At 41.2% G+C, this 144,179-nt stretch overlaps 1 protein-coding gene across 1 annotated transcript; it reads left to right on the top strand.

Annotated features, from left to right (window-relative positions):
- Nucleotides 1–34,431: 34,431 nt before the first annotated feature.
- LOC106608714 (VPS10 domain-containing receptor SorCS1-like) lies at nucleotides 34,432–138,389 on the top strand. The gene is made up of 26 exons (XM_014206816.3): nucleotides 34,432–35,233; nucleotides 65,651–65,718; nucleotides 69,475–69,574; nucleotides 71,686–71,844; nucleotides 73,062–73,135; nucleotides 80,610–80,674; nucleotides 82,096–82,214; nucleotides 82,433–82,522; nucleotides 83,190–83,369; nucleotides 87,636–87,782; nucleotides 87,876–87,978; nucleotides 88,467–88,543; nucleotides 88,935–89,026; nucleotides 89,252–89,359; nucleotides 89,671–89,788; nucleotides 90,535–90,668; nucleotides 118,315–118,428; nucleotides 118,622–118,793; nucleotides 121,769–121,955; nucleotides 122,120–122,253; nucleotides 122,465–122,588; nucleotides 122,804–122,916; nucleotides 123,595–123,729; nucleotides 136,339–136,438; nucleotides 137,023–137,131; nucleotides 138,244–138,389. The coding sequence occupies exons 1-26, from the start codon at nucleotides 34,469–34,471 to the stop codon at nucleotides 138,386–138,388; spliced, it is 3,732 nt and encodes a 1,243-aa protein (XP_014062291.2). The 5' UTR covers nucleotides 34,432–34,468; the 3' UTR covers nucleotide 138,389.
- Nucleotides 138,390–144,179: the final 5,790 nt, after the last annotated feature.

Here is a 144,179-nt window from a genome sequence, read left to right as displayed (position 1 = left end):
ACTATATAAAAGTGTAGTAGTCCAAGTGTAGTTATTTCTAATGAAAAGTGTGATCTAACTGCCCCACAATCCAAAGTAATAAGGTTGATTTAGTAGTATATAAAAAGTAATCAGACTAATTATTTTCCTACATTTAACTTAAAACTTTTTTAACTTCTTCCACTACCACAAAAATACCTTTAAAGAACTAAAGCAAGCCCCACAACTTTACTTCATGTATAGTTACCATCTAGTTATTATAATATTCATGTCTGTGGATGACACATATCAGAGCGATTTTGAATCCTATGCAAGATTTTAGACTACTATATTCTGATTGCGTTGACAGCTGTATTTTTTTTCCAGAGCCCAAAAAAGCTAACAGAGGAATCTGCCATAGAGCTCCTTTGTACACTTTTCACAGCAGCAATACTCTAAGGAGAAGCAGCGATGTGCAACTCTGTGGCAGTCAAAGCTTAGACATCTTAGTCTCTCACTCCCCCCTCTCTCTCTCTCTCTCTCTCTCTCTCTCTCTGTCCTTTTCACAAAATGAGCAAATATCTTCCAATTAGTAGCTTTCAGGAGGGCTATTGTGACAGAAAACAATTTACAGTAAAAAAAAAGAAAGTCTGAACTCACTGCTTGCCTAAATTATTAGTGATCCAAAATATTATAATTTATAATTTATAATTTATAATAATTTAACTTTGTGAAGTAACAAGAAGTGATGTGGTGATGTTGGCGGGTCAAAGATGGCCTTAACTAGTGAGAGTATCTGTCCACAGGACAATGGAAACTCAGCTGAAATGGTTGCCATTGTACCAGAGGTGTGTTGCAGTCATGAAACACACATGGCCATCACAGGCTGGGCGAAAATACCTCTCCAGCTTGGCAGAGAGCTTGACGGATGGAGAGGTGAAGGGAAAGTGGTACTCTCCAAAGCTGCAGCTGTCTTCAGGATTTTGGGGTTCAAACACGTGCACTCAGCTGAGAGAATGAATTAGCCTACCAAGTACATCAAAAAACCTTTCTGTAGAGTACGAATCCCCTTTAGTTTCAGACATTCAACATCAGTTTATTGATTACCGTAAATTAATAGTCACACTGTGAAGGAATAATTTACTTTTAGCTTATCCGCAAACCTCAGGAACCCAATTTGAAAAGTAATTAATTGTACCTCAGAGTATTATGCTGAGGCTAGAACCATATCTTGCCAGTGGCATTGGAAGAAAAAGAGACTCAGAAGTATTGATTTCTAATAGTGGCTTTAATCTGAAACGACTGCCCTCTGTGAGCGCCATTATGTTGAGGCTGCTCCAATGGACTCCATTGATTCATTACGGCTTTGGACATGGCTGCTCAAGCCATTCATCTAAGCTGAAACTCTCAGTCAATTTGATAGCCTCTGCCACTGCTCCATTTTTTTTCTTATTTTGTCAGCGTGATGCCATTGGAACAATGCCTGAATGTCCGTCAGATGAATATATAGTGACATGTTCTCAATACTATCACGTCATCTCTTTCTCAGTATGGGATTGAGCTGTCCCATCTTCTTTTCTCTGTTTTACTTCAGGTTCAAGGATGAGAAAAACCTTCTTACTTGATGCTGCTGTACTCTGATAAAGGCAACGTAGTATTCTGATAGATACAAGCACAAAGGCAACATATTATATATCATACAGTGCACATTCAGTATAACATTCATACTAACTGGGGGTGACCACAGTCAGTGTATAACAAACCTTCAAACCCTAAACCGTTTTAAACCTTCATAACTGAAGTGGGTGTGCGTGTGTGCTTGTGTGTGCTTGTTTGTGTGTGTGTGTGTGTGTGTGTGTGTGTGTGTGTGTGTGTGTGTGTGTGTGTGTGTGTGTGTGTGTGTGTGTGTGTGTGTGTGTGTGTGTGTGTGTGTGTGTGTGTGTGTGTGTGTGTGTGTGTGTGTGTGTGTGTGTGTGTGTGCCAGTGTGTGAGTGCCTGTGTGTGTGCCTGTGTGTATGTATGCGCAGGTCACCCTGAAGCTGCCAGACCAGATGTGCAGGTGTCTGGATTGAGTGGAGTGATGAGTGACTCCCTCACTGACTCTGCAGACTTGGAATAATGCACGCAGGTCTCTCTGACTAATGAGCTCCTATATAATGCACACATGGAGAGTAGACACTCTGACTATAGTTTCAATCAGGACCTCCATCATATCCTGGGGCCAAGGCTTTTTATCCTCCTAATGGCATCGGACCAAAGAAAATGACATAAAATGCTAAACAGAATAGAGTATCTTGGGCGCATTCAAAAGTGTTTGTGTGACAGGGTGGAAATGACAGGTTCCTTGGATGTACGTGGAACAGGCGTTGTGAAGCAGAAGCCAGACAAAAGGAGCCTGTTTGATCTATGCCTTCTTTTGAACAATAGGCTACTCATTTTCATATTATGATAAGGCATTTCAAGGACCAAGATAATGATGTAATTGTTTCCATTGGTTAATTGTTTTGGTAAACCCTGTTACCTCACCACCAGTTAAAATCCACTAAACACATAAACATAGGATACTGAAACAAAGGAGTTATAATAGCCCCTTTTAAAACACTCAGTGTTCGATGTCCGTGCCGGCGCAGATGTTGGTGAAGTCATCACGTTTTATTAAATAAAACCGTGTATGTTTACGCTAGAGACTTCCTGTTTTTTGCATGGCTGCGTTCAGTGGCGACTCGTCATTCAGGGCAGGTGGGGCACAGCCCCAATCTCTTTTGAGTACCACACTTTTAAGCAAAAAAAAATATATATATGGGGCTTGCCTGTTTTGCTTGTTATTTTGGCATTAATAAGTGTCACATATCAGTTTGCAAACAATGTGAAAAAAATATGTAATTGAGTTAATAAAGCCGAATACAAACATTGTTTCTTTTTTGCTTTCTTGAGTAAGGCAGCTCCACAATGCAGGTGTTTCAGCCTAGCTCAGTGCTTTCTGTGGTGGTGGTGGGACTAGCCAGCAGAAAATGCAGAGCATTGCGCCTGATTTGCTCAGTTTTCTATCACTCATGGGAGAGTACGTCATCCCCAATTCTAAGGTTAGAGCTAAAAAATGTTAGCCCCTTAGGTTCTGCCATAGAGTTATATTAGAAGTGCCCATTCAAGAAGGCTCAAGGTCATTGGCCACAGATAGAATGACATCAAATCATGTTATATCTACAGTAGCTTTTTTTAAATGTATTTTTTATTTAACTAGGCAAGTCAGTTAAGAACAAATTCTTAATTACAATGATGGCCTAGGAACAGTGGGTTAACTGCCTTGTTCAGGGGCAGAACAACAGACTTTTACCTTGTCAGCTCGGGGATTCGATATAGCAACCTTTCGGTTACTGGCCCAACGCTCTAACTACTAGGCTTCCTGCCGCCCCACTTTGATTGGACTGATCATGTCAACTTCTTACTTTCAAAGTCTTAGCTAGCAGTCATCATCAGTTGTCATCAAGTCGACAATCTACTGGCAAATCCTTTTAATCCTTGTCATATGAAGAGAAATAATGAAGAGAAATTATAGATAAAACGTATCTGTGCTTTCGGCCATTGTACATAAAGATTACACAACAAGTTGGAAATCACAAATTCAACAATGAGTCATTTGTAAGGAATCAGTGGCTAACTGCAAGAGTTGCAAAGAAACCACTAACGTTAGCCTGCTATTCAATGGAGTGGCAGTGTCCAGAGAATGCCAGACTTTGATGACAAAGTTTGATGACAAAATTTTCCCACAAAGGACCACAGCGTGCGTCACCTTCACAAGGTGAGTCCAAAAATGTATTGTATGCTGGGGCATAAATTATGTAATATGCAAGGGAGAAATGTATACTGTAGCTAAGAACATAATACTAAGTGTATGTTGTGTAGTAAGCTGTTAGTAGCCCATGTGCCTCGCCCTAATAATTTGGTCTATTTTCACCAACACAATATTATAAACACATAACGGTAGTAGTTGTGGTGCTTGGCTTTTGCGTGCAAATTCAGCACACACAACATTCTATAATAGAACTGTGTTATTTGACGTGTCAAATTAAAAGCTTATTTAACGCGTCAAATAGTGTTATATGACGTGTGTCTTTTTTTCACACGCAAAGACCCAAATGGCATTCAATATGCCTCACCCTAATAATTTGGTGTATTTTCACCTCTTAATTTTGCCTACTGTTCTAACTTGGTGGTGCACAAATAGCCTATAACCTTTTTTAGAGAAATGTAATCATCGAATATTGTTAGAGCTTTCATTGTCTGTTTATATGCCCCATTTATTTATCATACGGTTCTGACTGGTACAGGGAGTACACATGTTCTGAATTCTGTCACTGTACATTTAAAAGGTGCTGAACAAATAGTTATATTGACTACGTCCATCGCCGCTCACTCATTAATGTCTTAATCGAAATTACGGATTGCCTCTTATCCGATTGTCATCCCCTTATGCTATAATTTGTACATCTCAATTGTCAGTAGAAACCCCATTTGTTTAAGCAAGTCTGCCATATCACCTATGTTTTTTTAAAAGCAGTAAATGAGGCTGAATGAACTGTTTCGCTGCCAGACAAGGATCCGCTGAAAGCCAGGTTTAGCAGTGGTAAGGTGTTGGGACTGCTGTTGGGACTGCTGATGGGACTCTGCTGTCATGTAGGCCCTAACAGTTTGTGTGCACCGTTTGTCACCGTTATAGTGCAATTCATGTATTGTTTAGTGTTGTGTTGTGTAGTTGCTTTGCTGGCATGCATCCCAATAATTTTTTTTGCCCCACCAAGATTTACATGCTAAAATTGCCACTGGCTGTGTTGCAATCCACTGAATACCCCTGTATCGCTGTTCGCATATGCAGTGTTAGTCAGACAGGAGAGGATGCTGATAAGTTACTTTCCACAAAATTGTCTGCCCAGTCCGAACTGTTTGAGCTAGAAACTATCGAAAGCTGAGACTCACGAACATGCAGTTGATGGCTGTTTTGCTCTACGACCCTCAAAAGCTTCATGAGAGTCATCTGAACTCTGAAGGTAACACTGTACTGGGTGGTAAAACTTTTGAAATGTGAATGGAGGGTAAATGTGCCAAAAACAGGGCTTAAAGGCTTAAATATGGGTCACATGCTGACATTCAGAGTGGGGGCCTAATACTGTTGTCCTGTGGGTACAGCATACAGAAGAACAGTTTCCTCTGGAGACCAGCGTGTGTGTGTTGAGGGGGGGTTGCAAGCTCCATCAGCCAGGACTAGACATTGGGCAATCAAAACCTAACCATCCCGGAACATTTTGGTGTTCCTTCCGAATGGCAATAACGTTATGGGCATTAACTTTGCAAGTATACTCCTCAGCGGAGCTTGAGGGTGGAACAACTGTGTGAAGGTCTGTCGGATACTCACGTGTGCATGAGCTTGAGGTTGAATGCTTGTGTGTGTGTAAGTGTGTGTGTAGATGAGTGTATGAGTGGAAGGGGAGAGGTTTAGAGATGTGTTGGTGGGGGCATGTGCGTGTATGCATCCCACAGTCGTGGCTATAGGGTGATGGTAATGAGGACCATATGGGAGGAATCTCAAGCTATAACTTAAAATAATTTCTGCTTGCCAAAATGTTCCACTGCCTGATACCTTTGTCAATGGTAGCTATCCTTTAAGAGGAAGTGCCTACAGCATTATGCATACTATCCCTCTCATGTGAAAGGAATTAAGATATTCAGGAATAATAAACAAAAATACTAAACCGAGGCAAAAGGGTTAGAAATGCTTACTGCTGATAACCTGGTTTCGTGCTGTAAGTGGCACTATGTACTCTTTCTAAGGGACACATCTAAACTTCTTATGTGCTCTAGGATCCATAAAATAAATAAAGATGTTTTATTGTCACATACACCGGATAGATGCAGTGTTTTTTTTTGCATGGTCAGCCATAGTAGTACAGCGCCCCTGGAGCAAATTAGAGTTAAGTGCCTTGCTCAAGAGCACATCCACATATTTTTCACCTTGTCGGCTAAGGTAATCGAATAAGCAAACTTTCGGTTACTCGCCCAACTCTATAACCGCTAGGCTACCTGCCGCCTAAAAGAGCAGTAGGATTCAAACCCATGCCGACTCTTGCATATGTGTGCCGGGGTCATCCATGTGCACATGGGTGGTCTGCCAGTCACAGGGACAACATCCATACCTGTCATGAGGGTAGATTTTTGCGGGAGGGAAATTGGAGGACAATTGGAGGTCTACTTAGAGCCAGTTGGAGATACAGTATGTTTAGCAGTGCATCTACAGCATCATGGTACAGCTATGTCGATAATGGACAGGCATTAATTCTGGTGTTACTGGTAAATATGGATAAGCATTTCAAAATAGTGGTAAGGATAGTGGTAAGTATCTCGAAATATAACCCATCATGGTAATTGGTGAATGGAATATATCTAGCTATAATTCCAATGGTTTAGCTGATAATAGGAAAAGAAGAGCACTTTTTTCCTGGCTAAAGAATAAGCATTACCATATTTATTGTTTATGGGAAACTCATTCAATAACTTCTGACAAAATGGCCTGGGAAAAAGAATGGGCTGGCCAAATCTATTTCTGTCGTGAGCGAAGAAATTCAAAAGTTGTTATGATCCTGCTGTAAAACAATATAGATCTTGTATTGCAATCTGTTAAAATAGATCATCAAGGAAGATGGATTGCATTGGATATATTACTTTATTATAAACAGATGTGGCTCATAAATATATCTGGATGGAATAATAATGACTATCAATTATATGGTAGGGGACAACAACACAGTTTTACAATGTGCTCTAAAAGTATTCAGACCCCTTGACATTTTTCAGATTTTGTTACGTTACAGCCTAATTCTAAAATTGATAAAATATTTTTTTCCCTCATCAATCTACACACAATACCCCATAATGGCAAAGCAAAACAGTTTTAGCAAATAAAAACAGAATACCTAATTTACATTAGTATTCAGACCCTTTGCTATGAGACTCAAAATTGATCTCAGGTGCATCCTGTTTCCATTGATCATCCTTGAGATGTTTCTACAACTTGATTGGAGTCTACCTGTGGTAAATTCAATAATTTGTCTACAGTATATACAGTGAGGGAAAAAAGTATTTGATACCCAGCTGATTTTGTATGTTTGCCCACTGACAAAGAAATGATTAGTCTATAATTTTAATGGTAGGTTTATTTGAACAGTGAGAGACAGATTAACAACAAAAAAATCCAGAAGAACACATGACAAAAGTGTTATAAAATGATTTGCATTTTAATGAGGGAAATAAGTATTTGACCCCGTCTCAATCAGAAAGATTTCTGGCTCCCAGGTGTCTTTTATACAGGTAACGAGCTGAGATTAGGAGCACACTCTTAAAGGGAGTGCTCCTAATCTCAGCTTGTTACCTGTATAAAAGACATCTGTCCACAGAAGCAATGAATCAATCAGATTCCAAACTCTCCACCATGGCCAAGACCAAAGAGCTCTCCAAGGATGTCAGGGACAAGATTGTAGACCTACCCAAGGCTGGAATGGGCTACAAGACCATCGCCAAGCAGCTTGGTGAGAAGGTGACAACAGTTGGTGCGATTATTCGCAAATGGAAGACACACAAAAGAACTGTCAATCTCCCTCGGCCTGGGCCTCCATGCAAGATCTCACCTCGTGGAGTTGCAATGATCATGAGCACGGTGAGGAATCTGCCCAGAACTACACGGGAGGATCTTGTCAATGATCTCAAGGCAGCTGGGACCATAGTCACCAAGAAAACAATTGGTAACACACTACGCCGTGAAGGACTGAAATCCTGCAGCGCCTGCAAGGTCCCCCTGCTCAAGAAGCACATATACATGCCCGTCTGAAGTTTGCCAATGAACATCTGAATGATTCAGAGGACAACTGGGTGAAAGTGTTGTGGTCAGATGAGACCAAAATGGAGCTCTTTGGCATCAACTCAACTCACTGTGTTTGGAGGAGGAGGAATGCTGCCTATGACCCCAAGAATACCATCCCCACCATCAAACATGGAGGTGGAAGCATTATGCTTTGGGGGTGTTTTTCTGCTAAGGTGACAGGACAACTGCGCCGCATCAAAGGGACGATGGATGGGGCCATGTACCGTCAAATCTTGGGTGACATGACAATGACCCAAAACACACGGCCAAGGCAACAAAGGAGTGGCTCAAGAAGAAGCACATTAAGGTCCTGGAATGGCCTAGCCAGTCTCCAGACCTTAATCGCATAGAAAATCTGTGGAGGGAGCTGAAGGTTCAAGTTGCCAAACGTCAGCCTCGAAACCTTAATGACTTGGAGAAGATCTGCAAAGAGGAGTGGGACAAAATCCCTCCTGAGATGTGTGCAAACCTGGTGGCCAACTACAAGAAACGTCTGACCTCTGTGATTGCCAGCAAGGGTTTTGCCACCAAGTACTAAGTCATGTTTTGCAGAGGGGTCAAATACTTATTTCCCTCATTAAAATGCAAATCATCTCATAACATTTTTGACATGCGTTTTTCTGGATTTTGTTGTTGTTATTCTGTCTCTCACTGTTCAAATAAACCTACCATTAAAATTATAGACTGATCATTTCTTTGTCAGTGGGCAAACGTACAAAATCAGCAGGGGATCAAATACTTTTTTTCCCCTCACTGTAAGGTCTCACAATTGCCAGTGCATGTCAGAGGAAAAACCAAGCGATGACGTCGAAGGAATTGTCCGTAGAGCTCAGAGACAGGATTGTGTCTAGGCACAGATCCAGGGAAGGGTACCTTCTGCAGCATTGAAGGCCCCAAGAAAACATTGGCCTCGAGTATTCTTAAATGGAAGAAGTTTGGAACCCCCAAGACGCTTCCTAGAGCTGGCCGCCCGGCCAAACTGAGCAATTGGGGGAGAAGGGCCTTGGTCAGGCAGATAACCAAGAACCCGAGGGTCACTCTGACAGAGTTCCAGAGTTCCTCTGTGGAGATGGGAGAACCTTCCAGAAGGACAACCATCTCTGCAGCACTTCACCAATAAGGCCTTTATGGAAGAGCGGCCAGACGGAAGCCACTCCTCAGTAAAAGGCACATGACAGCCCGCTTGGAATTTGACAAAAGGCACCTAATGAACTCAGACCATGAGAAACAAGGACTCAGGTCTGATGAAACACTTTGGGCTGAATGCCAAGCATCACATCTGGAGAAAACCTGGCACCATCCCAATGGTGAAGCATGGTGGTGGCAGCATCATGCTGTGGAGATGTTTTTCAGTGGCAGGGACTGAGAGACTAGTCAGGATCGTGGGAAAGATGAATGGAGAAAAGTACAGAGAGATCTTTTATGAAAACCTGCTCCAGAGTGCTCTGGACCTCAGACCGGGGTGAAGGTTCACCTTCCAACAGGACAACAACCCTAAGCACACTGGCAAGACAACGCAGGAGTGGCTTCGGTACACAGAAAAAAAATGTATGAAATGTATAAAATTGTATGAAATGTATGCATTCACTACTGTAAGTCGCTCTGGATAAGAGCGTCTGCTAAATGACTAAAATGTAAATGTAAAATGTAAAATGTAAGTCTCTGAATGTCCTTAAGGGGCCCAGCCAGAGCCCAGACTTGAACCCGATCGAACATCTCTAGAGAGACCTGAAAATACCTGTGCAGCGTCGCTCCCCATCCAACCTGACAGAGCTTGACAGGATCTGCAGAGAAGAATGGGAGAAACTCCCCAAATCCAGGTGTGCCAAGCTTGTAGCGTCATACCCAAGAAGACCCGAGGCTGTAATTGCTGCCAAAGGTGCTTCAACAAAGTACTGAGTAAAGGGTCTGAATACTTTTTTTGTACAAATTTGCAAAAATTTCCACAAACCTGTTTTTGCTTTGTCATTATGGGGTATTGTGTGTAGATTGATGATGAGAAAAAAATGATCTAATCAATTTTAAAAATGTGGAAATAGTCAAGGGGTCTGAATACTTTCTGAATGCACCGAATACATAAATAGACAGTAATGCCAATCATACGACCAACTGGCCAAAAGTGTTTTTTTTTTATTGAGGATCGAATGCGATCAGTCCATCAGCTTGTATCCCTCCAGACTTTGCCAGACTTTCGAGGAGGACAGGGATATTGGACTAAGGTTTATTGACAGACAGTACTTTCTTAACAAAAACTAAGGATTTCACAACAGATTTTTTTCTGCACAATACAGGTTCAGTCATATTGGAAGCCTTTAAATGTGCCATTAGAGGCCACTCAATTCAGTTTTCATCCTAAAAACAAAAATGGTTTCGGTCAGCGGAAAAAACAAAAAATGCCAACAGAAATAGAAATCCTATGATGTTGATAAATGTGATCGATTGGCTCGATTCGGTCTTATGTAGCAACATTTGAAATTGTGTTTTTTACATTGGATAAAAGTAGAGACTTGTGTATCTTACACTACAGTTGAGGAACAATGGGAAAGTAATTATGCTTTGAAAGTTGATAAAGTTGAAAATGGTCTTTGAATGCTTTAGTACCTACTAGTGAGCTCTCCTTTGTTCACACCCATTCTGCATCGTTTACACCCTCTTAAGCTTTAGCCCCAGCCATCTCTTAAGGATTCAATGTGAGGCTATGTACTAAACAACTAAAGATTTCAAGACGAACTGCTGGTTTATACTACCGGTGTGCTCGTAAATTCAATCTGGAGTGCCAGAGTGTGTTCTGGGCGTTCGTAAACTCAGAGCGTTGTCAGATTGTCCATTCGTAAATTCAGAGCGTTTCGGTCTCAGAGCGTTCAGAGCTCACACTGGACACTCTGGCCGAGGAGTATGGTTGATCCAAGTGTTCTAACCTAGCAACAGCAATCAAGCACCCAAGCTAACTGGCTAACGTTGGCTAGCTTGCTAGCTACTTCCAGACACAAAGGAGAGAACAGCTCATTCTGACCATTTTATTCACCCAAGCAGAGCTGGTTAGCTGTTTTTATGTTATCCAGAGCGTTGTTGATTGACCATGCTTTTTTGCCAATGTTTACTGACGCTGGCCAGATTCAATGGGTGTTGAGCATTTGTAAATCCAGAGACAAGTGCTTTATCCAACAGCTTTCTGTGTGTGCTCTTTTCGACTCTGTCTGCACATTTGCAATAAAACGGCAGCATTTTCTCCATCTCCTTAGCTATCATACTCTAATTCCACTGATTTCAAAACTCGGTCCTCCAGAAAGTGGATAGCAACCCTTATGCTGTTCTACTACGTGATATCTTTCAAAAAAGCTCAGTTAAAAAGTATTACCTACACATACTGACCAGCTCATGTTATGGACAGAAACATGTTACATGGCAGACCAATCCAAACTCATCTCTCTACATGTCCAGCCCACTCATTATCTCAACCAAAAATGGCTAGAGGGAAGGTTGCGGACTTTTTCCATGGCTAAATCAACTAGGCTCTTAATGTAACAATTTTATTCATATTTACAGATGGCATACAAGTTTGTTCACATGTTCCAGAAGGCATTTTGATAAAAAAAAAGGGTTAAATTCAAATAGTTTCCTGTGAAGTAGTGACGGGTGACACAGGCCTAGTTTCCTGAAAAGCGTCACCAATGTACTACTGAAGCACTGAATACTCTAGATGCAAAAAAAAGAGTTTGAGGAACTTATTCAGGAAAGATTTATTTTTAAAAACTGAGCAAATTGAATGGAGAACATCCCCCCCCCAAAAAATGTATAACTACATAAAATAGTTACAAACGATGGAGAGAAATCTCAATATATATATATATATATATATATATTGAATGTTATCTGGTCAAGTTCTTCCAACATCACTTGACGATGAGTTTTGTGATATCTTTCTCACCCACAAATGATGTTAAACTATCTGCGACACAAAAAAGAGGGAGTGATCTCTCTTCTACTTAAGCAGGAGCCAGGGGGCAGTACAAAGACCCAGTGTCTTAAAAGAATTTGAAGCCCCTCACCCTTCAATGTTACAACACAAAAATATTGGCAAAATGTATTGCTCATAGAATTAAAAAGGTCCTATCGGATATTATTCATCACAGTCAGACAGGATTCTTAAAAGGAAGATATATTGGAGACAACATTAGACAACTACTAGAAATAATTGAAAACTATGAGAACACAAGGAAATCAGGTATAATGTTTATAGCAGATTTTGAGAAAGCCCCACTCCCCCAATCATTTATTTAAAATAAAGCCCTCTGTAAATTACATTTAACCTCCCTGGGTAAGGTGGGACGCTCGCTTTACACCATTTGAAAGATAAGACTCTCCTTTATCTAACCACATTGTCCGATTTCAAAAAGGCTTTACAGCGAAAGCAAAACATTAGATTATGTCAGGAGAGTACCCTGCCAAAAATAATCACACAGCCATTTTCAAGCAAGCATATATGTCACAAAAACCAAAACCACAGCTAAATGCAGCACTAACCTTTGATGATCTTCATCAGATGACACTCCTAGGACATTATGTTATACAATACATGCATGTTTTGTTCAGTCAAGTTCATATTTATATCAAAATACAGCTTTTTACATTAGCATGTGATGTTCAGAACTAGCATACCCACCACAAACTTCCGGTGAATTTACTTAATTACTCACGATTAACGTTCACAAAATACATAACAATTATTTTAAGAATTATAGATACAGAACTCCTTTATGCAATCGCGATGTCAGATTTTAAAATAGCTTTTCAGCGAAAGCACATTTTGCAATATTCTGAGTAGATAGCCCGGCCATCACGGCTAGCTAATTTGACACCCACCAAGTTTGGCCCTCACCAAACTCAGATTTACTATTAGAAAAATTGGATTACCTTTGCTGTTCTTCGTTAGAATGCACTCCCAAGACTTCTACTTCAACAACAAATGTTGTTTTGGTTCGAAATAATGCATAGTTATATCCAACTAGCTCCGTTTTGTTCGTGCGTTCAGGTCAGTATCCAAAGGGTGACGCGCGAGCGCATTTGGTGACAAAAAAATTCGAAATATTCCATTACCGTACTTAGAAGCATGTCAAACGCTGTTTAAAATCAATTTTTATGTGATTTTTCTCGTAAAATAGCGATAATATTCCAACCAGGCGACGTTGTATTCATTCAAAGAGAGAAAGAAAAACATGGAGAATTCACATGAACGCGCATCTCCAGTGTCACTGTCCTCAGCCTGACCACTCACAAAATCTCCTGCTGTTTTTCGCCCAGAGACTGGAGAGATGTCATTCCACTTTCTGGCGCCTTCTGACAGCCAATGGAAGCCTTAGAAAATGTCACGTTACAGCAGAGATGCTGTATATTCGATAGAGATGCCGCAGAAGGAGAACAAATTGTCAGACAGGGCACTTCCTGTATGGAATCTTCTCAAGTTTTGGCCTGCCATATGAGTTCTGTTATACTCACAGACACCATTCAAACAGCTTTAGAAACTTTCGAGTGTGTTCTATCCAAATCTACTAATAATATGCATATTCTCGTTTCTGGGCAAAAGTAGTAACCAGTTTAAATCAGGTACGTTTTTTTATCCGGCCGTGCAAATACTGCCCCCTAGCCCCAACAGGTTTTAACGGTCGACTATGGGCATAAAAAACAGTCCAACTCCTCCTCTTTCTCAATTTTCAAACAGAAATGGGGTGTGATTCCACCTCCCACTTATACTATGTTTTCAAAATATCCCTCCATATACCCCTTAAAATACCCCCCAAGAGAGGCATAATCAGTCATGTCAAACTGTGTAGAATTGCAGGGAATGTGTTTGTTTTTGATCCGGTGGAGGACCCCTTAGACCTCTGTCTACTGTTCATCTCCCTTAATATCTACACCACAATTTCGCCCTTGGTTTAGAGACAAAATGATCAATGTACGCCGATGATTCAAGACACCTCAATCTTCAACGCTGAAGGGCCTTATTGAGGACCTGGATAATTTCTCCAGTTTCTCTGGACTAAAACCCAACTATGGTAAGTTTATTATGTTAAAGGATTAGGTCTCTAAAATATACAAACTTTAAATTGCTATCTGGTCTCCCAATTAAATCGGCGGATGGTGAAGTCGATGTGCTTGGTGTACATATCCCGGAAAAGTCTAACGATGTCACGGCCGTCGTATTTAGTAGACCAAAATGCAGCGGGTATGTGAATGCTCATAATAACTTTTATTGAACACTTAACGAAAAAACAAGAAAATGAACGACAGCTAAACAGTTTTGCAGGCTAAAATACAGCAGTGGAAAAACAACTTCCTACAAACCACTAGTGAAAAAAGGGCTACCTAAGTATGACTCCCAATCAGCAACAACGATGTACAGCTGTTCCTGATTGAGAGCCATACCAGGCCAACACAGAAATACACAACCTAGAAAATCATAGAAATACAAAACCAGAACAATACCCCAAAAACCCCTACAACACAAAACAAACACACCGCTCTTACATAATAACATACCCAATAAACCCCGAGAACACTCTAAACAAACGCCCCCTGCCACGTCCTGACCAAACTATAATAACAAATAACCCCTTTACTGGTCAGGACGTGACAAACGATGTATTAACTTTGATAGAAAGCGAAGTAAATAGATAAGATCTTGAAACCATGGTAAGGGAAACACCTGCACATCTACGGGAAAATTACAATGATTCATTCTCTAATGATATTCAGTTTAAGTATCTATTCATGGCTCTACCAACTCCAGGAGAATCTTTTTTCAAGTTGTGTGACAATTATTTTAAACATTTTATCTGGAATGGCAAACCAGACAAAGTTAAACGGGCAAGTTTATATAATGAACATTGGTTTGTAGGGTTAAACCAATAAAACATTAAGGCATTACACCTCTCAATTAAAGCCTCCATTATACCAAATCTATTATATTTAAATCCAAATGGTTTTACTAGCAGGCTGCTAAGAGGCACATCCAATGTTCAAATGGTGGCTTTTTGCTGTTGTGCACATTAAAACTAACAATTTCTGGTGGATTGACAACAGTATTCATACAGAGTTGGTTACAATTCCATATATTATAGCAAATAATATAGTTAAACCCCAATGTACTGACAGAGGAAAGACCAATTTTCTTGGAAAAAATGTATTAGGAACGTATCTGGTTTATGAGTGACTGTAAATAAGGATGGTACAATTTTGTCACACAAGCAATTAACTTCATAAGGATCTCTATAGATTGGTGTCCCACCCACAGGATGGTTGAGCTAATGTGCGCTAATGCGATTAGCATGAGGTTGTAAGTAACAAGAACATTTCCCAGGACATAGACATATCTGACATTGGCAGAAACCTTAAATTCTTGTTAATTTAACTGCACTCTATATTAACAGTAGCTAATACAGTGAAAGAATACCATGCTATTGTTTGTGGAGAGTGCACAGTTATGAACTTGAAAAGTTATTAATTTTCCAATTAGGCACATTTGGGCAGTCTTGGTACAAAATTTTCAACAGAAACGAAATGCTTCATTGTATCAGTTTACAACTTTGCACATACACTGCTGCCATCTAGTGGCCAAAATCTAAATTGTGCCTGGGCTGGAATAATACATTATGGCCTTTCTCTTGCATTTCAAATATTATAAAAAACTGTTGTTTTTTTCTTTGTATTATCTTTTACCAGATCTAATGTGTTATATTCTCCTTCATGAATTGCACATTTCCACAAACCTCAAAGTGTTTCCTTTCTACCCTGCCTTTCTAAAGTCTTCGAAAGCCAAGTTAACAAACAGATCACCGACCATTTAGAATCCCACCATACATTCTCCGCTATGCAATCTGGTTTCCAAGCTGGTCATGGGCGCACCTCAGCCACGCTCATAACCACCATCGATAAAAGACAATACTGTTCAGCCGTCTTCATCGACCTGGCCAAGGCTTTCGACTCTGTCAATCACCACATTCTCATCGGCAGACTCAACAGCCTTGGTTTCTCAAATGACTGCCTCGCCTGGTTCACCAACTACTTCTCAGATAGAGTTCAGTGTGTCAAATCGGAGGGCCTGTTGTCCGGACCTCTGGGAGTCTCTTTTCTCTGTATGCATCAATGATGTTGCTCTTGCTGCTGGTGATTCTCTGATCCATCTCTACGCAGACGACAGCATTCTGTATACTTCTGGCCCATCTTTGGACACTGTTAAACGCAAGCAAAACTAAATGCATGCTCTTCAACCGATCGCTACCCCCACCGGCTCGCCCGTCTAGCATCACTACTCTGGACGGTTCTGACTTAGAATATGTGGACAACTACAAATACCGAGGTGTCTGGTTAGACTGTAAACTCTCCTTCCAGACTCACATTAAGCATCTCCAACCCAAAATTAAATCTAGAATTGGCTTCCTATTTCACAACAAAGCATCCTTCACTCATGCTGACAAACATACCCTCATAAAACTGACTATCCTACCGATCCTTGACTTCGGCGATGTCATTTACAAAATAGCCTCCAACACTCTACTCAGCAAATTGGTTTCAGTCTATCACAGTGCCATCCGTTTTTTCACCAAAGCCCCATATACTACATTTACATTTACGTCATTGGCTGGCCCTCGCTTCGTATTTGTCGCCAAACCCACTGCCTCCAGGTCATCTATAAGTTTTTTCTGGGTAAAGCCCCGCCTTATCTCAGCTCACAGGTCACCATAGCAACACCCACCCGTAGCATACGTTCCAGCAAGTATATTTCACTGGTCACCCCCAAAGCCAACTCCTGCTTTGGCTGCCTTTCCTTCCAGATCTCTGCTGCCAATGACTGGAACGAATTGCAAGAATCACTGAAGCTGGAGACTTATATCTCCCTCACTAACTTTAAGCATCAGCTGTTAGAGCAGCTTACCGATCATTGCACCTGTACATAGCCCATCTGTAAATAGCCCACCCAACTACCTCATCCCCCATGTTGTTATTTATTTTTTTGCTCCTTTGCACCTCAGTATCTCTACTTGCACATTCATCTTCTGCACATCTATCACTCCAGTGTTTAATTGCTGAATTGTAATTACTTCGCCACTATGGCCTATTTATTGCCTTACCTCCCTAATCTTACTACATTTGCACACACTGTATATAGACTTTTCTATTGTGTTATTGACTGTACGTTTGTTTATCCCATGTGTAACTTTGTGTTGTTTGTGTCACACTGCTTTGCTCTATCTTGGCCAGGTCACAGTTGTAAATGAGAACTTGTTCTCAACTGGCTTACCTGGTTAAATAACATTTAAAAAAAAAAATAGTACCAAGAATATGAATATCCTTAAGAGGTTTTAATAAAGGTGTATGGAAATGTATGCTCAATACAAAAGTATAATCAACTCATCGAGGCTCTGCCACAAAAATGGTAGATGTAATTACTCAAAAGAGAAATGAATCAATTTGTCTACCGCCAATCAAAAACCATGCACGGCTTAAAATGAGTAGTATTAATCGTAAAATGTTTCAGTTCCACTTAAGGTTGAGAGGTTTGACCAATACTGACAACATAATATTCAAGTTAGTTGCGAACAGATTTTTGATTTCCCAATACCGTCGGGTTTATGAACTGATATATATAAAAAAAACATTTCATGCATCAATCCATTATTTTCTATTTAAATTATTATATAAAGTGTTCTGCACAAAAAGAATGGTCAATATATGGGGCATTGAACAATCAGCCCTGTGCAGACTCAAAGAAACAGAATCAATAGATCATCTCTTTGGTACTGTCATTTCACTTTTGGAGTCAGGTCCAGGAGTGGTTGTTGAGTCATAATGTTTGTGTTCAGATGGACCTACAATCAGTACTGTTAGATCTGAAAAACCATGATCAAGCAATTGGAAATATGATTATACTCTTCAGTAAAGTATTTATTTTTAGGGCAATCTCAGTAGCAATGGTACAAATAGAGAGGTTAAAGACCCTTGTGAGACATCACAGTAAAATAGAAATATGTTTTTTGAAAGGAAATAGTAAAATGGTAATATACTGGGGGGGGGGTATTGTGTTCGAAAAAAAAGAAGGGGATTGGAAATTATTTTATTTTATAGAATAATCTGTCTGGTAATTTCATATCTGATCTATAATATATATACAGTGGGGCAAAAAATAATTTGAAAAGAAAATCCAGAAAATCACATTGTAGGATTTTTTAGGAATTTATTTGAAAATTATGGTGGAAAATAAGTATTTGGTCACCTACAAACAAGCAAGATTTCTGGCTCTCACAGACCTGTAACTTCTTTAAGAGGCTCCTCTGTCCTCCACTCGTTACCTGTATTAATGGCACCTGTTTGAACTTGTTATCAGTATAAAAGACACCTGTCCACAACCTCAAACAGTCACACTCCAAACTCCACTATGGCCAAGACCAAAGAGCTGTCAAAGGACACCAGAAACAGAATTGTAGACCTGCACCAGGCTGGGAAGACTGAATCTGCAATAGGTAAGCAGCTTGGTTTGAAGAAATCAACTGTGGGAGCGATTATTAGGAAATGGAAGACATACAAGACCACTGATAATCTCCCACGATCTGGGACTCCATGCAAGATCTCACCCCGTGGGGTCAAAATGATCACAAGAACGGTGAGCAAAAATCCCAGAAGCACACGGGGGGACCTAGTGAATGACCTGCAGAGAGCTGGGACCAAAGTAACAAAGCCTACCATCAGTAACACACTACGCCGCCAGGGACTCAAATCCTGCAGTGCCAGACGTGTCCCCCTGCTTAAGCCAGTACATGTCCAGGCCCGTCTGAAGTTTGCTAGAGAGCATTTGGATGATCCAGAAGAGGATTGGGAGAATGTCATATGGTCAGATGAAACCAAAATGGAACTTTTTGGTAAAAACTCAACTCGTCGTGTTTGGAGGACAAAGAATGCTGAGTTGCTTCCAAAGAACACCATACCTACTGTGAAGCATGGGGGTGGAAACATCATGCTTTGGGGCTGTTTTTCTGCAAAGGGAGGAATGGGCCAAAATACCAGCAACAGTGTGTGAAAACCTTGTGAAGACTTACAGAAAACGTCTGATCTGTGTCATTGCCAACAAAGTGTAAATAACAAAGTATTGAGATAAACTTTTGTTATTGACCAAATACTTATTTTGCACCATAATTTGCAAATCAATTCATAGAAAATCCTACAATGTGATTTTCTGGATTTTCTTTTCAAATTATGTCTGTCATAGTTGAAGTGTACCTATGATGAAAATTACAGGCCTCTCTCATCTTTTTAAGTGGGAGAACTTGCACAATTGGTGGCTGACTAAATACTTTTTTGCCCCACTGTATATATATATATATATATAATCACAAAAAAGTATTGGTCTATTTTTTTTATTGTTAGTAATCTACATTGTTCATTTCACTCCAACATTTGACTCTAAACAAAAACCATGCTTACAGGGACCACCAAAATCAGAGACTGCATCACTACCTGTGGACCGCAGCCAACACAGGGAGTTACATTGGACGTTAAAAACATGATTTTCTTATATTTTTGTATAATATTTCCACACTATGAGGTCGAAAAAACACAAAATTATGATAATGCCCTTTTTGTGTAAGAGCTGTCCCTGGAATTTCAGCCTGTTCAGGTGGGATGGATTTTTGTGGCCCAGATCATGATATTGCAGTCTGATCTGATTATTCTGACCAATGACCAGTCATCTTTTATTTGTGTATCCTCCAATTTTGAAGGGGTAAACATGGTAGGCTCTAGAGTACGATCCTATCCACCAGTCAGGGCTGTTTATGTAAATATATTTACATTTACATTTACGTCATTATCCAGAGCGACTTACAAATTGGTGCATTCACCTTATGATATCCAGTTGAACAACCACTTTACAATAGTACATCTATATCTTTTTTTGGGGGGGGGGGGTTAGAAAGATTACTATATCCTATCCCAGGTATTCCTTAAAGAGGTGGGGTTTCAGGTGTCTACGGAAGGTGGTGATTGACTCCGCTGTCCTGGCGTCGTGAGGGAGCTTGTTCCACCATTGGGGTGCCAGAGCAGCGAACAGTTTTGACTGGGCTGAGCGGGAACTGTGCTTCCACAGAGGTAGGGGGGCCAGCATGCCACAGGTGGATGAACACAGTGCCCTTGTTTGGGTGTAGGGCCTGATCAAAGCCTGAAGGTACGGAGGTGCCGTTCCCCTCACAGCTCCGTAGGCAAGCACCATGGTCTTGTAGCAGATGCGAGCTTCAACTGGAAGCCAGTGGAGTGTGCGGAGGAGCGGGGTGACGTGAGAGAACTTGGGAAGGTTGAACACCAGACGGGCTGCGGCGTTCTGGATGAGTTGTAGGGGTTTAATGGCACAGGAAGGGAGCCCCGCCAACAGGGAGTTGCAGTAATCCAGACGGGAGATGACAAGTGCCTGGATTAGGACCTGCGCCGCTTCCTGTGTAAGGCAGGGTCGTACTATGCGAATGTTGTATAGCATGAACCTACAGGATCGGGTCACCGCCTTAATGTTAGCGGAGAACAACAGGGTGTTGTCCAGGGTCACGCCGAGGCTCTTAGCACTCTGGGAGGAGGACACAATGGAGTTGTCCACCATGATGGCGAGATCATGGAAAGGGCAGTCCTTCCCCGCGAGGAAGCGCAGCTCCGTCTTGCCGAGGTTCAGCTTGAGGTGGTGATCCGTCATCCACACTGATATGTCTGCCAGACATGCAGAGATGCGATTCACCACCTGGTTATCAGAAGGGGGAAAGGAGAAGATTAATTGTGTGTCATCTGCGTAGCAATGATAGGAGAGACCATGTGAGGATATGACACAGCCAAGTGACTTGGTGTATAGCGAGAATAGGAGAGGGCCTAGAACTGAGCCCTGGGGGACACCAGTGGTGAGAGCACGTGGTGCGGAGACGGATTCTCGCCACGCCACCTGGTAGGAGTGACCTGTCAGGTAGGACGCAATCCAAGAGTGAGCCGCGCCGGAGATACCCAACTGGGAGAGGGTGGAGAGGAGGATCTGATGGTTCACAGTATCAAAGGCAGCAGATAGGTCTAGAAGGATGAGAGCAGAGGAGAGAGAGTTAACTTTAGCAGTGCGGAGAGCCTCCGTGACACAGAGAAGAGCAGTCTCAGTTGAATGACCAGCCTTGAAACCTGACTGATTTGGATCAAGAAGGTAATTCTGAGAGAGATAGCAGGAGAGCTGGCCAAGGACGGCACGTTCAAGAGTTTTGGAGAGAAAAGAAAGAAGGGATACTGGTCTGTAGTTGTTGACATCGGAGGGATCGAGTGTAGGTTTTTTGAGAAGGGGTGCAACTCTCGCCCTCTTGAAGATGGAAGGGACGTAGCCAGCAGTCAAGGATGAGTTGATGAGCGAGGTGAGGTAAGGGAGAAGGTCTCCGGAAATGGTCTGGAGAAGAGAGGAGGGGATAGGGTCAAGCGGGCAGGTTGTTGGGCGGCCGGCCATCACAAGACGCAAGATTTCATCTGGAGAGAGAGGGGAGAAAGAGGTCAAAGCATAGGGCAGGGCAATGTGAGCAGGACCAGCGGTGTCGTTTGACATTTGTATCAACACCCACACGCGCGGACTGAGCATTTCAATGGCAAAAAGAGGCTCATGGAAATAAATTATCAATATATTTGTTATACACTGCTCAAAAAAATAAAGGGAACACTTAAACAACACAATGTAACTCCAAGTCAATCACACTTCTGTGAAATCAAACTGTCCACTTAGGAAGCAACACTGATTGACAATACTTTCACAGGCTGTTGTGCAAATGGAATAGACAACAGGTGGAAATTATAGGCAATTAGCAAGACACCCCCAATAAAGGAGTGGTTCTGCAGGTGGTGACCACAGACCACTTCTCAGTTCCTATGCTTCCTGGCTGATGTTTTGGTCAGAAACAGACTCCATGAGGGTGGTATGAGGGCCCGACGTCCACAGGTCGGGGTTGTGCTTACAGCCCAACACCGTGCAGGACGTTTGGCATTTGCCAGAGAACACCAAGATTGGCAAATTCGCCACTGGCTCCCTGTGCTCTTCACAGATGAAAGCAGGTTCACACTGAGCACGTGACAGATGTGACAGAGTCTGGAGACGCCATGGAGAACGTTCTGCTGCCTGCAACATCCTCCAGCATGACCGGTTTGGCGGTGGGTCAGTCATGGTGTGGGGTGGCATTTCTTTGGGGGGCCGCACAGCCCTCCATGTGTTCGCCAGAGGTAGCCTGACTGCCATTAGGTACCGAGATGAGATCCTCAGACCCCTTGTGAGACTATATGCTGGTGCGGTTGGCCCTGGGTTCCTCCTAATGCAAGACAATTCTAGACCTCATGTGGCTGGAGTGTGTCAGTAGTTCCTGCAAGAGGAAGGCATTGATGCTATGGACTGGTCCGCCCGTTCCCCAGACCTGAATCCAATTGAGCACATCTGGGACATCATGTCTCGCTCCATCCACCAACGCCACGTTGCACCACAGACTGTCCAGGAGTTGGCGGATGCTTTAGTCCAGGTCTGGGAGGAGATCCCTCAGGAGACCATCCGCCACCTCATCAGGAGCATGCCCAGGCATTGTAGGGAGGTCATACAGGCACGTGGAGGCCACACACACTACTGAACCTCATTTTGACTTGTTTTAAGGACATTACATCAAAGTTGGATCAGCCTGTAGTGTGGTTTTCCACTTTAATTTTGAGTGTGACTCAAAATCCAGACCTCCATGGGTTGATAAATTGGATTTCCATTGATTATTTTTGTGTGATTTTGTTGTCAGCACATTCAACTATGTAAAGGAAAAAGTATTTAATAAGATTATTTCTTTCATTCAGATCTAGGATGTGTTGTTTAAGTGTTCCCTTTAGTTTTTTGAGCAGTATATAAACACACACACTTATTTATTAGACTTACATTGATGATTTTAAAATAGGTATTAAAAAGAATGCATGGGAGCTTTAAGCATGAATTAACTAATAATGTGAGTTTCTGGTTTTGTGAAATTAAAACACAGTTAATCCACGGACAATTACAGTGTCATCATGCCTTCTGAAAAAAGCTCTGACATCAATTATCATTATGGTATTTTTTTTCATTGAATTCATGATATGTCTATTGTACTTCATCAAAACTGTCAAAAGCAACACAGTCATGTGACTTTTTAAAACACAGGGGGAACAAAGTTCTCACAACCAGTATTGACCATTTGAATGCATGTTTTGTCATGTCTTGTCTTATTTCTAAAAATGGCTGTAATGAGTCAAGTGATGGTTAACTTTTAATTGAGGGTAAATATTTTTTACGTGCCTTGTTTTCAACCCTGTGGAGCAGCATAGGCATAATGCTGGCTGTTAAACCTAAAGGTTGATAATGACGTAATTTATGCTCAAGAGGCAGTTTGGAATGCTAAACCGCTTATGCTTTCAATCATAGCCTGCTCGCAATATCATAAAATATTTACTTTCTCAGGAACCCTATTCTGTGTGCTGGTGCAAAATCCTCAGCCTCTTGGAGAGGTACAAAGATAGACTCATATACCCTACAGTTCTCCGCCATATTGGGAACCTGTCAGGGAAATTACAAATGCTCTGTGATTTTGTCAGATTTCAAACGTCTAACCTTTCCATCTTAGATTTGTGTTGCACTTCACAGTACTAAATATAAGAGTTGCCCCCCGGTATCTTACAAGCATGCTGTTTTGATCTCTAAGTTTGTGATATATGCTTTGGTTAATAATTGATGTCTAGGATGATGTTTCTCTCAATCCTCCTTCATAAGGCTCAAAAAGGACATTCCTGAAAATGAGAGGAATCTCCTGAAAGATGAAATATTTTACTTGGTGAATGACTGATGCACTGTGTGCGAGTTGTCTCTACCGGTAATTCTGAAAACCTCAGTGGTTTATTGGGCTGTCATGGCCTTTAGATTGCTCAGGATAGACTGGGATGACCTCATTAAAGATCTAACATATGGAGCTAGCAACCTGTGCACTGGACTTTCTGCAGAGTATTTGCAGGAGAAAAAACTAAAGTGACACTCTCCTTGTTTATATTATGTCTCGTCATGACTAATTAGACAGGCGAAAAAGTCTGGAAACCTCAATTTAGCCACAAGGAACCTTCTTACACTGGAGATGCACAAAACTCTGAGACTACAATAAACCTACTCAGGGCCAGGCTGGAATTACTTCTGCTCCACAAGAAGCCCCCACCATAGTGGAGAGGAGAGGGAAAAAACAAAGTAACATAAGACCTGGGGCTGTTGACTTAAAGAATGGAACACGGAGAGAGCAGCAGGGCTGGTGTATATCATACTCAGGGTTGGGGAGTAACAGTTTACATGTAATCCGTTACATGTAAGGGATTACAAAAAAAATGGCAACTGTAATCCGTTACGTTACCAGCAAAAAATATTGCAATCAGATTACAGATACTTTGAAAAACTAGATGATTACTTCGAGGATTGCTTTTAAATTCAGAGAGGATGTTTGCATAAAAAAATCTTTGACACTTCTCTGTTTTCTCAATGACATTCAAATCAGCATTGATTTAAGTTAGTTCCACCTGAGCGAGTCTGACCACAAGTCAGAGACCACTATGATGACACACCACATGTGTTTGATGGATTTCTGGAAAAGAGCAGGAATAGGCTTTTTTAGGCTACAGTCCAAGCTATGTCTGCCAATGGTGTGACTGCTGTCAGCATCCAAAGACGATCCAACTTGAATAAATGCTTGGAGGTAAGGATGACAGCAGTGGTGTGGACTGCGGCGATACGGATATAACTTATTATTGATATCTACTTGGCACATTGATGTCAATCACACTGCTGCTCTCTCATTTAGTTATTTACGCCTTACAGATTGTTGTTATTGTGGATGTCATGTGCGTCGTAGAAAGTGGACCAAAACGCAGCGGGTGCTGTGCTCATCTACTTCTTTTATTTTAGATAAACGTGAGCACTTAACAAAAATAACAAACAATGACGAAACAGTTCTATAAGACTTACCAGCTATACAGAAAATACCTACCCACAAACACAGTGACAAAAACCCCCTACTTAAATATGGCCTCCAATTAGAAGCAACGAAGAACAGCTGCTTCCAATTGAATGTCAAACCAAACCTGAACATAGAAATAGACTAAATAGACATTCAAACATAGAAATAGACAACATAGAACATTACCCAAAAACCCAAGACACATAAATCAAACACACCCTCTGCCATGTCCTGACCAACTAATATAACAAAACAACCCTTTTACTGGTCAGGACGAGACAGTACCCCCCCAAAGGTGCAGACACCGAATGCACCTTAACAATAAAGTAAACAAAAACAATCCCAACCTAAAGGGAGGGGAGGGAGGGTGGCCACCGTCACCGACGGTTCTAGTGCAACACCCCCCCTTCCCAACACTCCCCCCTATGGAGGTGGCTCTAGTTCCGGGCTTAGTCCCCAATCTAACCCGCTCACCCCCGCTGAAGGCTCTAGGTCACATACCCCCACTGTAGACTCTGGGTCGAGGGACGACCTAGGCTGCGCCGGACTGGCGGGCGACTCTGGCTGCGCCGGACTGAAGGTCAGTTCCGGACTGTGGGCCGTCTCTGGCGGTCAGTTCTGGACTGTGGGCCGTCTCTGGCGGTCGGTTCCGGACTGTCGGTCGGTTCCGGACTGTGGGCCGTCTGTCAGTCGGTTCCGGACTGTGGGCCGTCTCTGTCGGTCGGTTCCGGACTGTGGGCCGTCTCTGTCGGTCAGTTCCGGACTGTGGGCACTGCCGCCAGAAGCTCTAGACGGGGCACTGTCGCCGGAAGCTCTAGACGGGGCACTGTCGCCGGAAGCTCTAGACGGGGACTGCGCACTAAAGGCCTGGTGCGTGGGGCTGGCTTTAGAGGCGCCAGACTAGGGACGTGCACCACAGGGCTAGTGCGAGGAGCAGGAACAGGACGTACTGGACTGGGCAGGCGCACTCATATGTGGTTCCATAGTCTGTTGACCTAAAATTCAATTATGGGATTAACAAAAATGTGTTATTCTACTGTTAGTGGTGAGAATGAGAGCATGGAGCAATATCAATGATAATACCTATGGCAGGATCGGTGATTAGGATCGGCACATCCGAACATCACACCTGCGGGACAGGTACAGGATGGCAACAACAACTGCCCAAGTTACACCAGGAACGCACAATCCCTCCATCAGTGCTCAGACTGTCCGCAATAGGCTGAAAGAGGCTGGACTGAGGGCTTGTAGGCCTGTTGTAAGGCAGGTCCTCACCAGACATCACCGGCAATAATGATGTCTATGGGCACAAACCCACCGTCGCTGGACCAGACAGGACTGGCATAAAGTGCTCTTCACTGACGAGTCGCGGTTTTGTCTCACCAGGGTTGATGGTCGGATTCACGTTTATCGTTGAAGGAATGAGCGTTACACCGAGGCCTGTACTCTGGAGCAGGATCGATTTGGAGGTGGAGGGTCTGTCATGGTCTGTGGCGGTGTGTCACAGCATCATCGGACTGAGCTTGTTGTCATTGCAGGCAATCTCAACGCTGTGCGTTACAGGGAAGACATCCTCCTCTCTTATGTGGTACCCTTCCTGCAGGCTTATCCTGACATGACCCTCCAGCATGACAACGCCACCAACCATACTGCTCATTCTGTGCGTGATTTCCTGCAAGACAGGAATTTCAGTGTTCTGCCATGGCCAGCGAAGAGCCCAGATCGCACGCCTGGGACCTGTTGGATCGGAGGGTGAGGGCTAGGGCCATTCCCCTCAGAAATGTCCGGGAACTTGCAGGTGCCTTGGTGGAAGATTGGGGTAACATTTCACAGCAAGAACTGGCAAATCTGGTGCAGTCCATGAGGAGGAGATGCACTGCAGTACTTAATACAGCTTGTGGCCACACCAGATACTGGCTATTACTTTTGATTTTGATCCCCCTCTTTGTTCAGGGACACATTATTCAATTTCTGTTAGTCAAATGTCTGTGGAACTTGTTCAGTTTATGTCTCAGTTGTTGAATCTTGTTATGTTCATACAAACATTTACGCATGTTAAGTTTGCTGAAAATAAACGCAGTTGACAGTGAGAGGACATTTCTTTTTTTGCTGAGTTTAGAACAACAGTTTAGAATAACACATAGCTGTCATCAAGGCAAAGGGTGGCTACTTTGAAGAATCTCAAATGTAAAATATATTTTGATTTGTTTAACACTTTTTTGGTTACTACATTATTCAATATCTGTTATTTCATAGTTTTGATGTGTTAACTATTATTCTACAATGTAGAAAATAGTAAAAACAAAGAAAAACCCTAGATTCAATGTGTGAAACTTTTGGATGGTATGGATGTAGCAGCTACAGATTGCCCCTTTACGTCTATCAAAAGTGTAGGTGTTTGAGCATGTGTCCATTAGGCCTATAGATGATTATTTTTTAACCACATTAATTAGATTGAGCAATAAAAGACCCACTTTTATTCCACAGGCTGGGATCTGCACTATGCAGCAGTTGCAAGAGCACATTTTTCACTGGCTGTCCACTGATTCCAAAAACAATGATTGATAGGCAGCTTAAACTTCTTGAATTCAACCATTATTGGGTTAAAATACACATTTAGATTTGTGAATAGCCATCCACTGTCACGTCCTGACCAGTAAAGGGGTTGTTTTGTTATATTAGTTGGTCAGGACGTGGCAGAGAGTGTGTTTGATTTATGTGTCTTGGGTTTTGGGTAATGTTCTATGTTGTCTATTTCTATGTTTGAATGTCTATTTAGTCTATTTCTATGTTCAGGTTTGGTTTGGCCTTCAATTGGAAGCAGCTGTTCTTCGTTGCTTCTAATTAGAGGCCATATTTAAGTAGGGTGTTTTTGTCACTGTGTTTGTGGGTAGGTATTTTCTGTATAGCTGGTAAGCCTTATAGAACTGTTTCGTCGTTGTTTGTTATTTTTGTTAAGTGTTCACGTTTATCTAAAATAAAAGAAGATGAGCACAGCACCCGCTGCATTTTGGTCCACTTTCTACGACGCATATGACAGAACTACCTACCATAAGAGGACCAAGCAGCGGAGGAAGGAGCAGCAGAGGAGCTATGAAGAGTCATGGACCTGGGGGAGATCCTGGATGGGGCAGGACCATGGCACCAGGTGGGGGAGTACCGGCGCCCTAAGGAGGAGCTGGAGGCAGCTAAGGCGGAGTGGCGCCATTACGAGGCGTTATACGCAAGGATTGGCAAGTGCGAGTGGCAGCCCCCCCCCCCAAATGGGAGGGGGGGGGGACACACAGGTAGTATGGCTAAGTTAGGTTGTAGACCTGAGCCAACTCCCCGTGCTTATTACGGGGAGTGACAGATCGAGAAAGCACCGAGCTATGCGGAAATGCGCACTGTATTGCCCAGACGCATGGTTTTTTCTTTGCAACTCTGCCTAGAAGGCCAGCATAATTTTGATATCATGGATGGTCAACCCTTGCATCCATAGCTCTGGCTATTAATCTGACAGTGGTTACATTTCTCCAGGCCCGTCCTTCAGCTTTTTACCAAAACAGAGGCGGGGCAACCGTTTTGTTATTGTTTCATCTGTGGGTTTGCTCTTTAAACAGCTGCATATTATCAAGATATCAAAGTGTTACCAACAATATTGTAAACAATAGGCCTATATCAAATGCAGCATCTGCATTCATTTTTTTCACATGTAAATAGTACTTTTCAGTAGTGCTCAAAGCATACCATTCCATGAGCGCAGCATTTATTTTTCAACTTGAATCAATGAGCCCAATCTGTCCTCCATGACAACAAAATCATAATCACAGAGTAGGGCTGGCTAATAAGTCCTTCGTTTTGGGGTTATGCTCAGATAAAACAATTTGGCTAATCTATGCTTCCATATTTCCAAGTCCTATTCTTGAAGATCAAGGGGTATAACATTTATCGGAATGACTGGAATTCTAACATTAAAGACTTTGGTTTTTAATGTAAAGATATAATTTAATCGTGTTGTTATATGTAGTGCAAAGCGATGGGTTAGAAGGAGCCTACATAACCAACCCATAAAGTAAAATGTAACATCCATATATGGCCAGCTAGGTAAACTTTAACATTGATTTATCCTGCGATAGATGTCGTTCAATTCGTAGCATACATTTTTGTCTTCTTCTAATGCCTCTTAAGGGAAAATAATCTAAACGTAACTGAATGTAATCAAGTTACTGAGTTTGGGTAATCCAAAAGTTAAGTTACTGATTACAATTTTGGACAGGTAACTACTTACTGTAACGGATTAGATTCAGAAAGTAACCTACCCAACTCTGATCACACTACATCAAAGTGAACTCCCACAGCTGTTTCTACTGGGACACTTAAGAGGGAGGGGAGAGACTGACTGTGTTCAACCCAGTGAGAAGTGGATAGAGGGAGGACAAAGAGATGAGAGGACACTGTCTAACCTGGGTGAAGGCAACAGATCAAACATGATGGTACTGTACTCGTATACACCACTTGTGCCAAAGGCCTCAGAGAATGTTGGTGTGATGCAAGAAGAAATATCTATCTCTAAAAAAAATGTATTTTTTTATTTCACCTTTATTTAACCAGGTAGGCAAGTTGAGAACAAGTTCTCATTTACAATTGCGACCTGGCCAAGATAAAGCAAAGCAGTTCGACACATACAACAACACAGAGTTACACATGGAGTAAAACAACATACAATCAATGATGCAGTAGAAAAAAAATAAAAAAAATAAAAAAATTAAAAAATTAATAAAAAAAAAAGAAAAATAAAAAATAAATAAAAGAAACGGAATAAAAATGAATAAGTAATTATAAAAAAAAAAGAATAAAATAATTATAAAAAATAAATAAAAATTTAGCTTCTCAGAAGTTCATCTTTTAAATGATATGTGTTGGGAAATTCATCCACCTCTCTATAGTCGTCTATTGATCCTAAACAAGTTCGAGTTTGATATATCTGTACAAATCTCTTTAGTACATGTGTTATTCATATAACTTTGAAAATAGAATATAATTTATCTGGTTTGTAATACCCAAACCTTAGCTGCCACAGAACCTGAAAGGCTCACATTACTTATCCTTTTTCTTCAGTGAAATAGACGAGAGGAGTTTTGACATCAATACATATGGCCTACAGTATTCCACAAGAGTCAAAACACTTAACCTGCTACCTGTATTGCCTTTCACCTTTTCTCTCAGTAATGTATTTGAAATCATTATTTGAAAAGGTGATCATCTCTTCAGCTGCCCCAGATGTGTTGCGGGTACTAATTGAAGTGGAAGTCTCAAGCGTCATTCACTAAAATGAGCTAGCTCAAAAACCTATTCAACACAACATTGATACTAGGACAGTGCATGGCTGGTTGAATTTCTTTCATATTTAGTCCTCTGACAGAAAAGACAGGATTAAATATGTAATCATCTGTGATTAAATCACAGGATTATCTCCCTATGGGAGCCATATCTGTGAGTTTGGAGGTGATGCTGAGTCTGATCCATAGCCACAGATCCTGCTGCAGTAAAGGTAGATGTTTGTTGGGGAGGAGGGGTGGACACTGCATGACTAACACCCTGGCATTTCTTCCTTCATTGCCTTTTGTTTTGTCCCCTTCTGTTTAGACAAAACAAAATTTTCAACAATATTTTTTTAGATCTTGTTTCATCACTGCTACTCCCCAACGGGCTCGAGAGGCGAAGGTCGAACCATTCCTCCGAAACATGATCCGTCAAACCGCGCTTCTTAACACCCACCCAGCCGCACCAATGTGCCGGAGGAAAGAAGTCGCTAGAGCCCGATGAGCCAAGTAAAGCACCCCCGGCAAAACCATCCCCTAACCCGAGCAGTGCCTTAGACCACTACGCCACTTGGGATGCCAATACAGTACTTCTTTATGCAACAGGGATCTTATGTTTGTTTTCGGTAACGCTTGACACCCAGCGTCATAACACATTATGACACCTACATAAGAGTGTCCAAACCCACATTTATTCAAATGTGTTTGTGCCCTAGCACTACACATCTGTTTCAAATTATCAACTAATCACCAAGCTTTGCTAATTTGAATTAGTTGTGTACTGTTAGGGCAAAAACCAAAATGTGAGGACCGAGTTTGGGAAACGCTGGTCTGCACACATAGGCCTATAATCATGATTGAAATTCCCAATCACCCATCCATCTGCATTAGGCGGGCTTCCTCCCATCTGATGCAGCATAACTGAAACAGATTGAGACAGCTAGTGCACACTGCATTGCTAATGGCTGCGAACGAAAGATGTCTCTGTGCTGCTGACCCCTCCATGTAACAGGAACATGTCCCGGCACAAGCAAAGAGATGGGGAGGACAGCTCAATATGGAGACGCTCTAAGGCATCAGTCAAGTCCAACCTCATCCTATTGATTAACTGTTACTCAGGAATAGAATGAAAGAATTGGCTTTATGAGGATGGCTTCCACATCTAATAGAGCCCCAATGTTGGATTCAATCCAAGTAGTCATTGCACAGTATGAAGGATTTTATATAGTATATTCACTGGCCAATGTATTGCCATAATTTAGCATATTTTCAGCAACTTCATGCACAACTATTTTGCTAATAAAGTTAATGATTGTTGTATTACTTTTACAGAATAGTATCTTAGAGTTTGACCTTCTCATTATCTTAGCTGTGCTGGACACTCAGTCAGATTGGCAAATGGCCATTTCCAAAGATGACAACAGGTCATGGGCCAATTTTGAAAATTAACACAATAAACATGCTTTTGTGTTCGCTCCTCACACTTTTAGGAAATAGGGTTCCAAAGGGGTTATTGGGCTGTGCCCTTAGGAAAACCGTTTTTGGTTCCAGGTAGAACCCTTTTGGGTTCCATGTGAAAAGGGTTCTACATTGAACACAATATTGTTTTACCTGGAACCAAATACGGTTCTTTAAATTTACCTTTAGGTTCTAGATAGCACCTTTTTTTAACAAGAGTGCACTGTATTTCAACACTTGTAATTCCATGGCATTAACTAAGGTGAAAGTCCAGAGCAAATGACACGGTGATGGGCAGGATAATATACACTGCTCCAAAAAAGAAAGGGAACACTTAAATAACACAATGTAACTCCAAGTCAATCACACTTCTGTGAAATCAAACTGTCCACTTATGAAGCAATACTGATTGACAATAAATTTCACATGCTGTTATGCAAATGGAATAGACAACAGGTGGAAATTATAGGCAATTAGCGAGACACCCCCAATAAAGGAGTGGTTCTGCAGGTGGGGACCACAGATCACTTCTCAGTTCCTATGCTTCCTGGCTGATGTTTTGGTCACTTTTGAATGCTGGCGGTGCTTTCACTCTAGTGGTAGCATGAGACGGAGTCTACAACCCACACAAGTGGCTCAGGTAGTGCAGCTCATCCAGGATGGCACATCAATGCGAGCTGTGGCAAGAAGGTTTGCTGTGTCTGTCAGCGTAGTGTCCAGAGCATGGAGGCGCTACCAGGAGACAGGCCAGTACATCAGGAGACGTGGAGGAGGCCAACGACCCAGCAGCAGGACCGCTACCTCCGCCTTTGTGCAAGGAGGAGCAGGAGAAGCACTGCCAGAGCCCCTCAAAATGACCTCCAGCAGGCCACAAATGTGCATGTGTCTGCTCAAACGGTCAGGAACAGACTCCATGTGGGTGGTATGACGGCCTGACGTCCACAGGTGGGGGTTGTGCTTACAGCCCAACACCGTGCAGGACGTTTGGCATTTGCCAGAGAACACCAAGATTGGCAAATTCGCCACTGGCGCCCTGTGCTCTTCACAGATGAAAGCAGGTTCACACTGAGCACATGACAGACGTGACAGAGTCTGGAGATGCCATGGAGAACGTTCTGCTGCCTGCAACATCCTCCAGCATGACCGGTTTGGCGGTGGGTCAGTCATGGTGTGGGTTGGCATTTCTTTGGGGGGCCGCACAGCCCTCCATGTGCTTGCCAGAGGTAGCCTGACTGCCATTAGGTACTGAGATGAGATCCTCAGACCTCTTGTGAGACCATATGCTGGTGCGGTTGGCCCTGGGTTCCTCCTAATGCAAGACAATGCTAGACCTCATGTGGCTGGAGTGTGTCAGCAGTTCCTGCAAGAGGAAGGCATTGATGCGATGGACTGGCCCGCCCGTTCCCCAGACCTGAATCCAATTGAGCACATCTGGGACATCATGTCTCGCTCCATCCACAAACGCCACGTTGCACCACAGACTGTCCAGGAGTTGGCGGATGCTTTAGTCCAGGAGATCCCTCAGGAGACCATCCGCCACCTCATCAGGAGCATGCCCAGGCGTTGTAGGGAGGTCATACAGGCACGTGGAGGCCACACACACTACTGAGCCTTATTTTGACTTGTTTTAAGGACATTACATCAAAGTTTGATCAGCCTGTAGTGTGGTTTTCCACTTTAATTTTGAGTGTGACTCCAAATCCAGACCTCCATGGGTTGATAAATTGGATTTCCATTGATTATTTTTGTGTGATTTTGTTGTCAGCAAATTCAATTATGTAAAGAAAAAAGTATTTAATAAGATTATTTCTTTCATTCAGATCTAGGATGTGTTGTTTAAGTGTTCCCTTTATTTTTTTGAGCAGTATACTTGAGTCACTATCTACATATCGCTGTCTGAAGGAATGTTACTGCTGAATATCTGATGCTCTTTGCTCAGTTAACCGTCCATTCTGATACAAAATGAAAAGATATCAAGGGAGGGTTACAGTTTACTAATGATTTGTAAATGCGTTTGTAAGAATGACATTGAGAAGATAAATTATTTTGAACAGGGGTATTAAAATGTTATATGAATATAATTATGATTTATAGATTATTTACTATTCATTAATAAATGCCTTATAAGTGATCTATCGTTACTCTTACCCATGTTACTTGCGTTCAAAAATGTAATATACTAATAACGAATTGCAAATTATGAACACATGTCTTATAATTGGTCTATTAATGGCGTATTAATGACAATACAAAGTGTGGACATAGTTAAGGTCTCCAAAGACTGCTCTGATCAAAAATAAATACATAGGCTAAGTTGATTTGAAAATGTAGCCAACATTTCTTGACAAAAATTAAGCAGCCTATATGCATCAATTGGTCCAATGGAGTACATCATTAACAATGCATCAGTATGTTTTAAGGGCTGTTCCTTATTAAAATATGACTAAAATAAGTTCTCATTTTCTATGTTATCCAAAGACTAAATTCCCCTAAACAGTAAGTCACTTCAAATGGAAATGGAATCATGTTAGATATGTTCCAATCATTAATTTTCTATCGTGGTTGAGATCATGTGGAAGAAAGCACATGGGAAATATAGCCCCTCTCTTTTCTCTCCTATCATGACTGAATCTAACCCCCAGCTCCTCCTCAGTGCATCGTTTGCATCACTACTTGTTTGAGCACTTCTTCGCGCACCGTATCAACCTACGTTCCCGAAACGATTCAACAGATAATAATCAAACCCTAAAAATTATTCTATTATCTACAAGACACAATTCAAAGCGGACTAACTTAAACCAAGGATGGAGGCAACCGTAACCGGCTGCTGCCCTTATTGTTACATTGCTATGTGGATGTGGCTCTTTACCCTAACTTCCACCCTGGACTTGATCAAAACGGAGATAAGGTGCATTCCATCATGCCAACTCCCTGTTATCAAGCCGGCTCCCCAGGAACTCTCTGAAGTGGTATTTGATCCATTTGGAAAAGTACCAGAGGGTGAAGTTGTGGGGTTTGCAGAGAAGTCACCACGTTGTCACCCCTTTAATGGCAGATGTAAAGAAGTGAAAGTTGCGGAATATTTAGAGCGCGTCTCCGGTGATGGGAAGGTCATTTCAGTGCGTAAATCCGAGCAGCCCATTGCAAATAAATCATACAGCCGTGGATTTGAAAAACGTCAGCGAAGGGAGAAACTTTCCAGTTCTGAGGAGCTTTATCAGCATCAAAGTGGCTCGGGCATAGATATTCCATCTGCCACCCTCAAAGTATCCGTCAATAACACTAGACATAATAAAATGAATTGTTTTGGAAGAGAAAATAGACTTAAACGACATGAATTATCAAAAAACAAGGTTGGAGCAAGTTTTAGGAGCCGTGGAAGGAGACGAAAGCGTAGCTTCCAGACGGCGGAGAGCAGAGCAACTTGGTCCGGATTCCGATGGAACATTGAAGATGCCTCAACCTCGGGGCAACATGATGAGTTTAAACTCATTAGTTCTACATTCGCACTCACCGGGGATTCAGCTCATAACCAAGCCATGGTGCATTGGTCCGGCCAAAATAGCAGTGTAAGTCAAACTTGGCAATGATGATTGCACCCTTGCACATTGCATAATCGTCTTGATGGTATAACATTTAGCCTGTATTTTCTGTATTTTATAATAGCAATTTAGGTGGTGGACTTGGTCTTCTGAAGGGTCTATAATATGTAGTTAAGATGTATTGTGTACGCATCTAGTTCAAATCCTGAAGCTTGGTTTAAATTGTGTGGCATTGGAAGACCATGGGCACTGATAATGCCCTGGCCCTGCAGACCAGTGCAGCAGGCCATTTAATGAGAGAATGCTGAAGAGCTGGATTGTGGAAATTGGAATCACACTCACAAAAACACAGGACTGCCCTGTTCAATTAAAACCACATGCTTTCAATGGGTTTCAAGTCCACAGACTCAAATTGCCTAAAAACATGTTGATTTTGTGGCCAATTTTTCTTTGTACCCTTACAAAAAGAGATTGCAGTTTTGAAACTGCAGTGACTGCAGTTGATTGTGGTATTTTGGACACAGTAATTGCAGAATAACTGCAATGTACAGTACTGAAGTTAAAATGCATTTATACTGCACTCTAACTTATTTTACATTTATTTAAAAAAATGTCACCTTTATTTAACCAGGTAAGCTAGTTGAGAACAAGTTCTCATTTACAACTGCGACCTGGCCAAGATAAAGCAAAACACTGCGACACAAACAACAACACAGAGTTACACTGGAATAAACAAGCGTACAGTCAATAACACAATAGAAAAAAAAGAAAGTCTATATACAGTGTGTGCAAATGGCGTGAGGAGGTAAGGCAATAAATAGGCCATAGTAATGAAGTAATTACAATTTAGCAGATTAACACTGGAGTGATAGATGAGCAGATGATGATGTGCAAGTAGTGATACTGGTGTGCAAAAGAGCAGAAAAGTAAATAAAAACAATATGGGGATGAGGTAGGTAGATTGGGTGGGCTATTTACAGATGGACGATGTACAACTGCAGCGATCGGTTACCTGCTCAGATAGCTGATATTTAAAGTTAGCGAGGGAAATGTAAGTCTCCAGCTTCAGCGATTTATTTTTTTATTTTTTTATTGAATTTTTTTATTCTTTTTATTTTTTTATTTTTTTTTGCAATTCGTTCCAGTCACTGGCAGCAGAGAACTGGAAGGAAAGGCGGCCAAAGGAGGTGCTGGCTTTGGGGACGACCAGTGAGATATACCTACTGGAGCGCATGCTACGGGTGGGTGTTGTTATTGTGACCAGTGAGCTGAGGTAAGGCAGAGCTTTACCTAGCATTGACTTATAGATGACCTGGAGCCAGTGGGTCTGGCGATGAATATGTAGCGAGGGCCAGCTAACTAGAGCATACAGGTCGCAGTGGTGGGTGGTATAAGGGGCTTTGGTAACAAAACGAATGGCACTGTGATAGACTGCATCCAGCCTTGGCCAGGTCGATGAAGACGGCTGCACAGTACTGTCTTTTATCGATGGCAGTTGTGATATCGTTTAGTACCTTGAGCGTGGCTGAGGTGCACCCATGACCAGCTCAGAAACCGGATTGCACAGCGGAGAAGGTACGGTGGGATTCGAAATGGTCAGTGATCTGTCTATTAACTTGGATTTCAAAGACTTTAGAAAGGCAGGGCAGGATGGATATAGGTCTATAACAGTTTGGGTCTAGTGTCACCCCCTTTGAAGAGGGGGATGACCGCGGCAGCTTTCCAATCTTTAGGGATCTCGGACGATATGAAAGAGAGGTTGAACAGACTGGTAATAGGGATTGCAACAATGGCGGCGGATAGTTTTAGAAAGAGAGGGTCCAGATTGTCTAGCCCAGCTGATTTGTACGGGTCCAGGTTTTGCAGCTCTTTCAGAACATCTGCTATCTGGATTTGGGTGAAGGAGAAGCTGGAGAGAATCGTGCAAGTAGCTGCGGGAGGTGCCGAGCTGTTGGCCAGGGTTGGGGTAGCCAGGAGGAAGGCATGGCCAGCCGTAAAGAAATGCTTGTTGAAATTTTCGGTTTATCATGGATTTATCGGTGGTGACCGTGTTACCTAGCTCAGTGCAGTGGGCAGCTGGGAGGAGGTGCTCTTGTTCTCCATGGACTTTACAGTGTCCCAGAACTTTTTGGAGTTTGAGCTACAGGATGCAAATTTCTGTTTGAAAAAGCTAGCCTTTGCTTCCCTGACTGACTGCGTGTATTGGTTCCTGACTTCCCTGAACAGTTGCATATCACAGGGACTATTCGATGATATTGCAGTCCACCACAGGATGTGTTTGTGCTGGTCAAGGGCAGTCAGGTCTGGAGTGAACCAAGGGCTATATCTGTTCTTAGTTCTACATTTTTTTGAAAGGGGCATGCTTATTTACCAATTTGTAAGTCGCTCTGGATAAGAGTGTCTGCTAAATGACTTAAATGTAATGTAATGTATTTAAGATGGTGAGGAAATTACTTTTAAAGAACGACCAGGCATCCTCGACTGACGGGATGAGGTCAATATCCTTCCAGGATACCCGGGCCAGGTCGATTAGAAAGGCCTGCTCGCAGAAGTGTTTTAGGGAGCGTTTGACTGTGATGAGGGGTGGTCGTTTGACCGCGGACCCATAGCGGATGCAGGCAATGAGCCAGTGATCGCTGAGATCCTGATTGAAAACAGCTAAGGTGTATTTAGAGGGCAAGTTGGTCAGGATAATATCTATGAGGGTGCCTATGTTTACAGATTTAGGGTTGTACCTGGTGGTTTCCTTGATGATTTGTGTGAGATTGAGGGGATCTAGCTTATATTGTTGGGGTGTTAAGCATATCCCAGTTTAGGTCACCTAACAGAACGAACTCTGAAGATAGATGGGGGGAAATCAATTTACATATGGTGTCCAGGGCACAGCTGGGAGCTGAGGGGGGTCTATAACAGGCGACAACAGTGAGAGACTTATTTCTGGAGAGATTCATTTTTTAAAATAGAAGCTCAAACTATTTGGGCATAGACCTGGAAAGTATGACAGATCTTTGCAAGCTATCTCTGCAGTAGAGTGCAACTTCTCCCCTTTTGGCAGTTCTATCTTGACGGAAAATGTTGTAGTTTTTGGTGGCCTTCCTAAGCCAGGATTCAAACACGGCTAGGACATCAGGGTTGGCGGAGTGTGCTAAAACAGTGAGTATAACAAACTTAGGGAGGATGCTTCTGATGTTAACATGCATGAAATCAAGGCTTTTTTGATTACAGAAGTCAACAAATGAGAGTGCCTGGGGACACGCAGGGCCTGGGTTAACCTCCACATCACCCGAGGAACAAAGGAGGAGTAGGATGAGTTTACGGCTAAAGGCTAACAAAACTGGTCGTCTAGTGCATTGGGGACAAAGAATAAAAGGAGCAGATTTCTGGGCGTGGTAGAATAGATTCAGGGCATAATGTGCAGACAAGTATGGTGGGGTGCGGGTACAGTGGAGGTAAGCCCAGGCACTGAGTGATGATAAGAGAGGTTGCATCTCTGGACACGCTGGTTATAGTGGGTGAGGTCACCGCATATATTTACATTTACATTTAAGTCATTTAGCAGACGCTCTTATCCAGAGCGACTTACAAATTGGTGCATTCACCTTATGATATCCAGTGGAACAACCACTTTACAATAGTGCATCTAAATCGTTTAAGGGGGGGGGGGGGGTTAGAAGAATTACTTTATCCTATCCTAGGTATTCCTTAAAGAGGTGGGGTTTCAGGTGTCTCCGGAAGGTGGTGATTGACTCCGCTGTCCTGGCGTCGTGAGGGAGCTTGTTCCACCATTGGGGTGCCAGAGCAGCGAACAGTTTTGACTGGGCTGAGCGGGAACTGTGCTTCCTCAGAGGTAGGGGGGCCAGCAGGCTAGAGGTGGATGAACGCAGGGCCCTTGTTTGGGTGTAGGGCCTGATCAGAGCCTGAAGGTATGGAGGTGCCGTTCCCTTCACAGCTCCGTAGGCAATCACCATGGTCTTGTAGCGGATGCGAGCTTCAACTGGAAGCCAGTGGAGAGAGCGGAGGAGCGGGGTGACGTGAGAGAACTTTGGAAGGTTGAACACCAGACGGGCTGCGGCGTTCTGGATGAGTTGTAGGGGTTTAATGGCACAGGCAGGGAGCCCAGCCAACAGCGAGTTGCAGTAATCCAGACGGGAGATGACAAGTGCCTGGATTAGGACCTGCGCCGCTTCCTGTGTGAGGCAGGGTCGTACTCTGCGAATGTTGTAGAGCATGAACCTACAGGATCGGGTCACCGCCTTGATGTTAGTGGAGAACGACAGGGTGTTGTCCAGGATCACGCCAAGGTTCTTAGCACTCTGGGAGGAGGACACAAGGGAGTTGTCAACCGTGATGGCGAGATCATGGAACGGGCAGTCCTTCCCCGGGAGGAAGAGCAGCTCCGTCTTGCCGAGGTTCAGCTTGAGGTGGTGATCCGTCATCCACACTGATATGTCTGACAGACATGCAGAGATGCGATTCGCCGCCTGGTTATCAGAAGGGGGAAAGGACAAGATTAATTGTGTGTCGTCTGCATAGCAATGATAGGAGAGACCATGTGAGGATATGACAGAGCCAAGTGACTTGGTGTATAGCGAGAATAGGAGAGGGCCTAGAACAGAGCCCTGGGGGACACCAGTGGTGAGAGCGCATGGTGCGGAGACAGATTCTCGCCACGCCATCTGGTAGGAGCGACCTGTCAGGTAGGACGCAATCCAAGCGTGGGCCGCGCCGGAGATGCCCAACTCGGAGAGGGTGGAGAGGAGGATCTGATGGTTCACAGTATCAAAGGCAGCAGATAGGTCTAGAAGGATGAGAGCAGAGGAGAGAGAGTTAGCTTTAGCAGTGGGGAGAGCCTCCGTGACACAGAGAAGAGCAGTCTCAGTTGAATGCCCAGTCTTGAAACCTGACTGATTAGGATCAAGAAGGTCATTCTGAGAGAGATAGCAGGAGAGCTGGCCAAGGACGGCACGTTCAAGAGTTTTGGAGAGAAAAGAAAGAAGGGATACTGGTCTGTAGTTGTTGACATCGGAGGGATCGAGTGTAGGTTTTTTCAGAAGGGGTGCAACTCTCGCTCTCTTGAAGACGGAAGGGACGTAGCCAGCGGTCAAGGATGAGTTGATGAGCGAGGTGAGGAAGGGGAGAAGGTCTCCGGAAATGGTCTGGAGAAGAGAGGAGGGGATAGGGTCAAGTGGGCAGGTTGTTGGGCGGCCGGCCGTCACAAGACGCGAGATTTCATCTGGAGAGAGAGGGGAGAAAGAGGTCAAAGCACAGGGTAGGGCAGTGTGAGCAGGACCAGCGGTGTCGTTTGACTTAGCAAACGAGGATCGGATATCGTCAACCTTCTTTTCAAAATGGTTGACGAAGTCATCCGCAGAGAGGGAGAAGGGGGGAGGGGGAGGAGGATTCAGGAGGGAGGAGAAGGTAGCAAAGAGCTTCCTAGGGTTAGAGGCAGATGCTTGGAATTTAGAGTGGTAGAAAGTGGCTTTAGCAGCAGAGACAGAAGAGGAGAATGTAGAGAGGAGGGAGTGAAAGGATGCCAGGTCCGCAGGTAGCCGAGTTTTCCTCCATTTCCGCTCGGCTGCCCGGAGCCCTGTTCTGTGAGCTCGTAGTGAGTCGTCGAGCCACGGAGCAGGAGGGGAGGACCGAGCCGGCCAGGAGGATAGGGGACAGAGAAAATCAAAGGATGCAGAAAGGGAGGAGAGGAGGGTTGAGGAGGCAGAATCAGGAGATAGGTTGGAGAAGGTTTGAGCAGAGGGAAGAGATGATAGGATGGAAGAGGAGAGAGTAGCGGGAGAGAGAGAGCGAAGGTTGGGACGGCGCAATACCATCCGAGTAGGGGCAGAGTGAGAAGTGTTGGATGAGAGCAAGAGGGAAAAGGATACAAGGTAGTGGTCGGAGATTTGGAGGGGAGTTGCAATGAGATTAGTGGAAGAACAGCATCTAGTAAAGATGAGGTCAAGCGTATTGCCTGCCTTGTGAGTAGGGGGGGAAGGTGAGAGGGTGAGGTCAAAAGAGGAGAGGAGTGGAAAGAAGGAGGCAGAGAGGAATGAGTCAAAGGTAGACGTGGGGAGGTTAAAGTCACCCAGAACTGTGAGGTGAGCCATCCTCAGGAAAGGAACTTATCAAGGCGTCAAGCTCATTGATGAACTCTCCAAGGGAACCTGGAGGGCGATAAATTATAAGGATGTTAAGCTTGAAAGGGCTGGTAACTGTGACAGCATGGAATTCAAATGAGGAGATAGACAGATGGGTCAGGGGAGAAGGAGAGAATGTCCACTTGGGAGAGATGAGGATTCCAGTGCCACCACCCCGCTGGCTCGATGCTCTAGGGGTATGCGAGAACACGTGGGCAGACGAAGAGAGAGCAGTAGGAGTAGCAGTGTTATCTGTGGTAATCCATGTTTCCGTCAGCGCCAGGAAGTCTAGGGACTGGAGGGTAGCATAGGCTGAGATGAACTCAGCCTTGTTGGCTGCAGACCGGCAGTTCCAGAGGCTGCCGGAGACCTGGAACTCCACGTGGGTCGTGCGCGCTGGGACCACCAGGTTAGAGTGGCAGCGGCCACGCGGTGTGAAGCGTTTGTATGGCCTGTGCAGAGGGGAGAGAACAGGGATAGACAGACACATAGTTGACAAGCTACAGAAGTGTTGTTTCTTGTATTATTGTCTCCTGTGTCTTTAGAGAACTGTTTCACTTTGATATCCTTTTTCTTCTGTCCTGATTTTCTCTTTCTTTTCTTCTGTTAACTAGATATTCTTTGTTGTTCTTCGTTAGCTAGCTAGCTTCTTCCAAAAGAGTCCCTAGCAACTGCTTAGCAACTGGTAAACAATTCAGCTAGCTAAGATAACTACAATTTTATGAAAAATAGTTATTTTTCAAAAGCCTATCTTCTTTGTTTGTTGCTTGTTTTTTCTCCTATTCAGTCTTGCAGTTTTCTTTTGCTTTTTTCCGATGTACTTCACTCTAAAAACCATGTAAATTTCAATATTTGTAGGAGCTCATTTTTCAGCTGCTGCTGCTCAAATTGGAGTTCCGGAACAAAGCATATGTGGGAGGTGGGACAAAGGAGGTATCTGAGGCATGTAGAATGGGACTAGGGGCTCCGCAGTATACTAAAACAATGATAACTATCTTAAACAACAGTATACAAGGCATATTGACATTTGAGAGAGGCATAAAGCAATCACAGGTGTTGATTGGGAGAGCTAGCTAAGACAACAACGGGTAAGACAACAACAGCTAATCAGCTAAGACAACAACAACAGGTAAAATGGCGATGAATGGGCAGAGAGGGTCGGTTAACTAAACACAGGGCCTGAGTTTGGGGCTAGGGCCGACAGATAAACAAAAGTAAACAAAGTGGAGAACCGGGATTAATGAACAGTCCAGCAGGCATCAGCTATGTAGTCAAGTGATTTATAGGGTCCAGTGAACAGCAATAGCTGGAACAGGGAAGCTGCGGAGTAGTCGTTGCTACACTAGCATGCGGGAGACACAGCGTTTAAAGTTAGCAGGCCAGGGCTAGTAGAAGCATCCACTCCGATGTCGGATGGAATTACGTCTGCGGACCAGTTGTGGTGGTACAGCGGGCCGCCGTGTCAACAAAGGGACCGGGCCAGAAGATGGCGAAAGAGGTATTGTAGTTGTAGTAATTTCGTTTGCTAGCCGGGACATGTGCCTGGCTCAGGGCTAGCTTCGGGGCTGGGTCACCCGGTGGCAGCTAGCTAGCTGTGATGATCAGGAGTAATGGTCCAGGGTTTACGGCAGGAATCCGGCGTTGTAGTGGAGAAAAACAGTCCGAGGCTGGCAGGTATTATCCAGGCTAAAAAACGTCTGGTGCCTGTGCAGAGGGTAAAGGCTGCTAGCAGTGGCTAACAAGGACTAAATTGCTAGTAGCTAATTAGCTGGTTAGCTTCTGATGGCTAGCTCCTGATAGAGGTTTTGGCTATAAGGTCAACAACAACAAAAATTGCGGATCCGTGTCACATTGAGTAAGGTGGGTTACCGGAAGGTATATTTAATCTAAAAATGGAAAAGAGATTGAAGTATAAATTGAAATATATACAAAAAAAGATGAAAAATACAAAAAGTAAACGAGAGGACGACAAACTACATCTGCACTGCTACGCCATCTTGGAAAAAAAACCTGGGAAAAAAACTACAGTTACACTGCAAAATTACTGCAGTAATATAACGGTGTTCTTTTGGATGCAGTATTTGCAGCATACTCCAGTTATAATGTAATATTTTTTCATAAGGGTGGATTTTGAGGTGAGCTTGGGGTTATTGTCTTGCTGGAAGATCCACTTGTGACTAAGTTTTAGCCTCCTGGCAGAGACAACCAGGTTTTTGGTTAAAATATCCTGGTACTTGGTAAAGTTCATGATGCCTTTAACCTTAACAAGTGCACCAGGACCAGTGGAAGGAAAATAGCCCCGTAGCGTCAAAGATCCACCACCATATTTTACAGTAAGTATGGGGTTATTTTCCTTTGCCCTCACAGCAACCTCAATTTGTGAGGGGCATGGACTCTACAAGGTGTCAAAGCGTTCTACAGGGAGGCTGGCCCATGTTGACTCCAATTATTCCCACAGTTGTGTCAAGTTGATTGGATGTCCTTTGGGTGGTGGACCATTCTTGATACACACAGGAAATTGTTGAGCGTGAAAAACCCAGCAGCGTTGCAGTTCTTGACACAAACCGGTGCGCTTAGCACCTACTATCATACCCTGTTCAAAGGCACGGAAATATTTTGTCTTGCACGTTCCCCCTCTGAATGGTACACAATCCACATTCAATGTCTCAATTGTCTCAAGGCTTAAAAATCCTTCCTTAACCTGTCTCTTCCCCTTCATCTACACTGATTAAAGTGGATTTTAGAAGTGACATCAATAAGGGATCATTGCTTTCACCTGGATTCACCTGGTCAGTCTATGTCATGGAAAAAGCAGATGTTCTTAATGTTTTGTATATTCAGTGAATAGCGTAATTCACTACATGTCTCATTTATATAATTACATACTTTATTGTTCTGTGTGTATCCTTTTCAGTTTCATTCAGCATTGGATTTAGTATTTATTATTCATTAGGAGCCCCAATTAGATCCTGCCGAGGCAGCGGCTACTCTTCCTGGGGTCCAAACAGAAAACAACATAACAAATAAAATACATAATATGCATGAATATACATACATAGCACTAGATTTACATTACAATTTAGTCATTCAGCAGACACTCCCATCCAGAGCGACCGACAGCTAGTGCATTCATCTTAAGATCACCAGGTGAGACAACCACATATGACAGTCGTATCCCAACCACGTATCACATACAGTGCATTCGGAAAGTATTCAGACTCCTTGGCTTTTTCCACATTTTGTTAGGTTACAGCCTTATTCTAAAATGGATTAAATCGTTTTTTACAAAATTCATTAACAAAATTCTTTGCTCTTCTGCTCGCCTGAAGGAAGAACGTGTCACAGAATTTACAAACTTTTCAAGCACACAAAGACTATGAGATTTGGCTTCGACTTAGGTGTTTGTTAGTGGGGAGAGAGTACTTGTCCCCCTAGATGTTGCAAGTTTTGGGACTTGGTATCTGTTTTTGTGTTTGCTAAAAGCTAACTACTTTCTGCTCTGCTTGTGAAGCTAATGTTGCCTTGCTTGAGTAAGATAGCCAGTTGTAAGAGTAAGTTCAAAAAGGCTAACCAACTGAGTTTGAACATCTGAATGTGCCCTAGGGCATGTGATTTCACAATGAAAATTAAAGCTACTGTCGTGTTTGCCTGGGGTAGAAACACACTCAGAAGGTTTTGGCTCGGACCAGTTTCTGTGACCATTGTCTCCGGCTGGGCTCAACTTCCATTGGGTGGACTTTGTGAGAAAGATTGGAGCTGCTGGCGAGGGGTTTTCCGGTGAAGTGACCTCAGGAAGGGTTGTCTGAGGCCGAAAGAGAGCAACAGTGGAGGTCGGAGTTGATAGGGGTGTAATCCCAGCCGAGTGAGGCTCATTCTAGTTTCTCTGGCAGTGTTCAGAGTCTGAATTCAGGGGATGCTATACTATCCCTGGTTGGCTTTGGAGGGTTCCTCCAGGTTTGGTGGAAGGAATTGGCCACCTGTCCCTTCAGTGGTGAAGCGTCACTTAACCCTGTTTAAAGACTTTGCAGATGAGCTAAAGGCATCCTGGGATTCCCCTCATTCAGCCAGACTGGTTCTACCATGTTATGGTGAGTTCATAAATGTAGAGGGTATGGAGGAGATGGGGCTCATTTGCATAAAACTGGCGAGTTACTTAGCTCCAGAGGCTAACAAGGGGGCTAATCCTAGCATGGTGCTTCCGAATAAACAGTGCTGGTTCTCAGCGGATCAGCTTGACAAAGTGTACCAGGCTAAGGGACTGGTTCCTAAGAGGGACAGGTGGATTTTTTTAGATGAGCCAGTTTTGCCACCAAGGTTGCTTGGCTATGGAGTCCTTACAGAACTGTTTAAAAAAAAAAAAAAAACAGGATGCAGCTCTACGGGATCTTTACCTATGAAAGCTCTACGTGTTCTTTACCTTAGTGAGGGCGGCTCAGCAGTTCTAGAGGTGTGAAGGAAATGGTCCATACCAGAGATGGGTTGCCCTGGGTCATGGGGCGGCATCAAGGTCAGTTTTTGACCATCTTGGTGCTTCTGGGCAGTGGCGGACATCTTGGCACAGACGCCATGCTGGGTCGTAGCAGAGAGGGGTGGAAGCTGATTCTTCTGCGGCAAGGGGGAAGGAGCAGACCTTGCGACCCTAGCAGCAGGCCCTGCTCCCTATTAATCTACTGTGGTGGCAGTGCTCCTAAGTGGCTTGGTCAATGGGGGTAAGTTACTGTTGCTGAAGTCCCCAAACCTGGTGTGGGCCGGGTATCAGAATGGCGGTACCATGGTTCCTCTGTGTTCATGGGTATTGAAAGTGTGGTATTGTCCAGGTGTGGGCATAATAAACATAATTCCTTCCTCACATTCAGACACACAGTTGTCAAGAGTGGTGGATAAGAAAACAAGCATGCCCAAAACATTTTTTGTTTAATCACAGTCCTCAGGGTGGTGCACTGTCCCTTCAGGAGATAATGTATGGTCATTCACAATGGGTGATGAGGATGGTGACAAGGGGGTACGGTCTGCAGTTCGCTGTGCATCCTCCTCCTTGTCAAATCAAATATCAGTAATATCTAACAAGTAATCTAACAATTCCCCAACAACTACCTAATACACACAAATCTAAAGGGGTGAATGAGAATATGCACATGTAAGATTTTTAATGAGCGATGGCCGAGCGGCATAGGCAAGGTGCAATAGATGGTATAAAATACAGTATATACATGTGATATGAGTAATGTAAGATATGTAAACATTATTAAAGTGGCATTATTTGGAGTGAATTGTATGAAGTGATTAGTGATCCATTTATTAAAGTGATCAGGTCTAAATGTAGGCAGCAGCCTCTCTGAGTTAGTGATTGCTGTTTAGTAGTGAGAAACATGAGATAGAAGCTGCTATTCAGTCTCTAGAAGCTGTTTTTCGAGAAGCTGTCTCTCGGTCCCAGCTTTGATGCACCTGTACTGACCTCGCCTTCTGGATGGTAACGGTGTGAACAGGCAGTGGCTCGGGTGGTTGATGTCCTTGATGATCTTTTTGGCCTTCCTGTGACATCGGGTGCTGTAGGTGTCATGGAGGGCAGGTAGTTTGCCCCCGGTGATGCATTGTGCAGACTGCACCACCCTCTGGAGAGCCTTGTGGTTGAGGGCAGTGCAGTTGCTGTACCAGGCGGTGATACAGCCCGACAGGATGCTCTCGATTGTACATCTGTAAAAGTTTGTCAGGGTTTTGGGTGACAAGCCAAATTTCTTCAGCCTCCTGAGGTTGAAGAGGCACTGTTGCTCCTTCTTAACCACACTGTCTGTGTGAGTGAAGCATTTCAGTTTGTCTACGATGTGTACATTAAACTTTCCACCTTCTCCACTGCTGTGGTGTTTTCCGGACACCACATTCCGAGTGCCCTCACCTCCTCCCTGTAGGCTGTCTCGTCGCTGTTGCCCACTACTGTTGTGTCGTCTGCAAACTTGATAATTGAGTTGGAGGCGTGTATGGCCACACGGTCGTGGGTGAATAGGGAGTACGGGAGGGGGCTGAGCACGCACCCTTGTGGGGCCCCAGTGTTGAGGGTCAGCGAAGTGGAGATGTTTTTTACCTTCAACACCTGGGGGCAGCCCGTCAGAAAGTCCAGGACCCAATTGCACAGGGCGGGGTTGAGACCCAGGGCCTCCAGCTTGATGATGAGCTTGGAGGGTACTATGGTGTTGAATGCTGAGCTGTAGTCAATGAACAGCATTCCTACATAGGTATTCCTTTTGTCCAGATGGGATAGGGCAGTATGCAGTGTGATGGCTATTGCGTCGTCTGTGGACCTTTTGGGGCGGTATGCAAACTGAGGTGGGTCTAGGATGGCCAGTAAGGTGGAGGTGATATGATCCTTGAATAGTCTGTAAAAGCACTTCATGATGACAGAAGTGAGTGCTACGGGGCGGTAGTCATTTAGTTCAGTTATCTTTGCCTTCTTGAGTACAGGAACAATGGTGGCCGTCTTGAAGCATGTGGGGACAGCAGACTGGGATAGGGAGCGATTGAATATGTCCGTAAAAACAACAGCATCCTGGTCTGCGCATGCTTTGAGGACACGGCTTGGGATGCCGTCTGGGCCAGCAGCCTTGCGAGGGTTAACCTGTTAGGGCTAGGGGGCAGTATTGACACGGCCGGATAAAAAACGTACCCGATTTAATCGGTTTTGGATAGAAAACACCCTAAAGTTTCTAAAACTGTTTGAATGGTGTCTGTGAGTATAACAGAACTCAAATGGCAGGCCAAAACCTGAGAAGATTCCATGCAGGAAGTGGCCTGTCTGACAAGTGTTTCATCTTGGCTTTTTTATTGAAGACTGAGGATATTTGCTCTAACATGACACTTCCTACGGCTCCCATAGGCTCTCAGAGCCCGGGAAAAAGCTGAACGATATCGAGGCAGCCTCTGGCTGAAACACATTATCGCTTTTGGCAAGTGGCCGATCATAGTACTATGGGCTTAGGCGCATGCCCGAGTCGACCGAATGCTTTATTTTCTTTCGTCTGTTTACCTAAACGCAGATTCCCGGTCGGAATATTATCGCTTTTTTATGAGAAAAATGGCATAAAAATTGATTTTAAACAGAGGTTGACATGCTTCGAAGTACGGTAATGGAATATTTAGACATTTTTTGTCACGAATTGCGCCATGCACGTCACCTTTATTTACCCTTTCGGATAGTGTCTTGAACGCACGAACAAAACGCCGCTGTTTGGATATAACTATGGATTATTTTGAACCAAACCAACATTTGTTATTGAAGTAGAAGTCCTGGGAGTGCATTCTGACGAAGACAGCAAAGGTAATAACATTTTTCTTATATTAAATCTGACTTTGGTGAGTGCTAAACTTGCTGGGTGTCTAAATATCTAGCCCTGTGATGCCGGGCTATCTACTGAGAATATTGCAAAATGTGCTTTCACCGAAAAGCTATTTTAAAATCGGACATATCGAGTGCATAGAGGAGTTCTGTATCTATAATTCTTAAAATAATTGTTATGCTTTTTGTGAACGTTTATCGTGAGTAATTTAGTAAATTCACCGGCAGTGTTCGGTGGGAATGCTAGTCACATGCTAGTCACACGCTAATGTGAAAAGCTGGTTTTTGATATAAATATGAACTTGATTGAACAAAACATGCATGTATTGTATAACATAATGTCCTAGGGTTGTCATCTGATGAAGATCATCAAAGGTTAGTGCTGCATTTAGCTGTGGTTTGGGTTTATGTGACATTATATGCTAGCTTGAAAAATGGGTGTCTGATTATTTCTGGCTGGGTACTCTGCTGACATAATCTAATGTTTTGCTTTCGTTGTAAAGCCTTTTTGAAATCGGACAGTGTGGTTAGATTAACGAGAGTCTTGTCTTTAAAATGGTGTAAAATAGTCATATGTTTGAAAAATTGAAGTTTTTGCATTTTTGAGGTATTTGAATATCGCGCCACGGGATTACACTGGCTGTTACGTAGGTGGGACGATTTGGTGCCACCTACCCTAGAGAGGTTAACACGTTTAAATGTTTTACTCACGTCAGCCATGGAGAATGAGGGGGTGGGGGGGCGCAGTCCTTGTTAGAGGGCCGCGACGGTGGCACTGTATTATCCTCAAAGCGGGCAAAAAGGTGTTTAGTTTGTCTGGAACCGTGATGTTGGTGTCCGTGACATGGCTGGATTTATTTTTGTAGTCCATGATTTCCTGTAGACCCTGCCACATACGTCTCGTATCTGAGCCGTTGAATTGCGACTCCACCTTATCCTTGTACTGGCATTTTGCTTGTTTGATTGCCTTGTTGATGGAATAGCTACGCTGTTTATATTCAGACATATTCCCAGACCTCTTTCCATGGTTAAACACGGTGGATCGCGCTTTCAGTTTTGCGCGAATGCCACCATCCATCCACGGTTTCTGGTTAGGGTAGGTTTTAACAGTCACAGTGGGTACAACATCTCCAATGCACCTCTTTATAAACACACTCACGAGTCAGCGTATAGGTCGATGTTGTTCTCTGAGTCTGACTGGAACATATTCCAGTCCGTGTGATCAAAACAATCTTGAAGCGTGGCTTCCGATTGGTCCGACCAGCATTGAATGTTTCTCATCACTAGTACATCCTGTTTGAGTTTTTGCCTATAAGACGGAAGGAGCAGGATGGCCGGATTTGCCGATGGTAGGCTGGGGGAAGGCTTTGTATGCATCACGGAAGTTAGAGTAGCAGTGGTCGAGTGTGTTGCGCATGAGCATAGCGCAATCAATATGCTGTAGGAATTTAGGTAGACTTTTTCTCAAATTTGCTTTGTTTAAACCCCAGCTTCAATAAATTCAGCCTCAAGATGTATGGTTTGCAGTTTGCATATAGGTGAGTGAAGTTCCTTGATGTCTGTCTTGGTGTCTTTTTGAGGGGGAATCTTCACAGCTGTCGATAACTGACGAGAATTCTCTAGGTAGGTAAAATGGCCTGCACTTAATTGTAAGGAATTCTAGATCGGGTGAGCAGAAGGACTTGAGTTGCTGTATGTTGTTATGATTACACCATGAGTCGTTAACCTCTCTGGGCTAGGTGGGACGTTTGCGTCCCACCCTAGTCAACAGCCAGTGGAATCCCGTGGCGTGATATTCAAATACCTTAGAAATGCTATTACTTCAATTTCTCAAACATATGACTATTTTACACCATTTTAAAGACAAGACTCTCGTTAATCTAACCACACTGTCCGATTTCAAAAAGGCTTTACAACGAAAGCAAAACATTAGATTATGTCAGCAGAGTACCCAGACAGAAATAATCAGACACTCATTTTTCAAGCTAGCAGATAATGTCACAAAAACCAAAACCACAGCTAAATGCAGCACTAACCTTTGATGATCTTCATCAGATGACACTCCTAGGACATTATGTTATACAATACATGCATGTTTTGTTCAATCAAGTTCATATTTATATCAAAAACCAGCTTTTTACATTAGCATGTGACTAGCATTCCCACCGAACACTTCCGGTGAATTTACTAAATTACTCACGATAAACGTTCACAAAAAAAATATATATATATTTTAAGAATTATAGATACAGAACTCCTTTATGCAATCGCGGTGTCCGATTTTAAAATAGCTTTTCGGTGAAAGCACATTTTGCAATATTCTGAGTAGATAGCCCGGCCATCACAGGCTAGCTATTTTGACACCCACCAAGTTTGGTACTCACCAAACTCAGATTTACTATAAGAAAAATTGGATTACCTTTGCTGTTCGTTGTCAGAATGCACTCCCAGGACTTCTACTTCAATAACAAATATTGGTTTGGTTCCAAATAATCCATAGTTATATCCAAATAGCGGCGTTTTGTTCGTGCGTTCAAGACACTATCCAAAGGGTAAAGAAGGGTGATGCGCCCGGCGCGTTTCGTGACAAAAAAATTCAAAATATGCCATTACCGTACTTCGAAGCATGTCAAACGCTGTTTAAAATCAATTTTTATGCGATTTTTTTTCTCGTTAAAAAAAGCGATAATATTCCGACCGGGAGTCGTTGTTTTCGTTCAAAGACTGAAAATGTAAACATGGAGTCGTCTCGTGCACGCGCGCCCCAGTCTCATTGTTCTCAGATCGACCACTTACCAAATGCGCTACTGTTTTTTCAGCCAGGGACAGCAAAGTCATCATTCAACGTTCTGGCGCCTTCTGAGAGCCTATGGGAGCGTTAGAAAATGTCACGTTATGCCAGAGATCCCCTGTTTTGGATAGAGATTGGTTCATTGTTTATTGATTGTGCAGGGAGGTTTACAGTGAATTTGTTTGATTTTTAATAACCTAGTAATAGGGACATTTTTCTATTTTCATAATTATTAGGCTGACATATTTCCTTTAGCTACAGAATATCTCACCACCATACGTTTCCATCTCCTCCCCTCTCTCCTTCATTCCTTTCTTGAGTGTGCAGTGTTTTTAGTGAAATATGTTTCATTGCTATCGATGTTCCCGAAAAGATTTCACTTGGTTTCCCAAATTGGATGGAGAGTCCATGGCATACAGAGTTTGGGCAGAATATCACCTGTCACGCAGCTAGAGGCTGCATGCTCCTCAAACTGTGGTTGATGTGTGGAGTGAAATAACCGGAGTAGCCTACCCTGCATGAGTGAAAAAACGAAACAGCAGGAAAGTGGTCTCCATTCGCTATTCCAGTGCGTACGGATGACATGTATTTCCCCCCTACCCCTCTTCCTGCCCATTTGACAATGGGCCATTCTAAATTTAAAAAAACTTTATATTATTAAACACATGATTAAATTGAGAATAGTCTGAGTGAAAATATGATCACTCGATGTTGAGAGAACAGCTTGTGCAGCCTAATGCAAGGAACAGAGCGAAACCTTTTTGATATATTTTTCAAATAATCAATAGCCTATAGTTGCATCATGCAGCCCATATACAGTAGGTTTTGATTTAAGACATTATAAGGTTTGTATCATTCACTACTAAAGTTGCCAAATAACTCTAAATCTAGAGTATAGGACCTGTTTCAAATGATCTCTTTTACGATCAACATAGACACTTCATATACACACTCGCTCCGGAATGGGAAAATATCCTTTCTATTTTATTCAACCAAGTTCAATTATATTCATCTTACTATAAAATCATAGAATATAAAATAATAGCACGGGACTTATAATCATATCGTGTCTGCTAAATGAACAAGTCTACAGCCTATGGCATTGCACATAGTCAGATAACATACAGTAGGCCAACTCATATTCTGTTCTTCTGAAATACATTTTCTTCATATCATAATCTTTCTTTAGACCAACCTAAAATAAATAATGGATGTATTGTGATGGTGTATATTAAATTGATGTATTCTACTTTTTTTTAAATGTAGATGTTCCAAAAGCGCACATGAGCAGCTTGTATGCGTGCAGGCCTGGAGATTCTAAACGTGTTTATTTTAATTAACAGTGAATTGTCAGTCTTTTGCATGTTTATAACCAGCTGATTTTATCAGAGTTAGACAAATCTCATTGCTGGTAAGTTACATTAGCTTTGAGTTTGTCAACAGAACACACAACCCTGCACCTTTATCTCTGAGCACCCACATTTCAGAAGGCATATCAATGAGTTGAAAGTGTTTTTTGAAAGCATCCTCAGCTCAGCAGGTGCTACTTTTGGGCTGGGTAGGAAATAAACCCACTCGATTTCTTATCTTGCCAGCATTGATCAGACCCCCCTCATGCACGATGAAGCTTCGAGGCTCAGCAAGCTGCCATTGTCTGGCTGGAGACAGAGTCGTTAGAGAAAAAGCATACATGCAAAGAAGAAGTAAGGGCTTTTGATGATTTCTCACTTCAACAATTGACGACAGAGAAATGTCCGCCACAGGGGTGTCTGTAATGCATCTTACATTTCAACTTTTCCTCATAGTATGATAGCATCAGGATATCCCTAGCCAGAGTCCTTTCTGCATGTTGGATAACTACTGTACATACTCTGGGCAACCAGTTACAAACAAAATGGATATTCAATTAGGGGTTGCAAATGTGATGACATGACAAGATATAGGCTTTTGTGGATTTTGGTTGTGCAACATATTGTTACATGTAATAAATGTTTTAGGATGGATGTTTTATTTTTGATCTTAAGGCTAGTTTGAAGGAGTTTGTGCTGAATGTTGTATGTATGTTAATGACAGAGATCCAGAGAGTCATAGTGCACTGTAAAACATTTCCTGTAGAATTACAGTAACTTACTGGCAGAAATTGCCCATTAGTGATTTATTTTACGGTAATCCAATTTACAGTACCAATTTTTTTACTGTAATCGAATTTCCAGTATATTACTGGAATTACCCACGCAGTGAAATATTACCCAGTGTTCTTTGCAATTTTTACATTTAGGCCATTTATCCTTAGCAGTTTACAGTCAAACAAAGGTCCAAAGAAGGTTGATAAAAAAAATTAAAAAAAATTAAACTCAGTCAAAGCAAGTATAAAGTTTATGTAACTGTTACTGAAAATGTTGTAGGTAAGGATACATTTTTCTTCAAAATAATAGCAATTACAACAAGATATCTTATGATATACAGTGCCTTCAGAAAGTATTCAGACCCCTTGACTTTTTCCACTTTGTTACATTAGCCTTATTGTACAATGTTTAAAATTAAAAAATGTCTTCAATCTACACACAATACCCCGTAATGACAAAGCGAAAACAGTGTTTTTAGAAAGTTTTGCACATTTAAAAATAAATGAAAATAAATACCTTATTTACATAAGTATTCAGACCCTTTGCTATGCGACTCAAAATTGAGCTCAGGTGTTTCCTGTTTCCATTGATCATCCTTGAGATGTTTCTATAACTTGATTGAAGGCCACTTGTGTTAAATTCAATTGATTGGACATGATTTGGAAAGGCACACAACTGTCTATATCTGGTCCCACAGTTGACATTGCATGTCAGAGCAAAAAACCAAGCCATGAAGTCGAAGGAATTGTCCGTAGAGCTCAGAGACAGGATTGTGTCGATGCACAGATCCGGGGAAGGGTACCAAAAAATGTCTGCAGCATTGAAGGTCCCCAAGAATACAGTGGCCATCATTCTTAAATGGAAGAAGTTTGGAACCACCAAGAATCTTCCTAGAGCTGGCCGCCCGGCCAAATTGAGCAATCGAGGGAGAAAGGCCTTGGTCAGGGAGGTGACCAAAAACCTGATGGTCACTCTGACAGAGCTCCAGAGTTCCTCTGTGGAGATGGGAGAACCTTCTAGAAGGACAACCATCTCTGCAGCACCCCATCAACTCGGCCTTTATAGTAGAGTGGCCAGATGGAAGCCACTCCTCAGTAAAAGGCACATGACAGCCTGCTTGGAGTTTGCCAAAAGGCACCTAAAGACTCTCAGACCATGAGAAACAAGATTCTCTGGTCTGATGAAACCAAGATTGAACTCGTTGGCCTGAATGCCAAGCGTCACGTCCGGAGGAAACCTGGCTCCATCCCTACGGTGAAGCATGGTGGTGGCAGCATCATGATGTGGGGATGTTTTTCAGCGGCAGGGCCTGTGAGACAGGATGGACGGATCGAGGGAAAGATGAACGGAGCAAAGTACAGAGAGATCTTTGATGAAAACCTACTCCAGAGTGCTCAGGACGTCAGACTGAGGCTAAGGTTCACCTTCCAACAGGACACACAGCCAAGACATCGCAGGACTGGCTTTGGGACATGTCTCTGAATGTCCTTGAGTGACCCAGCCAGAACCTGGATTTTAACCTGATCGAATATCTCTGGAGAGACCTGCAAATAGCTGTGCAGCAACGCTACCCATTCAACCTGACAGAGCTTGAGATGATCTGCAGACTAGAATGGGAGAAACTCCCCAAATACATGCGTGCCAAGCTTGTAGCGTCATACCCAAGAAGACTCAAGGTTTTAATCGCTGCCAAAGGTGTTCCAACAAAGTACTTAGTAAATGGTCTGCATACTTATGTAAATGTCATAGAATTTTTTTATTTTTTTTATACATTTGCATAAAAAAATCTTAACCTGTTTTTGCTTTGTCATTATGGGGTATTGTGTGTAGATTGAAGAGAAAAACCCCCAATTTAATCAATTTTAGAATAAGGCTGTAATGTAACAAAATGTGGATGAATTCAAGGAGTCTGAATACTTTCCGAATGCACTGTATCTCGGATTATCTCTGTATAGTGTCAATACAATACTGAGATATTCACTGTATCTTGATGCCAGAGCAATGAAACACAGTGCAATACAGTAAAATATACTATTGAACTGTAAGAAAAAAAATCTACAGTATTTTACTGTAATTACAAGTGATTACAGCAAGCAGGCTGGAGTAGGAATTTGCTTATTGATGAATAATAGGTGTTTTATATCACTTGCACTTCTAGAGGCCTAAACAAACGCTTCCAAACTGGCTGTGATTACAAATAGACATGGTTAAATATTCATCCATTAAAATATTTTAAGAACTGCTATCACTCTGATGTTCCCTATATACATTTGATTGTTGTGGAACTACTACCACAACCACATATCATTCAAATTGCACCCACTATATTTACAGATATTCAGACATCCTTTTGTTCAAGATAAAACTCTCAGTTGACAGTAGTGAAAGTCAGAAGATACTAACATGGCTGGAGAAGGCATACATTTCAGTGATCTGGAGTATTCTGTTGTTGTACCGAGCAATCCTACCTTAAGCTCTCACGGTGTGGGATGCTTCGGAATCTTGAATCTCTACCGTGAAGTCACTTTATAATTCATGATCCAGTTGACATGTTATCCATAGGAGAGCAAATAGCTCTGACTTCAAAAAACACTGTGTGAATAAAGAGCTATAAATTGATGTGGTAGACAAAAGAAAGACAATAATACAGGTTGAGGTTGTATGGTTGAGAGCTCTGAGCTTGTGTTTGTACCAACAGACAAAGCTTGAACCAGAAAGGTAGAGGTTGTGTAAAGAATGATAGTTTATGCATTTTATTCAGTCTATATTCTTATAAAAGGACGTCCATCCAGTAAAAGATAGATAATTAGTCAGATTTTAACATATAGCTGGATGATAAATTGATGATATGAAAGCCTCTACTTTCAAAATGCATAACTTTTGATGATAATATCATTATGAACCAACAAACATCTGTTTGAAAGTAAACACCGGCTCCGCTCGCAGTGAATCTGTCACAATTCTTAGACTCATTATGTTAGACTGCAAATGCTAATTTGAATCGCATATTAATTTGCCAAATTGTACATAAAGTTTCTAAGAATGTGGGAGTCTCTATTCCATTGCTAATAAGAACTTAAAAAGTATAACAATTCACATCTGTACAATAAAGGTTACCGTTAGGGAGCTGGCTTGTTATTTTTCATCAGCGTCATTAGTGTTGTAGTAGTGGAAATAGATTGAGAAACTCTTAAAATCCCCAAATGGTAATGTATTAGTACTTTTCCATTTATAGGGTAAAGATAGAAAACCACCCTATATTATTGATATTCTGATCAGTAACTTGGATAACAATGGAGTAATCTATCTATTTAATTGCAGCGGGTAAATATGTTGACAGTTTTATTGATGAGGTAACTTAATTCCTGAAGCTGATAAGGCTGGATCAGGGAGTCGCTGAGTCTGGGAATGAATCTTAATTTGTAGTCTGTCTAGCCTTTAAATGTCTCTTTCAGGGGCTCCTCATCCTTCACTAATAGGGTGCCCCCCTCCACCCTCTATCCCACATTCCTCCATCCCTCTTAATACAGCGCCTTCATTCTACTGTAGTAATCTTCTCAAACTAAGCTCTTTTAAATCACTATAACACCCCCTTCATGCCTCAATAATGATCAGATTCATAACAATGTATTCACACAGGGTTGAGATTCCCACAGGATCTTTATAAGTACCCAGCCCCAACCCCCTGTTTAACACAGAAAAATCTACAAAATTAAGAATCACTGTATATTGATGCCTGGCACATTAAATATTTACAACATTAACCTGTTATGGTATAGGGGGCAGTATTTTCATGGCCGGATAAAAAAAAACATACCCGATTTAATCTGGTTACTACTCCTGCCCAGAAACTAGAATATGCATATAATTAGTAGATTTGGATAGAAAACACTAAAGTTTCTAAAACTGTTTGAATGGTGTCTGTGTGTATAACAGAACTCATATGGCAGGCCAAAACCTGAGAAGATTCCATACAGGAAGTGCCCTGTCTGACAATTTGTTGTCCTTCTGTTGCATCTCTATTGAAAATACAGCATCTGTGCTGTAACGTGACATTTTCTAAGGCTTCCATTGGCTCTCAGAAGTCGCCAGAAAGTGGAATGACGTCTCTCCTCTCTCTGGGCGAAGAACAGCAGGAGATTTTATTAGTGGTCAGCCTGGGAACAGTGACACTGGAGATGCGCGTCCACGAGACTTCTCCATTTTTTTCTTTCAGCCTTTGAATGAATACAACGTCGCCCGGTTGGAATGTTATCGCTATTTTACGAGAAAAATAGCATAAAAATTGACTTTATACAGCGTTTGACATGCTTCGAAGTACGGTAATGGAATATTTTGACATTTGTCACGAAATGCGCTCGTGCGTCACCCTTCGGATAGTGACCTGAACGCATGAACAAAACGGAGCTATTTGAATATAACTATGGATTATTTGGAACCAAAACAGCATTTGTTGTTGAAGTAGAAGTCCTGGGAGTGCATTCTGACAAAGAACAGCAAAGGTAATCCAATTTTTGTAATAGTAATTCTGAGTTTAGGTTGTCCCAAACTTGGTGGGTGTCAAATTAGCTAGCCTGTGATGGCCGAGCTATCTACTCAGAATATTGCAAAATGTGCTTTCGCCGAAAGGCTATTTTAAAATCTGACACCGCGATTGCATAAAGGAGTTCTGTATCTATAATTCTTAAAATAATTGTTATGTTTTTGTGAACGTTTATCGTGAGTAATTTTGTAAATTCACCGGAAGTTTGCGGTGGGTATGCTAGTTCTGAACATCACATGCTAATGTAAAAAGCTGTTTTTTGATATATGAACTTGATTGAACAAAACATGCATGTATTGTATAACATAATGTCCTAGGAATGTCATCTGATGCAGATCAAAGGTTAGTGCTGCATTTAGCTGTGGTTTTGGTTTTTGTGACATATGCTTGCTTTGAAAATGGATGTGTGATTATTTTTGGCAGGGTACTCTCCTGACATAATCTAATGTTTTGCTTTCGCTGTAAAGCCTTTTTGAAATCGGACAATGTGCTTAGATTAACGAGAGTCTTGTCTTTAAAATGGTGTAAAATAGTCATATGTTGAAGAAATTGAAGTTATAGCATTTGAGGTATTTGTATTTCACGCCACGCTCTACCATTGGATATTGGTGAGGCGTTCCGCTAGCGGAACGTCTGTCCTTATTAAGAGAGCTTCACCTTGCACTTTCAACACTTGCCTAACACTTTTCCAGCTGGCACTTGAGGATAGAAATGATTTGAGTCTTCCACTGGACCTTCTCCATGTAAATAGTTAAGTTAATGACCATCCAGAAGACAGGAAGTAATTGGGTCTACTTTGCAAACTGCTCTGGTTCATTTTATTAGGTATGACATTGTCCAGCAGATTGGGACTTTTGGAAGCTATAAAGGTCATGTAATTGGTAGACCATTCATCTCTACAATGGCTTCCAAAAGAATTCACCCCCTTGGCATTTTCCTATTTTGTTGCTTTTCAACCTGGAATTAAAATTGATTTTTAGGGGGTTTGTATCATTTGATTTACATAACATGCCTACCACTTTGAAGAAGCAAAATATATATTTCTTGAAACAAAGAAATAAGACTTAAACTGAAAACCTGAGTGTGCATAACTTTCCCCCCAAAAGTCAATACTTTGTAGAGCCACCTTTTGCAGAAATTACAGCTGCAAGTCTAACCTGTTGGGGTGTAGGGGCAGTATTTTCACGGCCGGACGAAAAACAGACCCAATTTAAACAGGTTACTACTCTGGCCCAGAAACTAGAATATGCATATTATTAGTGGATTTGGATAGAAAACACTGAGGTTTCTAAAACTGTTTGAATGGTGTCTGTGAGTATAACAGAACTCATATGGCAGGCAAAAACCTGAGAAAAGTCCAACCAGGAAGTGGAATGTCTGAGAATTGTAGTTCTTCTTTTGATTCTCTATCGAAACTACAGTGTCTGTGGGGTGACATTGCACTTCCTAAGGCTTCCATTGGTTGTCAACAACCTTCAGATAGTGGTTTGAGCATTCTCCTGTCACTGGGCAGATAATAGGAGCTCAGTTACTGAGTGGACTGCCTGGCAACAAAGGGATTGGATATGCGCAGTCACGCGAGCGCGCCGTTCCTGCTTTTTCTTCTTGAATGAAAATGCTATTGTCTGGTTGGAATATTATCACAATTTTACGTAAAAAAATACATAAAGATTGATTTTAAACAGCATTTGACATGCTTCTAAGTACGGTAATGGAACATTTTGACTTTGTCTCTGGTACCGCGCTCGCGCGGTATGCCTTTGGATAGTGACCTGAATGCGCGAACAAATCGGAGGTATTTGGACATAAATATGGAGTATTTCGAACAAAAACATTTCTTGTGGAAGTAGCAGTCCTGGGAGTGCATTCTGACGAAGACCAGCAAAGGTAAGAGAATATATTTCTAATAACAATTCTGAGTTTAGGATGCCCCAAACTTGGCGGGTGTCTGTATAGCTCGCTGTGATGGCTGAGCTATGTACTCAGAATATTGAAAAATGTGCTTTCTCCGTAAAGCTATTTTAAAATCTGACACAGCGGTTGCATCCAGGAGTAGTCTATCTATAATTCTTTAAATAATTGTTATATATTTTGTCAACGTTTATGATGAGTATTTTTGTAAATTGATGTGCACATTCACCGGCTGTTTTGGTGGAAGTACATTTTCTGAACATCACGCGCCAATGTAAAATGCTGTTTTTGGATATAAATATGAACTTTATCGAACAAAACATACATGTATTGTGTAACATAATGTCCTAGGAGTGTCATCTGATGAAGATCGTCAAAGGTTAGTGCTTCATTTAGCTGTGTTTTGGGTTTTATTGACACATGTCCTTGCTTGGAAAATGGCTGTGTGATTATTTTTGTCTATGTACTCTCCTAACATAATTTAATGTTTTGCTTTCGCTGTAAAGCCTTTTTGAAATCGGACAATGTGGTTACATCAAGGAGAAGTGTATGTTTGAGAAAGTTGAATTATGACATTGTTGTTTTTGAATTTGCCGCCCTGATATTTCACTGGCTGTGTCCTGCAGGTGGGATGCTAGCGTCCCACGTAGCCCATAGAAGTTAATGGTGCTCCGTGGGATGTTCAAAGTTTCAGATATTTTTTTACAAACCAACCCTGATCTGTACTTCTCCACAACGTTGTCCCTGACCTGTTTGGAAAGCTCCTTCATCTTCATGGTGCCGCTTGCTTGGTAGTGCCCCTTGCTTAGTGGTGTTGCGGACTCTGGGGCCTTTCAGAACATGTGTATATATACACTTAGATTATGTGACTCTTGAATTACACATAGCTGGACTTTATTTAACTAATTATTTTACTTCTGAAGGTTAAAACCTCTCTGGGACATGTGGGACGCTAGCGTCCCACCCGCGGGACACACTATTCAACAGCCAGTGAAATAGCAGGGCGGCAAATTCAATACAACAAAAATCTCATAATTCAAATTTCTCAAACATACAACTATTATATCCCATTTTAAAGATACACTTCTCGTTAATCCAACCACATTGTCCGATTTCAAAAAGGCTTTACGGCGAAAGCATAACATTAGATTATGTTATGACAGCGCCTAGACAAGAAAAACCACACAGCCATTTTCCTAGCAAGGACAGACGTCATAAAAAACAGAAGACCAGCTAAAATTAATCACTAACCTTTGATCTTCAGATGACACTCCCAGGACTCAATGTTACACAATACATGTATGTTTTGTTCGATAAAGTTTATATTTATATCCATAAAACCCATTTTACATTGGCGCGTGATGTTCAGGAAAAAGTATTCCCACCAAAACTTCCTGGTGAATGAGCACATCAATTTACAAAAATACTCATCATAAACGTTGATAAAATTTACAATAGTTATTGAAAGAATTATAGATACACTTCTCCTTATTAATGCAACCGCTGTGTCAGATTTCAAACAAGCTATACAGTTACCCGCCAAGTTCTGGAGTCAACAAAACTCAGAATTAGTATTATAAATCTTCACTTACCTTTGCTGGTCTTCGTTGGAATGCACTCCCAGGACTCCCACAAGAAATGTTTGTTTTGTTCAATAAACTCCCTATTTATGTCCAAATACCTCCGTTTTGTTCGTGCGTTCAGATCACTAATCCAAAGGCATAATGCGCAAGTGCAAAACCCGAGACGAAATATCAAATAGTTCCATTACCGTTCGTAGAAACATGTCAAACGATGTTTACAATCAATCCTTAGGGTCTTTTTAACATAAATATTCGATAATATTCCAACCGGACAATAGCGTATTCATTACAGAGGAAAAAGAAGGAACGGTGCGCATGCAAACAACTTGTTGGTCCCAGGCTTGAGACAGCTCTTATTCTCTCCCCAGAAACAGTAGAAGCATGAAACAAGGTTCTAAAGACTGTTGACATCTAGTGGAAGCCTTAGGAAGTGCAAAATGACCCCAAAGACACTGTAGTTTGGAAAGGCAATGAATTGAAAAACTACAAACCACTTCCTGGTTGGATTTTTTCTCAGGTTTTTGCCTGCCATATGAGTTCTGTTATACTCACATACATCATTCAAACAGTTTTAGAAACTTCAGAGTGTTCTCTATCCAAATCTACTAATAATATGCATATCCTACCTTCTGGGCCTGAGTAGCAGGCATTTTACTTTGGGCACGTTATTTATCTTTGGGCACTTCATCTGAATTTCCGAATACTGCCCCCTGTCACCAAGAAGTTAACCTCTCTGGGCTAGGCGGGACGAAATCGTCCCACCTACGCAACAGCCAGTGTAATCCCGTGGCGCGATTTTCAAATACCTTAGAAATGCTATTACTTCAATTTCTCAAACATATGACTATTTTACACCATTTTAAAGACAAGACTCTCGTTAATCTAACCACACTGTCCGATTTCAAAAAGGCTTTACAACGAAAGCAAAACATTAGATTATGTCAGCAGAGTACCCAGCCAGAAATAATCAGACACCCATTTTTCAAGCTAGCATATAATGTCACAAAAACCCAGAAGACAGCTAAATGCAGCACTAACCTTTGATGATCTTCATCAGATGACACACCTAGGACATTATGTTATACAATACATGCATGTTTTGTTCAATCAAGTTCATATTTATATCAAAAACCAGCTTTTTACATTAGCATGTGACGTTCAGAACTAGCATACCCCCCGCAAACCTCCGGGGAATTTACTAAATTACTCACGATAAACGTTCACAAAAAGCATAATTATTTTAAGAATTATAGATACAGAACTCCTTTGTGCAATCGAGGTGTCCGATTTTAAAATAGCTTTTCGGTGAAAGCACATTTTGCAATATTCTCAGTAGATAGCCCAGCCATCACGGCTAGCTATTTAGACACCCACCAAGTTTAGCCCTGACCAAAGTCAGATTTACTATTACAAAAGTTTGATTACCTTTGATGTTCTTCGTCAGAATGCACTCCCAGGACTGCTACTTCAATAACAAATGTTGGTTTGGTCCAAAATAATCCATCGTTATATCCAAATAGCGGCGTTTTGTTCGTGCGTTCAAGACACTATCCGAAGTGTAAATAAGGGTCACGAGCATGGCGCAATTCGTGACAAAAAAATTCTAAATATTCCATTACCATACTTCGAAGCATGTCAACCGCTGTTTAAAATCCATTTTTATGCAATTTTTCTCGTAAAAAAAGCGATAATATTCCAACCGGGAATCTACGTTTAGGTAAACAGAGGAAAGAAAACAAAGCATTCGGTCGACGCGGGCACGCGCCTGAGTCTCACAGTACTGTAACCAGCCACTACCCAAACACGCTACTTTTCTTCAGCCAGACCCTGCAAAGCCACGATTCAGCTTTTTGCCGCCTTCTGAGAGCCTATGGGAGCCGTAGGAAGTGTCACGTTATAGCAGAGATCCTCAGTCTTAAATAAACAGAGGCAAGAAGAACGACACCTTGTCAGACAGGCCACTTCCTGCATGAAATCTTCTCAGGTTTTTGCCTGCCATATGAGTTCTGTTATACTCAGACACCATTCAAACAGTTTTAGAAACTTTAGGGTGTTTTCTATCCAAAGCCAATAATTATATGCATATTCTAGTTACTGGGCAGGAGTAGTAACCAGATTAAATCGGGTACGTTTTTTATCCTGCCGTGTCAATACTGCCCCCCAGCCCTAACAGGTTAATGGTTGCACCAGATCTTATTTAGGGGCTTCATTGCAAATGGAGTGAATACATATGCACTCACCACTTTCCATTTTTTAGAAACATGTTTTTGTTTTTTATTCCACTTCACCAATTTCGACTATTTTGTGTATATCCATTACATGGAGTCCAAATAAAAATCTATTTAAATTACAGGTTGTAATGCAACAAAACAGGAAAAACGCCACTGGGGATGAACACATTTGCAAGGCACTGTATTTCCCAATCTGTGGGTTTCTATATAACTGCTGTGTTAAAATACTCAGATTATTCCTCACCACACTTTGGCTAACCACAATATATACATGTTATAATGAAGAGACAACTAAAAGGCCAAATAATAAACAAAATAAATGGGTACAATTGGAAAGACCAATTCTCCCAGGAGATAGGTGTTGTCTCCAAGGAGTAGAAGACCTTCACACCGGTTTCTTATGCAGTAAACTATTGAGACAGTTGCGTACTTTTATTAAATTGTATTTTTTCCACATTGTCTTCAAGTATTTAGACCTGAGAGAATGGGAAAAAAATCTCTGTAAACATTGACGTATGCAATATTAATGAAGTGATACAAAGACTGATTTAGGTTCCAACAATCGCTGAGTAGGAAAGAAGTTTCTCCTTTCAAATTAAGACAGAAAATAGAGCTGTCCATAGAGAGCCATTTATTAACATGTAGAATAATTTCCGTTACACCTCGCAATTTATTTGTCTAAATATCTATTAAGCATGAGCTTGTTTAACTTCCATATAACAATGGTGCTCTTTACAATCTCCTCAAAAAAGATGTCCATGATATTTACGAGGAGAGCCTTGCTGTACCTGGGATGCTTGCCATGGAAGAAACCCGCTGAGCACAAAAAAACCCACAACCTGTCGCATTGTATAATGATCGGAGACAGGCGCAGGAAAAGATAATAGGGGGTTTTATTACTCCACCCAAAAATACAACATGTCATGAAAAAGGCACGGGGACGAAGCCTTAAACAAACACGTATATAAAATACACAGGGATGTAACCCAAACAAAAGAGCGAGGTTTAACCTTTAATAATTACAGGGGACGTGACCCGTAATGACACTACACGGGACCCGAAATAACAAGTGCACAGTACACATACCACGAAAGCCAAAACAACAAAGCACAGGTACTCACAGGACCAACGGCCATGGTAACAATGATTGACAAGGACAATGGGGAACATAGGGCACATATATATACACATACTAATCAGGGGGAATGGGAACCAGGTGTGCGTAATGAGACAAGACAGTCCGGGGTTGGTGGTGATGATCCAGTTCAGTGACACCTAGAAGTCCGGTGACCTAGACCTCCGGAGCTGGTGAACGGACTGAGCAGCAGTACCAGGGGAATCATGTCACAACCTTTACACAGAAGATGCAACATTCTCATGCAGAATGAAGCCTTGACAAGGCCTCAGAAGTTGGTTTGGGATTAGTTTATGTGTGTGGGGGTTTGACAAGTGTCCATATTAAGCTGAGTATCCATATTAAGGCTGCTGTGTTGCTGCTGTTGTAAAATTGATGATACACACCTCCCAAGGCCATCCTGCTCAAACCACTTCCAATGATAAAATAGCAACAGGTGCAAGTTTGAAAATGAGGTAGTCAAAAGTGAATTTTTTCCCTTATTTTCAATTTTAGGCTTATTTGCCAGAATTGTGAAATACTGCATAATATGCAACTCATTACTTCAAGTCCAACCAAAGTGTCAGATGATATGATGCATGGAAGTGTTACATTATCAAAAGGTTGTATATTACTCTTATTGTCTAAAGATGCGTGCTGAGATGGGAACTGTGTTCTGTTTTGTAGGTGATTCTAATGCTGACTAAGTACTTTGACTTCAGCCTTGGCAGTGTCACAGAGAGCTCTCTATGGAGGTAAGGAGGGGTTAAATTCATCTCAGTTGATTTCTCTTGGGCTTTGGTGTTCATGTTTAGGGCCACAAGTCTTTCTTGAGCATGTGACCATGGGCCTGAGTGATTACCTATCACATTGTTAGAAAAACTAATGGCCCTTCTCATGTTGTATGTTGGTTATATAGGTAACTGCCAAAATAAAGACAGACACGGTCGCTCTGTTTCTAGCTCCTAGCCAACTTTATTTGTTGTTATTTCTTACATTATTTGCTCAGAATGTCTCTTGTATTATTACCTACAGCTGAAAATAACTTTTGGATATTAAATCGGCGGTCACCCACCAGTATTTTGAACAGAAATTAGACTTGAAATGGATGCTGTTTGTTTGAACTGCAGCTCCATTCATCCCGGGGTCTGCACCAAAACGCTGACGAGTAAGAGGAAGAAGTGGGGCCCTAGTCAGATTCAGGCGGCATGCATTACCATCCACCGGTTCCAAGTATATTACTCGCTAACGTTCAGTCCCTGGACATTAAAGTAGACGAGCTCAGGGCGAGGATCTCCTTTCAGAGAGACATCAGTGACTGTAACATACTCTGTTTTACGGAATCATGGCTCTCTCTGGATATATTGTCCCCATCCATTCAGTCAGTTTGGTTCTCCGTCCATCATGCAGACAGGAAGAAAGAACTTTCAGGGAAAAAGAAAGGCGGAGGAGTATGTTTTATGATTAACAACTTGTGTAAACATATAGGAACTAAAGTCCTTCTGGTCTCCCGATCTGGAATACCTCACCATCAAGTGACTGCATGAACTCCCGAGATAACTTTCTTCATCATCACTGCCGTGTATGTTCCCCCCCAAGCCGACACGGCAATGGCTTTCAGGGAACTACACTGGACTTTGTGCAAACTGGAAACCACATATTCTGAGGCTACATTTATTGTATCTAGGGACTTTAATAAAGGAAATCTTAGGAAAATTCTATCAACAAATCTTCTGTGATACTCGTGCATCGAACACTGAATCATTGCCACTCTCCCTTCTGGGGTGGCTACAAGGCCCTCCACTGCCCTCTCTCCGGCAAATCAGATCACACCTCTATTATGATCCTCCCCACCTATAGGCAGAAACCTAAGCAGGAATCACCCATGGTGAGGACTGTCAATTGTAAGTCTGACCAATCAGAATCTACGCTTCAAGATTGTTTTGATAATGCGGACTGGGAAATGTTTTGGTTCGCCTCTGAGAATAGTATCTATGTATACACTGACTCAGAGACTGGGTTCATCAGGAAATACATAGAGGATGTTGTTCCCACTGTGACAATTATAACTTATCCAAACCAAAAACTAAGGATAGATGGCAGCATTTGCGCGAAACTGAAAGCACAAACCACTGCATCTAACCACATCAAGGTGACTGGGAACATGGACGTACACAAGCAGACCAGCTATGACCTCCGTAAGGCAATCAAAGAGGCAAAACGACAGTACAAGGGCAAAGTGGAGTCACAATTCAATGGCTTAGACACAAGACGTATGTGGCAGGGACTCCAGACAATCATGGATTATAAAGGGAAAGCCAGTAAAGTCGCAGACATCAACACCTCACTGTCCGCTTCAAGGAAAACACCACCGGGCTGCCGCTGTGGGCCACCGCAGCTCACGAGGACTGTTCGCTCTCATTCTCCTTGTCCGACGAGAGTAAGAAATTTAAGCGTGTTAACCCTCGCAAGGCTGTACCCAAGAAACAAAGGTAACTGAACTAAATGAGTTTCACCCAATAGCACTAACTTAGTTAAGGATCATATCACTACCTTACCCAACACCCTAGACCCACTACAATTTTCCTACCGCCTCAACAGATCCACTGACAACACAATTGCCATTGCACGGCACAATGCCTTATCCCTCCTGGACAAGAGAAATACCAATGTAAGAATGCTGTTCATTGACTACAGCTCAGCTTTCAATGCTATAGTGCCCTCCAAGCTCCTCACCAAGCTCAGGGCCCTGGGTCTGAACTCCACCCTGTGAAACTGGTCCTACAGTTCCTGAGGTCGATCCCAGGTGGGGAAGGTAGGCAACAACACCTCCGCAAATCTGATCATCAACACTGGGCCCCACAAGTGTGCGTTCTAAGCCCCCTCCTGCGCTCCTTGTTCACCCATGACTGCATGTCTGCGCTTGTCTCCAACTCAATCATCAAGTTTGCTGGCGACAACAGTGGTAGGCCTGATTATCAACTACAACGAGAGAGCCTACAGGGAGGAGGTGAGAGCCCTGGCAGAGTAGTACCTGGAAAATAATGTCTCCCTCAATGTCAACAAAATGAAGGAGCTGATCATTGAACACAGGAGACAGCAGAGAAAGCACACCCCCATCCACAGATATGTGGCCGCAATGGAGTGGGTCAAAAGCTTCAAGTTCCTCAGAGTGCACATCACTAAAGACCTGATATAGTCCCTCCATGCTGACAGCGAGGTGAAGGTGCAACAGAGCCTCTTCAACCTCATTTGGCTGAAGAAATTCGACTTGGCCCTTAAGACCCTCACTAACTTTTACGGATGCAACATAGAGAGCATTCTGGCGGGCTGGCAACTGCAACGTCTGCAACCAATGGGCTCTTCATAGGGTGATGCGGTCAGCCAAAGGCATCACCGGGGGCACACTGCCTGTCCTCCAGGACATTTACAGCACCTGCTGTCACAGGAAGGCCAAGAAGATCATAAAGGACCTCAGCCACCTGAGCCACGGCCTTTTCACCCCGCTACCATCTAAAAGACGAAGACAGTACAGGTGCACCAAAGCTGGGACCGAGAGATTGTGAAACAGCTTCTATCTCCAGACCATCAGACTGCTAAACAGTCATCACTAGCCGGCCCCCGCCCGGTACTCTGCCCCGAACCTTAGACACTGTCACTAGCCGGCTACCATCCGCTACTCTACCCTGTACGTTAGAGACTGCTGCTCTATAGAGTAATTTAACACTGGTCACTTCAATAACGTGTACATAATGTTTTACCCACTTTATATGTACACTATTTATACAAAAGTACTGTATCTTTTTTTTCCTTTTTGGATTATTTGTGTATTGCTAGATATTACTGCCCTGATAGAAAACACAAGCATTTCACTGTGATAACATCTGCAAATTGATGTACGCAACCAATAAACTCGATTTTTATAAGAGACTAGGAAGCAGAGAGCTAAGAAACAGAGACTGTAAAACTGGAATGTTTTGTTCAAATATTGCAAACAAGTACAGTACTGTATGTTACTGAATGTAGCATATTACACTTGAAATATTTCTGACAACCAGAAAATGCATAATGGAAATGTGAAATATAGATGCTTCTGTAAATGGTTTATGACTCCATACATCTAATTTTTGTAATATGATTATGTAACTGTATCCAACTCCACCACAGTTGTTATCAAGCTAGTTTTTTTAATGATGGTACTGAGATACAGGGTTGATATTTATAATGGTCATTATGGTGTCAACATTTTAGGAGACTTGAATACTGAATGTTTTACTTTTACTACAAATCATATAATTCCCTTGCATAGTCTGTCATACAGATATCCATGTGTATTCTGATAATGAAACAGTTCTCTATTCAACTGGCAAATTGTGTTGTATTATTTCCTGTTTTAATTTTCTGCTTGCCCGCATAGCCATAGGTATTATCATTGATATTGCTCCGTGCTCTCATTCTCACCATTAACAGTAAAATAACACTTTTTTGTTAATCCCATAATTTAATTCTAGGTCAACAGACTATGGAACAACATATGAGAAACTTAATAAAAAGGTTGGACCAAAAACCATACTAAGCTACTTGTACGTGAGTCCGAATAACAAACGAAAGGTATGTCCTCGTACATGTATCTTATCTTACCATGTACCATACCATAACCATATCTGTTTGCTGTCCTTAACCCTTACAAAAAAAAACACATGTCAAATTTTCAGTTTCATATATGAAAAGCGTATTTTCAAATAGCGTACTAAATGTAAATCCAGGACACTCAAATCAGATTCATATGTTACATACTGTATGGTAAGGTTACATAAGATAGAAGGTTACAGGCAAAAAAATGTAAGTATGGTGGTTGGTCAGGGTGGATGGGTAGGCGTATAACGCGAATGTCTAACAACCCAATCTGTTCCAATCTCATCACGGACATCTTTAGCATTTTAGCTAATTAGCAACTTTGTAACTACTTACTACTTTTTAGCTACTTTGCAACTACTTAGCATGTTAGCCAACCCTTCCCCTAACCTTAACTCTTTAACCTAACTCCTAACCTTAACCCCTAACCCTAAACCCTAGCCTAGCTAATGTTAGCCACCTAGCTAACAGCATTGGAATTCATAACATATCATATGTTTTGCAATTTTGTAACATATCATATGAATTGTAATCCGTAACATATGATACAAAATGGATGATGGACATCCACAAATGAATACATAGCATACAAAATGTAACATATGCTATTTCGAGTGTCCCGGATATACATTTACTATGTTACATCTACCCCTGAGTCCAGGTGTACATTTCACATGTGACACTACCTGTATTAAATTTAGAGTTCACATGTTAACACAACTTTTTCATGTGAGAAAAAAAACATGTTTTCACCTTTCACCTTAAATTTGCGGTTTCACAAGTTGAATTGCAAGTACATGTGAAAATCGATCACATGTGAAAACCAAATTTGCAGTTTCACATGTAGGAAAACTACACATGTGAAAATCTAACTTTCACATGTGGAATTGAAAATTCACATGTGGTGGTGAAATAGTGTTATTCTCCTCACATGTGAACAGGTGGTGTTAACATGTTGCAGTAGCAATGTTTCCACATATGGAATTGCAATTCTGTAATGCCATTCTGTAAAATGGTAACTTAGCCTACCTGAGTATAATAAATCAGGTGTGTTAAAAAATAATAATGTATTTTTTCTGAGCCATCCATTTGGAGTGTATTGCTGCAGGCGCACGCCTCTCTTCTTAATACATTGGTCAATGACCTACAGTATAGAAGAAGTCCAGTGAAAAGAACAGAGAAGCTAGCACTCCGTAACTCAAGTTAACTTTTTGTAAATTTAGTGCCCTATTTGTTTTTATATCGCATTGTCTGTAAACGTTAAAAGTACACTGAAAACTTCCAAAATATACAGCTAAAAACAACAATGCAATGACAAAAAAGTTGGGTGTGTTTATCAATTTACTTGATTTTGCTAACTGTTACTTTGGACAAAATCAAAATTGCAATATTATTTTAATGCTTTTTGCAAAAAAATCTGAAATGACATCTCAATTTGAGCAAATTACGAATTAGCGAATAATCATGATTAATCACAGCAAATCCTGTGATAAAGTTGATCACATTTTTGATTCGTTGGATAGCTCTAGTTGACATTAAAATGTGAAAGTGGTCATGTAATGAGGTAGCCCGCCTGTGACTTCAAAATTGTCCCTCTTTGTCGAAGGGTCAAGACGTTGGCTCTCCCGGGCTCTAATCCCGGCAGTTACAAAAGCACACGTGAAATTTATAATAAATATCACGTGATATATTGGTTAACCACATGTATCTGAGTCATGTGAAACTTCACGTGTCTGAAAACCACGTGTCTGTTTTTCCCACATCACATTTTTCACGTGATTTGTTCACGTGTAAAATGTATGTGAAATGTCACACACGTCCGAAAACCATGTGTCTTACCAGTCAACATAGCATTACATTTTTCAAGTGATTTGTTCACACGTGCAAAAACCATACGTGTTCTTTTGCATGTATTCTATTCACGTGATTTTTTTCATGTGTTTTTTTTTTAAAGGGAAAACTCATAACAATAGTATAATTAGCAAGTTTAATCATTACGGACATGAATGGATAATGATAAATATTGCTAAATGTTGTGATTTATAAATCTCTCCTTTCGTCTCCTGACCCATCCTCTCTCATCTCAGATCATGTTACTGACCGACCCGGAGGTGGAGAGCAGCCTGATCATTAGTCTTGATGAGGGCGCATCCTATCAGAGGTACCAATTAGCCTTCAACATCCTCAGCCTTCTCTTCCACCCCGAGCAGGAGGACTGGATCCTGGCTTACGGCCATGACCAGAAGGTAAAGAGAATCCGGTCAATTATAAGTGAGGAGGGGGGAGAAAACAACACACACAACTTGATTGAGGTAAAGGTCTTGTTAATTCTATTGAGTCTATTGACCTTATTGGCTTTAACAAGATGTTTACTTCAACCGTAGCTGTGTGCTCCACACTTCTGCCTGTTCTTTCATTAGCATCATTGTCTCCCAGTGGGGAAAGCACCTCCCACCTCTTAGTAGCCGACCCATCAATGTACTATGTTCAGAGTAATGGACTTCACATCAAGAGACATCTGTCACCCAAGCCATGACGACTGTGGCCAAAGTCTAGACATCTCACCACATGTTCTTCCAAACAGGCCACACGGTCTGGCTTGAGAGTCCAAACTAGAGATGTGTTAGTTAATGTCCCAAACAGGAGACTGAGACCACACTTATTATTCTCAAGGAGAACCCAACTGTTTGTTTAACTCAACACAACAGAGATCAAACTCTCTCCTCCCATCCTGCTATTGAAAGACTTGATTATGAGAGAGAGTGCAGTCAAAGGCCGAGAAGTAAGATAAATGGTGAGGGGGAGGGATGAGATGCTTTATTGAGAGCCATCAATATGGTTGAAATGAAGAAGCTGGGGAGAAGTTATCCCTGAGTTTACTCCATATCTTTATGTTAATATAAATGTGTGATTGTTTTCTTCTCTGTATGGTTTCCTTCTTCTGTTCTGCTTTTATATTAATTCATTTATTTGCTGTCTTTTACTGTGCAATAGTATTGTACAAAACAATTGTATTGTACAACAGTTCCCTATGTGTGATGTGCTCTCAGATTAAGTAAAAGTGTTATCATATGAGTTGGGCTGAGAGCTGAAAAGACTTTTGAGAGCTTGGATAACAGCCCTACTCTGCTGAAAGAGGGAGGTCAATAGCATAATGCAAAGGGAATATACTGATGGTTAAGTACTATTTTCAAGCCTGCTTTAAAGATTCAGCTGTACAGCACTCATAACAAAAACAATCAAAGTGCTCTGAAGTGCAGTGCAAAAAGTAAAAAAACAAAGTAATACAATTAAAATGTTGTATGACCCTCCATGAGACATAGATGACAGTCCCTAAAATGGAGGGAGAGAATTCTCCAGGTCTAATGTTTCCTTCGTTTGAACTCTTAGTTTTAACTCTGGAATAAAATGTTATTCTTTCTCTTCTGATTTTTTTAAACTATAGGATGTTCTTTTCTTGCAGCTCTACGTCTCTGTTGAATTTGGAAGAAGATGGCACCTCGTGCATGAGAGTGTAGTCCCCAACAGATTTTACTGGTGAGAGTAAAAATCTTTCTATCATCATTGGACACATACTTCAAGTCTCTGTAATACAATATTCATACAAAGTACCACTGTTTCCTCTACTGACAGCATTTTGAACTGATAGCTCATCACAATTGACACAATTAATTTAATCTCAAGAAGTACCTGCTAGTACCTGATTTGAACTCAATAGATGGCATATACAGTGGCTTGTGAAAGTATTCAACCCCTTGGCATTTTTACTATTTTGTTGCCTTACAATCTGGCATTAAAATAGATTTTTGGGGGGTTTGTATCATTTGATTTAAAAAACATGCCTACCACTTTGAAGATCCAAAATATGTTTAATTATGAAAGAAACAAGAAATAAAACAAAAAAACTGAAACTTGAGGGTGCATAACATTGTAGAGTCACCATGTACTTTGTATAGTCACTTTTTGCAGCAATTACAGCTGCAAGTGTCTTGGGGGTTAAATATTGCTGTACACCAGCAGAACCCATCCAACTTGAAGGAGCTAGAGCAGTTTTGCCTTGAAGAATGGGCAACAATCCCAGTGGCTAAACGTGCCAAGCTTATAGAGACATCTATAAGCTTGGCACATCTAGCCACTGGGATTTTTGCCCATTCTTCAAGGCAAAACTGCTCCAGCTCCTTCAAGTTGGATGGGTTACGCTGGTGTACAGCAATATTTAAGTCATACCACAGATTCTCAATTGGATTGAGGTCTGGGCGTTGACTAGGCCAGTCCAAGACATTTAATGTTTCCCCTTAAACCACTCGAGTGTCGCTTTAGCAGTATGCTTAGGGTCATTGTCGTGCTGGAAGGTGAACCTCCGTGCCAGTCTCAAATCTCTGGAAGACTGAAACAGGTTTCCCCTCAAGAATTTTCCTGTATTTAGCGCAATCCATCATTCCTTCAATTCTGACAAGTTTCCCAGTCCCTGCCGATGGAAAACATCCCCACAGCATGATGCTGCCACCACCATGCTTCACTGTGGGGATGGTGTTCTCGGGGTGATGAGAGGTGTTGGGTTTGCACCAGACATATTTTTTCCCTTGATGGCCAAAAAGCTCATTTTTAGTCTCATCTGACCAGAGTACCTTCTTCCATTTGTTTGGGGAGTCTCCCACATGCCTTTTGGCGAACACCAAACGTGTTTGCTTATTTTTGTCCTTAAGCAATGGCTTTTTTTCTGTCCACTCTTCCGTAAAGCCCAGCTCTGTGGAGTGTACGCCTTAAATTGGTCCTATGGACAGATACTCCAATCTCCGCTGTGGAGCTTTGCAGCTCCTTCAGGGTTATCTTTGGTCTCTTTGTTGCCTCTCTGATTAAGGCCTTCCTTGCCTGGTCCGTGAGTTCTGGTGGGCGGCCCTCTCTTGGCAGGTTTGTTGTGGTGCCATATTCTTTCCATTTTTTAATAATGGATTTAATGGTGCTCCGTGGGATGTTCAAAGTTTCAGATATTTTTTTATAATCCAACCCTGATCTGTACTTCTCCACAACTTTGTCCCGGATCTGTTTGGAGAGCTCCTTGGTCTTCATGGTGCCACTTGCTTGGTGGTGCCCCTTGCTTAGTGGTGTTGCGGACTCTGGGGCCTTTCAGAACAGGTGTACAAAATACATTTTAACTCAGTTTTTCACAATACCTGACATTTGATCTAAGTAAAAATTCCCGGTTTTAGGTCAGTTAGGATCACCACTTTATTTTAAAAATGTGATATGTCAGAATAATAGTTGAGAGAATGATTTATTTTTATTTATTTCCCAGTGGGTCAGAAGTTTACATACACTCAATTAGTATTTGTCACGGTTGTTGGGATAGACGGACCAAGGCGCAGCGTGATTCGAGTTCCACATCTTTTATTAGTGAAACTTAAACAAAACAATAAACAAACAACGACCATGAAGTAACAGAGCGCACATCAGCACTCAACAAAACAATATCGCACAACCCAGGTGGGAACAATGGAGAGCTTAAGTATGATCCCCAATTAGAGACAACAAACATCAGCTGCCTCTAATTGGGAACCATATCAAGAGCACCGACATAGAAATGAAAAGACTAGAACACCCCCCTCGTCACGCCCTGACCTACAACAGAATAGAGAACCAAGGGCTCTCAATGGTCAGGTTGTGACAGTATTTGGTAGCATTGCCTTTAAATTGTTTAACTTGGGTCAAACGTTTCGGGTAGCCTTCTACAAGCTTCCCACAGTAAATTGGGTGAATTTCGTCCCATTCCTCCTGACAGAGCTGGTGTAACTGAGTCGGGTTTGTAGGCCTCCTTGCTCGCACACGCTTTTTCAGTTCTTCCCACAACTTTTATATAGGACTGAGGTCAGGGCTTTGTGATGGCCACTCCAATACCTTGACTTTGTTGTCGTTAAGCTATTTTGCCATGACTTTGGAAGTATGCTTGGGGTCATTGTCCATTTGGAAGACCATTTGCGACCAAGCTTTAACTTCCTGACTGATGTCTGGAGATGTTACTTCAAAATATCCACATCATTTCCCTACCTCATGATGCCATCTATTTTGGGAAGTGCACCAGTCCCTCCTGCAGCAAATCACCCCCACAACATGATGCTGCCACCCCCGTGCTTCACGGTTGTGATGGTGTTTTTCGGCTTGCAAGCCTCATTATGGACAAACAGTTCTATTTTTGTTTCATCAGACCAAAGGACATTTCTCCAATAAGTATTATCTTTCTCCCCATGTGCAGTTGAAAACCGTAGTCTGGCTTTTTTATGGCGGTTTTGGAGCAGTACCTTCTTCCTTGCTGAGCGGCGTTTCAGGTTATGTCGATATAGGACTCGTTTTGCTGTGGATATAGATACTTTTGTACCTGTTTCCTCCAACATCTTCACAAGGTCCTTTGCTGTTGTTCTGGGATTGATTTGCACTTTTCGCACCAAAGTACGTTCATCTCTAGGAGACAGAACACGTTTCCTTCCTGAGCGGTATGATGACTGCGTGGTCCCATGGTGTTTATACTTGCGTACTATTGTTTGTACAGATAAACGTGGTACCTTCAGGCATTTGGAAATTGCTCCCAAGGATGAACCAGACCTGTGGACGTCGACAATTTATTTTCTGGGGTCTTGGCTGATTTCTTTTGATTTTCCCATGATGTCAAGCAAAGAGGCACTGAGTTTGACGGTAGGCCTTGAAATACATCCACGGGTACACCTCCAATTGACTCAAATGATGCCAATTAACCGATCAGAAGCTTCTAAAGCCATGACATCATTTTCTGCAATTTTCGAAGCTGTTTAAAGGCACAGTCAACTTAGTGTATGTAAACTTCTGATCCACTGGAATTGTGATACAGTGAATTATAAGTGAAATAATCCGTCTGTAAACAATTGTTGGAAAAATGACTTGGGAAATGCACAAAGTAGATGTCCTAACCGCCTTGCCAAAACTGTAGTTTGTTAAAAAGAACTCCAACCTAAGTGTATGTAAACTTCCGTCTTCAACTGTATATATCCTGAAATCATGTGACACTTGGATTGCACACAGGTGGACTTTATTTAACTAATTATGTGACTTCTTAAGGTAATTGGTTGCACCAGATCTTATTTAGGGGCTTCATAGCAATGGGGGTGAATACATATGAACACACCACTTTTTTGTTTTTTTATTGTTTAGAATTTTTTGAAACTCATTATTTTTTTCATTTCACTTCACCAATTTGGACTATTTTGTGTATGTCCATTACATGAAATCCAAATGAAAGTCTATTTAAATTACAGGTTCTAATGCAACAAAATAGGAAAAACGGCAAGGGGGATGAATACTTTTGCAAGGCACTGTAGTAGATACAAGTATGCTCCTGATGAACACATTAATAATTTAAATAGATTTTTGTACACTCTTTTTTCAAGTTCCAACTTTTGTGCTTAATTAGGGCTAGGGGGCAGTATTGACACGGCTGGATAAAAAACATACCCGATTTAATCTGGTTACCACTCCTACCCAGTAACTAGAATATGCATATACTTATTACATATGGATAGAAAACACCCTAAATTTTCTAAAACTGTTTGAATGGTGTCTGTGAGTATAACAGAACTCAAATGGCAGGTCAAAACCTGAGAGATTCCTTTACAGGAAGTGGCCTGTCTGACCATTTCTTGAACTTCTTTTCCATCTCTATCATTTACTAAGGATCTCTGCTCTAACGTGACACTTCCCACGTCGTCCATAGGCGCTCAGAGCCCGGGAAAAAACAGAATGTCGTCATTCCAGCCCCAGGCTGAAACACATTATCGCCTTTCTCAAGTGGCCGATCAAGGGACACTGGGCTTATGCTCGTGACCCGACCGCCCCCGCCTTTGGGATTTTTTCCTCTGTTTGCCGAAAAGGAGATTCCCTGTCGGAATATTATCGCTTTTCTACGAGAAAAATGTCGTAAAAATTGATTTTAAACAGCGGTTGACATGCTTCGAAGTACGGTAATGGAATATTTCGAATTTTATTGTCACGAATTGCGCCATGCGCGCGACACTTCTTTACTATTTCGGATAGTGTCTGGAACGCACGAATAAAACGCCGCTATTCGGATATAACGATGGATTATTTTGGACCAAACCAACATTTGTTATTGAAGTAGCAGTCCTGGGTGTGCATTCTGACGAAGACAACAAAAGGTAATCAAACTTTTATAATAGTAAATATGATTATGGTGAGTGCTAAACTTGCCGGGTGTCTAAATAGCGAGCCCGTGATGCCTGGGCTATGTACTTAGAATATTGCAAAATGTGCTTTCACCAAAAAGCTATTTTAAAATCGGACATATCGAGTGCATAGAGGAGGTCTGTATCTATAATTCTTAAAATAATTGTTATGCTTTTTGTGAACGTTTATCGTGAGTAATTTAGTAAAATGTTAGCGAATTCCCCGGAAGTTTGCGGGGGGTATGCTAGTTCTGAACGTCACATGCTAATGTAAAAAGCTGGTTTTTGATATAAATATGAACTTGATTGAACAAAACATGCATGTATTGTATAACATAATGTCCTAGGGTTGTCATCTGATGAAGATCATCAAAGGTGAGTGCTGCATTTAGCTGTCTTCTGGGTTTTGGTGACATTATATGCTGGCTTGAAAAATGGGTGTCTGATTATTTCTGGCTTGGTACTCTGCTGACATAATCTAATGTTTTGCTTTCGTTGTAAAGCCTTTTTGAAATCGGACAGTGTGGTTAGATTAACGAGAGTCTTGTCTTTAAATAGCTGTAAAATAGTCATATGTTTGAGAAATTGAAGTAATAGGATTTTTACGGTTTTGAAAATCGCGCCACAGGCTGCCAGTGGCTGTTACGTAGGTGGGACGCAAGCGTCCCACCTAGCCCATAGAGGTTAAGAAATGTTTTATTTAGTACTGGTCTCCAATCAAAATTATTTGCAAGACATATAGTAACTTAATGCAGTAGTGCCTGTTGCAAGATAATTATAATATTAATGTGTTTTTGCTAAACATAATCATTTTATTTTACAAGGATGCAAGGGAGAACAATACTTTTTGGGTGATCAGGTAGCTTTTAATGTTTTGATAAATAATACCATTAGGACAACATCATCTCTTAAAGTGGATAACTAAATTAGAATACCTTAATTTGTTCATATTTCACATTTACTAATATTGGGACTAACATTAGACAAAAACTTATTTCACAAACTTTGTCACTTGCGAACAAATGATGATGAATTTCTTTTTATCCCAAATCAGGAGCAAAAGAATAATGCAGTGGAAGCAATGTACCATCAAGTTAAAGCCCTTACTGGCCTCTTGTTCTAAACAGTTAATATATTTGACCTTAGATTTCCTGATGGAGATGATACTACAGTAGAGCTGGATGCAATATTGAGTAATACATTAGCTTCTTAATTAGTCATATGATGAATTCATACTAGTTTACAATTACTTATCAACCTGTGGTAACATTGGTAACATATTTACAGTATGTATGGAGGTACAGTATATTTACAGGTAGTGCGTATAGACGGGTTGGTTGGTTGTTTAGCAACAATACTTACTGTACACGTGCTCAACTAGGGGGAAAACGGTGTTGGCTTAGATTGTTGACATGTTTTAACTATATTTAGTCTCCAAATGTTTGTTGAAAACGTAAATACATTTGCACAATGAGCACTTGTTGTCTCTCAAATACATTGTTACAGTTGTTGGTTAGCTAGCTAGTGAATTTGATCCATGATAGCATTGAAATGAAATCAATCAAAACAAGACATTGTATCAAGAACACGATAAAACTAGCTGAAACGATTCCCTACATGGCAGCTTTTTATATTGTTGCTAGCTATCTGACCGTTCAGAATCATAACAAAGCACGGAGCACACATAACAAAGCAAGGACAAAATACAGGTAATATTTTCAGTTAATTTACACTTAAAATATTTTGCTGCTCCACATACTGCAGTTTATGTTACAGTAGCCTCAACTTGGCAGAGTTACACCATCAACCTGATAACGAGCAGCATAGCTCACACAATGCAGGCATGTAGTCCATACCTTCCAGAGTGATAGAAGAACATAGAAGGAGCCTATTTAAGAACATGTGGCTGCTGTTCTCCAATAGAAGATGATGAAGTATTTGACAGAAAGTCCATTAAAAAAAGATGGAGCAGAAAGACAATTACGGAGTGCTGAGGGAAGCAAGATGGTCCATTTTTTTTTATTTTGTCTCAGACACTGACACACTATGGAATGTGAGGTGAAACCCATCTTCTTCCACACTTAGCTGCTATTAATGCAACAAGTGGTCACACTTGTCACTCCACACTTAACCACTGCCTCCCATTCGTGGCTCTTTTGAAAGAGCATGAAATGGCTCCGAGGCACCTTCCCCTTGAATTACCACACAGGCCCAGTGATTGATGGGGCCATGTTTGTGGGAAATGTTTGTTGTCATTGTTATATTTTCAAAGAGAAAGGGATCAATGTTTCATGCAGCTAGGTTCCCTATTATAATTGAATTTAATCAAAATGGAAATCACAAACATTGTCTTCCTTCAAATGTTTTCCAACATGACTTTGTCCTCTCTAGAAAGCTGATGTTTTAATAGCGCGATTGAACAAAGGGGTTGACATTTGTAAATGAGTATCTCTGGTCACTCACTTGTTTTATGACTTTGCGAAGCACTGTCACAGGATCCTTTTGGAATAGATGAGAACAAACAGAATGATTATTCATGTTTCCCATACAGTTTGACCTCAGCGTGCCTTTCTTCATCTTGTTAAACAGATGATTTATTTAATCACAAGGCACACCTTCAGTATACTCTTCAATTAACATATCATATCTGGATCATGAGATAAATTCACACATCATTGACAAATGTTGAAATCATGAACTAACTGATACTACTACAAATCCACAAATACTTACCATATGATGCACATATCATAATTGGATAGATGTTTTGCTATGTTCCTCAGTTGTCTCTCCTGTCCCCACAGGTCAAAATTGGGTTTGGACAAAGAGCCAGGAATGATTCACTTGGAGACCAGTGTTTCTGACAGACGTGAGTCATCATCACATGTAGGACATCATATTTGAGGACTTTATTATAGGGATTCTTGGGATCATTTTCACACACAAGTGACGTTTTCTATCTGCTAAACAGCCTATACAGCAGGGTTCCCCAACTGGCAGCCAACAGGGCAGACTTGCAGTCTACAAATTATTTGTTATTTTATTCCGGCCCCCGACTATCCGCTCAAGAAAAAAAACTGCCTGAGGCTTAATCTAGTTGATGATCCCTGCTTTACAAGGTGCTGGCCTATGTTGACTCCAATGCTTCCCACAGTTGTGACAAGTTGGCTGGATGTCCTTTGGGTGGTGGACCATTCTTGATTCACACGGGAAACTGTTGAGCATGGAAAACCCAGCAGCGTTGCAGTTCTTGACACACTCAAACCGGTGCGCCTGGCACATACTGCCATACCAGTTCAAAGGCACTTTTGTCTCACCCTCTGAATGGCACACATAAACAATCCATGTCTCAACTGTCTCAAGGCTTAACCTGTCTCCTCCCCTTCATCTACACCGATTGAAGTGGATTGAACAAGTGACATCAATAAGGGATCATAGCTTTTGCTTGGATTCACCTGGTCAGTTTATGTCATAGAAAGAGCAGGTGTTCTTCTAGTACAGTACATTAGAACGCAGAAGGTGCAATTTCAAAATTGGGTAGTGCATCATCAGTTCCTCTCGTCATGTTAGTCATTGCATACCTTAGAGAGCTATTTATAATTTCTAAGAAATGTCTAGATCAACTAGCCCATGTCAGCTAATGCTTTTTTATTTAGGTTTTTTAGCCCATAGATATTGTTGTAATTTTTTTCTCACTCAAATATCACATGAATACACATTAAACATAGCAAAATTTATAGAATTGCAAGAACATTTGCTTTAAAACGGCAAAATGTTCTTTGCACCCCATAACAAAATGTGAAGAATTGCAGGAAATAAGCTTTAAACTGCAAAATTCTCCCCACCAACAAGAGGGGTATGAACAGTTTGTGTCATGAACAGGGGTTGTGCCCATAGAGATAGACATGGCCCGTGCGCACGCAGGGGGGGGGCGCAGGATGTTCACGAATGCTGGAAGGGGGGGCGGGGTGGCGAGTGAAAAGGTTTGTGAACCCCTGATGTAAGGGGCAATTGGTCGGACTGGGCTCTTAAGTTGGACGGAGTGTTGAGAACGTCTGTTCCTTAAGGGCTCCAGTGTTAATGTCTTGTCCCTGAGGAGAATGGCTCATTTGGCTGTAGCTAACACGCAGGGACACTCATTCCATCTCTGTTAATAGTGGAAATAGAAATTGGCTTCCCTGCTTTTCTGCTTTCTACTATCAATGCAATTAATGTTAGACTCAATGAAATAGTCCCGAAGCACTTATTTTCTCCTGTTACATTGTGTCAATTATTTACCGTCTGTTATAGGGTCCCAGTATATAACATGTAAGCTGCAGAACTGCTCAGAGGCCAACAAAGGCAGGCCTTTCCCTGGATTTATCAGCCCCGATTCCCTGGTCGTTCAGGACCAGTATGTTTTCATTCAGGTGGGAATTCTGAATGTTTCTGTCATAATAAAAATGCACTTAAACTGTTCATCTTAATGTACAGTAAACTTGTAGGTATTAATGACCATAAACCAAGAGAGTATGGTATAAAAACATACAACTAAGACTATTGCATAATTAGTCTGTCAGCCCAATTTACAGTGATTCATTGTAATAATTTTGCTCTAAATGAAATAAAAATTGCTTGGTTTCTCTAGGTACCAATGGGTGGCCGGCCTGTCCATTATGTGTCTTACAAAAGAAATGCTTTCTTCCCAATGAAGCTACCTAAGTACATATTACCAAAGGTGGGTTGGAAATATTACGTTGAGTATTACTACTATCCTGTTATGAATCCAGTGAAAAACTGTTTTGATATTATAACACTTCTAAAAAAGATATGTTCTTGCTTTTCTTGCTTTTCCAAGGCCAACTTTAATAAAATAAACATACAAATATTGAATAGAAAGTATATATATATAGACAGTATATTTAAATAAATATTTCAAGAATGTATTAAAGCTTTCACAGAGGAATCCCAACACAGAACAGATGTACAAACACCATACTAACAATAGAATAGTTGTACAGTTTCGTACAGAATTACCCCACTGGATACAGACATCAGTTCAACGTCTAGTTTTGACTAACATTTTATTGAGTTGTCAGATAACATGAATTCAATGTGAAATCAAAAGAAATGTGAACCATATCATTAGATTTAGGTTAAAAGTTAGGTAAAAAAAAAGACGAACATTCCCCAAATGTTTTTACTTAAATTACTTTTTGAAAATCCAGTCAGTTTTCCACATTGATTCAACAGCGTCACATTGATTTATTTTTTATGATATGGAAACAGCGTTGATTCAACCAGTTTATGCCCAGTGGGACCACTGCAGCCCTGAAACGAAATTAAGTTTTGTATTTGGATTATATTGTATGATATAGTATCCTAACTCATAATTCCTTAACCAGGACTTGCAGATAATCAGCACAGATGATAACCAGGTGGTAGCAGCAGTGCAGGACTGGCACCAGAATGACTCCTACAACCTGTACATGTCAGAGGCCCGAGGACTCTTCTTCACTCTGGCCCTGGAGAACATAGTGAGCAGTGGGGGACCAGAGGGCAACATCATGATAGACCTCTATGAGGTATGTAGCAATGGCTTAGTTAGACTGCCATCCCTGTTTGTATGCACACTACCACTTCTGCCAAGAGGTCTCAACCAGATGGTACTGGAGTGTACTTGCCCTGTAAGAGCTGGAGGTCTTGTTGAAGCCCTGATCCTGGCTGTTCCTCCTCATTTCCTACGTTATGAACTCAAGCAAACACATACATTAGTCATGATGAACTGCAATATTGTCACGTTCTGACCAGTATGAGGATTATTTGGTTAGTGTAGGCTGGTCAGGACGTGGCAGAGGGTATTTGGTTTATGTGGTTCGGGGTGTGTGTATTATGTAGAGGGTAGTTGATTTATGTATTCCGGGGTTTTTTGGTCACTGCTCGATGTTAGTCTATTTCTATGTTCTTTCTAGTTAGTCTGTTTCTATGTTTAGTTAATTGGGGTGTGGACTCTCAATTGAAGGCAGGTGTTGTCTAGTTGCCTTTGATTGAGAGTCCTATATATTAGGGTGTGTTTGTATTTGTGGGAGGTTGTCACTTGAATTGCTGTCGTTTGCCTTCAAGTCTGTATTCGTCGTCCATCGTTTTGTTTTGTTTGTATAAGTGTTTTCATTAAAGTTAATTATGAGCACTCTACCCGCTGCGCCTTGGTCCATTCCTGACGACCGTCGTTACAAATATCCAAGTATGCAGCGTTGTTAGAAACCTGGATTAGCATCTATTCACTCATACAGGATCAGATCCTTATGATCTGTATTTATGTATAGAGCTTTGTTAGCCATTAACTAGCATGCCCATGTGTAACAATGATGATATAACTTTATAAGTTACTGTATGAAGCATTCGTAAATTAGCAAAGTTGGCAGGTCTACACACATTCATTATTCACTTCTATTATATCAATCTTAGCTACTGTAGAACCTGCACCAGAGGTGGCTCCACAGGTCCCATAATGGTGTGAGGAAAAAAATATTATTGGACCCGTAGTTTTTCCTTATCTGATAACCTAACCAGGTGAAATTCCAGACTTTATACGGTATGACGTGATTAATCTGTTGTTAAAAGTTTTAATATGAGCTATGATGGGACCAGAGTTTTTCTAATCAAGTCACATGGTTTAAAAAATACTCCTGGAAAAACTCCTGGCCTTGGGGAGGATGAAAGTCTGTCAAACTGCAGAAACCTTGTACTTGTTCAAATTAATTATATTTTAAAAAAGGACTAGGGGGGTTTCCTATACACAGACACAGAGAAAGGAACAATTGGATAATAGTGCTGAGCTTGCTTTATGCAGGTTTGCATTGTGTAGTCCTGCCCTATGCAACTGTATTAGGCCTAAATCAAAAGTCTATGTCAGCGATTGTGTTTACTGAATATTTTGGATTGAAAAAGTATCGGTAGCCTACTCAGCACAAGTTCAAATATCAACACATTTTTATCCCATTCACATTTTTTCACAAACAAATGGTATTTCTTTAAGGCACTATTTAGATACAGAATAGCGCTGCGATGAATAGCTGCTGTTTTACGGGCTCCTGACCAATTCTGCTATTTTTTGCACTGATCTTATTAATTTATTTTGTACATAATGTTTCCACCGTGACCGAAAGAGGTTCTGGACATCAGAACAGCAATCATTAACCTCAATTTGGAGGAAGATTTCTACTTCAACGAGTCGCCGGCACGGGACATACTGCTCACCCCAGACCAGGTCCTAATCCCAGAGACTCAGAAAAGGAAGAGACGATGTAAGAGTGGCTGACGTGCGAGCACCCTGATGAAACTACGACGGCGAATAAATAATTAGCCTCTACCCTCTGTTCTATTGGTGAACGTACAATCACTGGAGAAAAAATTGGACGAGCTCCGTTCGAGACTAGCCTGTAAACGGGACCTGAAGAACTCTAATATCCTATGTTCCTCTGAGTCGTGGCTGAACAAGAGCATGGATAATATACATCTAGCTGGTTTTTGTTAAGATCATCTGGTGTGAGATCTCTAATATTAAGTCTCGCGGTTCTGCTCGCCTGAGTGAAAATCCCTCATGATAAACTTTAGGTTAATAAATAATACTATTTACCAAGAGAGTTTTTATCTATATATTTTAGCTTAGTGCAACATCTGCACTAAGCTAAAGGCTAGAGTTGCTGCTTTCAAGGAGCGGGACACACATCCGGACGCTTATCAGAAATCCTTCTATGACCTCAGACGAGCAATCCAACAGGCAAAGCATCAATACATGACTAAGATTGAATCCTGCTATGCTGGCGCTGACGCTCGTTGGATGTGGCAGGGCTTGTAAACTATCACGGATTACAAAGGGAACCCCAGCCGCAACCTGGCCAGTGACGCAACCCTACCAGATGACCTAAATGCATTCTATGCTCGCTTCAAGGCAAGCAAACCTGAACCATTCATGAGAGCACCAGCTGTTCCGGATGACTGTGTGATCATGCTATATGTAGCCGTTGTGAGTAAGACCTGTAAACAGGTTAACTTTCACAAGGCCACAGGGCCAGATAGATTACCAGGATGCGACTCAGAGCATGCGCTGACCAGCTGGAACGTGTCTTCACTGACATTTTCAATCTCTCCCTGACATAGTCTGTAATCCCTACGTGTTTCAAGCAGACCTCCATAGTCCCTCTGCCCAAGAATGCCAAGGTAACCTGTCTAAATGACAATCACCCCATAGCACCCACATCTGTAGCAATGAAATGCTTTGAAAGGCTGGTCATGGCTCACATCAACACCACCTTCCAGACACCCTGGACCCACTCCAATTCGCATACCGCCAAACAGATCCATAGATTACACAATCTCTATTGCACTCCAAACTTCCCTCTCCCACCTGGACAAGAGGAACACCTACGTATGTGAAAATACTGTTCATTGACTACAGCTTAGTATTCAACACCATAATGCCCTCCAAGCTCATCACAAAGCTAAGGACCCTGGGACTGAACACCTCCCTTTACAACTGGATTCTGAACTTCTTGAAGGGCTGTCCCCAGGTGGTGAGGGTAGGCAACAACACATCAGCCACGCTGACCCTCAAAACAGGGGCCCCTTAGGGGTGTGTGCTTAGTCCGCTGCTGCACTCCCTGTTCACCCACGACTGCGCGGCCTCACACAGTACCAACTCCATCATCAAGTTCGCCAACGACACGACAGTAGTAGGGCTGATTACCAACAACAAGGATATGGCCTACAGGGAGAAAGTATGAATTCTGACGACGTGGTGACAGGTAAACAACCTCTCCCTCAATGCCAGCAAAACAAAGAAGCTGATTGTGGACTTAAGGAGGAAACAGGCATCAATGGTCAAAAGCTTCAAGTTCCTCTTCATTCACGTTTCCGAGGAGCTAAAATGGTCAAACCACACAGACACCGTGGTGAAGAAGGCACGACAGCAACTCTTTAACTTTAGGATGCTGAAGAAATCCGGCATGTCCCTGAGGGCCCTCACAGTGTTCTACAGGAGCATCCTTGAGATCATACACTACCGGTCAAAAGTTTTAGAACACCTACTCATTCAAGGGTTATTGTTTATTTTTTACTATTTTCTACATTGTAAAATAGTAGTGACGATATCAAAACTATGAAATAGCACATATGGAATCATGTAGTAGGCAAAGGGTGGCTATTTGAAGAATCTGAAATATAAAATGTATTTTGATTTGTTAAACACTTTTTTAGTTACTACATGATTCCATATGTGTTATTTCATAGTGTTGATGTCTTCACTATTATTCTACAATGTCGAAAATAGTAAAAATAAAGAAAAACCGTTGAATGAGTTGGTATTCTAAAACCTTTGACCGGTAGTGTATGTTTGGGCTGTATCCCAGCCTGATACGGCAACTCCACTGTCGCAGCCCGCAAGGCGCTACAGAGGGTGGTACTCTCAGCCGAACGCACGATTGGGTGAACATTGCTTACCCTCCAGGACACTTACAGCACCAGGTGTCGCAGGAAGTCCAAAAAGATCATCAGGGACCCCAGCTCCCGAGCCATGGCTTGTTCTCCCCGTTTCCATCACTCAAATGCAGACAGTATAGGAGGGAGCATCATGGTAAAAACTGTAAGACTGGCCAAATGCTTCTACCCCCAGACCACCACTAGTCTGCAACGTTCTCCAAAATAGTGTTCCCTGTCAGAAATGCTATTGTGTACAGAAGACTTCACTTTCACCTCAAAACTAGGGCTTCAGCTTTACTTATCTTTGAATAATTTACAGTTGTAGCTTTTGCCCCTAATTTTTTTTCATGTCTGTTTCTCAATGTTCCTAGGTAGCAGGGATAAAAGGGGTGTTCTTGTCAAATAAAGTTGTCGAGGGCCAAGTGAAAACGTTTATCACTTACAATAAGGGGCGAGACTGGCATCTTCTACAGGCTCCCACCACTGATCTGAAGGGAACCAGACTCTACTGTGTACAGGTGAGTCTCCTTTTGAAAGTGGCCAATATCTGAAAACCTATAACTGATTTGTCAATAAACCACATTATGTTTTTTTCTTTTGTTGATTTTCAGCCCTACTGTTCATTACACCTGCATCTCCATGTGTCTGACAACCCGTACACGTCTGGAAACATAGTCAGCAAGGAATCAGCTCCAGGAATTATAGTAGCATCAGGTAGGCACTATTTGAAATGTTTAGCTGTGTCTTTTGTTTATTTTTACTCTCATTAGCAATTACCACAGGGATCTCCGCTCTCCTTAAGGTTCACAATTTGCAGTGGTTGCTCAACTCTTACACTGCTCTTTTTCCACCCTTAAAGACCAATTTTATCTTTTAGCTCTGTTCTCAAAGTAAATGCTGTGATTCTGGCTTAAAACATTTTAGTCAGCTCAGTTTGATCTGTGAATTTGATCAGAGCATGCCTGCATATCTGTAGACTGCCAGATGTTTGGCAAAAACAGATACAGAAGAAAAGGTTTGAATTTCTGAATCTCTGTTTTTGGCTGAGTAAATACTCCCTTTTTAGGAGAGCTGTAGCCTGTGGCAGAATATTTGCATCTGTATTTTTATTTCATTGTGCATTAAATATATTTTAATGTGGGTTAAGAAGGCATACAATGAAAGTGTTTACACTATAACTATGCTATGCTTTTTACATCTAGGTACCATTGGGCCCGAGCTTACCGCCTATAATGTCAGCATTTTCATCACCTCAGATGCTGGCAACACTTGGAGAGAGGTACTGTGACTGAAAGAGACAGGTGCCACTGAAATGTGACACAAAATCAAGACAACACATAGAAGAAAATATCAATCTGCTTATAACTCAGTAATTTGGAGGGAGCAAACTCTGGATGTATAATGTATGATATTGTTTGACATTACCCTTGATCACATGCCATGTATACTGGTTTAAGGAAGTTTTTATTATTTTTTCCATAGAACTTCTTAGGAGCTGATACTATTTGATGTTTTCTCACTTAAAAATAAAATGTAATATGTGGCTGTGTTACATGATATAGAAGAATAGCAGTAGCCTATAGTGATACAAGTCTATCACTCATCAAAAGGATACGTGAATGCACATCTCTAACCTTTGAAAATGTGATGAAATCCTGTCCTGTTTGTAGGTATTTGAGGAGGAGTATAGTGTCCTCTTTCTTAACCAGGGTGGTGCCCTAGTGGCCATTCGACACACACCTCTCCCCATCAGACATATCTGGTATTGTTTCCTTTAACATTCAACTTCTGTGCATACTGTTACAGCATCAACATTAAATTACATTTGTCGATTTGAATTACATTTGCCTATAAATGTTTTATGGACTGTATTATGTAAGCACTGAAAGTCCACCTAATGTTAATGTTACAGTACAATCTATTCTATGCATGGTGAGGGTTCCACATGAGCCATGCATGAGAGCCAACATGTTGTTTCTCCATCCAGGCTGAGTTTTGATGAGGGAAAACGCTGGAACAAATACAGCTTCACCCCCTCTCCTCTCTATGTAGACGGAGTCTTAGGAGAGCCAGGGGAAGACACCCTCATCATGACGTAAGAATCAAAACAAATACTCTATGGTTAATAGTATGTATTTTCCAATGCGTTGAAAGTTTAATGGACGTTTTGAAAAGAATGTCTGTTTCAAACACAGTGAAAAAATGTACTCGCTGTCAGAAGTTAGACACTTTTTATTTATTTTCTCTTTTTACTCTTCTGAGTCATTGTACAAATCCCTTGTGGTTAGCTCAGGCAACCTTTCATCTCCCACTTTAATGATAAAAAGGTATTTCACTTAATACATTTTAGCTAGCAACCCTTTTTTTCAGATATTTTTCACCATCCTTTACTTTTTGTGTTTGCAGAATATTTGGCCATTTCAGCCATCGTTCTGAGTGGCAGCTTGTCAAAATTGACTTCAAGGCCATCTTTAACAGAAGGTGTAACACAGACGACTATCAGACCTGGCAGCTGCACAATGACGTAAGAGCAACCACTTTGGTACATTTGTAATGGCTTTGGGCACTTTAGTTCAATGGAATACAGTATGAAGAGAAATGTCCTATCGCACCCATTTTCTATCTCAAATTTGTCTCAAAATTATGGATACTTTCTATGTATTCACTTTCAGAACAAATTAGCAATTATACACATTTTCATGTACTTTAAAAATATATATATTAAGAGAACTTCATCACTCAGAGGCTTTTCTTTGAAACTGTTACATCCTATCACAACTCAGGATAGGACCCAGATGCAGACACAGGAGGTGGATAGTACAGTTCTCAGATATTTATTGTAAACACGGGGCAGGCAAAGAGCAGGTCAAGGACAGGCAGGGGTTCGTGGTCAGGCAGGTACAGGACGGCATGCTGGCTCGGGGTCAGGGCAGGCAAAGGTTCGTAATTAGGTCAGAGTCAGGCAGGTACAGCACGGCAGGCAGGCTCGCGGTCAGGGCAGGCAGAATAGTCAGAACCGGGAAAACTAGGAAACAGAACTTGAGAAAAAGGAAGAAGGGAAAGCACGCTGGTAAGACCTGACAAGACAAGACAAACTGGCAACAGACAGAGAACACTGGTATAAATACACAGGGGATAATGGGAACACCTGTAGGGGTGGAGACAAGCACAAAGACAGGTGAAACAGATCAGGGTGTGACACATCCAAAAATAAAGTAAATTCTGAAATGTTGTAGTTAATTATTTCAAATAATACATTATTTCTCACAGGGTAAAGTCTGCATTATGGGAGTGAAGAGAATCTTTCAGAATCTGAAGCCCGACACCAGATGTGTCAAAACCAGCGATCATTACATCCCCCAGATGTCAGACTCCTGTCCATGCACCGAGGCTGACTTTGAGTGGTGAGGAGACTACTGGCTGCTACAGTCGATAATATATGACATTCAATTCCATACAGTCTTTATTAATCCTTCCAGTGGCAATTTAAGAAGGCATCATTGGAGCACAATTTATTTTATTTTTATTTTTTATTTCACCTTTATTTAACCAGGTAGGCAAGTTGAGAACAAGTTCTCATTTACAACTGCGACCTGGCCAAGATAAAGCAAAGCAGTTTGACAACATACAACAACACAGAGTTAAACATGGAGTAAAACAAACATACAGTCAATAATAAGAAAAATAAGTCTATATACAATGTGAGCAAATGAGGTGAGATAAGGGAGGTAAAGGCAAAAAAGGCCATGGTGGCAAAGTAAATACAATATAGCAAGTAAAACACTGGAATGGTAGATTTGTAGTAGAAGAAAGTGCAAAGTAGAAATAAATAATGGGGTGCAAAAGAGGAAAATAAATAAAATAAATAAATACAGTAGGGGAAGAGGTAGTTGTTTGGGCTAAATTATAGATGGGCTATGTACAGGTGCAGTGATCTGTGAGCTGCTCTGACAGCTGGTGCTTAAAGCTAGTGAGGGAGATAAGTGTTTCCAGTTTCAGAGATTTTTGTAATTCGTTCCAGTCATTGGCAGCAGAGAACTGGAAGGAGAGACGGCCAAAGGAGGAATTGGCTTTGGGGGTGACCAGAAAGATATACCTGCTGGGGGGGACTTTACCTAGCAGGGTCTTGTAGATGACCTGGAGCCAGTGGGTTTGGCGACGATTATGAAGCGAAGGCCAGCCAACGAGAGCGTACCTGTCGCAGTGGTGGGTAGTATATGGGGCTTTGGTGACAAAACGGATGGCACTGTGATAGACTGCATCCAGTTTGTTGAGTAGGGTATTGGAGGCTATTTTGTAAATGACATCGCCGAAGTCGAGGATCGGTAGGATGATCAGTTTTACGAGGGTATGTTTGGCAGCATGAGTGAAGGATGCTTTGTTGCGAAATAGGAAGCCAATTCTAGATTTAACTTTGGATTGGAGATGTTTGATGTGAGTCTGGAAGGAGAGTTTACAGTCTAACCAGACACCTAGGTATTTGTAGTTGTCCACATATTCTAAGTCAGAACCGTCCAGAGTAGTGATGCTGGACAGGCGGGCAGGTGCAGGCAGTGATCGGTTGATAAGCATGCATTTAGTTTTAATGTATTTAGGAGCAGTTGGAGGCCACGGAAGGAGAGTTGTATGGCATTGAAGCTCGTCTGTACGGTTGTTAACACAGTGTCCAAAGAAGGTCCAGAAGTATACAGAATGGTGTCGTCTGCGTAGAGGTGGATCAGAGACTCACCAGCAGCAAGAGCGACATCATTGATGTATACAGAGAAAAGAGTTGGCCGAAGAATTGAACCCTGTGGCACCCCCATAGAGACTGCCAGTTGTCCGGACAACAGGCCCTCCGATTTGACACACTGAACTCTATCAGAGAAGTAGTTGGTGAACCAGGCGACGCAACCATTTGAGAAACCAAGGCTATTGAGTCTGCCGATGAGGATATGGTGATTGACAGAGTCGAAAGCTTTGGCCAGGTCAATGAATACGGCAGCACAGTATTGTTTCTTATCGATGGCGGTTACGATATCGTTTAGGACCTTGAGCGGGGCTGAGGTGCACCCATGACCAGCTCTGAAACCAGATTGCATAGCGGAGAAGGTGCGGTGGGATTCGAAATGGTCGGTAATATGTTTGTTGACTTGGCTTTCGAAGACCTTAGAAAGGCAGGGTAGGATGGATATAGGTCTGTAGCAATTTGGGTCAAGTGTCCCCTCCTTTGAAGAGGGGGATGACAGCAGCTGCTTTCCAATCTATGGGAATCTCAGACAACACGAGAGGTTAAACAGGCTAGTAATAGGGGTTGCAATAATTTCGGCAGATAATTTTAGAAAGAAAGGGTCCAGATTGTCTAGCCCGGCTGATTTGTAGGGGTCCAGATTTTGCAGCTCTTTCAGAACATCAGCTGAATGGATTTGGGAGAAGGAGAAATGGGGAAGGCTTGGGCGAGTAGCTGTGGGGGGTGCAGTGCTGTTGACTGCAGTAGGGGTAGCCAGGTGGAAAGCATGGCCAGCCGTAGAAAAATGCTTATTGAAATTCTCAATTATAGTGGGTTTATCGGTGGTGACAGAGTTTCCTATCCTCAGTGCAGTGGGCAGTTGGGAGGAGGTGTTCTTATTCTCCATGGACTTTACAATGTCCCAGAACTTTTTTGAATTTGTGTTGCAGGAAGCAAATTTCTGCATGAAAAAGCTAGCCTTGGCTTTTCTAACTGCCTGTATATATTGGTTTCTAACTTCCCTGAAAAGTTGCATATCACGGGGGCTGTTCGATGCTAATGCAGAACGCCACAGGATGTTTTTGTGTTGGTTAAGGGCAGTCAGATCTGGAGAGAACCAAGGGCTATATCTGTTCCTGGTTCTAAATTTCTTGAATGGGGCATGCTTATTTAAGATGGTGAGGAAGGCATTTAAAAAAAATAACCAGGCATCCTCTACTGATGGGATGAGGTCAATATCCTTCCAGGATACCAGGGCCAGGTCAATTAGAAAGGCTTGCTCGCTGAAATGTTTAAGGGAGCGTTTGACAGTGATGAGTGGAGGTCGTTTGACCGCTGACCCATTACGGATGCAGGCAATGAGGCAGTGATCGCTGAGATCTTGGTTGAAAACAGCAGAGGTGTATTTAGAGGGCAAGTTTGTTAGGGTGATATCTATGAGGGTGCCAATGTTTACGGCTTTGGGGTGGTACCTGGTGAGTTCATTAATAATTTGTGTGAGATTGAGGGCATCAAGCTTGGATTGTAGTATGGCTGGGGTGTTAAGCATGTCCCAGTTTAGGTCACCTAGTAGCACGGGCTCTGAAGATAGATGGGAGGCAATCAGTTCACATATGGTGTCCAGAGCACAGCTGGGGGCCAAGGCTGGTCTATAGCAGGCGGCAACGGTAAGAGACTTGTTTTTAGAGAGATGGATTTTTAAAAGTAGAAGTTCAAATTGTTTAGGTACAGACCTGGATAGTAGGACAGAACTCTTCAGGCTATCTCTGCAGTAGATTGCAACACCGCCCCCTTTGGCCATTCTATCTTGTCTGAAAACGTTGTAGTTAGGGATGAAGATTTCAGAGTTTTTGGTGGACTTCCTAAGCCAGGATTCAGACACAGCTAGGACATCCGGGTTGGCAGAGTGTGCTAAAGCAGTGAATAAAACAAACTTAGGGAGGAGACTTCTAATGTTAATATGCATGAAACCAAGGCTATTACGGTTACAGAAGTCATCAAAAGAGAGCACCTGGGGAGTAAGAGTGGACCTTGGCACTGCAGGGCCTGGATTCACCTCAACATCACCAGAGGAACAGAGAAGGATGAGGATAAGGGTACAGCTAAAAGCTATAAGAATTGGTCGTCTGTGACGTCCGGAATAGAGAGAAAAAGGAGCAGGTTTCTGGGGGCGATAAAATAGCTTCAAGGTATAATGTATAGACAAAGGTATGGTAGGATATGAATAAAGTGGAGGTAAACCTAGGCATTTAGTGATGATGAGAGAGATATTGTCTCTAGAAACATCATTGAAACCAGAAGATGTCATAGCATGTGTGGGTGGAAGAACTGAGAGGTTGGATAAGGTATAATGAGCAGGGCTAGAGGCTCTACAGTGAAATAATTCAATAAACACTAACCAGAACAGCAATGGACAAGGCATATTGACATTAAGGAGAGGCATGCTTAGCCGAGTGATCAAAGGGTCCAGTGAGAATTAGATAGCTAGCCGAGCCATAGGTAGCAAGCTGGTAGGAGATGGAGGGAGGTCTGTTTTTAGCCACCTCGTGTGTTTCCGTCTGTAGATTAGTGGGGTTCCGTGTGGTAGGGGGGACCAGTCCAATTGGCAAAATAGTTATAGTTATAGTGGCCCAAAAAAGTTGTCCGATAGCAGCCAATAAGATAGCTAACGATTAGCGAGCCGCAGATGGGCGTTCAGGTTATGTCGCAACGGAGGGGCCAGTTGGATAACTCCCTCGGGCAGATAACGTCGGTGGTCCAGTTGTGAAGGCCCGATGGGGCTCCGCATCGGCAGTAAAAAAATAAAAAATAACAACATAATGACATGCTGTTTATAACTGTATTCATAGAATTATTGACACTAACTACCTTAGACACAGTTAAAAGTAGTTTTAAGGATAAGATCAAGAAGGCAGGTAGACATCTCTATCTCCATTGTGAAGTAGAAGTTTCACAACCTTCAGCATACATTTCTGTGATCGGTTGGGTCTGTCCAGGTACATCTTTAACCATGTTTATACCTGGTTCTAACATGCATCCTTTGTTCTGATTTTGTCCACATTTTGACAGTGGCAGCATTTGTAGACAGGTGTTTATGATTAAAAGATGCATTGTCGTCTGATTGTGATCAGATCTTATAAGTGTAAACAGACAAGATCAGGACAAAGGACACATGTTAGGGGCAGATATAAATGGGGCTTAAGTAGTAGGGACACTCCCCGTGAGAATGCACTTTTGGTCATGCTGGAGGGAATCGTGAAGGATCATTAGGTGCTGCTCAGTGCATGTCTGGGTTGTTTGAGGGTGCAAGCATCAGATTTGTGGTATCGTCCACATTTCCAACACCGTTGTTCATCCTTTATCCACTCAATGATCTGTCTTGTGTTCAACTTCTTTAACCTCTATGGGCTAGGTGGGACGCTAGCGTGCCACCCGTGGTGCACTCCATCAACAGCAGGTGCATTTCAAGAGTGGCAAATTTGAATCCAAATAAATGTCAAAATTCAAATTTTTCAAACATACAACTATTTTACACCCTTTGAAAGATAAACATCTCCTTAATCTAACCACGTTTTACGATTTCAAAAGGTTTTACGGCGAAAGCATAAATTTAGAGTATGTTAGGACAGTACATTTACAAGAGTTGTGTGTAATGTTTTGTCAATTCAAAGACCGGGTCACCAAAACCATAAAACCAGCTAAAATGATGCACTAACCTTTTACAATCTCCATCAGATGACACTCCTAGGACATTATGTTAGACAATGCATGCATTTTTAGTTCTATCAAGTTCATATTTATATCCAAAAACAGCGTTTTACTATGGCATTGATGTTGAGGAAATCGTTTCCCTCCAATAACCGGCAGTCAAGTCAGCGTCACAAATTAAATAATTAAAATTAGAAAACATTGGTAAAATATTATATTGTCATTTAAAGAATTATAGATTTACATCTCTTGAACGCAATCAACTTGCCAGATTTAAAAATAACCTTACTGGGAAATCACACTTTGCAATAATCTGAGCACTGCGCCCAGAAAAATACGCGTTGCGATACAGACTAGACGTCATGTTGGGGAGATCTAAAATCGAAAATACTATGTAAATAATCCATTACCTTTGATTCTCTTCATCAGATGTCACTTCCAGGTATCACAGGTCCATAACGAATGTAGTTTTGTTCAAAAAAGCTCATCATTTATGTCCAAAAATCTCCGTCTTGTTAGCACATGATCTAAGCCAGCCGGACTTCTCGTCATGAACGAGGGGAAAAAATATATTTCCGTTCGTTCAAACATGTCAAACGTTGTATAGCATAAATCATTAGGGCCTTTTTTAACCAGAACATGAATAATATTCAAGGTGGACGAATGCATACTCTTTTATAACGTATTGGAACGAGGGTACCCAACATGAACTCGCGCGCCAGGTGTCTAATGGGACATCATCGTTCCATGGCTCTTGTTCGGTCAGATCTCCCTCCAGAAGACTCAAAACACTTTGTAAAGGCTGGTGACATCTAGTGGAAGCAATAGGAAGTGCCAAAATATTCCTCAGCCCCTGTGTTTTTCAATGGGATAGGTTTAAAGGTAATACAACACATCAGGTATCCACTTCCTGTCAGAAAATGTCTCAGGGTTTTGCCTGCCAAATGAGTTCTGTTATACTCACAGACACCATTCAAACAGTTTTAGAAACTTTAGAGTGTTTTCTATCCATATATAATAAGTATATGCATATTCTAGTTACTGGGTAGGATTAGTAACCAGATTAAATCGGGTACATTTTTTTTATCCAGACGTGCAAATGCTGCCCCCTAGCCCTAACAGGTTAACTCTGGACAAGTTAAGATAGTGTTATTTGTCATCACAGTGATGAAAGTATGGCTAGGGTTTGGAAGGGGCCTTAGATTGAGCAGGCTCCTAGGAGCTTACATATTCACTGGTGTTGAGGATTGAAGTGGACCTCTCCTTTGGTCTAGTGGAGGCACATATGTCACATTGCTAGAAGGCCACATATCTGCTTGATAAGCATTTCACTACACTACAAGCATTTCGCTACCCTCGCATTAACATCTGCTAATCATGTGTATGTGACAAAGAAAATTTGAATTTGAAAATCTGAATTTGATTTGATACATGCTTAGCCTTGGACGCCTTCTGCAGCCAGGCTGTCAAGTCAGGTAAGGTCAACACAGTACTCCACAAATGTATTGCAGTAGTCCTGTGGCATCTTGCTCAAGAGCCAGTCGGCATTGGAATCTACAGTGGTTCTTCCTTTAAAAGTTGCGTCATACTGCGGCACACCTTGCATGCTGCCGCAGCATTCTGTGGCACGTCATTTAATTCTCAGCCATTTTTTCTGTTACTGCAAATTATTGCTAGTTTGACCACCAGTGGGCATCTTTGAGAAGCATTTGATAGTATTCCATGTTGGCATTACCAGAGAATGTAAAACCTTTTTTGTAATAACATAGTATATGGGATTGATTTTAAGAAGTTTGGTTTAATTAATTTGATTAATATTGTGGTGCTTCTATTCAGAGAAAAATGAAAAACCAAACCCTCAGGGTTTCCGTTAGGATGGAATGGAAAATATGGCGCTGTACAATGTGACGGTCAGGAGTAGGCGACAGGATTGTTAGGATTCTAAATTGTTTGCCTTCATTAGACAACTTTGTTCCAATATTTCTGTAAATCAGTGATATTTATTCCCATAGTAATTTGTTATGGATCCATAACTAAATCAACATCTGCATTTTGAAAGAGTATTTTTTTAATCATTATTTTATTAACAAAATGTGTTTATTTGTTTATTAGGCTACTGTGCAGTCTACAATACATACTGTAGTAAACATGGGAAAGTGCCTAATTCCTTACATAAGGGAGAGCAGGCCATGTCTGTAATACAGAATGCAGGGCATGCGGGAGACCGGTGTAATTTCATAGTTGTGATGTCTTCACTATTATTCTACAATGCAGAAAATAGTAAAACATTTTTAAAATATCCTGGAATGAATAGGTGTGTCGAAACGTTTGACTGGTACTTGCTTAATTAATTTAATTAATATTATGGTCTTTCTATTCCATGAAAAACGAAAAACCCTCTGGGTTTCTGTTAGAATGGAACGGTAAATATGGCGCTGTACAACGTGACGGTCGGCAGTACAATACTGGGCTATTCAACTAAAGAATCCCTGTGTCGTGCGGACAGGAGACCGGGGTTCAATCTCCCGATGGGGAGGAAGGAGTAGGCTGTGTTTGTTCTTAACTGATTCCATAAGTGTTATTTCATAGTTGTGATGTCTTTACTGTTATTCTACAATGTAGAAAATAGTAAAAATATAGAAAAATCCTGTAATGAGTAGGTGTGTCCAAACTTTTGACTGGTACTTGCATAATTAATTTGATAAATATTATGGTGTTTCGATTCCATGAAAAATGCAAAACCCTCTGGGTTTCTGTTAGGATGGAATGGAACATATGGCGCTGTATAATGTGTTGGTTGGCAGTACAGTACTGGGCTATTTAGCTAAAGAATCCCTGTGTCGTGCGGACGGGAGACCGGGGAATATTATATTGTCATTTAAAGAATTATAGATTTACATCTCTTGAACGCAATCAACTTGCCAGATTTAAAAATAACCTTACTGGGAAATCACACTTTGCAATAATCTGAGCACTGCGCCCAGAAAAATACGCGTTGCGATACAGACTAGACGTCATGTTGGGGAGATCTAAAATCGAAAATACTATGTAAATAATCCATTACCTTTGATTCTCTTCATCAGATGTCACTTCCAGGTATCACAGGTCCATAACGAATGTAGTTTTGTTCAAAAAAGCTCATCATTTATGTCCAAAAATCTCCGTCTTGTTAGCACATGATCTAAGCCAGCCGGACTTCTCGTCATGAACGAGGGGAAAAAATATATTTCCGTTCGTTCAAACATGTCAAACGTTGTATAGCATAAATCATTAGGGCCTTTTTTAACCAGAACATGAATAATATTCAAGGTGGACGAATGCATACTCTTTTATAACGTATTGGAACGAGGGTACCCAACATGAACTCGCGCGCCAGGTGTCTAATGGGACATCATCGTTCCATGGCTCTTGTTCGGTCAGATCTCCCTCCAGAAGACTCAAAACACTTTGTAAAGGCTGGTGACATCTAGTGGAAGCAATAGGAAGTGCCAAAATATTCCTCAGCCCCTGTGTTTTTCAATGGGATAGGTTTAAAGGTAATACAACACATCAGGTATCCACTTCCTGTCAGAAAATGTCTCAGGGTTTTGCCTGCCAAATGAGTTCTGTTATACTCACAGACACCATTCAAACAGTTTTAGAAACTTTAGAGTGTTTTCTATCCATATATAATAAGTATATGCATATTCTAGTTACTGGGTAGGATTAGTAACCAGATTAAATCGGGTACATTTTTTTTATCCAGACGTGCAAATGCTGCCCCCTAGCCCTAACAGGTTAACTCTGGACAAGTTAAGATAGTGTTATTTGTCATCACAGTGATGAAAGTATGGCTAGGGTTTGGAAGGGGCCTTAGATTGAGCAGGCTCCTAGGAGCTTACATATTCACTGGTGTTGAGGATTGAAGTGGACCTCTCCTTTGGTCTAGTGGAGGCACATATGTCACATTGCTAGAAGGCCACATATCTGCTTGATAAGCATTTCACTACACTACAAGCATTTCGCTACCCTCGCATTAACATCTGCTAATCATGTGTATGTGACAAAGAAAATTTGAATTTGAAAATCTGAATTTGATTTGATACATGCTTAGCCTTGGACGCCTTCTGCAGCCAGGCTGTCAAGTCAGGTAAGGTCAACACAGTACTCCACAAATGTATTGCAGTAGTCCTGTGGCATCTTGCTCAAGAGCCAGTCGGCATTGGAATCTACAGTGGTTCTTCCTTTAAAAGTTGCGTCATACTGCGGCACACCTTGCATGCTGCCGCAGCATTCTGTGGCACGTCATTTAATTCTCAGCCATTTTTTCTGTTACTGCAAATTATTGCTAGTTTGACCACCAGTGGGCATCTTTGAGAAGCATTTGATAGTATTCCATGTTGGCATTACCAGAGAATGTAAAACCTTTTTTGTAATAACATAGTATATGGGATTGATTTTAAGAAGTTTGGTTTAATTAATTTGATTAATATTGTGGTGCTTCTATTCAGAGAAAAATGAAAAACCAAACCCTCAGGGTTTCCGTTAGGATGGAATGGAAAATATGGCGCTGTACAATGTGACGGTCAGGAGTAGGCGACAGGATTGTTAGGATTCTAAATTGTTTGCCTTCATTAGACAACTTTGTTCCAATATTTCTGTAAATCAGTGATATTTATTCCCATAGTAATTTGTTATGGATCCATAACTAAATCAACATCTGCATTTTGAAAGAGTATTTTTTTAATCATTATTTTATTAACAAAATGTGTTTATTTGTTTATTAGGCTACTGTGCAGTCTACAATACATACTGTAGTAAACATGGGAAAGTGCCTAATTCCTTACATAAGGGAGAGCAGGCCATGTCTGTAATACAGAATGCAGGGCATGCGGGAGACCGGTGTAATTTCATAGTTGTGATGTCTTCACTATTATTCTACAATGCAGAAAATAGTAAAACATTTTTAAAATATCCTGGAATGAATAGGTGTGTCGAAACGTTTGACTGGTACTTGCTTAATTAATTTAATTAATATTATGGTCTTTCTATTCCATGAAAAACGAAAAACCCTCTGGGTTTCTGTTAGAATGGAACGGTAAATATGGCGCTGTACAACGTGACGGTCGGCAGTACAATACTGGGCTATTCAACTAAAGAATCCCTGTGTCGTGCGGACAGGAGACCGGGGTTCAATCTCCCGATGGGGAGGAAGGAGTAGGCTGTGTTTGTTCTTAACTGATTCCATAAGTGTTATTTCATAGTTGTGATGTCTTTACTGTTATTCTACAATGTAGAAAATAGTAAAAATATAGAAAAATCCTGTAATGAGTAGGTGTGTCCAAACTTTTGACTGGTACTTGCATAATTAATTTGATAAATATTATGGTGTTTCGATTCCATGAAAAATGCAAAACCCTCTGGGTTTCTGTTAGGATGGAATGGAACATATGGCGCTGTATAATGTGTTGGTTGGCAGTACAGTACTGGGCTATTTAGCTAAAGAATCCCTGTGTCGTGCGGACGGGAGACCGGGGTTGAATCCCCGAACGAGGAGGAAGGAGTAGGCTGTCCTTGTAAATAAGAATGAGTTCTTAACTTATTCCATGTGTTATTTTATAGTTGTGATGTCTTCACTATTATTCTACAAAGTAGAAAATAGTAAAAATATAGAAAATCCTGGAATGAGTAGGTGTGTCCAAACTTTTGATTGGTACTTACTTAACCTCTATGGGCTAGGTGGGACGCTAGCGTGCCACCCGTGGTGCACTCCATCAACAGCAGGTGCATTTCAAGAGCGGCAAATTTGAATCCAAATAAATGTCAAAATTCCAATTTTTCAAACATACAACTATTTTACACCCTTTGAAAGATAAACATCTCCTTAATCTAACCACGTTTTACGATTTCAAAAAGGTTTTACGGCGAAAGAATAAATTTAGAGTATGTTAGGACAGTACATTTACAAGAGTTGTGTGTAATGTTTTGTCAAGTCAAAGACAGGGTCACCAAAACCATAAAACCAGCTAAAATGATGCACTAACCTTTTACAATCTCCATCAGATGACACTCCTAGGACATTATGTTAGACAATGCATGCATTTTTAGTTCTATCAAGTTCATATTTATATCCAAAAACAGCGTTTTACTATGGCATTGATGTTGAGGAAATCGTTTCCCTCCAATAACCGGCAGTCAAGTCAGCGTCACAAATTAAATAATTAAAATTAGAAAACATTGGTAAAATATTATATTGTCATTTAAAGAATTATAGATTTACATCTCTTGAACGCAATCAACTTGCCAGATTTAAAAATAACCTTACTGGGAAATCACACTTTGCAATAATCTGAGCACTGCGCCCAGAAAAATACGCGTTGCGATACAGACTAGACGTCATGTTGGGGAGATCTAAAATCGAAAATACTATGTAAATAATCCATTACCTTTGATTCTCTTCATCAGATGTCACTTCCAGGTATCACAGGTCCATAACGAATGTAGTTTTGTTCAAAAAAGCTCATCATTTATGTCCAAAAATCTCCGTCTTGTTAGCACATGATCTAAGCCAGCCGGACTTCTCGTCATGAACGAGGGGAAAAAATATATTTCCGTTCGTTCAAACATGTCAAACGTTGTATAGCATAAATCATTAGGGCCTTTTTTAACCAGAACATGAATAATATTCAAGGTGGACGAATGCATACTCTTTTATAACGTATTGGAACGAGGGTACCCAACATGAACTCGCGCGCCAGGTGTCTAATGGGACATCATCGTTCCATGGCTCTTGTTCGGTCAGATCTCCCTCCAGAAGACTCAAAACACTTTGTAAAGGCTGGTGACATCTAGTGGAAGCAATAGGAAGTGCCAAAATATTCCTCAGCCCCTGTGTTTTTCAATGGGATAGGTTTAAAGGTAATACAACACATCAGGTATCCACTTCCTGTCAGAAAATGTCTCAGGGTTTTGCCTGCCAAATGAGTTCTGTTATACTCACAGACACCATTCAAACAGTTTTAGAAACTTTAGAGTGTTTTCTATCCATATATAATAAGTATATGCATATTCTAGTTACTGGGTAGGATTAGTAACCAGATTAAATCGGGTACATTTTTTTTATCCAGACGTGCAAATGCTGCCCCCTAGCCCTAACAGGTTAACTTCTCTAGGGTCGGTAGGACGAAATCGTCCCACCTACGTAACAGCCAGTGGAATCCTGTGGCGCGTTATTCAAATACCTTAGAAATGCTATTACTTCAATTTCTCAAACATATGACTATTTTACACCATTTTAAAGACAAGACTCTCGTTAATCTAACCACACTGTCCGATTTCAAAAAGGCTTTACAACGAAAGCAAAACATTAGATTATGTCAGCAGAGTACACAGACAAAAATAATCACACAGCCATTTTCCAAGCAAGAATATATGTCACAAAAACCCAAAACACAGCTAAATGAAGCACTAACCTTTGACAATCGTCATCAGATGACACGCCTAGCACATCATGTTACACAATACATGTATGTTTTGTTCGATAAAGTAAATATTTATATCCAAAAACAGCATTTTACATTGGCGCGTGTTGTTCAGAAAATGTATTCCCACCAAAAACGTCCGGTGAATTTACAAAAATACTCATCATAAACGTTGACAAAATACATAACAATTATTTTAAGAATTATAGATACAGTACTCCTTTATGCAACCGCTGTGTCAGATTTTAAATAGCTTTACGGAGAAAGCACATTTTTCAATATTCTGAGTACATAGCTTGCCATCACAGCAAGCTATACAGACACCCGCCAAGTTCGGGGTCACCTAAACTCAGAATTAGTATTATAAATATTCTCTTACCTTTGCTGATCTTCATCAGAATGCACTCCCAGGACTGCTACTTCCACAAGAAATGTTGTTTTTGTTCGAAATAATCCATATTTATGTCCAAATACCTCAGTTTTGTTTGTGCGTACAGAGCACTATCCGAAGGCATAACGCGCGAGCGCGGTACCAGAGACGAAAAGTCAAAATGTTCCATTACCGTTCTTAGAAGCATGGCAAACGCTGGTTAAAATCAATCTTTATGGTATTTTTAACGTAAAAATGCGATAATATTCCAACCGGACAATAGCATATTCATTCAAGAAGAAAAAGAAGGAACGGCGTGCTCGCAGGACCGCGCATATCCAATCCCTTTGTCCCCAGGCAGTCCACTCAGTGACTGAGCTACTATTCTCTGCCCAGTGACAGGAGAATGCTGAAAGAACTTTCTGAAGGCTGTTGACAGCCAATGGAAGCCTTAGGAAGTGCAACGTGACCCACAGACACTGTAGTTTCGATAGAGATTCAAAAGAACTACAATTCTCAGACTTTCCACTTCCTGGTTTTGTCTCAGGTTTTTGCCTGCCATATGAGTTCTGTTATACTCACAGACACCATTCAAACAGTTTTAGAAACTTCAGAGTGTTTTCTATCCAAATAATATGCATATTCTAGTTTCTGGGCAAGAGTAGTAGCCAGTTTAATTTGGGTACGTTTTTCATCCGGCCGTGAAAATACTGCCCCCTATCCCAAACAGGTTTCAATTAATTTGATTATTATTGCGTGAAAAACGCAAAACCCTCTGTGTAAATTCAGACCGTTTCGCTCTCGGAGCGCACACTGGACGTTCGGGCCGAGGCAGTCAAGCACCCAAGCTAACATTAGCTAGCTTGCTAGCTACTTCCAGACACAAATGAGACCACTGTGATCATTTTACTCACCCTAGCAGAGCTGGTTAAGCAGTTTTCGTGTTAACCAGAGCGTTGATGACTGTGTCTGTGCTGCTTGAAACAATTTAATTACGCTTTTTTGCCGATGTTTACTGACACCGGCCATATTCAACGGGTGTTGAGCGCTGGCAAATTAATTATTCTGCGCTCTGGTACACTCAGATGAGAGTGCTCTGAAATCGTAGTAGACAGCCAGAGCGAATTTATGAAAGAACCCAAATGTACCCGAGAATGACAGGAATAATCAAGTCAATAAACATTGGGTAGTTAGATAGCCTATAGTTAATATACTGTCAAGTTTGATGTATATCTACTAACGTTAGGTAGATAGCTAACATACCGGTACATACTGCTGTAATGATATGCTATGTGGTTCATAAGGACAGCGTAGCTACCAAATTGTCAGCCAACATAACGTGTAAGGTAACTTATTTGAAAAGTCATTACTGTATTACATTGAGTAGCAAGCTACCGCGAGGACGCACTCTGTCGACTCTGCGGCTTGAGCATGCTTTTGGTGCACTGTCAGTAGCGCGCTGGACTTTGGGCCAGAAGGTTGAGGGTTTGAAACTTGCTCCCTGCTTGTTTCATTTGAAGTCATGCACAATTATCAGTTTATTATTTGTTTATATTGCCCATTCATTGTCAGTTAGAGACAGTAGTGCATTGGGACCCAAAAGCATTATCAGTGCTCAAACTCCCCATTGGTTATTTTCAAATATTTTTTTTTATCTGAAAGCAACTTTTTTTATTTTCAATCAAAAATAATTGTTATGAAAGCAAAAACGAGGCTTCAAAGTAAAAAAATGTTTGCAATCAAATATTTTGTAATAGAGCCCAAAACTTTATGCATTTTATTCCCCCAAAATATTTATAGAACAAAAAATGTATTGTAAAACAAAACTTTATTTCAATATCAACCACCCTCCATTTTGGCAATTTTTTGAGAGTCAGTTTGGCTACAACCAATATTGTTCAGCCTTTCTTTCCGACACAAAGGAAGTTATAGCAGACACCTACGAAGAAGGACTGTGTAATGATGGCATCTCAGGTAAGCAGCACTGGGCGTTCTTCCGTCCAACTTTTACATAGCTAGTAGTTAGCTCCTACGATTCAGTGTCGGTTCATAACATTCTACTATATTACATAGATACATACCATAGAATGATAAATCATGCAATTATTTTTCTCAAGCTAACAAAAAGCATTTAGCTATGAACGCCTGTTCTAGCCATTTTCAGTTTAATTAATCTAACTTTCTTTCATGGCAACTCATAAGCAGGCCATGTCCTATTTGTTTTATAGTCGATATGTAATCATGTAATGGTTAGCTTTGTTTACAGAAGGATGAAAGAACACAATGTCTGTCAGGGAATGCTATTCTGATATGTCAGTTGAAGAGTTAGACCAGAAAGTCAGTGCCATTAAGTCAAGGATGCCCCATGCGGGCTTTAGAATGGTCAAAGGAAGTCTCAGAGCAATGGGCCATCATGTACAATGGTGAAGAGTTAGGGAGTCTTTGCAGCATGTAGGTGGTGCAGGTATCATTGCCAGAATGATCCAGCTTCGTTGCATTGCTTGGCAAAAATGCTCTGTTCCTGCACCCCTGTCTCTCGTCCACATTGATACAAAACAGAAATTGATAAGGTACTAAGATGTATAATGTTTCAAATCTAAGAAGTTATTAAAACTTTTTTATTCTTACTTATTCCTTGACACATTTTCAATGATGTATGAAATTGGAGTTGTTCTTCATCAACTGGTAATTCATAAATAATGAAGCAGGTTAATAGGTTAAACATTTCACTTTTAATTCCAATGCTTTTTTTCAAGATACAACAGGTAAGTATATTATTTTGTATACAGTGAGGGAAAAATGTATTTGATCCCCTGCTGATTTTGTACGTTTGCCCACTGACAAAGAAATGATCAGTCTATAATTGTAACGGGCATCGTAAGGATTAGACCAAGGTGCAGCGGGAATGTGTATACTCATCTTCTTTATTAAATCAAAAGAAGGAAAAAACAAACAAATCACGTATACAAAACAACGAACGACACTAAACAGTCCTGTCAGGTGCACAGACACAAAACAGGAAACAACTACCCACAAACCCCCATAGCACAAACAACCCTATACGTAGGACCTTCAATCAGAGGCAACGAGGAACAGCTCGTTGAAGGTCAATCAACAAACCCTAAACATAGAAGTAGAAAAACTAGACTGAACATAGAAAAACACTAACCTAGAACATAGACCAAAAACCCCGGAACACTCTAAACAAACACCCCTCTTACATAATAACACAGCCCAACAAACCCCAAAACACTCTAAACAAACACCCCCTGCCACGTCCTGACCAAACTACAATAACAAATAACCCCTTTACTGGTCAGGACGTGACAGTACCCCCCCAAAGGTGCAGACCCCTGATGCACCTAAAATAACAAAACAAAACCTAATCCAATAACTCTAAACACAAACAAAAAAGAATCCCCAACTAAAGGGAGGGAAGGGAGGGTGACCACCGTCACCGACGGTTCTTGTGCTACACCCCCCCCCCCCAACCCAACTACTATGGAGGTGGATCAGGCTCCGGCCTTACTCCCCAACCTAACCTGTCCACCCCCGCTAAATACTTATTAAATATTACCCCTCCCGAAGTCTCTGGGCTATGGTGCATCGCTGAAGACCTCGGGCTGATGTGCGTCGCTGGAGACCTCGGGCTGATGTGCGTTGCTGGAGACCTCGGGTTGATGTGCGTCGCTGGAGACCTCGGGCTGATGTGCATTGCTGGAGACCTCGGGCTGATGTGCGTTGCTGGAGACCTCGGGCTGATGCGCATCACTGGAGACCTCGGCTGAAGGGAGACTCTGGAAGCTCCGGACGGGAGGGCGACTCTGGCTGCGCCGATTCCAGACTGTAGGCCGTCTCTCTCGGATCCGGACTGTAGGCCGTCTCTCTCGGATCCGGACTGTAGGCCGTCTCTCTCGGATCCGGACTGTAGGCCGTCTCTCTTGGATCCGGACTGTAGGCCGTCTCTCTCGGTTCCGGACTGTGGGCCGTCTCTCTCGGTTCCGGACTGTGGGCCGTCTCTGCAGGCTCTGAACTGTGGGCCATCTCTGGACTGGGCACTGTCGCCGGAAGCTCTGGACTGGGCACTGTCGCCGGAAGCTCTGGACTGGGCACTGTCGCCGGAAGCTCTGGACGGGGCACTGTCGCCGGAAGCTCTGGACGGGGCACTGTCGCCGGAAGCTCTGGACGGGGCACTGTCGTCGGAAGCTCTGGACGGCGCACTGTCGTCGGAAGCTCTGGACGGGGACTGCGCACTGAAGGCCTGATGCGTGGGGCTGGCTTAGGAGGTGCCAGACTAGGAACACGCACCACAGGGCTAGTGCGAGAAGCGGGAACAGGACGTACTAGACTGGGCTGACGCACTGGAGGCCTGGTGCGTGGTGCTGGCTATAGAGGCGCCAGACTAGAGACACGCACCTCAGGGCTAGTACGAGGAGCAGGAACTGGATACACCGGGCCATGGGTAAGCACTGGAGGTCTGGAGCGCACCTCCTGCACAACCCATCCTGGCTGGATGGTAATAGCAGCCCTGCACGAGCAGAGTGCTGGCACAGGGCGAACTGGGCTGTGCAGAGGCCTGATGGTTGCCGTGCGTAGAGCAGGCATAGGGTAGCCTGGGCCTAAGAGGCGCACTGGTGGCCAGATGCGCTGCGCAGGCATCCTCCTTCCAGGCTGGATGCCCACTCTAACACGACACTTGCAAGGAGCTGGGATCACTCGCACCGGACTGTGCGTGCGCATGGTTGAGATCGTGCGCACTTCCGCATACACCGGCGCTCTCGTCTCCACACGCTCCCCATAATAAGCACGGGGAGTTGGCTCAGGTCTACTGCCTGCCCTAGCCAATCTCCCCGTGTGCCCCCCAAACTATTTATTTGGGGTGCCTCTCGTACTTGCCAATCGGCATGTATAATGCCTCATAATGACGCCGCTTTGCCTTGGCTGCCTCCAGCTCCTCCTTAGGGCATTTGTACTCCCCAGCCTGGTGCCATGGTCCTGCCCCGTCCAGGATCTCCTGCCATGTCCATGATTCCACATGGTCCACATAGTTCCTCTGGTGCTCCTTCCTCCACTGCTTGGTCCGTTTGTGGTGGGTAGTTCTGTAACGGGCGTCGTAAGGATTAGACCAAGGTGCAGCGGGAACGTGTACACTCATCTTCTTTATTAAATCAAAAGAAGGAAAAAACAAACAAATCACGTATACAAAACAACGAACGACACTAAACAGTCCTGTCAGGTGCACAGACACAAAACAGCAAACAACTACCCACAAACCCCCATAGCACAAACACCCCTATACGTAGGACCTTCAACCAGAGGAAACGAGGAACAGCTGCCTCCAATTGAAGGTCAATCAACAAACCCTAAACATAGAAGTAGAAAAACTAGACTGAACATAGAAAAACACTAACCAAGAACATAGACCAAAAACCCCGGAACACTCTAAACAAACACCCCCTGCCACGTTCTGACCAAACTACAATAACAAATAATCCCTTTACTGGTCAGGACGTGACAATAATTTTAATGGTAGGCTTAATTGAACAGTGAGAGACAGAATAACAACAAAAAAATCCAGAAAAATACATGTCACAAATGTTATAAAATGATTTGCATTTTAATGAGGGAAATAGGTATTTGACACCTCTGCAAAACATGACTTAGTACTTGGTGGCAAAACCCTTGTTGGCAATCACAGAGGTCAGACATTTCTTGTAGTTGGCCAACAGGTTTGCACACATCTCAGGAGGGATTTTGTCCCACTCCTCTTTGCAGATCTTCTCCAAGTCATTAAGGTTACGAGGCTGACATTTGGCAACTCGATCCTTCAGCTCCCTCCACAGATTTTCTATGGGATTAAGGTCTGGAGACTGGCTAGGCCACTCCAGGACCTTAATGTGCTTCTTCTTGAGGCACTCCTTTGTTGCCTTGGCCGTGTGTTTTGGGTCATTGTCATGCTGGAATACCCATCCACGACCCATTTTCAATGCCCTGGCTGAGGGAAGGAGGTTCTCACCCAAGATTTGACGGTACATGGCCCCGTTCATCGTCCCTTTGATGCGGTGAAGTTCTCTTGTTCCCTTAGCAGAAAAACACCCCCAAAGCATAATGTTTCCACCTCCATGTTTGACGGTGGGGATGGTGTTCTTGGGGTCATAGGCAGCATTCATCCTCCTCCAAACACGGCGAGTTGAATTGATGCCAAAGAGTTCCATTTTGGTCTCATCTGACCACAACACTTTCACCCAGTTGTCCTCTGAATCATTCAGATGTTCATTGGCAAACTTCAGACGGGCATGTATATGTGCTTTCTTGAGCAGGGGGACCTTGCGGGCGCTGCAGGATTTCAGTCCTTCACGGCGTAGTGTGTTACCAATTGTTTTCTTGGTGACTATGGTCCCAGCTGCCTTGAGATCATTGACAAGATCCTCCCATGTAGTTCTGGGCTGATTCCTCACCGTTCTCATGATCATTGCAACTCCACAAGGTGAGATCTTGCATGGAGCCCCAGGCCAAGGGAGATTGACAGTTCTTTGTGTTTCTTCCATTTGCGAATAATTGCACCAACTGTGGTCACCTTCTCACCAAGCTGCTTGGCGATGGTCTTGTAGCCCATTCAAGCCTTGTGTAGGTCTACAATTTTGTCCCTGACATCCTTGGAGAGCTCTTTGGTCTTGGCCATGGTGGAGAGTTTGGAATCTGATTGATTGCTTCTGTGGACAGGTGTCTTTTATACAGGTAACAAGTTGAGATTAGGAGCACTCCCTTTAAGAGTGTGCTCCTAATCTCAGCTCATTACCTGTATAAAAGATACCTGGGAGCCAGAAATCTTTCTGATTGGGAGGGGTTCAAATGATTATTTCCCTCATTAAAATGCAAATCAATTTATAACATTTTTGACGTGCGTTTTCTGGATTTTTTTGTTGTTATTCTGTCTCTCACTGTTCAAATAAACCTACCATTAAAATTATAGACTGATCATTTCTTTGTCAGTGGGCAAACATACAAAATCAGCAGGGGATCAAATACTTTTTTCCCTCACTGTACATATTGCATATTTCCCATCACCTAATGAACAAACACAATACCAGTCTGGTGTTAAGCTTTCTGTGCTGTGTTAACAAATCCTGAATATGACATCTGCTGCTTTAGATTGAACGGTCATATCTCAGTTATTGTTTTCATATCTACAAAGAAGAAGCTATTTTCTTTACTTTCAGACTGTGAGCTGATCAAGGGGTCAAAAATTTAGATATTGCCAGATGTTCACTGTCCGAGGAACAGGCCGTGGAAGCTTTATTGCTGGCAAAAGTGTTCATAACCAGAGGTAATTAAACTGTTCTGTGTTATTTTTCTCTCTTCCTCTCTGCCTGTCTTGTTGTACATGGAACCTGTCTCACATGCACCGTTTGGAGGAAGAAGGATACACTGTCGAATTCTATCCACCTCTTCTGTGTGGGATATGAGTCCCTACCTCATCTGTGGGCAGATCTTCAGCATTTCACAGAGAGTTGGAATAATCACCCTTTAAGTACAGAGCCGAACCTGACACCTCACCAGCTGTGGCATATCAGAATGCTCCAAACTCCTGTGCACATTTTTGTTTTTGCCTTAGTACTACACAGCTGATTCAAATGATCAAGTCATCATCAAGCTTCAAGTGGTATTTATGTCTAATAATGACATTATCTTCTATTGTTTGTCCTCATGTGTCTGTTTTTCAGCATAAAGTACTCTTTGGCCACTTAGTGTGGACACCAGGTGAGACCACACACACACACAATAACAGACTCTCTCCTTCACTTCATCCCTCTCCCCCTTCTCCCTAAATCCTCTAGGCTATATTAGTTGTGTTGGTGAACCCCTCCCGCATCTAAACTGGCTGACACAGAGGGCACAGCATTATCATAGGTGAGAGGTCAGGTCAACAGGAAGTATTATTAAAGAGATGCTTTACATTGAAATACAGATAGAGATGTAGTGGTCCCAGAGTTAATGATAGAAGGTCAGTTTTGCGTTTCACCTCCTGATGATTATGATGACTGACTGTGTTAGAATAAAAAAACAAGGCTTTATCATGCTCTCTCCCTATCCATCTGTCTCTTGTCTGCAGGTATGTTTTTATGTGAGAGGGGAAGCCAGTCCTGTCATCGCCACCTCACCCGCACTTAAGATAACCTTCGGGTCAACTGGGGGCCTCGGACCGCTAGAGACACTGTAATTGTGATGAACTGAGAGAATATTAGGGTAGCACTGTAATTCATTAATCATATGCTGTCTGCCTCTGTTCTTACCTCTTTCCCATTCTGTCTTCTATACCTCTCCCCACCTCATCTTTCTTCCTCATTTTATAATGCACACCATATGTGCATTGAAATACAGATTGAACTTGTATTTATAATATAATATTACAATGACCATAATTATAATGCATGTATTATGTATTTATAACACCTGGATAATGAACTTATTTCAATAAAGCGTTTCACATTCTCCACTGGTTGAAATTAAGTATCTCATTGAAATGCTATCCTGTGTCCTCAGATTAATGCAGATGAAGGGAGTTAGATATGCATAGTTTTTTTTCTGTATATATGAATTACAAATCGGCCTTTACCTAAATCATGTTTCTAGTCTATTGCATAGTTACAATGTGTAATCATTGATGTCACAGGAGCAGGAGTGGTAAACATTGTTGAAGTGTATAATTGTAATACATACATGCAGACACAGCATCATTCAAAGAATGGAGTTTGATACACCTGGTATTGGATATGACTGAAAAAGAATGTCTCATAGAGTCATACCTGAACCACACCTTTATTTGCCAAGGAAGAGTACATGATTAGTGAATATATTCAATGGACAGGCTACAATGTGGGGGGATCTCATGTGTGGTACTAACTACAGTACATGTTTATAGGACTTGCATCCTGGCACAATAAAGTTATTATATTCTACTCAATCCATAGGCTTCATTAATGCCATTCAGACTTGAAGTTGATACAACAACTATGACAGCTGAGGTTCATAGATTGGTATGAATATTAGTTCAGAACCTAACATTTTAGGGTCCATACACAGATAGGCTGCATACTGTAGCTAGCTACACATCCATAGGCATACAGTTATTTTTATCCTCCACTACACAATAAGCAAGTAAATAGTTAGCTAGCTATGTTACTTCAGCTGTATTGCACGGCATGGCAAGCTTACACAATTGTACATTCAATTTGCAGTAAATGCTTTATCTATCTAGATTCTTTACATCCACTGTTTCCCAAGACGACAGCCTGGTTTTCTCAGTAGTCCCTAAAACATTAAACAACACGGATTACAATGCGATACTGTACTCATATCATAACACCAGCTAGCTAGCTGGCTAATGTTAGCTAGTCAGTTAACTTGCTAAATTGCAATTTTCATAAATGAACTTTATGACAAAAACATATACCCAATTGTTTGTCTCTACATTAACATATTCCTCTCAATTGTACATTTTTATCGTGATTCGTTATGAAGTTATAACTACTTACATCTGCTTCCCCGTAATGTTTTGTCAGCCATCTTTGTTGAAGAAAGCTCCAGGGATGGGTGGCTTGTGTCAAATTCGTCATTGGAACCACTCGATATGATTGGTCATATAAAAACCTTGGGACTCAAATGCATAATGAGTGCTCTAACTCCCCCTTGTGGTGGTCTGGAGCAATGAAGCCGTGACGCTGGGTACCTCTAAGTCCCGCGGTGTAAGCTCAACTTTTAAAGGAGGAACCACAGTACATCTGAGCCCGTAGCCGTTCTGCCCCTCAAGGGTTCTAAGCATGTTTACCAGTGTGTACATAGACAGTGCGAAGGCATCGAAGGCTTCTGTGTCTCCAAACTCGACAGTGGGTTCAGAATGGTGCCTATCTCACATTGGACGAGTTGGTGGCACTGGCCGTACTTATCCTGCAGGGCTTGTAAGAAAGCAGTGTAAGTCTTGGATGAAGGCCTTTGCGAGCAGGAATGCACTGGGTAGCACTTGATACTTATACTGCTCATTCAGGTGTCTTGATTGCAGGTTAACATAAATGTGAGTGGTTACATGATCAGGCGTTTGACACTAGTTCGTACTTCACAGTAGGGCCGTTCGAAAATGTATTTTAAATTTTTATTAGAAAGGCTTTCTTGAACGTGAATGTTCATGTGCATTAAATAGTGACTGCCCCTAAAAAGCAGCTAATCCCTTTGAAAATGCCCTATGTGGCATTGGTATAAGTCAGAAACAAAAATTTTCAAAATTTACTACAAAGTATTAAATAGGATCATTTTGGTCATAAACTCAGTCTGATCTAAAACGGAGATTGGAACCTCAGTGCATCACAACGAGTAAAGGAAGGTTGGGAATGGATTACAATTATGTCAACAAATCATGCCCCCTTTTGCCAACTCCACATGCAAATTGCCCACCCTCCCACTTCGCTTCCCTTCATTGAGGGGGTTTGAGTAATCTGTCCCAGCACCCGGGTTGGCATGTTTTGCTTGCATTCGTTTTGGAACTGGGCTGCCTTCCAGGCGTGAGCCAGGTGCCCCGTTCAAAGCCCATGACGGAGTCGACTCAAATCAAAAGTGACGTAATTAGCACATGTTGTAATGAGTAGGGTTATGTGTTTCCACATGCAAACATGATTTCTTTTGATGCAGAAGTGTCAAAGATTTTACTGAGTTACAGTTGATATCAGGAAATCAGATAATTGAAATAAATTCATTCGGCCCTAGTCTATGGAATTCACATGACTGGGAATACAGACAAGCATCGGTTACAGGTACCTTTAAAAAAAAGTAGGGGCGTGGATCAGAAAACCAGTCAGTATCTGCCGTGACCACCATTTGCCTCACATCTCCTTCGCATAGAGTTGATCTGGCTGTTGATTTTTTATCCGTGGAATGTTGTCCCACTCCTCTTCAATGGCTGTGTGAAGTTGCTGGATATTGGCGGGAACTGGAACACTCGATCCAGAGCATCCCAAACATGCTCATTCTGTGACATGTTTGGTGAGTATGCAGGCCATGGAAGAACTGGGACATTATTAGCTTCCAGGAACTGTGTACGGATCCTTGCGACATAGGACCATGCATTAACCTCTCTAGGGTCGGCGGGATGAAATCGTCCCACCTACGTAACAGCCAGTGGAATCCTGTGGCGCATTATTCAAATACCTTAGAAATGCTATTACTTCAATTTCTCAAACATATGACTATTTTACACCATTTTAAAGACAAGACTCTCGTTAATCTAACCACACTGTCCGATTTCAAAAACGCTTTACAACGAAAGCAAAACATTAGATTATGTCAGCAGAGTACCCAGCCAGAAATAATCAGACACCCATTTTTCAAGCTAGCATATAATGTCACATAAATCCAAACCACAGCTAAATGCAGGACTACCCTTTGATGATCTTCATCAGATGACAGACCTAGGACATTATGTTATACAATACATGCATGTTTTGTTCAATCAAGTTCATATTTATATCAAAAACCAGCTTTTTATATTAGCATGTGACGTTCAGAACTAGCATACCTCCCGCAAACTTCCGGTGAATTTAATAAAAAATGTACTAAATTACTCACGATAAACGTTCACAAAAAGCATAACAATTATTTAAAGAATTATAGATACAGAACTCCTCTATGCACTCGATATGTCCGATTTTAAAATAGCTTTTCGGTGAAAGCTCATTTTGCAATATTCTCAGTAGATAGCCATTGTCCTCTGATCGGCCACTTGCCAAAAGCGCAAATGTGTTTCAGCCTGGGGCTGCCTCGATATCATTCAGCTTTTTCCTGGGTTCTGAGAGCCTATGGGAGCCGTAGGAAGTGTCACGTTACAGCAAAGATCCTCAGTCTTCAATAAAAAGAGCCAAGATGAACAAGAACTTGTCAGACAGGTCACTTCCTGTATGGAATCTTCTCAGGTTTTTGCCTGCCATATGAGTTCTGTTATACTCACAGACACCATTCAAACCGTTTTAGAAACTTTAGGGTGTTTTCTATCCAAAGCCAATAATTATATGCATATTCTAGTTACTGGGCAGGAATAGTAACCAGATTAAATCGGCTACGTTTTTTATCCGGCCGTGTAAATACTGCCCCCTAACCCCAACAGGTTAACATGAGGTGATGGTGGCGGATGAATGGCATGACAATGGGCCTCAAGATCTCGTCACGGTATCTCTGTGCATTCAAATTGCCATCAATAAAATGCAATTGTACTCTTTGTCTGTAGCTTAACGCCTGCTCATACCATAACCCAATCGCCACCATGGAGCACTCTGTCCACAATATTGAAATCAGCAAACCGCACACCCACATAACGCCATACACCGCTGTCTGCCATCTAACCGGCACAGATTAAACCAAGATACATCTGTTAAGAGCACACTTCTCCAGCGTGCCAGTGGCCATCGAAGTTGAGCATTTGCCCACTCTACTCGGTTACGATGACAAACTGCAGTCAGGCCAAGACCCTGTTGAGGACGACGAGCATGCAGATGAGCTTCCTGAGGGGGTTTCTGACAGTTTGTGCAGAATTTCTTTGCAAACCCACCATTTCATCAGCTTGACTTCATCCACATTTTGTTACGTTACAGCCTTATTCTAAAATTGATTAAATTGTTTTCTTTCCTCCATCAATCTACACATAATACCCCATAATGACAAAGCAAAAACAGGTTTTTAGACATTTTTGCAAATGTAAATTTTTTTTTAAACTGAAATATCACATTTACATAAGTATTCAGACCCTTTACACTTTGTTGAAGCACCTTTGGCAGCAATTACAGCCTCGAGTCTTCTTGGATATGACACTACATGCTTGGCAGACCTGTATTTGGGGAGTTTCTCCCATTCTTCTCTGCAGATCCTCTCAAGTTCTGTCAGGTTGGATGGGTAGCGTAGTTGCACAACTATTTTCAGGTCTCTCCAGAGATTTTTTATCAGGTTCAAGTCCAGGCTCTGGCTGGGCCACTCAAGGACATTCAGAGACTTGTCCCGAAGCCTCTCCTGCATTGTCTTGGCTGTGTGCTTTGGGTCACTGATGAAGGCCACTGTGTTCTTCAATGCTGCAGAAATGTTTTGGTACCCTTCCCTAGATTTGTGCCTCGACACAATCCTGTCTCCGAGCTCAACAGACAATTCCTTCGACCTCATGGCTTGGTTTTTGCTCTGACATGCACTGTCATCCGTGGGACCTTATATAGACAGGTGTGCCTTTCCAAGTTATGTTCATTGAATTAAATTGACCACAGGTGGACTCCAATCAAGTTGTAAAAACATCTCAAGGATGATCAATGGAACCAGGATTCACCTGAGTTCAATTTCGAGTCTTATAGCAAAGGGTCTGAATACTTATGTAAATAAGGTATTTAGTATATTTCTTTAATAAATGTTCAAACATAAAAATATATATTTGTTGCTTTGTCATTATTGGGTATTGTGTGTAGATTGATGAAGTTGTAATGTAACAAAATATGAACAAAGCGAAGGGGTCTGTATGTACATATCTACCTCAATTACCTCGTACCCCTGCATATCGACTGGTACTCTGTTTATACAGCGAAGTTATCGTTACGCATTGTGTATTTATTACTGGTGTTACTATTTTTCTATTATCTCTGCATTGTAAGTCAACATTCCACTGGTAGTCTAGACCTGTTGTTTATGAAGCATGTGACAAATAAAATGTGATTTGATACATTTTATATTACTGGTATATTTAGTAGTAAACTACCAGAATTTTGGTGACTTTATTATTTTGTTGTTCAATTTTATCACATGACATCTAATGGCCTTTTTGGGTGCTTCAGATTATCTTTTTGTGGCCTTATCACATGTAAAATATATAAATGAATAAAATAAGATTTTTTTAAACCTGTAAAACATTATCCTTAATATGAAACATCAACTTAGTGAAATCAATTGGTGTTTAATATTAGGGTTTCAGCATGAAATATATAAATGTATATTTTACACATTTATTTATTTTACTATGTCTTTGTTGTAAATGTGTTGGGGCCAAACTGGTGGCAGTTGTGGAAAAAAATCAATGGAAAATAATACCATTGTTGATTAGATGCCTTTTCATAATTAAGCCTATTTTCTCAAGAACCATATGGTCTATCCACTAGAAACTCATGGAAAATATGTACCCATAAAAAACATTGTATATATCATAAAACATTTATACTATATATGAATAATATATATATTTTTAAGTTATTCAAGTATAAATTACCAAAGTTACCATTGATTGCCATAGACGGAACATTAAGTTTTGCAACCCTAAGTTTGCTTGAATGTGAGTAAGTGAATATGTATTTGGTTTGTGTGTGTGTGTGTGTGTGTGTGTGTCACCGATGCTGTAATTTTTTTACTGGAACCAAACTTTTGATTCCAGCTAACATACTTTGAAAGGTTCACTGACATCTGTCAATCAATCAATTAATCAAGTTTATATGATATCTGTTTACATAACATTTTCTTACAGAGCTCCAAAGCTAGTTAACAAGATTAAACATATTTAGATTTTTTTTTCTTCTTATGGTTATTTTGATGTCGAACACACCAAACATAATATTCTATCAAACTATGTAATGATTGGTATTAAAAATCAGGTACATTCAAATCTGTCTGTTTTTATTTACAGTCTTAAAATGTTTTACTAATAATCCTTAAAAACAGATATCCATTTTCTATACTTAATGCTTATTACTGATCTCAAGACTTGTAGCCTATTGATTTCTCTCTCCCACCCCAAATAGTGATTATGGCTTTGAGAGGCAGAGTGATGGAGGATGCACCCCTGTCTTTTGGTTTGTTCCATCCTCCGTGTCCACAGACTGCACCACTCGGGACAGCTTCCTCAACACTACTGGGTATGGCAAATCTTCATTTAAACATTATGTACTGCTTATCTAGTCAGAAATGCACTCAAAGGAAAGTACAGTATTAGACATCCCTTCAGCAAATTTGACATGATATTTTCTTGTTTTATTTCTTCATATGTATTTAAGATAGAGTACGGGCTGTCTAGTTATTTATGTCTGTATGTATGTATGTATGTTGCAGATACCGTAAGGCTCTGTCCAATAACTGCACTGTGGAAACCCTGGGGAAGTATAGCCCTAGGAGCCAGAGGTGTCCCCGCCAGGCCCCCAGAGGTCTGCAGCTGGTCACCAGTGAGGGGACACTTACAGCCACCATGGGGGACAACGTCACCTTCCTGGTGTTTCTGGACGAGGTAATGCCTGGAATATTTCTTAGAGATCTTATCAACTATTGAAAGAATGTGCTGGGTCGTTCCACCAATTGGGTGCTTTTTGAGTAGCGTAACTTGGTGATAAATTTTTTTAAATAATAATCTGTCATAAAGAGCACATATTCAATTTAGATAACAAATATGTTTTGCCACTTCAAGAGGTTAATAAAAAAAAGACAGTAGCAAGTGCCTATTAAGTGCAAAGTGAAGTAACAGGGTTGACGAGTTCATCTTAAACCAGCCATAAATCCTCTTTTGACAGGGGAATAGAAGCTTGTTGTGTGCAACAGAGAGGGGAAATTGAATGCAAGCTTCACCCAAATTTTTTTTAAAACATTTCTAGTCTGTCAATCTATGGGCACAGACAAACAGACACATGACAAGACACGCACTAAAAACGCAAGTTCACATGGATTTTGTATTGTAGCTACAGTATGTGATAGTGGAGTAGTCAGCCAGAGGGAGCACACTAAATGTGTTGTGAAAAGTGTTATGAAATGTAATGTCATGTAATATTTTTTATTTTATATAACTGCCTTAATGTTGCTGGACATCCTTAATAAATACTAATACAAATGGGTAACAGGGTTGATGTGTTATGCTCGACCCACTCAGTTTTCCACCACAAAGCATGAGAAAGTAGCCAAAAAGAGTAGAAAAAGCTCACCTGCTTAAAACATCTTTGGGATCTGGGGGCAGTATTCAGTAGCTTGGATGAGTAAGGTGCCCAAAGTAAACTGCCCGCTACTCAGGCCCAGAAGCTAGGGCATGCATATTATTAGTCCAGTGTGGCTCAGTTGGTAGAGCATGGTGTTTGCAACGCCAGGGTTGTGGGTTCGATTCCCACGGGGGACCAGTACGGAGAAAAACATTTTTTGTTATGAAATGTATGCATTCACTACTGTAAGTCGGTCTGGATAAGAGCGTCTGCTAAATGACTTAAATGTAATTAGTAGATTTGGATAGAAAACACTCTGAAGTTTCTAAAACTGTCTGAATAATGTCTGTGGGTATAACAGAACTCATATGGCAGGCAAAAACCTGAGAAAAATCCAACCAGGAAGTGGGAAATCTGAGGTTTGTCGTTTTCAAGTGATTGCCTATCCAATATACAGTGTCTGGCGGGTCATATTGCTAGATGTCAACAGTGTTTAGAACATTGTTTCATGCTTCTACTGTGAATTCGGAGAGAATAAGAGCTCTTTCAACCAGGTGTCTGGAAAAATGCCATGAGCTCAGTCACGCGCGCAGCCGTGAGAGTGAGCTGAGTTCCTTTTCATTTCTAAAGACAAAGGAATTGTCCGGTTGGAATATTATTGAACATTTATGATAAAAACATCCTAAAGATTGATTCAATACATCGTTTGACATGTTTCTACAAACTGTAATGCAACTTTTTTGACTTTTCGTCTGGACTTAGTGCATGCGCCTTCTGCATTTGGAATAGTGAACTGAATGCGCGAACAAAAAGGAGGTATTTGGACATAAATATGGACTTTATCGAAACAAAATAAACATTTATTGTGGAACTGGGATTCCTGGGAGTGCATGAAGATCATCAAAGGTAAGTGAATATTTATAATGCTATTTCTGACTTTTGTTGACTCCACAACATGGCTTGTTTTGGTGGCTGAGCGCTGTACTCAGATTATCGCATGGTGTGCTTTTGACGTAAAGCTTTTTTGAAATCTGACACAGCGGTTGCACTAAGGAGAAGTGTATCTTTAATTCTATGTAAAACACTTGTATCTTATATCAACGTTTATGATGAGTATTTCTGTAAATTGATGTGGCTCCCTGCAAAATCACTGGATGTTTTAGAGGCAAAACATTACTGAACATAACGTGCCAATGTAAACTGAGATTTTTGGATATAAATATGAACTTTATCGAACAAAACATACATGTAATGTGTAACATGAATTCCTATGAGTGCCATCTGATGAAGATCATCAAAGGTTAGTGATTCATTTTCTCTATTTCTGCTTTTTGTGACTCCTCTCTTTGGCTGGAAAATGGCTATATGTTTTTTTGTGACTAGGCGCTGACCTAACATAATCATATGGCATGCTTTCCCCATAAAGCCTTTTTGAAATCATACACTGTGGCTGGATTAACAAGAAGTTAAGCTTTAAAATGGTGTATAATACTTGTATGTTTGAGGAATTTTAATTATGAGATTTCTGTTGCTTTGAATTTGGCGCCCTGCAATTTCACTGGCTGTTGTCGAGGTGGGACGCTAGCGTCCCACATATCCCAGAAGATGTTCCGTCTTCGTTTTTAAAAAAATATTTAAAAAAGGAATCATTTCAATAATTCCATATTAAAACGAGAGTTCAGTTCACATAAAGGGTCAACCTTTTTATGTTAAAAGTAATCACAAATCACATTAAATTAACTAGGGCTTTACAATGATGGGGACAACTTTGAGAAATGTTGGGGTAAGTGGGTTAAATCTTACTAGAAGTCACAGAGGGTGCACATGTCAAAATGCTGAAAAAAATAGGATTTATTGAATTTTCCATGTGGTCTATATTAAAAGGCACTTCATTTAATATAACAGACTGTTAAAATTCAACATTTGTACTTAAAATATAAAAGGGATGCAAAAGGCACTCATTTCGTGGTATGACCCTGCTATGAATGGGCATATCTAGATGTTATGTATTTGCCGCCCTATAGTATACATTGGTTTACTCTCAATCGTCAACCAATGGATTGAGATGAGCTGCAGTGCATCATATTGTACATTTTGTTGATTCATAGAGCCTTGATGGTTGTTGTCAAACACTTGTAGCCATTGTCATATAACAGTTGTCACATATAACAATGTATTTCTACATGCAGAATATGTGTAGGATATATAAATAAACATATGAATATATGTATTTAAATTGTGTTAAACGTGCACACTGTGGCCATTTTTTATCTAATCATAAACATGTTTCCATTGGTAGAGTGATGGCTCCACAACAAGTATAACATTGGACTTTGGAGATGGGACGGCCATATCCTACACTAACATCAGCTCCATAGAGGATGGAGTCAAACATACATACAGTAAAGTGGGCATTTACCGAGTGGCTGCCACGGCACTCAACAGCCTTGGCTCTGAGAGAGTCTTACTGTATCTACATGTTACCTGTAAGTGAAACAGCAATGAATTACTGATATAATTCATTTACTATAGAATTACAGGTACTCTTTGCAACATTTCTACCCTTAAAATACTCTGTTAATGATGTATCTGCAGTAGGAAAGAAATACACTTCCATGAAATGAAACACTTCTATTTTATTTTATTGTAGGTCTACTTGAGCAAGTGCAGCTTTCAGCTCCCTCGGTGGTTGTTAGGAATAAAGCAGTGAATCTATCAACAGTCCTAAAGCCAAGTTACGTTGGATCAGTCACCTACTACTGGTGGTTCAACAACCACACTGAGGTCAGTCAAGAATTCCACTATATCTTAAAACTTTACAGATTTACAGAACTTTACCTACCTCATTTACCATATTAATTGCAATATTGTGTATTGTATGAACAAACCCACCTTTAGTTTGTGACATTCTCTCTCTCTCTCTCTCTCTCTCTCTCTCTCTCTCTCTCTCTCTCTCTGTCAAACTCTATCACTCTGTCTTTTGTATGTGTGTTAGCCTGTTATGACTTTAGTGGGAGGAATGTCCTTCACCTTCTCAAAGGAGGGAACCCATACTGTCACCGTGCAAGTGTCAGTTGGTAACACTGTCCTTCAAGACAAAATAACTGTTGCTGTCTATGGTAAGGTATTTGAAATGACTCATCTCTAAATTACATCCAGGTGGTAAATATTCTGTGATATAAAATACTGACTGTGATGCGAATAATAAAAGATGATTTGATCATTTAGATGTTTAACGTTTAATCATTTATAACCTCTTATGATCTATTAACAGTTTCTCTCTTATTATCTAGTATCTATCACCATTAAATGTGTGTCTTGTATTTTCCTGTAGAACATTTCAAGTCACACATTTTAGCCTTCTCCTCTAATCTGGAGGCCTTTAATCCTGGTGTGGCTGAATGGAGGCAGGACATCAGTAGAGTGGTCAAGGACTCCATGGTCCAAGTGAGTTCTCCTGTACAGTACTACTACAGAACTTCTTACCAGTAAATTACTGCGACTACAGTAACTAATTGGTGCACTCATGATTATTTCAAGTAATTCTAACAGCATTGCAAACAACTTGGTAGCAAATTGTATGTCATGATGCTTCCCTCACTGAATTCACCGAAGTTAGCTGGTAAACATTACTAGCAGTTTAAGTAATGTCCCTATAAGTATTTGGCCTAATGTAAATAGCAGGTAGAGTGTACCATATAAGGTAAAGTGTTTCCAGTCTCCTCCATTGTCTCTCTCAGGATATCAAAAAGCACATTGGGTTACATAAAAGGCCTGGCTGCTGAGCTATATATACACCACACACTGGCTTTCTGTCTTGTCAGCTATGACCATGTTTTATACCAGGAAACTGACAGGGTTGTTACAGTGAAAATGCACTTAAAAAGGCCTGCTCTTTACTAAAGACTGCCAAAATGAACTTGCATGTTTAGGTTGATTTGTGCATTATCTCTTGCCAGTGACTGATACTTAGTCAAATGACATCTGAAAAAAAAAAAAGCTGGTGCATTTAGCCTTTTCCATAGTTAAGTACAGTGCAGTGCTATATGACAAAACGTAATGAAAATATAGGAGAAACTGAGATGCCAGATGTATTTTTTATTTTTCATTACTTTTTAATTGAAGGTCACAGGGATCAGTGGAGAGCAGCTTCTAGTGTCAGTGCTCCCAGGCTTGCCAACGGCAGCAGAGTTTTGCATCGTACCTGAAAAAAGGTCAACAGAGGGGAGAATGGATGGAAAAATGACACATTTAGAGCAGGTAATGTATCACCAGACTGTAAAGTCTTAAATGATTTTGTATTATTATTATGCTTCTACCCATTTACTTCCATTTATATAGATCCATTACTTGTAAGCTGTAGTTAGGCTTACAGTACCTCAATGTTAAATTAGCAAGTAATAACAGCATCACTAAATAGCAGCACAATGTGAAAACACATTTTCCCTTGATTATATTCTTCATATCATGGTGGGTTTATCATTTGCTCATAATTAGTTTTTCTCTTTTCGCTGCTTTAATCAGACATGCATATGGACTCTACTGATCCTCTATTAGATATACAAGAGCAACAAAATTGCATTTATTTACACACTTCCACCACTAGAGGGAAATGTCTTCCCATCAAAATAACAGAACCTTGCTCTTGAAGAGCTGCATTCATCTCAGTACATCATTGCAATCTCAACTGTAGCATCACAATTTATTTCACATAACTAATTTCTAACCATTATAAGTTAATAGCTCTAAGACATACTATACTTATCATTCACTCCATCATAAAGGGTTTGCTTCGAATATAATAACTAAGATACTGGACCTGGGCTCTAATGGTTTTTACAGCTCTATAATTCTTGACATTCTATAGAGTTGATAAAACACACCACGTTCTCATCTGCCTTTCAGCAGCTCAATCGTATAGTAAAATTGATATCCATTTCAGTCCACCATCAGACACTTTTATTCTGCATGATCTGTTACAATCCTGGATCCACTTATTTGCATATGTTGCAACATGTAAGCTTAATTCCAGTGGCTCACAGTTAGTCTTGAACTGAGTTAATAGGTATTTAATTACAATGATGCATCATGTAATTGGACACATCAGAGGAGACTAGTGGCGGAGCAGCCTGAGTTGGGAATTAGGCGGATGTATTTATCTATAGCCTGTCTGAATTCCTGGCAAGACCTCACAGACAATGAGGTGATATATCTTAGTTCACTATTGCACATCTTCTTATGCGTGTGTGTGGTATGGCGTGTGTGTGCACATTGGGTTTGTGTGTGTCTGTGTGGTGGGGGGGTGGTGATGTCTGGCACAGCTTATTAAAATGTGTTATAGATTTACTGACCCTGATATGCCACTAGAATAAAAAAGTAATTATTCATATAGTGTAGAGCAGTCTAATTTTAACCAGTGGAAAGATTTTAGAAAGAGCGAGATGGAATTAGTGAGCCATGGCTAAGGAGTCAAATGGGTTTTGGGAAGGCTTTCTGGTCTCTTGTTAAATGGTTTCTGGTAAATTGTTAAATTACTGCTTTATCTAGCTGTGAACCCTTAATGAAAAAAGCAGGCTTCTGGCAAACAGTTGTGGCAAATCTTAGGCCAATTTAAAAAAATTGCTCATATTTTCATATGCAAATCAGTTTTTGTCACTGGTCTACACACAATACCCCTTAACGTCAAAGTGGAATTATGTTTTTAGAAATTTTTACAAAAAATAAATAAAATAAAAGCCGAAATGTCAATAAGCATTCAACCCCTTTGTTATTGCTAGCCTAAATAAGTTCAGGAGTACAGATTTGCTTAACAAGTCAAATATAAAATGTTGCATGGTTCAACATGATTTTTTTTATTTCTGTACTCCACACAGAATTATCTGAAAGGTCCCTCAGTCGAGGAGTAAATCTCAAACACAAATTCAACCTCAGAGACCAGGGAGGTTTTCCAATGACTTGCAAAGAAGGGCACCTATTGGTAGATGGGGGGAAAGAGACATTGAATGTCCCGTTGAATATGGTTATTTAGTACACTTTGGACGGTGTCTCAATTAGAGGTCGACCGATTATGATTTTTTTCAACGCCGATACCGATACTGATTATTGGAGGACCAAAAACCCGATACCGATTAATCGGACGATTTTTTAAAATGTATTTGTAATAATGACAATTACAACAATACTGAATGAACACTTATTTTAACTTAATATAATACATCAATAAAATACATTTTGCCTCAAATAAATAATGAAACATGTTCAATTTGGTTTAAATTATGCAAAAACAAAGTGTTGGAGAAGAAAGTAAAAGTGCAATATGTGCCATGTAAGAAAGCTAATGTTTAAGTGCCTTGCTCAGAACATGAGAACATATGAAAGCTGGTGGTTCCTTTTAACATGAGTCTTCAATATTCCCAGGTAAGAAGTTTTAGGTTGTAGTTATTATAGGAATTATAGGACTATTTCTCTCTATACAATTTGTATTTCATATACCTTTGACTATTGGATGTTCTTATAGGCACTTTAGTGTTGCCAGTGTAAGAGTATAGCTTCCGTCCCTCTCCTCGCTCCTACCTGGGCTCGAACCAGGAACACATCGAATACAGCCACCCTCGAAGCAGCGTTACCCATGCAGAGCAAGGGGAACAACAACTCCAAGTCTCAGAGCGAGTGACGTTTGAAACACTATTAGCGCGCACCCCACTTACTAGCTAGCCATTTCACATCGGTTACACCAGCCTAATCTTGGGAGTTGATAGTCTTGAAGTCATAAACAGCGCAATGCTTGAAGCATTGCGAAGAGCTGCTGGCAAAACACATGAAAGTGCTGTTTGAATGAATGCTTACAGTACGAGCCTGCTGGTGCATACCACCGCTCAGTCAGACTGCTCTATCAAATCATAGACTTAATTATAATATAATAAACACACAGAAATACGAGCCTTAGGTCAATAATATGGTCGAATCCGGAAACTATCATCTCAAAAAAAAAAGTTTTTTCTTTCAGTGAAAAACGGAACTGTTCCGTATTTTATCTAACGGGTGGCATCCCTAAGTCTAAATATTCCTGTTACATTGCACAAACTTCAATATCATGTCATAATTACGTAAAATTCTGTCAAATTAGTTCGCAACGAGCCAGGCGGCCCAAACTGTTGCATATACCCTGACTCTGCGTGCAATGAACGCAAGAGAAGTGACACAATTTCACCCGTTTAATATTGCCTGCTAACCTGGATTTCTTTTAGCTAAATATGCAGGTTTAAAAATATATACTTGTGTATTGATTTTAAGAAAGACATTGATGTTTATGGTTAGGTACACGTTGGAACAATGACAGTCCTTTTTCGCAAATGCGCACCTCATCGATTATATGCAACGCAGGACAGGCTAGATAAACTAGTAATATCATCAACCATGTGTAGTTAACTAGTGATTATGATTGATTGATTGATTGTTTTTATAAGATAAGTTTAATGCTAGCTAGCAACTTACCTTGGCTTCTTACTGCATTTGCCTAACAGGCAGGCTCCTCGTGGAGTGCAATGTAAAGCAGGTGGTTAGAGCCTTGTTAACCTATTAGTGACCCCTTAACACGTGAATCCCGTTAGCGGGATTGATTTGACAACAGCCAGTGAAAAATCAGAGCGCCAAATTCAAAACAGCTAAAATCTCATAATTACAATTTCTCACACATACAAGTATTATACACCATTTTAAAGATAAGGTTCTCCTTAATCTCACCACATTGTCCAATTTCAAAAAGGCTTTACGGCGAAAGCAAAACATTAGATTATGTTAGGACACCACATAAACAAGAAAAGCCACACAGCCATTTTCCAAGCAACTAGATGCATCACAAATACCAGAAATACAGCTAAAATATTCACTAACCTTTGATGATCTTCATCAGATGGCACTCATAGGACTTCATGTTACACAATACATGTATGTTTTGCTCGATAAAGTTCATATTTATATCCAAAAACCGCATTTTACATTGGCGCGTAATGTTCAGAAATGTTTGGCTCCAAACCATCCGGTGAATGAGCACAATGAGCACACATATTACAGAAATACTCATCATAAACTTTGATCAATATAGAAGTGTTATGCACAGAATTATAGATACACTTCTCCTAAATGTAACCGCATTGTCAGATTTCAAAAAAGGTTCACGGTGAAAGCACAATTTGCAATAATCTGAGTACAGCCCAGAAGACACCAACAACTAGCAAACAGAAACCTGCCATCTTGGAGTCAATAACACAAAGAAATTACATTATAAATATTCACTTACCTTTGACTATCTTCATCAGAAGGCACTCCCAGGAACCCCAGCTCCACAATAAATGTTCGATAAAGTTCATATTTATGTCCAAATACATCCATTTTGTTCGCGCGTTAGGTACACTATCCAAATCCACAACGCGCATGCTTACTTAGTCCAGACAAAAAGTCAAAAAAGTTATACTACAGTTTGTAGAAACATGTCAAACTATGTATAGAATCAATATTTAGGTTGTTTTTAACATATATCTTCAATAAAATTTCAACCGGACCTATCCGTTCTCTTTAGGAGTGAATATGAACTCAGCTCGCTCCCAAGTCCTTGCGCATGACTGAGCCCATGCCTTATAATGGGACACCTACTTCCTTGGGCTGTTATTCCCATCAAATTCACCATAGAATCTTCAAACACCATTCTAAAGACTGTTGACATCTAGTGGAAGCTTTAGGAAGTGCAAAATGAACCCATAGTCACTGTATACAGTCAAGGCAATCACTTGAAAAAACTACAATCTCAGATTTTCCACTTCCTGGTTGGATTCTTCTCAGGTTTTTGCCTGCCATATGAGTTCTGTTATACTCACAGACATCATTCAAACAGTTTTAGAAACTTCAGAGTGTTTTCTATCCAAATATCCTAATAATATGCATATCCTACCTCCTGGGCCCGAGTAGGAGGCAGATTAATTTGGGTACGTTTTTCATCCGGCTGTGAAAATACTGCCCCCTATCCCAAAGAGGTTTTAACCGTAAGGTTGCAAGATTGAATCCCCGAGCTGACAAGGTAAAAATCTGTCGTTCTGCCCTGAACAAGGCAGTTAACCCACCGTTCCTAGGCCGTCATTAAAAATAAGAACGTGTTCTTAGCTGACTTGCCTAGTTAACTGACTTGCCTAGTAAATAAAGGTGTAAAAAAAAATAATTATAATATATATATTTTTTTAAACGGCAAATTGGTGTCCAAAAATACCGATTTACCGATTGTTATGAAAACTTGAAATCGTCCCTAATTAATCGGCCATTCCATTTCCAAAACATGCATCCTGTTTGCAACAAGGCACTATGGAGAGTGGTACTCAGTAATGTGTTGTATTGGATTTTCCCCAAACATAATTTCTTTGGCACATTTTTTGCAGTATGAGTTTATTTTCATAGTGGTGGCTGCATCATGTTATGGGTATGCTTGTAATCTTTCAGGAGTGATAAAATAGAAACGGAATGGAGCTAAGCACAGGCAAAATCCTAGAGGAAAACCTGGTTCAGTCTGCTTATACACCAGACACTGGGATATGAATTCACCTTTCAGCAGGACAATAACCTAAAACACAAAGCCAAATCTACACTGAAGTTGCTTACCAAGAAGACAGTGAATGTTCCTGAGTGGCTGAAATACAGTTTTGACTTAAATCTGCTTGAAAATCTATGGCAAGATTTGAAAATGTTTGTCTAGCAATGATCAACAACCAATTTGACATAACTTGAAGAATTTTTTTAATAATAATAATGGGCAAATATTGTACAATCCAGGTGTGCAATGCTGTAATCGTTGCCAAAGATGATTCTAAGATGTATTGACTCGGGTGTGAATGCTTATGTGAATGAGATATTTCTGTATTTCATTTTCAATAAATTAGCAAAAATTCTGAAAAACATGATTTCACTTTGTCATTATGGGGTATTATGTGTAGATAGGTGAGACAAAAAGGCACTCTTGCTACAACATTTACATGAGAGAAATGTGAACACTATGGGGATGTTGACCTTAGGATGATTAAAGGGACAACTATAGAATTATTTACATGAGCCAAGTGATAACTGAGCAATGAGCTTTCAACTAATGGATGTTTAAAAGAGAAAGAACCAAATTAAAATAATTAAAACAACAAAAACAAAATTAAACCCAGTTCAGAACTATTAAATGAAAAATTGTACTTGGCCTTGCTGCTATTAGCCCATACAAATGCATTGAATAACAGATTCACTACATGGAACAACAGATAGTCCACCCAAAAAATCTTAAGGAAGTTTGTTCTGACGTGTCTGTTCTATATCTAAGAGATACAGTTGAAGTGGAAGTTTACATACACTTTAGCCAAATGCATTTAAACTCAGTTTTTCACAATTCCTGACATTTAATCCTAGTAAAAATTCCCTGTCTTAGGTCAGTTAGGATCACCACTATATTTTAAGAATGTGAAATGTCAGAATAATAGTAGAGAGAATGATTTATTTCAGCTTTGATTTCTTTCATCACATTCCCAGTGGGTCAGAAGTCTACATACACTCAATTAGTATTTGGTAGCATTGCCTTTAAATTGTTTAACTTGGGTCAAACATTTAGTGTAGCCTTCCACAAGCTTCCCACAATAAGTTGGGTGAATTTTGGCCCATTCCTCCTGACAGAGCTGGTATAACTGAGTCAGGTTTGTAGCCTCCTTGCTCGCACATGCTTTTTCAGTTCTGCCCACAAATGTTCTATAGGATTGAGGTAAGGGCTTTGTGATGGCCACTCCAATACCTTCCTTGACTTTGTTGTCCTTAAGCCATTTTGCCACAACTTTGGAAGTATGCTTGGGTTCATTGTCCATTTGGAAGACCCATTTGCAACCAAGCTTTAACCTCTTACATCTAGATGTTCCCGCTAGCGGAACACCGCTCCAATATCCTTTGATAGGGCGTGGCGCGAATTACAAACACCTCAGAAATCCCAAAACTTCAATTTTTCAAACATATGACTATTTTACACCATTTTAAAGACAAGACTCTCCTTTATCTAACCACATTGTCCGATTTCAAAAAGGCTTTACAACGAAAGCAAAACATTAGATTATGTCAGGAGAGTACCCAGCCAGAAATAATTACACACCCATTTTTCAAGCTAGCATATAATGTCACAAAAACCAAAACCACAGCTAAATGCAGCACTAACCTTTGATGATCTTCATCAGATGACACTCCTAGGACATTATGTTATACAATACATGCATGTTTTGTTCAATCAAGTTCATATTTATATCAAAAACCAGCTTTTTACATTAGCATGTGACGTTCAGAACTAGCATTCCCACCGAACACTTCCGGTGAATTTACTAAATTACTCACGATAAACGTTCACAAAAAACATAACAATAATTTTAAGAATTATAGATACAGAACTCCTTTATGCAATCGCGGTGTCCGATTTTAAAATAGCTTTTCGGTGAAAGCACATTTTGCAATATTCTGAGTAGATAGCCCGGCCATCATGGCTTGCTATTTTGACACCCACCAAGTTTGGCACTCACCAAACTCAGATTTAATATAAGAAAAATTGGATTACCTTTGCTGTTCTTCGTCAGAATGCACTCCCAGGACTTCTAGTTTACACCCAATGTTGTTTTGGTTCCAAATAATCCATAGTTATATCCAAATAGCGGCGTTTTGTTCTTGCGTTCAAGACGCTATCCGAAGGGTGACGCGCCGGCGCGTATCGTGACCAAAAAATTCAAAATATTCCATTACCGTACTTCGAAGCATGTCAAACGCTGTTTAAAATAGCGATAATATTCCGACCGGGAGACGTCGTTTTTGTTCAAAGACTGAAAATGTAAAATGGACTCTTCACGTGCACGCGCACCCGTTTCATTGTTCTCAGATCGACCACTATCCATATGCGCTACTGTTTTCTGCCCAGGGACTGCAGAGTCATCATTCCCTGTTCTGCCGCCTTCTGAGAGCCTATGGGAGCCTTAGAAAATGTCACGTTACAGCAGAGATCCTCTATTTTCCATAAAGAGGCTATAGAAGGCCAAGCAATGGTCAGAGAGGGCACTTCCTGTATGCAATCTTCTCAGGTTTTGGCCTGCCATATGAGTGCTGTTATACTCACAGACACCATTCAAACAGTTTTAGAAACTTTAGGATGTTTTCTATCCAAATCAAACAATTATATGCATATTCTAGTTTCTGGGCAGGAGTAATAACCAGATTAAATCGGGTACGTTTTTTATCCGGCTGTGAAAATACTACCCCCTATCCTAAACAGGTTAACTTCCTGACTCATGTCTTGATGTTGCTTCAATTTATCAACATTTGTTTTCCTCATTCTGCCATCTATTTTGTGAAGTGCACCAGTCCCTCCTTGTAATGTGGTCTGTGTGTAGCTTGTGTAGAGGAGTCAGGCACAGGACAGCAGATATGAGTAAATAAAAGTAATTTACTCTAAATAGACAAATATAATACAATATAGCGAGCCCGCATAATGGACCGTCTTACATACAAACAATTACTCACAAACAAACATGGGGGAACAGAGGGTTAAATAATGAACAAGTAATTGGGGGATTGAAACCAGGTGTGTAAGACAAAGACAAAACAAATGGAAAATGAAAAGTGGATCGGCGATGGCTAGAAGGCCGGTGATGTCGACCGCCGAATGCTGCCCGAACAAGGAGAGGGACCGACTTCGGCGGATGTCGTGACACTCCTGCAGCAAAGCACCCCCACAACATGATTCTGCCACCCCCGTGCTTCACGGTTGGGATGGTGTTCTTCGGCTTGCAAGCCTCCCCCTTTTTCCTCCAAACAAAATGATGGTTATTATGGCCAAACAGTTCTATTTTTGTTTCATCAGACCAGAGGACATTTCTCCAATAAGTATGATCCTTGTCCCCATGTGCAGTTGCAAACCATAGTCTGGCTTTTCTATGGCGGTTTTGGAGCAGTGGCTTCTTCCTTGCTGAGCGGTCTTTCAGGTTATGTCGATATAGGACTCATTTTACTGTGGCTGTAGATACTTTTGTACCTATTTCCTCCAGCATCTTCACAAGGTTTTTTGCTGTTTTTCGCACCAAACTACGTTCATCTCTAGGAGACAGAACGCATCTCCTTCCTGAGCGGTATGACGGCTGCGTGGTCCCATGGTGTTTATAGTTGTGTACTATTGTTTGTACAGATGAACGTGGTACCTTCAGGCGTTTGGATATTACTCCCAAGGATGATCCAGATGTGTGGAGGTCTACAATTTTTTTTCTGAGGTCTTGGCTGATTTCTTTAGATTTTCCCATGATGTCAAGCAAAGAGGCACTGAGTTTTAAGGTAGGCCTTGAAATACATCCACAGGTACACCTCCAATGGACTCAAATTATGTCAATTAGCCTATCAGAAGCTTCTAAAGCCATGACATAATTTCCAAGCTGTTTAAAGGCACTGTCAACTTAAAGGCACAGTCAACTTAGTGTATGTATACTTCTGATCCACTGGAATTGTGACACAGTGAGTTATAAGTGAAATAATCTGTCTGTAAACAATTGTTGGAAAAATGTCTTGTGCCATGCGCAAAGTAGATGTCCTAACCGACTTGCCAAAACTATAGTTTGTTAACAAGAATTTTGTGGAGTGTTTGAAAAACTAGACTCCAACCTAAGTGTATGTTAACTTCCGACTTCAACTGTAAATCAAGAGAAGGTCATATTTAGATAAAGATATTTTTACATGAAAGTTCATTGTTGTTGGTTTTTGACAAAAGGCTTTCACTGGTCCTCTAACACACCTTCGAAGGGAACAGAGTTATCCTCAAAGCTTCATACTAGGTGAGCCTAAATATAGCCAAGGCAAAGAAGCCCCACACTATAGGAGAGGAGCTCATCAAACCCTGCCTGATGAGTCAGTAGATTAGATGAGTCAGTAGATGTGGCTGGAATTCCGCAATAGATGGTGTATGCATGACACGTATTTCATGATGATATCCAGGAGGGATTTCTTTTCTGTTACCATCTACAAACAACAACAAGGGGAGAGGACATTTTTAGGGTGGTAGACACTCATTTGAAAGACTTACAAATTGACTGGGCAAATTGTGTTGGGATTTGCACTGATTGTACAAGATGCATGACTGGGTGCAACTCCGGATTCATAGCTCATGTCTGCAGAGTGGTGCCCAATGTGAAACTGACACATTGTATTCTGTACAGGGAGTCTTTGGCCAGCAAAGCATTACAACCTAACCTAGGGGCTGTTTTTGACTCAGTCGTAAAGGTGGTGAATCTGACCAAGAAGAGACCTCTTCAAACAAGACTGTTCAGAGAGCTTTGCAAGGAGATGGGAGCAGACCATAAACACCTGCTCTTTCTTTGTGAGGTTAGGCGGTTGTCTTGGGGGAGGGTCCTCGAGAGGCTGTGGGAACTGAGAGAGGAGGTTATGGCCTATCTTAAGAAAGAGGACAGCGACCTTGGAGTTCTCTTCCGTGACAAACTGTGGTTGGCTAGGCTGGCTTACCTGGTTGACATTTCAGAAAACTCAATGAGCTGAACACAAGCCTCCAGGGCAAGGAATCAACCATTTTGGAGCTTGAAGATGGCATCAGAGGATTCACTGCACGCCTGGGATTGTGGCAGTCACAGCTGAAGGCTGGAGCATATGGCATGTTCCCTGTTCTGTCAGCTCACATGCAGCTGATAGATTCCCCCCTATGTAAAGCTGTGAAGAAGGACATGGCTGAGCACATGGCCAGCCTGCAGCAGAACTTTGACCGGTACTTTCCTAACCCACAGAAATCTCAAAAACTTCAATGGGTGAGGTATCCCTTTCAAGCAGTGTCCTCATCAGACCTAGGACTAGTCTGCCAGAGATGGAGGCCTTAGTGACGCTACAAGCAAGCAATGGAAGCAAGATGCTTTTTGAGGCAAACACACTCACACAGTTCTGGGTTGCTCATCTAGAGCAGGAAGCGGTCTCCTGCCTGGCTGAGGAAGCAGTAGATGTTCTGATCCAGTTTGGCACCACATAGCTATGCGAGTCAGATTATCAACTCTGGCATACTTAAAAAACAAGTACAGAAACAGACTCCATGCATGACCTCAGGGTTGCACTGTCAAAACCTAAGCCCAGAATAGACCTGCTTGTTGAAAACTTCAACCAGCCACACACCTCTCATTAGGACTGTGTGTATGTGTGCTGGTCTACATCTGTGTGATGTGATCAATCAGTTTATTCCAGTTCAGAATACACATTATATATTGTATTTTATCAGCAACAGTTCCAACCTATACTTTTTTTCAACAATTTCAACAGTAAGATTTTATTTTTTTACCATTATTTTACCAGGTAAGTTGACTGAGAACATGTTCTCATTTACAGCAACGACCTGGGGAATAGTTATAGGAGAGAGGAGGTGGATGAATGAGCCAATTGTAAGCTGGGGATGATTAGGTGACCATGATGGTATGAGGGACAGCTTGGGAATTTAGCCAGGACACCGGGGTTAACACCCCTACTCTTACGATAAATGCCATGGGATCTTTAATGACCTCAGAGAGTCAGGACACCTGTTTAACATCCCATCTGAAATACAGCACCCTACACAGGGCAGTGTCACTTGTAAAAAATGCCAGGTGTTATGTACAGTAGGCCTGATTATTTTTTATCTGTACTGTTACTTAGGGTTGCATTATCAAAAACTGAGCCTGTGTGTGTGTGTGCTTTGTTCACAGGAGGTTGGTGGCACCTTAATTGGGGAGGACAGGCTCATGGTAATGGCTGGAGCAGAATTAGCGGAATGGTATCAAATACCGGAACCCGTGTGGCTCAGTTGGTAGAGCATGGTGTTTGCAATGCCAGGGTTGTGGGTTCGTTTCCCACGGGGGGCCGGTATGAAAAAAAATAAAAATGTATGAAATGTATGCATTCACTACTGTAAGTTGCTCTGGATAAGAGCGTCTGCTAAATGACTAAAATGTAAATACATCAAATGCATGGTTTCCAGGTGTTTGATGCCATTCCATTCGCTCTGTTCCAACCATTATTACTCAGCAGCCTCCTGTGGTTCTGTTATACATCTATGTGATCAGTCAGTTTATTCCAATTCAGAATGAAAATTATTTATTGAATTTTAACAGCTGCAGTCTCACCTAGACAGATATGTAAGACTGTTTTTAATGGGGAAAATAAACAAGAATAGCTATTTATATGGGTATTTCATTATTTGTTTTTGTCTATATTCCATTTGTTTTAGGCATAACGGCAATGAAGGTTTGCTACAGATTCAAATAGAAACTTGAGGGAACTGTTTGCCGCGGGTTCACCGCAAGTGGCAAAAATGTTAAACGTCTGGCTTCATTATGTGCCATACTATTTATTTTGCATCAAATTTGCCACAAACTTGCAGGAAGTTTACTGCAAAAAAATGGTAAGGGTAAAGCAGGGGAAATCATAGAGCATTGGGAGAAAAGCAGTTTTGTAGAATTTAAATGTTTTGTTCTTGTAATTTTTTTAATTACTTCATTACTTATGAAATATTATTAATCAGCAAAAAACATCCAAACCAACAAATCACCAGTGAATGATAAAGTATTGGAAAAGCGACATATGGATTTTTCAAATGTCAGTAACTCTTGCCTTTCATAACCAAAAGGCCATTTTTCCTGATAGGATTTATATTGCTATGATTGGTATGTTAGCCTTTCGACAGAAATGTTATTACAGTAGGCCTTTACATGTCATATCAACACTTGCCCCTCTTTAAAAAAAGCTATATTTACTGATCATGATTGAGATTGAAATATTGATGAGTGTGAAACCAGAGCTGTGTTTATTCCTCCACAGCTCTCTCTAGTCCTGCTAAGTGCCCTGAATCAAGACCTCATCCAGTTTACTCTGCGGCCTGGGGTTCAGATTAACGTCTATGCCACACGACTGTCTCCAGGTCAGCCAGTCTGCTGTGTTCACAGTATAGTCTGATGTCTGGCTATAGGATAGTTAAAGATATAAGGTCCTGCCTACTACTATGCAATTACAATCAATTCATAGGGTTTTGCATGTTGGCCATTTTGGAATGATGTTATTATGTAGTAGAATAAAATGGAATAATAACAGTCTCCACACCCCCAAGACAACACCCACACACTTGAGAGGTTGTTAGCAAAGGGTCAGCCACAGAGCAATACACCAGGAGCAAAACATTTTATTAGGTAACTTGCTTAAGGCCAAAACAGCAGGAGATTGCTCCAGGGATTTGAACCAGCAACCTTCCAGTTTGCATAGCATTCTGCTTCTCTACCCTCTAGGCTAACTGCTGTTGAGAAGTCTAGTACCACAACAGCTTTATGAGAACGGTATAAGAAAGACATAACGCATGTTGTTTTGATCATTAAGGTCAAATTCAGTTACACTATGGTGTTGAAAATCCTCACAGCACTTGGGAGTTTGATGCCAGAAGAAAAGACAGCCCTCTATTTCTCTCTTTGTCTTATGTCTAAATACTTTATCCCCCCTCTATTTTTTTCCAAGCTCCTATCATGGACACCAGTGAGAGTGGTCACAATGGTGCTACAGTCATTATGCTAGTGTCAGTCGTATTTGTGGGTTTGGCAGTTTTCGTTATCTACAAGTTCAAAAGGTAAAGTATCCCCGACTTCATTTTAACTAAGCTGATTCTAATGAGAGTGATAGTGACAATTTAGGCCATTCTCACACGCCAATCCTTAAACAAATTAATATGTACATCTTATTTCTCTAATCCAATAGCTTAAACTAGTCAAAATATCATGAACTATCTTTAGAGACAGCCTAACAATTGGACATCATCAAAGCCACTCTTCTCTTTCCTATACTCTTGAATATTCCCGGGAATGACAGTCTAATTCATGTTTTAAGTGCTGAATGAGTGTAAGTATTCTGCAGTCAATATTCATCTATCTAAAAATGTGAATGTTGACATTTCTGAAATGCTAAATAGAGTCATTCAGGGAGAGGCATTCAACAGAATGGCAGCAATGGTTGAAAAGATAAGACCCGAGACAACATACAATGCCATATAAAATGGAGAGTATCCTCTGTTATTTAACTAGGCAAGTCAGTTAAGAACAAATTCTTATTTACAATGACAGCCTAGGAACAGTGGGTTAACTGCCTTGTTCAGGGGCAGAATGACAGATTTGATCTAGCAACCTTTCGGTTACTGGCCCAATGCTCTAACCTCTAGGGTACTTGCCGCCCCTGCTTCCATTGCATTGCAAAAGACCACACTCTTCCACAAGTTTAAATTATTACTATACTCAAAGTGTTAAAGTGTGTGAATCTGTCACTTTTAAAGATAATGAGGGTTGTTCATAGTTCAACATTTATCACAACAGTGAAAAGGTACTGTAAATACCCCATGAATCCCAGAATTATCAGAAACTTAAACAGGGAGTTTTACTCCATTTTTCCCTCATCTGTGGTAAATATATTTTATGAGATATATTACACAAGTGATTAAGCAGAGAACCTAGCTAGCACATACAATTCTGAGAACCATATGTTTCTTAGAACTTGGTCACTAATGTTCTCACAACATTTAACGTTTTTCACATTGGCTTCATTCCCACAACCAATGTGAAACCAAAAACATACGTTCCAACAACTTCCAAAGAACCAAATGTGCTAGCTGGGAGCTAACAATGTATTTACTATTCATTTGACTTGCTGTTAATCCTCTTAACTATTTTGTACAATGTGTATTTCCTATAGGAAGATCCCTGGCATCAACATCCACACAAATGAGCGAGAGAAACAACAGGAAGTGATCCCTTCGGTGGTGTCTATAGCTGTCCCAAACCCTGAGGGGGACATGGTGAGCACTTTGGAGCACTTGGACACAGGGCCAGATGCATGAAGCATAGGTAAGGTATCCTTCATAAAGAGGACAGTTACTGATAAGTAGTCAAGAATAACTCATGGGCCTATTGATGAGACAGCTATAAATGCACATATTTTACCTTTATACAGTGGTGTACTGCTCTATTAAAGGGACAGTTCTACATTTTGGCAACACTTACCCAGAGTCAGATGAACACATGGATACAATTTGTGTCTTTACTTGCAGTTTGAAGTCAGTTGAAGGTAGTTTCTGGATACTTTGCTAACTAACGTTAGCACAATGACTGGAAGTCTGCAGGAACAGCTAGCATGCTACCAGAAATGACTTTTCTTCCCAGAAACTACCATCAACCTCCTTCAAACTGCACGCAGAGACATACAAATGGTATCCATGAGTTCATCTGACTCTGGTTAAGTAGAAACATGGCCTTAATTGCCAATCTTTTGCACAATTGTTTTACTGAATTACTTATTATTTTGAAACGTTTTCACAGGTAGATCAAAACAATACATTGAAATGACAATGTCCTTACTCTCCTCGTTAAGTTGATACGTTCCTATATGTTTGCTTTGGTAATGTGAGATAGTGTCCTATCATGCCGATAAACCTAATTGAATTGAATTGCATGCTGAAGTTATTTTTGAATTTATGAATTAATTAGTGTCCTAAGAATGTAGCAGTGCAGTGAGAATGCTATATTATAATAGTGATAAATTACTCTGTAGAGCTGTAGTTGATGTAGTCCTTCCAAATGTCAAGCAACATTTGTTAGCATGGAAGATGGATATGCTTGCATGGAAAAATAGATATGGTAGTGTGCTAATGCTGATATATAATTTATTATCTGTCTCTTGTGTCACCTGTCTCTGGCTAGGATACCTACCATCTCACACAGACGTCAAACTCTCAGATGAAACTCCCCATATGTTTTAATGCTGAGTCTACAGCCGACTTGTAAGCAATACATCTTTTTGGCAGTTGCTTCCAGCAAACTCTGAAACCACGGAACAAATGGAAGGTCTCCAGTGTTTTCTACCCATGCATGGACAGACCATCTTACACTGTGCTGCCTGGACTATAGGAGGAGACTCCAGATTTTACCGGCGTCTTGAAAAGGGTCATTTTTAATCTAAATACTTGTATTTTTGCAAGAACATTGCATGTTTATGAAAATAGTGTAATTACAGAACTGCTGAACTAAAGATAATTTGACTCAGCTGGTTACAGTCGTGTGTATGACTTCAAGACAAGCAACAGTAAAGCAACAGTAATGTACAGTAATCTATTTCTCTTGAGTGTTCCATTTCTAGTACGTCTCTGGTGGTAGGTGTGTGGAGAATGTGTAAGTCAAGTGTACTTAGGCCCCGATTCTGACCCGAGTTAAGCACATGTAAATGGAACGTTATTCCCTTTTTATGCACTATTCTCTCTTTCTCTCTATTATGACCTTGAACTTAACCATTGTGTAGTCTTAACATTCTGTATACTCTCCTTGTCCTAAGGGTAAAAAATTACCCTTCTTCACTAAACCCCTAAAATAAAGCAGCTTTATTAATTGAATTTTAAACCCCAAATCTATTTTGCATGAAGAAACAACCTGTCATTCATCACAAACTTTGTGAATATCTGGGTTTTCCCTCTTCACAATGCAGAAAGCCTGCATTTAATCAGTGGACACTACTCGTTTTTTTTATTACAACACACCTGTCATAATTGTTTTCTTTACTAAAGTAGAGGTTTATTATTATTATTGTTATTATTATTGCTAAAGGTATTGCATAGGTGTAAACATACATTTGTTTAGCAAGAGATAGCACTTGTATAGCCTAAGAAAGTAGCAGAAATGTGAAGAAAGTAGTTTTGAATGCATTTTATTGAAAGCGAACTAACAGTCTTGAACTTTTTTGGCAACGTGGCGATGTATTCTTATATACTGTACAATGAGGATTTCAACTACAAAATACAATTCTTCTCCCTTTTTTTAACCATTGCCCCACCCACAAAGTGTATAAACAACAACAATAAATGATAATAAAATAAGACAATAGATACAAAACAAAAATGTGAAGAACATAAATCAATCAACTCTAATTAGCACATGTAGGACAGTATGCAAGTGTCTGTGCATGGATGTATTTCTCACATGTGCAGCACATAGTATTTGTTTTACAGTCCTTCTTTGGGAGGCAGAATTGGAATCTCCTCCTCTTGCCTGCCCCAGCTGCAGCCTCAGGTGGATCAGGACAAGATTCAGCACCCTGAACAGCTTTCACAAGTGCTGCAGAGGCTACTATGTGGGGGAGGCGCTCCCTTCTTTGAATGTGTGGGGTTCAAGTGCCTTTCCCAGCTGCTCCAGGAACAACCTCTGCTTATCAGGCATCCAGGTTGGGTTTATCTTGTTCCATATCACAAAGGCATTGTATGAGGACACATCAATGATGTTATGGAAGATGGTCAGGGGCCAGCAGGCAGTCATCCTCCTGCAGATGTAAGTTCCAAACACCTTGTCCAGGTTGTCCACTCCTCCTTTGTTGTGGTTGTAGTCCAAGATGATGGCTGGCTTCCAGTCCTTAGAATCACTGATCTTTTCACACCCTGATCTGTTTAACCTCTATGGGCTAGGTGGGACGCAGGCGTCCCACCCGTGGTGCACTCCATCAACAGCATGTGCATTTCAAGAGCGGCAAATTTGAATCCAAATAAATGTCAAAATTCAAATTTTTCAAACATACAACTATTTTACACCCTTTGAAAGATAAACATCTCCTTAATCTAACCACGTTTTACGATTTCAAAAAGGTTTTACGGCGAAAGCATAAATTTAGAGTATGTTAGGACAGTACATTTACAAGAGTTGTGTGTAATGTTTTGTCAATTCAAAGACAGGGTCACCAAAACCATAAAACCAGCTAAAATGATGCACTAACCTTTTACAATCTCCATCAGATGACACTCCTAGGACATTATGTTAGACAATGCATGCATTTTTAGTTCTATCAAGTTCATATTTATATCCAAAAACAGCGTTTTACTATGGCATTGATGTTGAGGAAATCGTTTCCCTCCAATAACCGGCAGTCAAGTCAGCATCACAAATTAAATAATTAAAATTAGAAAACATTGGTAAAATATTATATTGTCATTTAAAGAATTATAGATTTACATCTCTTGAAAGCAATCAACTTGCCAGATTTAAAAATAACCTTACTGGGAAATCACACTTTGCAATAATCTGAGCACTGCGCCCAGAAAAATACGCGTTGCGATACAGACTAGTCGTCATGTTGGGGAGATCTAAAATCGAAAATACTATGTAAATAATCCATTACCTTTGATTCTCTTCATCAGATGTCACTTCCAGGTATCACAGGTCCATAACGAATGTAGTTTTGTTCAAAAAAGCTCATCATTTATGTCCAAAAATCTCCGTCTTGTTAGCACATGATCTAAGCCCGCCGGACTTCACTTCATGAACGAGGGGAAAAAATATATTTACGTTCGTTCAAACATGTCAAACGTTGTATAGCATAAATCATTAGGGCCTTTTTTAACCAGAACATGAATAATATTCAAGGTGGACGAATGCATACTCTTTTATAACGTATTGGAACGAGGGTACCCAACATGAACTCGCGCGCCAGGTGTCTAATGGGCCATCATCGTTCCATGGCTCTTGTTCGGTCAGATCTCCCTCCAGAAGACTCAAAACACTTTGTAAAGGCTGGTGACATCTAGTGGAAGCAATTGGAAGGGCCAAAATATTCCTCAGCCCCTGTGTTTTTCAATGGCATAGGTTTAAAGGTAATACAACACATCAGGTATCCACTTCCTGTCAGAAAATGTCTCAGGGTTTTGCCTGCCAAATGAGTTCTGTTATACTCACAGACACCATTCAAACAGTTTTAGAAACTTTAGAGTGTTTTCTATCCATATATAATAAGTATATGCATATTCTAGTTACTGGGTAGGATTAGTAACCAGATTAAATCGGGTACATTTTTTTTATCCAGCCGTGCAAATACTGCCCCCTAGCCCTAACAGGTTAACCCCTGTGCGGCCTCCGTCCCGCATCCAGCGACATATCCTATCGCCATTAGCATAACAAAATGAAATAATTCTTTTTTGTCAATTTTTTTTTCAAATTATATCGTTTTATAGATACACATCTCCTGAATCGAACCACGTTGTCCGATTTCAAAAAGGCTTTACAGCAGAAGCAAAACATTAGATTATGTTAGAGGAGTATATCGTAAAAGTAGCCACATAGCCATTTTCCGACCAACCACATGCATCACAAATAACCGAAAAACAGCTAAATGCAGCACTAACCTTTGACCATCTTCATCAGATGACACACCTAGGACAACATGTTACACAATACATGCATTCTTTTGTTCGATAAAGTTCATATTTATATATAAAAACAGCATTTTACATCGGTGCGTAACGTTGACTAACTATTTTCCCTCAAATGCATCCGATGAAACAGCGCTACAATTTACTAAATTACTATTCGAAAACATTTTTAAAATGTAATATTGTCATTCTAAGATTTATAGATTAATATCTCTTGAAAGCACCTGTAATGCCAGATTTAAAAATAACTTTACTGGGTAATCACACTTTGCGATAAAAGGGGATGCGATACTCAGAACAATAGGCTAGCAATAGCAATAGGCTAGCCATCTTGGAACAATCGCATATCAAATCTAGTCTTGTATACTATTGTCAATAATCCCTTACCTTTGATTATCTTCATCCTTAGGCACTTCCAGGATTCCCAGGTCCACAACAAATGTATTTTCGTTCGAAAAAGTTCATCCTTTAAGTTCCATTAGCTTGTTGTTGTTAGCGCATTCTGAAGGCTGCACCAAAAGTTCCGACGTGCACGGGGCTACTCTTTCAACAAAATGCATTTTTTTTTTATTTAGGTTCGTTCAAACATGTCAAACGTTGTATAACATAAATCTTTAGGGCCTTTTTCAACCAGAGCTCCAATAAGATTCGAGGAGGACGATTGCATTGTGTTTCAAAACGTTTCGAAAGGGGAGGGTAACCAGGGGCGCCGGCGTCATAATGGTGATGGCCCTCTCCGTGTGACCACATTCCACAGCGTGTCATTCTGTCAGTTTTCACAGTAGGAGACTCAAATCACTTTGTAAAGACTGGGGACATCTAGTGGAAGCAATAGGAAGTGCTCAATGAACCATAGCTCACGGTGTGATTAATAGGCAACGTGATGAAGTTGAGTTCGCAATTCAGAATTCCACTTCCTGTTTCGATCTGTCTCGGGGTTTTGACTGCCATATGAGTTCTGTTATACTCACAGACACCATTCAAACAGTTTTAGAAACTTTAGGGTGTTTTCTATCCACAAGTATTAATTATATGCATATCCTAGCTTCTGAGTTTGAGTAGTAGGCCGTTTAAAATGGGCACGAATCTTTTTCAAAATGCGCTGTGGCGCCCCCTATCCTAGGCGACCGTCAAGAGGTTAACCTGTCTTTGTGACTGTCTCCACCCACCTCCAGGTGTCACCTGTTTTCCTCATTAGTCCCTGGGTACTTATTTCTGTGTAACCTGCTTGTCTGTTGCCAGTTCGTCTTGTTTGTCAAGTCAACCAGCCTGTTTTTTCCCGTTCTCCTGCTTTTTCCTTCTCTCTGTTTTGCTAGTCCTCCCGGTTGTGACCCTTGCCTGTCTGGACTCTGAACCCGCCTGCATGACCATTCTGCCTGCCTTGACCTCGAGCCTGCCTGCCCCTCTGTAACTTCTGGACTCTGACCTAGTTTTGCCTGTCCATGACCAT

This window comes from Salmo salar, chromosome 01 (genome assembly GCF_965601325.2).
Source record: "Salmo salar chromosome 01, fSalSal1, whole genome shotgun sequence".
Classification (NCBI taxonomy): Eukaryota; Metazoa; Chordata; class Actinopteri; order Salmoniformes; family Salmonidae; genus Salmo; species Salmo salar.
Note: the sequence above shows the minus strand (reverse complement) of the source record. Positions and strands in the feature narration are given on the sequence as shown.

Bases quoted from the DNA above. Each gene is read 5' to 3' on its own strand.
- LOC106608714 (XM_014206816.3), top strand. From the start codon at position 34,469: ATGGAGGCAACCGTAACCGGCTGCTGCCCTTATTGTTACATTGCTATG. The intron at 123,730-136,338 runs GTAATGTATCAC...ATTCCTCCACAG, and splicing joins AAATGACACATTTAGAGCAG to CTCTCTCTAGTCCTGCTAAG. The intron at 136,439-137,022 runs GTCAGCCAGTCT...TTTTTTTCCAAG, and splicing joins TGCCACACGACTGTCTCCAG to CTCCTATCATGGACACCAGT.